Source organism: Cyprinodon tularosa, unplaced genomic scaffold, assembly GCF_016077235.1.
Source record: "Cyprinodon tularosa strain WSP-4 unplaced genomic scaffold, ASM1607723v1 ctg12, whole genome shotgun sequence".
Classification (NCBI taxonomy): domain Eukaryota; kingdom Metazoa; phylum Chordata; class Actinopteri; order Cyprinodontiformes; family Cyprinodontidae; genus Cyprinodon; species Cyprinodon tularosa.
Window position 1 is genome coordinate 2,448,379 of NW_024038003.1, and position 143,711 is coordinate 2,592,089.

At 37.0% G+C, this 143,711-nt stretch overlaps 5 protein-coding genes across 14 annotated transcripts in view; 2 read left to right on the plus strand and 3 right to left on the minus strand.

Annotated features, from left to right (window-relative positions):
• The first annotated feature begins 5,699 nt into the window (after positions 1–5,699).
• On the plus strand, positions 5,700–60,298 carry dnah9l (dynein, axonemal, heavy polypeptide 9 like). 3 transcript variants are annotated; one of them, XM_038271002.1, is made up of 91 exons: positions 5,700–6,152; positions 6,377–6,586; positions 7,498–7,688; positions 9,422–9,617; positions 9,997–10,096; positions 10,664–10,875; positions 10,967–11,200; positions 12,861–13,028; positions 13,555–13,671; positions 17,160–17,297; positions 19,225–19,349; positions 19,546–19,741; positions 21,231–21,335; positions 21,454–21,645; positions 21,785–21,985; positions 22,368–22,703; positions 23,810–23,887; positions 23,969–24,024; positions 24,114–24,234; positions 24,315–24,484; positions 24,754–24,976; positions 25,073–25,189; positions 25,382–25,468; positions 25,600–25,758; positions 25,866–25,949; positions 26,068–26,226; positions 26,333–26,455; positions 26,569–26,691; positions 27,849–28,073; positions 28,149–28,367; positions 28,543–28,713; positions 28,798–28,923; positions 29,934–30,041; positions 30,127–30,258; positions 30,340–30,500; positions 32,172–32,328; positions 32,452–32,597; positions 32,689–32,805; positions 32,898–33,036; positions 33,374–33,466; positions 33,579–33,773; positions 35,510–35,587; positions 35,788–35,920; positions 36,164–36,291; positions 36,505–36,653; positions 36,744–36,894; positions 36,996–37,127; positions 37,252–37,425; positions 37,511–37,715; positions 38,053–38,218; positions 38,457–38,559; positions 38,723–38,860; positions 38,978–39,079; positions 39,291–39,452; positions 39,868–39,951; positions 40,240–40,349; positions 40,481–40,643; positions 40,782–40,905; positions 41,146–41,288; positions 41,383–41,544; positions 42,261–42,320; positions 42,403–42,576; positions 42,649–42,795; positions 43,114–43,227; positions 43,765–43,908; positions 44,046–44,228; positions 44,497–44,598; positions 45,365–45,499; positions 45,653–45,826; positions 45,924–46,056; positions 46,178–46,280; positions 47,731–47,853; positions 47,953–48,157; positions 49,022–49,186; positions 51,113–51,253; positions 51,371–51,541; positions 51,624–51,746; positions 51,835–52,028; positions 52,200–52,348; positions 53,126–53,253; positions 53,423–53,560; positions 53,710–53,799; positions 53,888–54,079; positions 54,162–54,281; positions 56,154–56,213; positions 56,446–56,628; positions 56,834–57,016; positions 57,140–57,255; positions 59,480–59,592; positions 59,691–59,831; positions 59,958–60,298. In XM_038271002.1, exons 1-91 carry the CDS (start codon positions 5,850–5,852, stop codon positions 60,203–60,205), a joined length of 13,572 nt encoding a protein of 4,523 aa, XP_038126930.1. In that variant the 5' UTR covers positions 5,700–5,849; the 3' UTR covers positions 60,206–60,298. The 3 variants fall into 3 exon arrangements, with proteins under 3 accessions (XP_038126930.1, XP_038126915.1, XP_038126923.1); XM_038270987.1 differs by lacking the exons at positions 5,700–6,152; positions 6,377–6,586; positions 7,498–7,688; ... (58 more) ...; positions 42,403–42,576; positions 42,649–42,795 and adding an exon at positions 44,359–44,364 and having other exon boundaries at positions 43,147–43,227; positions 43,829–43,908; XM_038270995.1 differs by lacking the exons at positions 5,700–6,152; positions 6,377–6,586; positions 7,498–7,688; ... (60 more) ...; positions 43,114–43,227; positions 43,765–43,908 and adding an exon at positions 44,309–44,364 and having other exon boundaries at positions 44,155–44,228.
• LOC119773833 (tyrosine-protein kinase ABL2-like) lies at positions 60,290–76,977 on the minus strand. The gene is made up of 11 exons (XM_038271014.1): positions 76,436–76,977; positions 73,422–73,509; positions 72,743–72,844; positions 68,729–68,794; positions 68,578–68,606; positions 68,349–68,486; positions 66,536–66,622; positions 64,331–64,405; positions 64,129–64,235; positions 62,771–62,951; positions 60,290–62,668 (listed from the first exon to the last, which is right to left on the minus strand). Exons 1-11 carry the CDS (start codon positions 76,592–76,594, stop codon positions 61,682–61,684), a joined length of 2,019 nt encoding a protein of 672 aa, XP_038126942.1. The 5' UTR covers positions 76,595–76,977; the 3' UTR covers positions 60,290–61,681.
• Positions 76,978–80,216: 3,239 nt separating this feature from the next.
• Positions 80,217–114,452, minus strand: LOC119773841 (rap guanine nucleotide exchange factor 4-like). 4 transcript variants are annotated; one of them, XM_038271026.1, is made up of 30 exons: positions 114,177–114,446; positions 103,311–103,453; positions 101,512–101,600; positions 99,924–100,070; positions 94,153–94,225; positions 93,892–93,947; positions 93,062–93,168; positions 92,834–92,955; positions 91,488–91,671; positions 91,201–91,285; positions 90,835–90,895; positions 89,512–89,588; positions 88,865–89,011; positions 88,573–88,667; positions 87,751–87,836; positions 87,471–87,549; positions 86,935–87,085; positions 86,739–86,827; positions 86,634–86,661; positions 86,459–86,534; positions 85,144–85,290; positions 84,951–85,048; positions 84,747–84,872; positions 84,463–84,641; positions 84,283–84,373; positions 84,114–84,164; positions 83,625–83,712; positions 81,938–82,002; positions 81,780–81,834; positions 80,217–81,381 (listed from the first exon to the last, which is right to left on the minus strand). In XM_038271026.1, the coding sequence occupies exons 1-30, from the start codon at positions 114,242–114,244 to the stop codon at positions 81,254–81,256; spliced, it is 2,991 nt and encodes a 996-aa protein (XP_038126954.1). In that variant the 5' UTR covers positions 114,245–114,446; the 3' UTR covers positions 80,217–81,253. The 4 variants fall into 4 exon arrangements, with proteins under 4 accessions (XP_038126954.1, XP_038126957.1, XP_038126961.1 ...); XM_038271029.1 differs by having other exon boundaries at positions 103,288–103,453; XM_038271033.1 differs by lacking the exons at positions 99,924–100,070; positions 101,512–101,600; positions 103,311–103,453; positions 114,177–114,446 and adding an exon at positions 96,174–96,382.
• Positions 114,453–121,813: 7,361 nt separating this feature from the next.
• Positions 121,814–136,724, plus strand: LOC119773865 (neurabin-1-like). Of its 5 annotated transcripts, XM_038271070.1 has the most exons (20): positions 122,287–122,391; positions 123,823–123,854; positions 123,957–125,701; positions 127,425–127,557; positions 127,679–127,799; positions 127,891–127,995; positions 128,502–128,589; positions 128,672–128,830; positions 129,967–130,020; positions 130,417–130,517; positions 131,891–132,019; positions 132,517–132,613; positions 132,691–132,760; positions 133,608–133,738; positions 133,832–134,064; positions 134,149–134,214; positions 134,657–134,858; positions 135,064–135,162; positions 135,299–135,487; positions 136,182–136,724. In XM_038271070.1, exons 3-20 carry the CDS (start codon positions 124,019–124,021, stop codon positions 136,383–136,385), a joined length of 3,864 nt encoding a protein of 1,287 aa, XP_038126998.1. In that variant the 5' UTR covers positions 122,287–122,391; positions 123,823–123,854; positions 123,957–124,018; the 3' UTR covers positions 136,386–136,724. The 5 variants fall into 5 exon arrangements, with proteins under 5 accessions (XP_038126989.1, XP_038126980.1, XP_038127007.1 ...); XM_038271061.1 differs by lacking the exon at positions 122,287–122,391 and adding an exon at positions 121,814–121,943 and having other exon boundaries at positions 123,823–125,701; XM_038271052.1 differs by having other exon boundaries at positions 122,266–122,391; positions 123,823–125,701.
• Positions 136,725–138,628: 1,904 nt separating this feature from the next.
• LOC119773887 (integrin alpha-6-like) overlaps positions 138,629–143,711 on the minus strand; it is a 25,729-nt gene continuing 20,646 nt past the window's right edge. Inside the window, exons 20-26 of the mRNA XM_038271090.1 lie at positions 143,471–143,641; positions 142,529–142,621; positions 142,333–142,443; positions 141,995–142,090; positions 140,379–140,507; positions 140,169–140,237; positions 138,629–138,851 (exon numbers count right to left, since the gene is read on the minus strand). Of these exons, the coding sequence (XP_038127018.1) occupies positions 140,172–140,237; positions 140,379–140,507; positions 141,995–142,090; positions 142,333–142,443; positions 142,529–142,621; positions 143,471–143,641 (666 nt within the window). The 3' untranslated portion in view covers positions 138,629–138,851; positions 140,169–140,171. The remainder of the gene's footprint in view (positions 138,852–140,168; positions 140,238–140,378; positions 140,508–141,994; positions 142,091–142,332; positions 142,444–142,528; positions 142,622–143,470; positions 143,642–143,711) is intronic.

A 143,711-nucleotide genomic window follows, 5' to 3' on the forward strand; every position in this document is an offset into this window, starting at 1 on the left:
TTTGTCTCAGGATACTTTTTGCATGTCTTTTCTCTTCCTGTTGTGTTTTTAAGCAATGTTCAATAAAAACTTATATTGTATGACTAGGTTTAAACCTCTATTTTTCTGTTCGGTTTATCCACTCCATTCTCTCTTTCATTTGTATTCAGAAAGCTCACTCCCTCTTCTTATTCTCCATGCCAGCACACACCCTAATTTTTTCTGTCTTTGTCTCCCCATTGGCCCTTTCTGCTTTTTCTGTCTTTCCCACTTGTTCTAGGACCTCTTTTCTAACCAGAATCTCTCCATCCCTGCAGAGTAGTGCTGACATTGGGCAGGAGGTCAGAGAGATGGGCAGTCATGCTCCTTCTGTCAGCTTGCTCAAATGGGCTTAGATACAGCATGAGGAAACACCCGAGGGACAGCCTCCCCAGACTTAACTTCTTGACGGGCATACAAACACAAAGTCCCACACATTCAATCACACCCTTTTAGAGGCATATATTACAACATGCATATACATTGATATCGATTAAAACCAACTTTATTGAAAAGTGGTAAACTATTCTGATTGTTTAATTGTTTTAACAATAGAAAACTTGCAAGAGCCAATTACTGATTAATAATATAAATAAACCATATCTTTAGATTCAGAAGTTTACAAATACTGACATTACCATCCCTTTAAACCAATCAAGAAAGCCAAGATGAGGATTTTATGGCCTCTGGTGGTGTAAATCCACACTTTTGAGCTATATGAATGCAAATCCTTAGAATCAGCATCACAATCAGAAAAAAATGCTTTATTGCCAAGTAGGGATTTATACTGATGAAGTATTTGCTTTAGTGGTAAGGCACTACATATAAAAAAAAATGACGGAAGTAAATCTGTAAATACATATGTTGGAAGAACAGAACACAAGTTATTTATGTTTTAAGAATGCCATAATAGAGAAAAAAAACTTTTTGCAAAGAAATAACACCCCGGCAGATAGGTGCAGGAATGAGTTGGACCACCTTGTGTTCAGAGTGACCCAAAACAGTCCAGGTGACAGTGTTATACTGTAGGCACTGCTTACTGTGGTGCAGTGTGTTTTCCTCTTTCTCGTTGGGCACTTTATATTTCAGGAGTTGCTGGCTGAGGTTTCTCTTGTTAAAGTCACCAAGAACAATAAGAAGAGTCATGGTTTGACTTCTACTTTCACAGTATGTGGTCGGCCAGTCATGCGAAATCTCAGATAAAAATGTGAGCACGAACCATGGTGAGAGGCAAAGTAAAATACGGGAGTAAAAAAGCTTACAGTTAAGGATAAAATATTTCAGATTAGGAGAATATTCCTGCTGCATCACTGTCACATCAGTAGACCAGCTGTTGTTGATGTAAGAACAGATACCTCTGCCATTTGGTGTGCAGGATAGTTCAATGTCATGGTCTGCTCTGACAAACCTGAAGTCAGCCAGCTGCAAAACAAGGTGTGGTGTTAGTTTAGACAGCCAAGTCTCCATGACGCATAGAAAAGCAGATGAATAAAATTCTCTTCCTTTCTTAATCAGTGGTTGAAACTCATCTAGTTTTATACAGAGTGAGTGTACACTAGTGAAAAATACTGGCAAAAATACTGTGGGGAATCCCTGCAGGGAAATGTGCACAAGCCTGCTCTTTTTTTCGACCCTGCTCTTTTTTTCTCTCCTCTGGCATCTGACAGCGCAACAAGCAGCGAGTGAGTCCTTCCCAAAAATGTTGTATAAGACCACTAATGATACGAGAAAAGTGGGAATTAAATCCACTTAAGCTGTTCCTTCAATGTTCATAAGCTCTTCTTTGGTAAAAGAGTTGTGCACCTAACATTGAGGCAGTTATAGCAGGTGAAATAAGTATTGAATATATAACCATTTTCTGAAATATATTCTAGAGGTGCTATTGACATAACGTTCTGACCAGATGTCAGTAACAATCCATGTAATCCACACATTCAAAGAAATAAAACCATAGATGTCAAGAAATAAGTTATGTGTAATAATGTAAAGTCCATATGCTGTATGTACATTTTAAATAAACCCGTGGATGTATCTCAAAGCACAACCCCATTGCCTCCTTATATGTCTCCATGGAAAAAATTGTGAAAAGTTAGAGAGATTTAAGGAGATGAATATTGGACCTCCAAAATTGAGTGCGTCGTTCTACTAAAGGTTTGAAAAGCAGAGTTTCACACATCACCTCAATATGTCACATCTCCCTTAGACATTGAAGTACCCCATATACCAGCAATCCACCTACTAGGATTTAAGTTTTCTAAGGAAGATGGAAGCATGTGTCACAAACCCCCCTGTAGTTTCCATATCAAACTAATAGTTTGGCAGATAATGCAGTCATCCTGGGACTGCACTTCGTCCTCCACAAGGAGCTCAACCATCTCAGAGTACCAATTTTCACCTACCAGACAATCATCAGTTCTCTTACTGACCACCAACAGTAGGGGATTCTCAGGAATTGGGAAAAGAATCATCAGTATTCCCCAGTGTGTTCTCTTCCCAGTCCTCTTCTATCTGTACACAAATGTGAGAGGGTAGTTCCTAGGAGCCATCCTCTCCCAGGACCTGTGATGATCCTCACACATAGACGCTTTTCCTAAGGTGTAAGTGTGGACTTGTAAAAAATCTTGTTAAAATAAAAATATATAAAAGACACATCTCATGACATTAGAAAGTTAATGCTTGGGTGAAATACTGTAGGTCTTTGAAATTGACATTCACCATAAGGATACCATAAGTTAAGTTGGTTAAAAAAAACGTGGTAACAATAAAAATGCTTTTGTTTGGAACCATCAAAAAATCCCAATCTCACCCTCAAAGATAATTTGTGGCCAGGGAGTGTTAACAACTTTTTTTCTGGAGAAATGTGGCCATATTTCAACAAATTACTGTAAGAAACATCTCTAAGGATACCCATATCAGTTGGGCCAGGTCACTGAATTTGTTGAAATTTAAAACTTACTATTCTAGTTTCAATTTCGTATTTAACACATACTGTAGAAATGGTATCAATAAAGGATCGCCTACCAATGGTTACATTTCATTTTACAGGTTAACAAAAACTGACATTAGGAATGTCAATCATATATAAGAATAGAAATCATTTCTGATATAATATAAAATAATTAAACCTTGTTTTTACGCTGTACAAAAACATTTCTCCTCTGATAAAAATTTAACTTTTATATTCCTTCTATTGAAGGAATGAGTCCTTCATCCATTTATGAATATTATTGTGCACTGTTTTATTGATTTATCACAAATATGGATTAAATGTTTGACTATAAGGTTACCAATGCACTTAAATGCCAGGCATCCCGGAGAGGCTTTGGCTTCTCAAGCTCCTATATTCAAAAATTTGAAGAGGATTATGTCTATGTCCAGATGTTAAACTCACAGACTGCAGGATTTTTATAAGGGTAATCATTGTTGTGGTATTTCAAGTAACACAGTTAGAGAAATGTCCCATTTTTCCACATTTTTACATAAATGGCATAACATTCATAATAGGATGTCATGGTTAGGGTCACTTTGGATTAAAGCTGAAGGATTCCTTTAGAAGTATTACACCGAACTGCCCCCATGTGGTGAGGCTACGCGCTGCATTAGATAGGGATTTATGGATTAGCAGTTGTTACTGAGAAAATGTTTTTATATATATGTGGAGATATATGAAAGTTTTTCATATGAGATAATAGTGTTATTAGATTTGTTAAAAGATATATTTTAAAACCTGCCATTCTACATTTATGAAAGGATGTTACTTTGTCATTTTCCAATCCTTTGAAAGTTCTTGCCAATAAATCACCTATTTTAAACACCAGTCACACACCCCTTTACCAGTAGGTTCATCAAACAAAATTTGGAGGCTAACTTGTTCAACCCATGTAGGTATTTGACGTCAGGTTAAGAACGGCCCACTGACAAGTAATCTCAAACTGCGGAACTTTCTGGCATAATTTCCACTTTCAAATTCTTCAAATACTTTTGATTTTTGATTTTTAGTTATGCCCAAATCTTTTTGTGGCAAGATTAGATTTCCAGGTGTCTTTCAGTGTCTTCCAGTCACTGGATCCCTCTCCTTTTCATCACATGCTATACCATATAAGTAAAGTATCACTATAGAATTCATACTATACCTTAGTAAAACAATAGAATTCATACCTCTTTGATTTTTTCATTTTGTAACGAACACACAATTTATTGTGGCTTTTAGATATTCTTGTTTAAAAGATAGATAAGATAGACTAACATGAACCAAATTGTATGTCAATGAAGCAGTTAATGAAGGAATCCTTCAGGGTGTCTCTTCCTATTTTCCACATCTAGTTTTCTTTGTAAAATACTTTAAGTTTGGTCAGGTTGGAAGGAAAGTTGAGCTGTGGATTTATGGATCTTTCTCAGTCACCATGGCACTGTCATGATCTTTGCACAGATGACTGGCTTAATTGGTCATTTTATTCACCTGTTTCTAATCACTGCTCATGTGATCCAACTGCCCCTGCCTCTATTTAGGGTGCTTGCATCCAGTTAAACTTAAAAGTTGATGTTGTTTCAACTTAAAAAATGCATGTGTGGTTTGAAACCAATAATTTCTCTTTACCCGGAATTAATAATCCCTTATCACAGAAACAATCAACTAAAACAATTATTTTCCAAGTAAATATCTACTTCAAGTCAAAGGTAATAGTGTCACTAGATGTTTATCCTTCCACATGCTGTAACTCACGTGAATGTGATCTCATTACCTGACTAATTGAAAATAGGTGTGAGCAGCACAGCACCACCATGAGCAAGGCAGCTGTTCCAACTAACGCAGTCTGCTCAGTTTCAGAATAGCAAGGATTATGATGGGCAGGCTTTGCAATCATCAAGAGAAATGGCTCCGTTATCATATGGAGACGATACAAACTCTGAGGAACCGCAGCTTAGCTTTAAAAAAAAGATAGGATCGAACTAATGATCTTTTAACAACTAAAGGTCAAGCTCTAAGTTATCATGAATTCTAAATCCTGTCTGTGGTCAATATAGTTGGATCAGAATTATGTTTTTATTCTTTGAAATAAATACAGTTTTACATTTTTGTCACTACTTTATTCCAAATTACATTTATACTTGTATGTAATGGTACAGATTTAATTTTTCCAAATAGAAAAAATAGATTATAGAAAAGCATAAAACTTGTTTATGATCTGTTAGAAGTTATAGTTTTACTTTGTATGAATGTAGTTTCTTTAAGGTAAAAAAATTTCTAGTGTGTTTCTTGGTCTTTATGAGGCACAAAAACCTTTAAAGAAACAAATAAAGCCTTTACAAAAAAGATACTATCTAGACTTAGATTGATGACTTAAAGGTTGGTCATATTCACAAATTAGGTGGAATAGCTGTAGTGGGACAACATTTAGAAAACAAGTGAACAGGGTAATAATTCTTGAACTCTTGAAAATATTTAAACATGGAAAGCGCCCATTTTATTTTTATATACTTTTGTATGTCCTGTGGGGCTCTCTGTCTGTCTCCTGGAAGTTCAGGTTACCTGGATAGAGTTACAAGCTTTATAAGCTTCACAAACTGAGACTGCCTTTTAGTGTAATGAAGATACCCCACACACATTGCCACGGTGACCAGTGCTGTTCTCTATCCAGTTGCTGAAAGCTTTTCCAGGCAACTTAAGACGAGAGAAAACAAGGTGCACAGAGGAATCCATCTGGCTGGTCAAAAAGGATTGAAGTAGGTTAGTATCTTTATACAAAGCTCCACTGGAACCTCTACTTAATTTTCAAATTCTCTTACACAAAGAATCACGGTGATTATTCACCTCTTGTCCCACAGCTTACATGGCTGAGCCTGGGAGCACAAGTAGAGGTAACAGTGGTGCTATGACCACCGGGGGTGCAGGAGGAACGCGTGTCCTGCAGGAACCCTCTCTAAAGGCCGGAATGGTGCTGTCAGATGATAGAGTGGACTTCCTTCGAGAGCAGGCCTTCTGTGTGCTACGAGTGAAAACAGATAAGTGGAACCGCTTTATTGCCTCAGAAGAGAATCAAAAGATTATACTGGATTTTCTGGACCAAAGCTGGACAAGCAGGCTGCTTCTCTTCACTGGACCTGGTGGGACACTGCATGCAGGGGATGTTCAAGTAAGAAATGCACACATGTAACAGATAAATATATTTTACATAAGAACAGAGCATAAAAGTTTAAAACCATGCTTTTTGAAAGTTCCCTTGGGTTTATGGTAACAAAAATCTGATTATGGGTGTTTAAATATTACTCTACAAATTAACAAATTATCCAAGATGCAGATGCATTCATCAGTGTTATTATTTATTCTCTATCTAATGCCAATATTTTTTGAAATAAGTCACTACTTATTTCTGGTGCTTTCAATGCTGTTGAAAGCATTCCTACTGTTTTTCTCCCAATGAAGACATCTCCACCATGGAGGACCAAGCTGCTGTGTGTAATAAAGAAAGGTGTAAAGAAAATTGACCAACAAGGTTTCAGGCACCAGTTCTGGTTTGGAGAAGTACCTGGATACCCAATGGAGCACCTGCCTATAGTCATCTCTGAGGTTGGAAACTTTATGGGTCTATTTATTACCCCTATGGAGTACATGATGATACAGGGATACACATGTTGAAAGTTATGTAATATGAATGTGTTTTACAGAATTTTCACTTAACTTTGAGGGGGTGCTACAAAAGGGGAATGTAAGGGTTCCCAGAGTCAGCTTATAGAAATACATTAAAATACTTTCACTTCTACTGTCTCATTCCGCTTAGTGTGTTTCCTTTTTTGTCAATTTACAAAAGTCCACTCTTGTAACAATTTTAATAATTTTGTTCCTCAAACTTTCATATTTATATTTATTCTATAAATATAATTTTATTGTGATTGTTCATATTCATTCCCTTCCTATCTAAATTCATTTAAATACAATCTAATTTAGCAGTTACTCTCAAAAATATACAACAGTTTGGGAAAGGCCTGTAAAAAGTGTGTTTTTAATTTCAATTGAGAATCTTTGAAAGACCTGAAACACATCCCTTCTGTCTTACTAAGCTTGACATTTATGAAAAGAAGAATGTGTACAAATTTCGATTGCCGGATGTGCAAATCTGGTAGACACAGGAGATTTTCCTGTTTTAATTGCGTCAATAGGTGGTTTTACAGTGTCATGATTTTGATGAAAAACAGCATTGCACAAACTGCAAAATTTGACATGTAAAGATTTTGCAAAGCATGTATCCCTTTCTGTCTACTACTCAATAACAGTTTGCGTTGACCTATTACATGAAAACGATTCGATTAAACGTAAGAATAAAACTGTAAAAAAAATTTGTAAACAACCTTTGCACAGTATTCAGTCTCTAAATGCTGTATATGCTTGAATAAAGCAAGAATATCTTTGAGTGTGTGTTTATGTTTGATTAAACAAATCAGTCCAAAATGACATTATGAACAGTCCATGTCCCATTACAGGTTCTGGTGTGTGTGCTGTCCTATGGGCATAATCGTGAGGACTGGCCACGGGTAGTTTCTGAAGACATCTATCACCACCTGGAGAGGTTCAGAAGCAAGGTGGTGACTCTGAGAGGCCGTGCAGAGGGAAGAACCCTGCTGCCTCTTCCACTGTGTTTGGAGAGAGCACAACGTCAAGATATTGTTTTTAGGTTAGAATGCCTTACCATGTTACTGTCACCAGGAATTAAAGGCTTATTTTTTTGTTTTGAAAAAACAACCCCAGCCATTTTACTGAAACACTTTTTTTCAGTAATTGTTTTGACTTATCTAAAAGCTTTTTGAATGTATTAATTTTTTAATCAATAACTTTTAAAATAACAAATTTAAATATAGGTAATTAGTGTGCGCCATTGATGCAGGGGTTAAGTACATAACCCATTTGCAAAGGCTTTGATCCTCAATCCACTGTCAAAGGTTGAAGTGTCAGCCTGGTGACCTTTGTCGCATGTGTTCCCCCTCTTTCTAATCCAACTTACTGTCTGCCTACATCTTTCCCTTTTCCTGTCTGCCTACTTTCAAAAATAACAAAACAAATGCTACTAGATCATAAGAATTGGGAGAAACAATCTTGCCTATAGGTAATTAACAGAATAAAAATGAATAATTATATTATATCTGGATAAAAAATGTGTTTAATGCCTTTTTAGATTCTGATTCCTTGGAACCAAAACAGTGTATTGCAGAATACTAATGACAAGAAGGAGTTTTAAAGATTAGAGAGATTGATTTCATTTTCTCTCCCCATCTTACAAATATATATTATAGTTTAACTAATTGCATGAATGATTCCACTATAAAGTCTTAACTATCTTCTGTTAATCTGTTTAACTTACTTTTAATTTACTTTTAGACTATAGAAATCATTATAAAAAAATAAAAAAAACTAAGGTCCTGGTGCAATTGTACATAATAAAATATGATGGATTTAGGCTGTGCATCAAGACTTGGCTTGTTTTTTTATTTTTTAATTAATGTTATCTAACATTAGTTTGCGTTGTTGTATGCACAATAAAAGAAAACCAGCCAGGTTTGTGATTTCTGAATATATAAGTAGGCTTTGGAATTTTTCAGATCATTTTCTTGTTGTGCACTTCAAACAATCTATTATCCATAAAATAGTGTTTCAAATTTTGTTTAAAGAAAAGCAACCGCCACCATCTTGACAGAGGTTTTGCAGAGAACATTTTCACAGCCTCTTCTCTCTTTTTATTACTTTGGTTTCGCTTTAAAGGGAAAATATTTTTGTAAGGGTTTGACACTGCTTAATTATTTGATTATTATATGTTGAATAGTTTTGTCAGAACTTATTTGGTTCACATTGAGAAAATTAACAAAATGCTATATAGTAAGTTGAAAATTTCTCACCTTTACCGCACCCCAAATCATTCAAACGTGGCTATCCAGAGTAAAGAAATAGCTGCAGTTTTTAAACTCTGAATTAGAATGCATTCAATTTTTGGTGAGCATGGTACCAGATGGCTTTTTTTATATGTAGTTTGTTAACATTACCCCAAATGTGTTCAATATTTCACAGAACCACCTACAGTACAGTAATATTTTAGTTTAACTAACTAGTTTGTGCAAAGTGTTCAATAAAGTGAACTATTAGCATTTGGAATTTGTCATGGTTTGTGAAATATTGCTGTTGTTAGCTAATGTACCTTCTCAGCTAATAAGCAGTTTCCAAATCAGTTTGGACAGAAAAAATAATAAGACTGGTAAAAGGTGGTCTGGTTTTCTTTTTGTTTACTGGATATTGTCAACAACCAACTTACTCAAGCAGTGGATTCCTACTTGAAGTCTGCAAAATGTGTTTTCATGTTTCATAGCTTACATTTTTATTTTTATCCTCACTGACTGCTTTCCTGTCTGTCCCCTGCAGCCCAAGTGGATGGCCGCTGGACCATAGCTTGTTATACTCTATAGAAACTTTGATAGTTCAGTGGTCTGGACAGATTTGGGATGTGCTCAAAAAAGACTCTGGCATGCTTCTACTTCAGGGAGACCACCCAGGCCCCAACGTGGAACTCCAGTTTTGGGCAACTCAGAGGGAAAACCTAAAGGGCATCCAGGCACAAGTAATTAAATACATCCTGTTAGAAAAAGAATAAAAAAGTGAATGGGTGACTGATGGAAATATATCACAAGGAAGGAATAGACACACAAATGAGTACTTTCAGAAATTAGTAAAGGGGATATTTGTCGGGTTGAACAATTACAAAGTGGTTGACGTAGAAAAAAACCCAGTAAGAATTACCGGTACTCATATGAAAAAGTAGAGTGATTAAAACTGCTAAACTGAAAAAAAATACTTAAAAAATCAGAGGATGTTAATGCTAGTATTGTCACTTAATGTTATCTGTTATATGTCCTTAATGATAGCCTTTTTGCATGTGAATAGAAACAGTCACAACATTAAATTGTGTTTTTTTTTTTTTATTATTGTCTAATTTTTAGATCCAGAGCTCCAAAGTGAATCAAATCATAGAGATCCTGAGAAGAGTAGAGAGCAGTTACTACTCTGCCTTTAAGGATGTATGTGTCAAAGTCAATCAGGGTAAATAACCTTACATTGACAATAAACTTTTTTTCACTTTGATGATATGTTCCGCAAAAATTCAAAAAAATATATCCACTGGACTTGGTTTCCAAGATTTGAAGACGTTTCGCTACCTTTCCAGAAAGCTTTCTCAATTCAAATGTCTGGATCCGCAGTGAGTTTGAGTCTTATATAGACAAAGCCTTGTATCGCTTGGAAACATGCAAATGTTATATTTTTTTAAAATATTATTTATTTTTTTTAATTTTTACGGAATGCCTATGACTACTGAGAACCTTCACCAGCATTTGATGATATGTGCTACTTTGTGTACACCTAACATCTGAATACAATTGAATTTTTTTTTACCTGAAATAAGCCAAGGGAGTTCCTTTACTTTTGCATATGAAAATATTGCTACCCTAAAGTAACAACAATAATAGCATTTACTTATACCTGAAAATCTGAAAATCTTCTCTGTATATCTACAGTACATGTTCATTTACCTTCATGAAATGTGCTTTATCAGGCTGGGGCAATTTTAACACAATATGCCTGTATAATCCATTTACACTACTACTACAGCTGTGGTTGAAGCAGAAGATATAGATCTGTACCTACGGCCTCTAAGGAGACAGATCTGCAATCTGGAAGAGAGGAGTTTTCCACAGCTGGAACCTCTACTTCCTCCTCTTTTTCACACTCTTTGTCTCATCTGGAAACATTCCCAGTACTATTGCACACCACAGCGAATGGTTGTCCTCTTGCAAGAGTTCTGCAATCTGCTCATAGAAAAGGTAATTAGTGTTTAATGCAGGCCATATATGTACTGTACAAGAGAAAGAAGAATTTATGAATTTTTAACTAAATGACATGTTTCTGCTACAGGCATTTGCGTACCTTATTCCTGAAGAACTTTTTAAGATGGAACTTGAAGAGGGGATGGAGAGAGTACAAATAAGCATCTCAGTTCTGCGTTCCTTCAAGGAACTGTTTCACACTTACCGCCAGCAGATACCTGCTTACTACAGTAATGAGAAGAGCGTCAAGCTGTGGGACTTTCCTACAACACTTGTCTTCAAACGCTTGGACTGCATCATTGAAAGACTCCTCATGATTGAGGTGTGTGGATTCACGGGCAGAGCTTTGTTTTATACTTGTTGGTAGAAGGCAGGACTGTAGCTTTTAGTCCTTAAAAGGTAGCAGAGGAACTGTATTGGTATTTGTGAGCAAAAGTGTTGCAAAGACCTTTTAAAATACAAGCATTTATTACTATTATTCTAAATCTTTTGCTTCCACTATTGACTTTCTGATGTAAAGTATATTGGAAATATTAACTTTATCAAAACCTTAACATACAAGGGTCACATTAAGAAAAAAAAATATTATTTAAGCAGTGCCTGAAGCACAAGTCAAATTTGGATATCAGACCTTCTCCAAAAAATAGCTCTAGATTCCCCATATATTGTGTAATCTGATTACCTAATTAAAATGTATTATTAATCAGAATCAGACATATTTTAATAATCCCAGAAGGAAATTACTTTTGTTACATGCTCTAGATACAAACATTTATATGTATATACAACTAACCACAATTAATGATTTAATATATCCCTTCCAAGTAAATTTTAACTGAATATAAATGCCCTCTGCGTCTTTATGTGCTATTGCAAATTTAACTGCACACATTAAACCCATTAGACGCTACGACATAGACTATTTGAGCCACTGGTATACTTTAAAACGGAGGTCTTCAAGAGGGGGTCCGCGATTCCTAGAGGGCCCACAGAGGTACTGCATGGGGGTCGCGAACATTTTTGTTAATTCCTTTTTTTATATTCCCCCCAGCAATTATTTCCACTTATTGAAACGTCTTTAAATACACATTAACATGAATTCAACACACTGTAGTAAACAGATAAATGGAGGCAGAAGATGTCTTTCAGCCATCAATGCATATATTCAGTGACACACAGGAGCTCTGTTACAACACACCTGTCCCATCAACAATGAATCAGAATCAGAAATGCTTTAATAATTCCAGGGCGACATTATTTGTGTTACTTTACTCCATATGTAATAGAGTGACTATAGGACCAGTTTGATATACCACAATTTCATACAATATATATAATTAGGGGTTCCCCGCTCCGCCTTGCCATCAGTTTGGGGGTCCTTGGCCTGAAAAACCGCTTTAAAGTATACCCAGTGAACTGTACCATATATCCAGGAAAGCATTCTACAGTACATCACAGGTATGTCTTTTTCTGTTTTATGTTTTTGAGGGGTACAACAGGAATTTTAATGTTTCAAAGAAAAATCAGAGAAAACTTACTTTTGGATAGTTACTATAATACCAAAAAAATATTTACACAGTGTGCCTCTTGCAAGGGCATTTACTAGGTATGTTTGGTCATTTTAGAACAGTGTCAAAAAATATAGATCTAGTCTGTTTCCACTTAGTTTGAAGCTTTTAGATTTCCTTTCTGCCTTTAACTTCTAGCATTGTACAAATACAACAAGATGTCATGCTCCCAAAAACAGTACTTTTATTCTGCAGAATTTTACTGTAACACAAATAAAACAAATCAGGCCTGAAAAAGACACTTTTGTTCATCTTTCTGGGTTTTTAGAGTTATTTTCTTTGAGTGAAATGTTTTAGTTATGTGAATCAAAAGTTATGTTTTTCCTGTTTTCATAAAGTAAATCATTTTGTATTTGCATTTATTTTATTGCCTTGTTAGTTTTATTCAATTGCTACTTTTTATGTCCAAAATAGGAAATTTTTGCTACAGCCCTGGACTTTCTGAAGTTGGAAAAGGTTGAACTTGGTGGATCAAGAGGAAGGATCTTAAACGAGATGGTGCTAAGCATGACTGAAGAGTTTCATGACCGCTGGCGGACCCTTAGAGAGAGCAAATACGACCCCTTTGACTACACTAATGATGTAAGGTGGTGTCAGGCTGTCGCTATTGTGCTTGATGTCACACTGCTATTTATTATTATTTGGCTTCAGAGGGGTATTATTTACAGTGATTTAAATTTTGCATTGACAAGCCGAGCCAAATAATGAAAAACAACAATTAGATGTTCTTTTTCAGGCCAGCAGTGTAGTTATTGAAAGGTAGAAAGGAAAAGCAGTTGCTAAGCAACATGCAAGAACCATTGACTGGAGACATTATTAATCAGGGCATCAATATTTAATTTACTACATGTAAATATTATTTTACAACAGCTTCCAGTGTGACTCAGAACAGAAACTCGATCCAAATTGATTTGTGTCAAAATAAATTTTGCTTAAGTACAAGCTGCTGCAGCCAAAACTGATTAAGCTGAAGTGTTTCTGAAACACTGCACTGAAATTGAAACTGAGGGGAATGAAAATAACACAACAGTATACTGCAAGTTCAGTCAGAACTTTTAAACACCCAGGTAGTTCATTCACAGCAGTATCCATCACTTCCTTTTTCCAGGATTTTGTGTGTCAACACAGACGTTTTGTAGAGCAGAACAAAGATTTTGACCAGAGGCTGGGGACTGTCCTCAATTTGGCCTTTCAACATTCCAAAAGCCTGACTTCAGCATTTAAGGTAAATATATTCTTCTTTAACATCTGGAACAATCCAAGTAAACTGCCCAATATTTCATTGTTTGTATTTTATGATTAAATTAATGCAAGTAGACATCTTCTAAATTGTTTGCAACATTAAAGGGGTCTAGTTACATACAATGATTACAATAAATATAACTATGAAAAAGACAAAAAACATATCTATCTACCTAACTGAAGTTAAACAATTTACACCAAGCAATTTTCATGACAATGTTTGCTTAAGTCAAACAAGGCAAGTTTACCTGCCATCTAACCTATAATAAGATGATTATATAAAAATGCTTTTTTTTTCATCCTTTTTTCTTTTCTATTGCATATGTTTTTAAATTTGCTATCGAGCATGTGAATTTCTGTTATCAGGGATTAATAAAGTATCTAAAGTCTGTCTGTCTGTCTGTCTGTTTGTCTGTCTATCTATTTTCAATTTTAGGCACTCTAATAAAATGTTCAGATCAGCAGTTAAGATGGTGCACTAAGGTCTGATAATACCAGCACTGTGGTTCTTTCACAGTCTGCATTTATACTGATGTCATCGAACATTTAATCTCCATCCTATCACAAGTGCAGAAGCCTGATTGGAAGACTTCAAACTTTATTTATACAGTAGGAGCTTCTCCAAGTTGCTCTTTTTCGACAGTGGTTTGTTAATTGGTTTCGTCCTTTCCGTTCTGAAGGAAAACACCAGGCAAAAGGGGCATGGTTATTATTAATATGTACGTAAACTGGAATCTTTACCACAGTTTTCTTAAGGAAAGTTGTGGGTAAAACATAGAGAAAGCAGGAGAAGAGCTTAGTAGGTGTTTTTAAAAGCTTTGTAGTCTTTTTGGTGAAACTGGGCAATTTGGTAAAATTAGTTCTAATCGGAGACAACTTTGGTACTGGACTTCATGTTCAGTAGAATGTCACTACTGTAAATAGCAAATGTTTGTAAACTATGGTAGAGTGGAGTTCAGATGCTACAGTCACAGGAGGTTTTGTTAGCCTGTCAACTGTGGCAAAGTAGGCCAGAGCATTGTCAATGTTATTGCTGATGAACTCAAAGAATAAATATGGTCTTGCATTCTTCAGTTGTACATTTTATCTTTACGGTCTCTCTTTATGGATATTATAGTAAACCTGGAGTTCAGACTTTTTAGCTTTTCGACTCTCCCTTTTTGTCATTTTTGACTGGTGGAGCACTTTTTCAGAGACATTTCTTCACAGAAACAAAGAAAACATCACTTTAGTTGAAGCAATTGAATTTTTTTTTTCGATTTTGTTTCGAGGCTCTGGAAGGGAAGTTATTCACCAGCTTATCGACAGAGCAAAGTGGAAGTACGGTGGAAGAGTCAATCAGGTTTAAGGTTTAATTAGCACCATTCTTAAAGGTGCTAATTAAATGAGCAGGCCACACCGAAAAGAAGGCTGAAGGAGGCGTGATGCTAGAATACACAAGACGGGCTGCAGAGGCGGGACAACGGCGAAGCTAAGAAGGAATTACCACAGAGCGCTGATCCCATCAATCCTGCTATCCAACGTCCGCTCACTGGATAACAAAATTGATAGTCTCCATCTTGAACTCTCTTCAAAAAATAGAGAAAAGCAACTTTTGCGCCGTCAGCCAGAAAGTGCCTTGGCTTCATTCATCAGTACTGGACAATGCTGTTAGCCTGGAGGAATTCACACTATACCGCACTGAGAGAAACAGTAAACCCAGCGGTAAGGCTAGAGGAGGCGTAAAAATTCTAGATCGGTCGCCAGCTTCTGCTCTCCAAACACCAAGTTTCTGACTGTTAACCACAGAACGTTCTGCCCAGAGAGTTCACTGTTGGAAGCATCACTGCTGTTTATTTACACCAGGAGGATGTGGCAAGGCATATGGACGTTCACAGACTACAACACACCCTACCCCCCTGGTAGATGCAGCTGATGCTGACTTCCTAAATGAACTAAACAACTTCTTTGAAAGGCGTGAGGCACTAAACAGCACTTCAGCAATGAAAGCCATTCCACACCAGGGAGAGGAGGCACTCAACTTTGCCATAGCTAAAGTGAGGAAAACTCTGAGGAGAGTCAACCCAAGGAAGGCCCCAGGGCCTGATAACTTACCTGGGCGGGTGTACAAGGAGTGTGAAGGTCAGCTGGATGGTGTCCTCACAGACATTTTAACACCTCGCTGGACCAATCCATAGTACAGGCATAATTTAAGTCTGCCACCATCATTCTGCTCCCAAAGAAGCCTCAGGTCACCTCACTCATTGACTACCAACCTGTAGTACTGACTACCATCATGATAAAGTGCTTTGAAAGGCTGGTCTCCAGTCTCCCCCAAACATTTGACCCGTCCCAGTTTGCCTACCGACGGAACCGCTTCACTGAGGAAATCATCTCCTCTGCTCTTAACCTGAGTCTAGCACACCTGGAGGAGAAGAACGCCCATGTGCAAAGCTTTGCATATTTGCAACACACATATTTAATGCTCTGAACTTTCATATCAATGAGGTTTTGCACCATGCCTGTTCTCCCACACTGTTTACATTTGATCACTGCTGCACTTTATAGAATGGAAATGTTCTGAAAGCTGTACAAAATGAAATTTTGTTTTTATACACTCTTTGTATATGAAATGCATAAAGTCAAATTAAAAGTCAAATAATGTTAACTGATGGGAATTACTATAAGTAGCCCGCCATCAAACCTGTGAATATAAATCACAATGGTGTGTGGACATTATGCAGTTTTTTATGATCTGGAGAAGAGAGATAGGCAGAATCTAGTATCCAAAGAGATTGTGGAGAAGCATCAATATACAACAGATCTCCAAGGTCCAAAAAACTTGTAAGTTGCTCCGACAAACCGCATTTCACCAGATTTTGAAAACCTAACCAGTATTTAAAATAAACTCCCAGCTTCATTTCTTTGTAGCATCTTAACAAGATATTTCACATGGATTTAAAAGTAAGGGGTGTCATCAACTGAAATTCCAAACATTTACATAATATTGCAAGTAGAGAGCTACTTGTGTTTTATCCATATATATCATCCATTTCCTCTTTTTTTATGCAAACTTTTACACCTAATCTTGTACTTTTCCTATTTCTTTTGAACTTCCAGACTGCTACTAGACATATATCATGTGTAAATTCATTGTTTGCCCATTGTTGCATGCACAATATTGTATCTCTGGTCATGTGGTCTTGTTATTGTAAATATACACAAAGTGATTTCTTCTAGCGAACGAATAGAACAAAAAGTATTATTAAAAAATAGAAATTAAATAAATGAAGCCGAAAGTGCACCTTTATTTTATCAGAAGACCTTTGCAAACAGAGTATGCCACTGGCATAGACATTAGTAAGGTTATAATGATACAGTAACTAGGCCCCTTTAATCAAGTAGTTTTTATTGTCTTAATTTTCCCACCGAGTGTGTCATTATTTTTTTTATGTGCTTAAATCATTCAAATAAATCTTGTTTCCTATCCAGCTGCTGAAAATATTTGGAAGTCTTCTGGAGAGACCTAGACTCAAAAAGTTATTTTCTACCGATTATAATACATTGCTGGCCATGTTAAACCAGGAAATAGATCACTGCCAAGTTTCACTGGATCAACACAGAGAAGGGGTGAGAGGCTAAAGTGAACATTTTCTTTTTAATGATGTTTAAATATTCGCCTGCTGACTTATTACCTTTTAAATTTGATCTAATGTCTAAATACTACATACTTTTTACTGTTTTATAGTATTAAAAATCTCTGAAGCAAGAGTGTCTCAAACTAAAACTCAACCCTCATGACATTGTCCTGAATTTTTTTAAATGTCACCTTAACTCAGCAGACCTTGGTCATTAGCAAACTTGGGTCTGTCTTAATATCCTACTGAAGAGCTAATTAAATGATTTAGATTTACTGCTGTGTGAAGAGGGACACATTTATTAGATTCAGGACATTGGCTCATGTGTGCTGGGCCTAGAACCCCTTAAAGGGTTATCACAAATACTGTTAAAACCAGATATTTATATACTCAGTAAGACTGATTTTTTTTCTTACTAATGGAACTTTTTTAGACAAAAAGTTTCCCTTTTAGATCTGTCAAACATTTTATATTATATCTCCATAAACTTCTAGAAATGTTTTTTTTTTTTTTTTTTTCACAGCTTGTATTTAAGTAAGGCTTGTTTGTTTAATCGTTTGCTTTTTTAGGTTTGACCTCAAACTTTTCCATGTGCTGTGGTTTTGGTTCTCTTTAAGTTTTTTTTTTTGAGGTTTCATTGGAATTATTTCCACTTTGTGTTATTCTAGTAGTTTTTGGTTGCCTTTGACTTCTTATGTATCTCTTTTTACCCTCTGTTGCCCTCTTGTGTCAGTCTCCTTCTCTTAGCTCCCTTTTAGATTCTTCTGTCCACACCTGCTCCCAATCTGCTTATTAGCCTGGTCTTTGTTCAGTCTCCCATTTTTACTTATATTGTTTGCTGGTTCCTCGTTGTTTCTTTGCCCCAATGTGTGTCTTCCCTGACATCTCCTGGATTTTGGTTTTCTGTATTTTCTGACTTTTGCTTCTCCTGCCCTTTGGAACATTATTAAAACAGCAAAACTCATCTCTGCCTCCTTCCGTCTCTGCCTTTGTTTCTCACTTCTTCCAAGCCTGACACCATGGAAGTCAAATCAGGACCTCGATGGTCTCTCCTTGACAGATTTTGTTACCCTTAATTCATGTTATATCTGTTATGCTAGTGTACTTATGGGCATTGTCAATTTGAGTCAGTTGTTCCCGAGCTTTATCTAAGTAGCTGCTGCCTTAAGACATTGCTTCAGTATTTGCACCTAATCCTCTTTTTGGCGATATGGGCAACAGTCTTTACTGTAACAAAATAGCTCCTCATCATGATGCTGCTATCCTTATATTTGAAGTTGTTTAACAGCTTGCCAGCTTTACCTTTTGGCATTAACTCTACTTATAATCTGAAGACCATAGGACATGCCTACAAAAAGGGTTGACAAACATTCAACTGGCTTTTTATGGTCCTATTTGAGTAATGACTGCCTCCTCTCTTGGAGGTCAGTTAGTCCAAGTGCAGTTAAGTTCTCTTAATAGTTTCAGCCAGCATTTGAAAAAGGTCTGACAGATACATTTCATACCAAACACCTTCATCTCTGGAACAAAGAAAACATCTAGTTTCTTCTTTAATTTTGTCAAAGGATGAACCAGAATTATATATATTTAGATTTCTCCTTCTGATGTTGTAAGAGATCGCTCCTAGACAGCACTAGAAAATGCTTTTTTCGAGGTGTTGTCTCGACAACCTACAAGTGTGCCTCTATTAGCCTAAAGGCTTATAAAAGCTGAAAAGAATCATTGCATTCTTGGAGGGCATTATCAAAAATAAAGTTTTAGCATTTCTAAAATACAAAAAATGAAAATTTTCAAAAGCCTATAACTTATGTTTAAAATGAAAACTTTATATATCTGTTTTATCATCATGCAAGAAAAAACATTAGGGCTGAATAAAACAAGATCATTAGACATATTGATCATGTCGAATTCTATTTCAGCTGCAGTCTGATTGTGCAGTTCTGGGAAAGAACATGCCGTCTGTGGCTGGGAACCTTAAATGGTCACAAGAACTTCGGAGCCGCTGCCTTACGAATAGAAGCAACTTCTGCCAGCTGCCTCACATGTATGAACCAACTCTCTCCACCAGGCCAAGACATAAATAGATAAATGCTATATTGCATGTAGCAGATCTGATTTTTGGTTTCTCGTACTTTTAAGCTTTAGAGGGCTTCACACAGAAGGGCTTAACATAAAAACATTTTGATTTTGGGTAAAAAAAATTATATTGAACATAGAGCTGTTCTTTTTCTATTTTACAGGCCACTTGGGTGTGCTGAGGCAGATGAGGTTCTCAGAAAATGTGAACATGCTCTTGAGAGTTTGGAAAAATATGATGAGGAACTGTTGACAGAATGGGCTCAGGGGTTGGACGATGTCTGCCAAATGCATCTCAAAGAGCCACTCTTAACCCTGGACTCTGATACAGGCCTTTTCCAGGTCAACTTCAGTCCTATTGTAAGCACAAGGAACAATATATATTCATTTTAGAAGTATTTATAAATTATATCATGGTGCTTTAATTTTCACTTTCTGTACAAAATCAACTATGTCTGTTGGAGGGAAGATTAGTATTGCATAGCAACTAACTCTAAGATCTAGTTTTTCCTACTTTTCTAAACTAATTAATTTGTGTTTTGCATGATTTCTGAATAGCTATACCAGTAAGAGCAGGAGTAAGAATCACTAAGTGAAGGTTGGCTACCATTATGAAGTTATAGAGGATTTTTAAAAAGACCTTTTCTGTAATTTAATGTACTTTTAGTAATGTCAAAAAAATAACTAGAGTGATCCAAGTTTCCACTAGCCCGAATCCCTCCCCTTCCCTTTCTGGCTGATCTTTGCTGCACTGTCCCCTTGCTTAAAATATAAACGGATTGGGCAATTGGGAGATATTTCCACTTCCAAAAAGGAACAAAAAAAAAAAAAAACAGCAAGTAGGCCTTTCCTACTATTTTTTCAACACATGTCGTAGTGTAAATAGATTATTAAGGTAAAGAAATACCAAAAATGTTGATGGGTTTAGATAAAGATTTTTAAAGAAAGTAATTTAAGGCTTATATTTTCAGCCTCTTTTAGCTGAATGTTAAAAAGTGCTATCCCTACCATATACTTTCTAGATGTTGCAATGAGGTGAGAAATAATTCTTTTGCTAGACTATTTTACAGTAAAATAAAGCTATGATACAGAGAAATGTCCTACTCTGGTACAAATAGGGGATATTTTATTTCATTTTAACTGTGAAAGCTATATTTCATTGTCCAAATTTTACAAAAAGTAGACTTGCTGAATGAAGTTAAATATTTGTAAGGCTACAGCTGACATTTCATTAGAAGCATTACTGTTAATCTGACTGTAGGCTACCTAATTAAGTAAATATGGTGACAAATTAATAAGAAAATGTAGGCTTGTCACACTCATATTGTGAGAAAAGAAACTATGAGGTATAATTCCACTTAAATGAAATCTGCAACAACATTTCTCTGGATTTTGAACTCTTTGTTGCAACAAAAAGATAAGTGTTTTAGACAACATTGTTGGAATGGTACATTTCTTTTTCTTTTTTTTACTACTATGAATAATTGCTCTATTTTGGTTTTAAATAAAAGCAAGTAAATCATGTTATACCTTAAAACTGGAATATTATTACTTAAGTTAATTACATGTGGATTATGTACCCATTTCTGGATCACAAAAATGGGATCTACCATACAGTTGTGTATGGTAGTCCATTTTGTCTCTCTTTTTTGTAGTGTTTTGCAAAGAGCTTATTTTCAAATTACTTCGCTTTGCAAATGTCTTCTGCTTCAGTGAACTTTTGCTTTGCTTGCTTGCTTCCTTTGTGGCTCACTTATATTAGTGGGTCTAGGGACTCCAAAGAAAACTGTTTACTGTAAAAGGGTTTATATTTATATTTAATGCACTAATGTTATACTAACTTCCACAGCTGACGGGTGTGCTGAGGGAGGTCAAATACCTGACAATTCTAAAGATCCAAAACATTAACAAAGCAGCTCTTCATTTGTATTCTGAAAAGGAAAGATTATACCTGGTGGGTCAAAAGCGTATCGGTGGCACCATATACATCATGACGGCACAGTTGCTTAATATTTGGATAGATATTAAACGTGTCAAATGTGGTAATATCTTTGCCTGTTTCTGTCACCTAGTACACACAGACACTGACCTTGGTGACCCAATGGTACAACAAGCTTAAAAGCACCATCTTGGACGTAGAGCTGAGGCTAGTTAAAGATGAGATGGACAGGGTGATACAACAGCTGGAACCAGCGCTCACAGAGCTGACCTGGGATCAGGATGACCTCTGGGACTACATTAAGAGTACACAGCAACTGGTCAAGGTACTGATTATTTGGAGTAGATCTTAGGGAGACATTCCATCTTTCTGTCTGTCTGTCTGTTTCTATCTACAATACCAAGTATGATTTGTTTCCCTCTTTAGGATTGATAACTCATATAATTTCATAATTCTCTTTTTAGAACATTTCGAGTCGGGTCCAGAGTAGCAAAGCTAATGCTGAAGCCATTCAAGCTCTCATGGTTAAATTCAGCAGCCGGGCTTTTATTACCAGAAAGAGACTTGGCTCTACTCTCATAGACTTCTCCGAAATTGAGGACAGTGTTTCCAAACAACAGACTCTCACTCTTGGTACAGGGGAGCAGATACATAAACTGGTGCAGGTATGCTTGCATTTTACTCCTTAATTGAGAGAACATATACTCAGATCAACCAAAACTCCACCCATGTTACTATTAGCTTTTAGCACATTCCCTAATTCTGAAGAAATGCACTTCAATAACAAGATACTCACTCTTTCATGATCCAAAGAGGAGGAACACTGGATTGGTGTATCTGATAAATTATGACTGATCCTTTTTTTAGACAACACATTGATCTTTATGAAAACATTTGAAAAACTATGTAACATTATCCATTCATTCTGTGTTGATGTACTGTTCCTTTGCTCATCTACCATAACAAATCTTTATAAGCACATTAAAGAGAGTACAGTACTTTAGAGGTGTTTTATTTATCCTATATCTTATTCTCAATGGGATTCAGGAGAACCAGTCTCTACTAGGTGTGACCAATCAGAACAGCCCTGAATGGCGTTTATACACAGAGTATGTGGACCAGATGATCGTGACGGGCTTCTTCAACGCGATACGCTGCTCCCTGCAGTACTTTGTGGACAACACAGATGCAGCTCAGCGCATTACACCTCTCTTTGAAATAAAACTGATGCTCAGTAATAATGAAATGACCTTTGACCCTTCATTGGATGTGAGCCTCAGTGGAAACTTTTATGGTATTGTGGACAAAATGGTGACCAACATCATAAACATGGCATCCTTCATTTCCAGAGTGGCAAACCACAAGGATCTGGATAACTATCAGGTATTGTACCTATTAGTGAGAGTTCTACATGGTTTAGCAGCATCATAGAGAAAAAGAAACGCAGCAGGGACAACAGGTCCGGGGAAATGTAATGTGTGGTTAGGATATAAAAGAAAATTTCAAACCTTGGACATCGTACACAGAACTCTTTAGCTATTTATTCGATTACTATACCTTGATTTTTTTCACTGTAATGAAAGAAGCTGGTGCTTGTGTAGAGGAGGCATGGGTGAGAGCCAGAGTGCACCCTGGAAAGTGTGTTAATCTGTCAAAGGGGAACAAAGGCACACAAGATGCAAAAAAAAAAAACAATCATACCTATAGACAATTTATGGTAAATAGCTAACCTAACAAATAGATTTGGGCCTTGATAAGAAGGGAATCTGTGAGAGGAAACTTGTCTCCCTAACTGTAAACCAATGTAATAACAGGAAACTTTACTCAGTTGATGGCAAGCTTGAGCTCCCCAACAAGAAATCCTGTTAGAATCTGTAATAGACAAAGTGGAGCCTAGATTCACCTTCCAAAAGCAAAATAATCCCTGACATGGTATAAAAATGGTCTAGACCACAGGTGTTGAACTGGTTCCAGAAAGAGCCGTGTGGCTGCAGGTTTTCTTTCCAACCAAACAATAGCATACCAGACTCCAGTCATCTCATCAAGTCATCATGTTCAGATTGGACTCCCTTGATGAGATGACTGGAGTCTGGTGTGCTATTGTTTGGTTGGAAAGAAAACCTGCAGCCACACGGCCCTTTCTGGAACCAGTTTGACACCCCTGGTCTAGACCAATTGACATTCATGTGCATAATTTAGCCAACAATGTCACAAATTTAAACATTACTGTTTAGATATGTTCTATCTGATCTGAGAGCAACTCAGCCACCACAACATACAGTATATGAATCAGTTTTCTTCCACTCCAAGTAATCCAGTGCTGTTAAAATATGAAATAAATTGGCATTAAAAAAGTGGTTATATAAGAAATGTGAAATTGTTAAGAGCTATGTAGTTTTTGAAAGGCATTGCACTAATGCAAATAGATCATTAGATATGCAAAGAAATAAAATTTTTGACATATATGGCTATTATGTTATATCTTTTAGTCTGATATCGATCAAATGGAAGATTTGTCAGAAATGTGTCATATTATACGCTTAAGGACACGAGGAGCTGTGGCCAAGGTAATTAACTTTTTTGTCCCTTACAGACTTTTTTATTTATTTATCTAAATACCCAAGTGTAATCATTGTGTTGACTTTCAGGTCAGGGAATATCAAGCTTCGTTTTCTAGCTACCGGTACCTTTGGACTGATGACAGGTCAGATGATTTGTTTTATTGAATTTCCTCCTTCCAGAGTTGTACATTTATTTATTCATTTCATCCCTCTTTTTTATACATCTTTTTAGATCTGAATTCATGAGGCAGTTTTTGCTCTACGGCCATGTTTTGAGCACAGAAGAAGCGGAGCTGTATGCGGACTATGAACTGAAAAAGAGCCCACCCACCTTAGAGAACTTTAAAGATCAAGTATTTTCCATGTTTCTCATCTCTCTGTTTTTAAAATATTTATAGTGCAATCAAAGTAACTAGTTCCTTCCCTCATTTAGATCAATCTTTTTGAGTCTCTGTACACTCGGGTGAGTAAAATGGAGGACAGGATACAATTCTGTGGCTGGTTGGAGCTGGATATACGACCCTTCAAACACACGCTGATGAATGTCATCAAAAAGTGGAGCTGGATGTTTAAAGAGCATCTTCTAAACCATGTAAATCAGAGGTAAATCATTTTGAATTTGGTTGCATGTTTCTTTTAGGATTGTTTTTAAGATTTTGATTCTATTTTTGAAATAGTCTGGCATGTCATGGTTTCGGTTCTGTTTAATCTCAAAGAGCTTTTACAGTCATAAATCCAGAATAGATCTTTAAGATCTGTTTTTTATGTATGTATAAAACTAAATAAATAGATCATAATGATCAAGAATAAATGAACCATTCAAACATGCAGTAATAAAGACACCAAACCAGTTTCACTTTGTTTGTTCACAGTGTAAAGGAGCTGTCCCATTTTCTTGAGGACACAGCTGGAGGCCTCTCCACAAACGTGTCAGATGGAGATTATGCAGGGCTGGTGAAAATAATGGGACACCTTATGGCCATCCGAGATAGACAGATCAGTAATGAACAGCACTTCAAACCACTCAAGTCAACGGCAGAGCTTCTCAAGTCCTACGGACAACAACTCCCTGAGGGTGTCTACACACAGCTGGAAGTATGTACCAGTGCAAAAACATTTCCCTGTTTATTGCAATGGCGTTAAGCATCAACCATTGCATTTGTCTTTTAACTTCTATGCCTCAAAATTTAGGAGCTGCCTGAGAAGTGGAAAAGTCTCAGAAAAATAGCATTTACAGTGAAACATGAAGTGGCACCACTGCAGTCAAATGAAGTTTCTGTGATACGCAGGAAATGTGTTTCGTTTGAGGTGAGACTGGGTGTAAGCAAGGTAGGATGTCAGTCTGGTAACCCCCCACAAAGAGCTTGATATCTGATACACCCAATTAACCTTTGTCTTTCTTTCCTGCATTATTTATGTTACCCAAACGCTAGGGTCTGTGCATTCTGAACTGGAGACAGATATACATGCATTATATATTTTTCAACTTTCCAAATGTAGATAAAGCAGCATGAGTTCAGAGAGCAATTTCGCACTGCGTCAATCTTCAAGTTCAACATTGAGGAGCCATATAAACTGATTGAGAAGGTGAAAATTAGAAAACATTCAACTTGCATCCTATTAAGATACTTGTGATAAAATGAAAGTAGTGCACCATGCGAATTTAGTGAATCTACAAAGTTGCACAATGCAATAGCAGCTCAACTGTATCTCTCTAGTGTCATCGATCAGTAGCACAGCTTGAGGTGGAAATGAAGAACCTGCAAGACACAGCTGATCTTTTTGAGGTCAGCTTTCCTGAATACAGACAGCTGCGCCAGTGTCGCTCTGACATCATACTCGTCAAAGCAGTCTGGGACCTGATCATTTTTGTGAAGGTAAAAATGATTTGACCAAAAAAAAATTTATATTTTCCTTGACTACATTGTAGTTTGAAAAAAAATAAATAAATAAATAAATTGCCAAAACAAACTCTTAATGTTAGACAAGCATAGAAGAGTGGACCAAGACTCCGTGGAAGGAGGTAAATGTAGAGCAGATGGACATGGAGCTCCGCCGTTTTGCTAAGGTATGAAAACAAATTTACACATTTTAACTAACATTTTTTTTTTTAGTTTTGAAGTTTAAAAAGTGTTAATTTTGGCTCATGTTTGATTTAATGATGATAATTATGCTTTGTGTTGCAGGAAATGAAGATGCTAGATAAGGAAGTGAGAGCATGGGATGTTTACCTGGGTTTAGAATCTACTGTGAAAAACCTGCTAACCTCTCTGAGAGCAGTCAACGAGCTGCAGAGCATTGCCATCAGAGAGAGGCACTGGCAGCAGCTTATGAACACAACAGGAGTATGAAAACTTATGTTTAGATATGCAGATATTGTGCAGCATTAAATTTAGACTCCGAGAACTTGATTACAACAGCATCAGAGCATATATCCTTTATGATTCCTAGGTACGGTTTGTGATGGGAGAGAGCACCACCTTGGGAGACCTGTTGGAATTACAGCTACACCGTGTGGAGGATGAAGTTAAAAACATAGTGGACAAAGCTGTGAAAGAAATGGGCATTGAAAAGGTAGAAACCAGATAATTGAGGCTTTTTTATGAATGAAAAACTGCTGAAAACAGATTTAAAGAAAAAAATGAAAATGTTTTGACCCTTTCAATCTACGTCCATTTTGAACAAAGGTTCTGGCAGAAATAACACAGACCTGGAGTGTCATGTCACTGTCATATGAGACTGATAACAGCACTGGAACACCTTTGCTCAAAGCTGATGAGAATCTAATCGAAACTTTGGAGGACAACCAGGTAGATTATTAGGCAGATTACCTAAGTATTGTGTAAAACTAATTAATGTGCTTACATTAAGTAGATTCATTAAAATGTAGCACAGATGGATATTCTAAAATTTCCAACAAATGGCAGCCTAAGTGCTTCGGTAGAAACCAAGAGGAGTCCATCTGTTTCTTGAAGACATTTCAACTCTTATTCAAAGAATTAAATTATTGGGCTTAATCAGTGGGAAGGTTTGGATCAATTTAACCTTCACCTATGTTAATAACTGAGGAACACTTCAGACTGAGAGATTAAATGTTTTGGAGAGTCTACAAACCACAAAAGTAGTCTAGTTGCCTTGTTCTGATTTGTTCAAGAGAATTAAGTTCTGATACACCCTGCAACCTATTTATAATTAATCTAAATACAGATGGTTTCAGAGGTTTACTTTTTTAAATAAAATAAAAAAACAGCGAAGACCAGGATGCATACCAGGAAGATGAGGAGCAATGTTATGGAGAACCGTAACATAAGGTTAGGATCTAAAACCTTAAACTACCTATAGAGTACCGTTCCATTAGTGATCTGAGGAGGGCATCGTGCAACCCTACCAAGGCATGGGAGTACCATTCAAAATATGAATGATAACTGTGAGGGATTCTAAAAGACGCTTCTCCTCAGCGGGGACAAAGGAGCCAGGGAGGTCAATACATGAAGCCAAATAAAGAGAATCCTTGAAGAAAAACCTCTTAGAGGCTGCAACAGGTGCAAAAGGTCAACAATACTATCGACAACAATTATGTCAAAGGGTTGGTTATGTATCAGAATGATCCAAAGAACATTGAGAAAATGAAGCTTGGCCTCACAGATTTTTCTCCATTTAGTCACACAGGGCTGAACCTATTTTATAAAGTATATTTGGCAGGAATTGCAATAAGTACAGGCTTTAGATCTCAACTGGTAGTGTCGTAGCTTAAGAGATTTTCAGCTGTAAATTGTGGTTTTACATTAAATTGAAATTTGCTATCATAATTCAACAAAATGTGAAACGGTTCAAGAGATAAATATTCTTTATCAAGTTCTTTGTATTTTACTTCAAATAGACAAAACATTGATGTGAACTATGAGAATGTGTATCAGAGGAACTTTCTACAAGTTTAGCAAAACTGCCCATATTCACATACCTTCAGGTCCAACTGCAGAACATCCTAATGAGCAAGTACGTGGAGTATTTCCAGTCAGAGGTGAGTGGATGGCAGAGGAAGCTGATGGTAGCTGACCTGGTCATCTCATCGTGGATGTCTGTCCAGAAGACTTGGGCCCATCTAAACAGCATCTTCACAAATAGCGATGATATTCGCTGCCAACTGGCCCATGATGCAGAGCGATTTCAAACCATAAATGCTGACTTTCAGGTAAATACAAAACACGCTTGTAGCCCTATCTTTCTATAAAATCACAACATTTTCTTTATTTTTATTTTTATGTAGAGTTTGGTGGTTGAAGTGGTACAGAACAGTAATGTGGTGGATGTAACCAACAAGCAAGGCTTCCTGGAGAGTCTAGAAGCCTTACAGCAGAGGTTGTCAGTGTGTGAGAAGGCCCTTACCGAGTATCTGGAGACGAAAAGGCTAACATTCCCCAGATTTTATTTCATCTCATCTTCTGATCTGTTGGAGATTATCTCCAAAGGAAAACAGCCCAAACAGGTGTTATATTCTATTTATGCTACTGTGAAAAGAACACAAACATCTAATGTTGCAACAGGGCAGTTATACATATGTGTCTGGAGAAAATATTGACTTAACAAGTAGTGGAATACATTTCATCTGGATTTGAATGCACACAACTGAACAGTTTCATTTACATGGGTGTAATTTTAAGGTGACCCGCCATTTGTTGAAGTTGTTTGACAACATAGCAGACCTTCGCTTCAAGGACTCAGACGAGGCCAAAGGAGGGGAGGAAGTGGAGGAATTGGCAGTTGCTGTTGGGATGTACAGCAGGGAGAGAGAATATGTTTCTTTCTCAGAGCCATGTGTCTGTAAAGGACAGGTGAAATATTATAAACAAATATAAATAGAGATATATAGAAAGATAAATATACAGTTACGTTTTTGTTTTTAATTTTTTTTTCAGGCTGAATGTTGGTTAAACGCTTTGGAGAACAGTATGCGCTGTACAGTCAGGAAAGAGATACAGGAGGCGGTGGCTGCCTATGAGGACAAACCAAGGGATCAGTGGCTTTTTGATTATCCTGCACAGGTTTGTTTTTCTATAGTTTTAGTAGTGACTTTCAGATTTTAAAACTCACATTTGATCGTTTTTATCAAAAACTGATGTCGATTTCAATAAAAATGCAGCAGCCTGAAAAGCCTAAAAAGTTAAATGACTACCTTTTAGTCATAGTTTCAGTGACCACAACCACAGAAATTTGCATTATGAATGAATTAAATAGTAAAAAGAATTTCATTTAGATTTTAAAATAAAAAAACTCATGTCTTACTAGTAAGTAAGATTTTTTTTTTTTATTGAAATTAACACTTAGTAGTTTTTTTTTTTTTATCCTATATTCAACATTCTGAATCTTGCAGATTTTATTTTATTATTGAGTACAGAATTTAGCACAGTAATGACAATTTAAAAATACCTTTGAACCACAAAATTATTGTTTTTGTTTAATCCTTAATTTCTAGTTCTATTTCTTGAATTCTCTGTACGTAAGGGTCATAATCTTGTTTGGAAGCTATCTACAGTCCATGCACTACCAGTATTTTGAGTGTAGAATCTCTTGTTAGAAAAACCGGGGATAATTTACATCTGTGACAAGTATTTACTATTTGAGGAACTGACTTTAACTTTTATGATCTGACCTGTCAAATCAGTTAGGAGGTGTACAATTAGTAGTCCGTGTTAAGATAAAAAAAAAAAAAATCAGAATATTGCACTGCCTGTTGTGTAATTAGCCTCTGTGATCCTCAAAAACTTTTTTATAGAAGAGTTGTCCATCAAAAATAACCCTTAAGCATGAAATGTGAAGTTATGCTGAGCTTAACCATTTTGAAGTTGTGTGTGTAGTTTTTCTCAGACATGCCTCTATTTTATCTGTTGCTTCATAAGTTTTAACTTGGCTAAACATTTGAGCAATGCTGCTCAAAATTAGAGTAAAGCAATGACTGCACACTGAAGTTTTTGCTTTATGCACAATGAATATGTAGGGCCTTTTCGTTGCATGTGTCTCCTTTTTGATTGTTTGTTTGTTTTTATATAAATAGGTATCATTGACTGGTAGTCAGGTGTGGTGGGCCACAGATGTGGGTATTGCTTTTGAGAGAGTGGAGGAAGGATTTGAGACAGGTCTAAAAGACTACAACAAAAAACAGGTAAGCTCTTAAAATCTATTTTTTTATTTTATAGCAAAGGTTCAAATAAGAGGCACTTTAATGAAGTGAAATTGTAATTTTCAAGATCACACAGCTCAACTCATTGATCCACATGTTACTTGGGGATTTAAGTCCTGGAGACAGGCAAAAAATAATGACCATATGCACCATTGATGTCCATGCTCGAGATGTGGTTGGAAGTCTCATCACTCAAAAGGTATCTAAAACAGGCTTTTTCGAATTATAGTAATACAAGTTATTTGAGACCACTGTCGATGTTGCTGTGTGTGCCTGTTAGGTGACAAATGCACAGGCATTTGCGTGGCTGTCTCAGCTTCGCCACCGCTGGGATGAAGAGACTGCCCATTGCTGTGTGAACATCTGTGATGCCCAGTTCCAGTTTAGCTATGAGTATCTGGGAAACACAAACAGACTGGTTATAACCCCACTTACTGACAGGTAATAAACCTGTGCTCACAACATTATCATAACTAATAATAGTTTATTAAGAGTTACTTTAAACTTTGAGGATACATTAATAGCTGACTGTCGATTTCTTAAAAGTGCCCATATTACAATATATGCTGAGTCCTGTAAAAGTGTGCAATTTTTTCCTACTAAATGCACTTTGCAAAAGAAGTCATATCTTTTAAATATTCTCATAAATATCTGTTCTCATAAAAATATCCCATCCATACATTGCTGTGTGTTTTTTTAATGAGATTTGGTGTGAAAGTCCAACAAAATAAAGAACCTTATTGTGGATAAGAAGGAAAGAAATGGATTTGTCCTATATGGTGGCTGAGGGGTGCAGATGGCATGCAAAAACTAACGCCAACTTTCAAAAGTCCTGCAATTACAAAAATTTAACTTACAAATACAAAGTTGAGGAATTGAACTTAAAAATTAGAAAACATGCAAAACAAAAATGTTACAGAAAAGAAATGCTGCAGTCACAGAAATTAGAGAGTAGCAAAATTAAAAAACTCTGTAAGCAAAAAAAAAAAAAAATGGGTGCAAATATATAAATTATTGTAACACAGAGAGCACATGCAAAGCTAAAATGCTGCAAGTAGCAAAACAACTGCAAGTTAAGAAAAGCTGCACACTAAATTGGGATAATTAAAGGGCCTCAGACCAAAAGAGGAGGAAAATCATCAATACAGACTACAGGAAAACAAACTCCAATTTATGGCCCATTGCAAGGACTCCAGGACTCCCTTCAAAATGTGTTTTTAAGGGAGGTAATACAAAAAAACAGCAACAAATAAATGGTATGTCGTCCTAAAAAAAATGAAAATGTAAGCGTTACTTTGAATTTTTTTCAAACACCGAATCTCTCTGAGCATTCTGTTGATGCCTTTATAGGGCTCTGTTTCATGTGAATTGATGATGGTCATCTATTGATCTGCAGCACTTCTGTTATGCTGAGCTAGTTTTTCATTTATCCTTAACTTGCAGTTGTGTGTGCTACTTTCAACATTTTCCATTTGCATATGTTTTATGTGTTTGCATCGTTTATGTATTTGCTGGTGTACACTTTGAATTTGTTGGTTTCATGTTTGTGTTTGCAGAACTTTTTGGATTTGTTATCATTTTTATGCATTTTCACAAGGATTGCACTTTTCAGCAACCATAGCCCCGAGCATTTTTCTTAATAAGAATTAGAAATTTGGTATGCATTTACATATATATATTTCCATTACACAACTTGATATTACAAATTTTGAAGTAGCCAGATTATCTGGCAAACTACTGTAAAGTATGTAAGATTTTGCTACTATAGCGAGTGTTGGCCTAGTGGGTTACAGCAGTGCGCTTGTGCTCTAAGAAGATTGGAAGTACCCGGTTCAATTCCCACAGCCGATGCTCTGGTTCTCTTAGGAAGACCCTTAACCTCACACTGCTCCCCGGGCACTGCACAGTCGCAGCCCTCTGCTTCCCAAAGGTGATGGGTTAGATGCAGACAGTTAATTTCTTCATTGTGAGATCAATAAGTTCAATTTCTATAGTCAAAGAGCTAAAATATGACTTAATATTCAATAACTCCGTTATTGTATACCGCAATGTTTAAAATCCAGTGACATTTCCCTCTGCATGCATTTTTAATCTTTATCCCAACACAACCAGGTGTTACATAACCCTGACCCAATCGCTCCATTTGACTATGAGTGGTGCCCCATCAGGCCCAGCTGGTACTGGAAAAACAGAGACAACTAAAGACCTGGGACGTTCCCTTGGTATCATGGTATATGTGTTCAACTGCTCAGAACAAATGGACTACAAGGTATCATAAACTGCAAAGATGTTCTTCCCAATTATCACCATGGTCGCTTCTATATCAGTTATTTCTAAAAAGAAAATATTCATCATTTTTGCTTGTGTGTCTATCTCATCTTTGTGCCTCAAGTCCATAGGTAATATTTATAAAGGCCTGGCTCAAACTGGAGTGTGGGGCTGCTTTGATGAATTCAACAGGATCTCAGTGGATGTACTATCTGTGGTAGCTGTGCAGGTTAAGACTATACAAGATGCTGTGCGCAACAAAAAACAGAGGTATGCACGTATCCATCGTTAATGCGTTATGCTTTGTTATTGGCTTGTTAATCCAGCCAGAGCGTTTTCTTTCAACAATTTACGCTTGTAGGTTTCATTTTCTGGGAGAAGAAATTGAGTTGAAATCAACAGTGGGGATCTTCATCACTCTCAACCCAGGATATGCGGGGAGGGCAGAGCTTCCAGAAAACCTTAAGGCACTGTTCAGGTCTGATCTAATGATAATTATGAGGACATTAAGGGCAAATGTTCATATGCAGGAATGCTTTCTTATTGCCTGTCTATTTGCCTAAATTCCAGGCCCTGTGCAATGGTCATCCCAGACTTTGAACTCATCTGTGAGATCATGCTGGTGGCTGAAGGGTTTATTGATGCACGTTTACTGGCACGCAAGTTCATAAGCCTCTATACTCTGTGCAAAGAACTGTTGTCCAAACAGGTATGCACACAACAAAAAATTTCATTACACAAAATGCATTTGAAAATTACGGTCCTTTTCTTAAAAGGTTGCATTATAAGAGAACCAAGAAGAATGTAGGTTAGCAAACTGGTAGTAGAAATCTTGCATAATACACAACACATGTATTTGCAATCAAATTACCATCAAGTTCTGTCTGGCTTATAACTCAAATAATTAAATAGATGTGCTTTTATACATGTTTCATTTAATTGTTTTTATGGCTGCTGATTATAGTTTTTATTGTTTATATGATTTAATCATCAGATGCTAGTTTTTTGCTATTGGTTTAGATAACCTATTTTTCTATACCTTTTAGGATCATTATGATTGGGGTTTAAGGGCTATAAAATCAGTCCTTGTTGTAGCAGGATCCCTTAAGCGTGAGGAGCGTAACAGACCTGAAGAACAGGTGAGGATATCTTCTGCATCTCACTATAACATTCAAACAGAAATGAAAACATTTGTTTAGTGTTTACTATTTGTTGTTTTGATACATTTATGCTTAAATGCTTCCTTTCTAGGTGTTGATGCGAGCTCTGAGGGACTTCAACCTTCCAAAGATAGTGACCAGTGATGTGCCTGTATTCCTTGGACTGATCAGTGACTTGTTTCCTCAACTAAATGTTCCAAGGAAGAGAGATCCCACCCTAGAAAATGCTGTTCGCCAGTCAGTTAGTGAACTCCATCTCCAAGCAGAAGAAAATTTTATACTTAAGGTGTCTTATCATTATGACATGCATTTGTAGTCACCCCCTATTAGACAATACTTGCACGTTTGTTGCCTTTAGGCCCTTGGGTGCCCTCTAGCTTTGTACAGTTCAAGCCTATAAATATTTAGCCATTCCTGGAAAAGAGCTCAAAAACCGCTGTGGGCTGTGAATGTGATAGCACTCTTCCTTTTTTTTTTTTTTATGTACAATTCTTCAACATAGATAGGCCTTGATGTTAACTAATCCACAGCAGCTTTGTTTGTGGACCTTGTAATGCTAAATCCCATTTTTACCCCAGTCTAAAGTTTTCTGCAGTTTCATCAGGTCTTTATTTAGGATTGCCTTATTTTGAACCCTATCATCATCATTAACTAAGCAGCTCTCTTACAACCGTGGGACAAAAGATGATCTTTCCCTCAACCTTGTTTCACCATAGCATTAATGGTCAGGCTCACATCCTGAGCATAGAATTCCAATTTGTACCTGCCTATTTTACCTTCAGACACATTTCTGCTCTGTCTCAAATTTAGTACTAGACTTCACTTTCCTTTAATCCACCCCACTTCTTTAAAAGTCCGAGTCATGGCTGGTCAATGATCTTCGAGCAGGACTCAGAAAGTGTGCAGCGCCTACAGAGTTACAGCTCTACTTCTCTAAAAAATGCTCTGCTTAGCAGGCATGTGACCAAACGTGGACAACCATGTCTTGTTGTGTTTGCATGTGTTTGCATACTAGACTTAACAGTGTTAAGAGAAATGTTCAAATCAGAGTTTATTTGAAATAAAACAGTGGTGTGCACAGACATTTTTGGAGGCAGGTGACCAGGTTGGAAAAAGGGCACCTTATACATTGCGTGGAGCCACCAACAGTGTCTGATGCTGACGTTTAAGGTATTAATTAAATAAATAACAATTTCAAATCACAAAACCTTAAAACCGTGGACTAGATTGAGTTTATTTTAGTTTTTAATTTTTGGAAAGAAAATAACACAGCTGAAGGCTAGAGCACAACAAAGACTGAAATAAATACACTGAGCTGTGTAATCAGGTGCAAGGAACAGATTACAGTGTAGAAGCCATTTTTTTCTCGTTTAAACTGACTTTCTTCTTCTGGAGATGTAGTTTGTTACCTGGACAGTTAACTAACTCTTAACTTGGGCAAGGCTCTATTGAGGTGTTGCTATATGTCTTGTGGAGCAAAATTGCAAAACTCTAGATCTGGTTTTATAGGCTTTTAAACTCAAAAAGGGTATTTAGGACTAAAAAAGAACAAAAAACTATTTCAGAAGGGCCCTTTTTTGTCCAAAGGGGGAAAGGGCAGGTGCTCTAGCACCACCTAGTGTCTATCTGTACTTGTTCCTAAAACCAAACATTGGTTTATATTTTATTTCTCTACATCTGTCACACTGACCTGAAACACCTGTTTTTTTTATGTATACTCAAAAATTAACACTAATTTGTGTTGGATATGTGTATGGATATGGAAATATTAAAAACATGAGATCACAGTGGATATAGAATGCAATTTAATAACTTACCTTTTCGGCCTAAGTTACTATTTTGTTCATTTGTCAGACTAAAAGTGCTTGAGACAAATGTGAATTTATATGCCGGAGGCAAAGGTTGACACCACAATGATTAATATTAGCAGATTTACTTTGATGACTTTAAATGATTTTGATTTTTTTTTATTTACAAGTATAGGGTGCTGTAAGAAAAATGTGCATGCTTGTGTGTCTTCAGGTGACTCAGTTGGAGGAGTTGCTGACCGTCAGACATTCTGTGTTTGTTGTTGGTGGACCAGGAACTGGAAAAAGTCAGGTACTGTAACAAATTATGTTAATGGCATTTATTACAAAAATATTTTTGCTTTAATATTTAATTATAGAAAATAAACTTATATCTAATCTGCAAATATGTTGACCTATATCATCGCTTTATATTGACTCTAAGTGAAGAAGATGGATTTTCTTTTGTTTCCTTTTAATATTTGTTTGTCTATTTTGGTATTTACTTTGCAGATCTTGAAGACCCTACATAGGACATATTCTAATATGAAGAAGAAACCAGTATGGACTGATATTAATCCCAAAGCTGTTACCACAGATGAGTTGTTTGGATATCTGCATCCTGCTACCAGAGAGTGGAAAGATGGCAAGGGGCTTGAACTTTATACAAAGGATTTCATAAACGAAGACAGAAATCAAAGAAATCTGAGAGCATGTTACAGTTACCTTAGTTATTCCTAAACCTTGTCTGAAAACAACTTAAAATTTACAAAAACATGAGTTTTCCATAGCAAATCCCAGATTACAATTTGTTAGGGTTTTTTGTTTGTTTCCTCGTTGTTGTTAAACATGTTTAACTGTAGGTTTAACTCATTATTTCCTAAATTAGGTCTTTTCTCCTCCACCATGAGAGAGCTGACCTCATTGACCCATGATGGACCAAAATGGATTGTTTTAGATGGGGACATTGACCCCATGTGGATTGAATCACTCAACACAGTTATGGATGACAATAAAGTGAGACAAGGAATTTTTGTTTTTTACGAATATGCTCTCTTTTCAATATCTACAATAATTATATATAATTATATATATATATATATATATATATATATATATATATATATATATATATATATATATATATATATATATATATATATATATATATATATATATATATATATATATATACAGAACACCTAACATTCAAATTTTCTAACTTCTCAGGTTCTGACTCTTGCCAGTAATGAGCGGATCAGTTTGTCCACGTCTATTCGTCTCCTCTTTGAGATTTCTCACCTTAGGGCGGCTACTCCAGCAACAGTATCCAGGGCAGGGATACTCTACGTCAACCCGCAGGACCTTGGCTGGAGCTCGTAAGACTCACAAACAACATACAAGCCTAAAACGCTCTCCGTAAAGTATCTATTGGTTCTCTTTCAGTGTTCTGGTGTTTGCTTTAACAGTTATGCAGCAAGTTGGATAGATACCCGACAGGCCCAGTCAGAACGGGCCAATCTCACCATCTTGTTTGATAAGTATGTGCCCTACTGCTTGGAGCAGGTCCGCTGCAACCTGAAAACTATCACTCCTATTTCAGAAAACAGCATGTTGCAGGTCTGGATCTCTGCTAATAATCCAGAGATTTTTATTGTTAAGAAAAAAATTATTATTATTACTGAAATATATTATTTTATCTCTTTTTTTTTTTTATTCAGACTCTTTGCTCATTACTGGATTGCCTGTTGACAGAAGAAAACACTCCACCAGACTCCCCCCGAGATGTTTATGAGATCTACTTTGTCTTTGCCTCTGTTTGGGCTTTTGGAGGGGCTCTCTTTCAGGATCATGTAAGTGGTGTATAAATTCATACATCAGCAGGAGGCACCAAAGCCATTTGATTGTTTTAGAATGACATTCATATAAATTATCAAACCATTCTCTACAATTGTCTTTATTATGAATCCATTCTAGCTGAATGATTACCGCGCTGAGTTCAGCCGCTGGTGGTCTAAAGAGATGAGAGCTGTAAAGTTTCCTTGCCAAGGCTCAGTCTTTGACTATTATGTTGACCCTGAGACTAAAAAATTCACACCCTGGAGTGAGAAAATGCTGCCGTTTGAGCTGGAGCCTGATGTCCCATTGCAGGTTTGAGATTTAATCACAATTGTACCATATTTTATTACTAAAGAGAATTACCATTCTTACTGATTCAGGTTAACATCTGTTTTAGACAGTGCTGGTTCACACCCCAGAAACTATCTGTCTGACATACTTCATGGACTTGCTGCTACAGAGAGGAAAACCTGTCATGTTTGTGGGAAATGCAGGTGTAGGCAAGACCATACTGGTGTCCGATAAAGTCACCAAGCTGAAGGAGGACTACATTATTGCAAAAGTGCCCTTTAATTATTACACCACATCAGCCATGCTGCAGCGTAAGAACTGCTACAAAACAATGTTTTTAAGATAAAACTGAATTAATAAAATTATACTACACCTTGTAGTTACAGATCCACAGGACTCTTAGGAGTTTTTGTATGTCTTTTATTTTTTCTTCATTTGGTTGCAGTGGATTCTATTAAGCGTAATTTTTTTTTTTTAAATGTCTTTTACAATAATTACTTTTTCTCTAATCCACGAGAGGTATCTTCAACATTCAAACATTTTTTTATTCTTTATTAAAATCACTCCAAATCTCTTTTGCAAACACCCTAAAAAAAAGTATTTCCTTAAACTAACATGATATTTTCCTACACATCATTTCAATTTTAGGTGTTCTGGAGAAACCTTTGGAGAAAAAAGCCGGTCGCAAATTTGCTCCCCCTACTTCGAAGAGGCTTATCTACTTCATAGATGACCTGAACATGCCTGAGGTTGACGTGTATGGCACTGTCCAGCCGCATACACTCATTCGCCAGCACCTGGACTATAGTCATTGGTAAGGGGTTGCCTTTGATACAATGAGTTGATGCAATCAACTTGTTTTCCTTAGATAGAAAACCTTGAATCAATTTGACTGTATGATCTGCTGAACTGTTAAGTGCCTTGAGATGACATATGTTGTGAATTGGCGCTATATAAATAAACTGAATTGAATTGAACTGAGTATTAGAAGAAAGTTCTCTCCATTATCTTTCACAGAGTGTTATGATTTATCTTAATCCAAAATGACATAGGTATGATAGACAAAAGTTGGTCCTGAAGGAAATACACAACTGCCAGTATATCACCTGCATGAACCCAACAGCTGGAAGCTTCTCTATCAACCCCAGACTGCAGGTAGAGTTGTTTGCAATCTCTTAAGTGAAGCCTTATTTAACAAGGCTTATATTCTACAATACAATGGGTATTTAAAGGATTTTTATTGTTATTTTTTGTTTATTAACCTTGCATTTGATTTGAGGAGGCAATAACCCTTAAAGAAACATTCATTCTTTTCTAGAGACATTTTGCTGTGTTTGCGGTGCATTTCCCGGGAGCTGATGCATTGGCTACCATCTTCTCCAGCATCCTTTCAGCTCATTTCCTTCAAGGAGGATTCAGCTATGGAGTCTCTCGCTCTGTCGGAACTCTCATACAGGTTAACCCATGGCTTCAGAGCAAAACTGATGTTTTTAGAGAATATTTGCCTATGTATGTATTCATACCTGCTTTCTCCAAGATGTGTTTATTTTTTTTTATTTTTTGCCTAATATAGGCAGCCATCTGTCTTCATCAAAAGATTAGCCAGAACTTCTTTCCAACAGCCATACGCTTCCATTATATCTTTAACCTGCGAGACCTCTCCAACATATTCCAGGTGAGAAATAATATGCATTGACATTTCATTGACACATTTAACTAAACCAACTTTTAATTGAAATTATTTTGCTGTTTACACACAGGGTTAATACTGAAGAAAAAAAATATTTCAAAAGATTTAGGTTGTTCAGATGTTCAGGCAGCCAAATGACAACTTTTATTAAAATGTATCTGAAGTATTATTTTTGACATGATGTATTGGTGCATAGGGCCTCCTGTTTGCCCTGCCAGAGAGCATCCGTTATCCCATGGACCTGGTCCATCTGTGGCTCCACGAGAGCTCCAGAGTCTATTCTGACAAGTTGATGGACCAGAAGGATGTTGAACTTTTTAATAAAATCCTGCTGGACACAGGGAAAAGATACTTTGAGGTAAGGAGAAAATGTTTTTATCATTAGAAAAAGGTTTTCAACACAAGCATAAAAGGTCTGGAAAAGTATTTTCAAAGATACAAAAAAAAAGTTAGAAAGCAAAATGCATTTCTATTCTAATTAACTGCAGTTCGGGTCTTTCTTCTTTGGTTTTTTTAATGAATAATGCACATTAAATGATTTTATTCCCATATCTATCCATCTGTTTATCTATCTATTGTATCACTCATCCACTCATCTAAGGATGGATGGATGATTGGATCCATCCATCCATCCATCCATCCATCCATCCATCCATCCATCCATCCATCCATCCATCCATCCAGGAACTGTTTTTTAAAGTTTTGGTCTTGTGAAATATAATCACCCCAGTTTTACAGGGCAATGATTAATTGTTTTTCCTCTAACTTCTCAGGGAATAGACGACTCCATGTTTATCCATCAACCTTTAGTGTACTGTCACTTTTCCATGGGAGTAGGAGAGCCACGTTATCATCAGGTGTGACGAACATACATCCATATACATATTAAAAGTCATAGCCTCCTGTCTTTATAAACAGATCTTTAGTTAGAATGGTTTATCGTCACTCAAAATCTATTTATTGTGGATGTTCTGCTTTTCAAACATTTTGACATACTGTGCTTAAACTTATCTCTTATCATCCCCAAAATATTGCATAACTATAAAATTAACATAAAAGGGGTAGAGGCAGACGTATGCAACATATGAAATTACAGATAAAATGTAATATTGTTAGACATGTTTGTTATTTAATCTTCATATCAGCTGTCAGACTGGGAGAAGCTTCAGAAGACACTAGCTGATGCTTTGGAGCACTATAATGAGCTTCATGCCGCCATGGACCTAGTGCTATTTGAAGAAGCCATCCAACATATGTACGAAACCCATTTATTCGTACTATAGACCTATGTTCATAGCTGATACTAGCCTGTGTAAGGTGTTAAAATTAAAAGATTTGACCTGTTATGTTAAGCAGTAACTGTTACATTTACCTGTTTGAGTTCAGTTGTCGGATCAGTCGCATCCTGGAGGCCCCTTATGGAAATGCTCTTCTGGTTGGGGTAGGAGGCAGTGGGAAGCAGAGTTTGTGTCGACTGGCTGCTTTTCTTAGCTCTTTGGAGGTCTTCCAGATCACACTGCGTAAAGGATATGGAATCAACGACTTAAAGGTAAACACACCATACCTCCATATCTCCACCATACCTCAATGTTCTGTGACTCATATATGGGCTATTTTTTTTTTAACAATCATACTTCACCTTCTTTCCTACTTTATTTAAAATATGTATTTTTTTAATGGTCTGCAGAGCGAAATTGCTGCACTGTACATAAAAGTGGGAGTGAAAAATATCGGAACAGTATTCCTCCATACTGATGCACAGATTCCAGATGAGCGCTTCCTGGTGCTCATCAATGATATGCTGGCTTCAGGTGTGTTTTCTATACTATATATAGATTTATATATATGTGCGTGTGTGTGTCTTGTGTATATATATATATATATATATATATATATATATATATATATATATATATATATATATATATATATTTTTTTTTTTTTTTTTTTTTTTTTTTTTTTTTTCCACGTGTATCAGCTTTATTAATAATTTAATGTTTTATGTTTTTAACATAATTACAATTATTGTTTGCCTATGTGTATTTTTCTAGGGGATATTCCTGACTTGTTTAGCGATGAAGAGGTTGATATGATTGTAGCATCGATTCGTTTGGAACTGAGAGGATTAGGACTCATAGACAGCAGAGACAACTGCTGGAACTTCTTTATTGAGCGAATAAGAAGACAGCTGAAGGTTTGATATGTCATTGACAAATTTAAATGATCTGCTGTTGGGGAAAGGGTTTTTTACTCTTCTCTAACTCGTATTTAAATCGTCCTTCCATCAGGTGATCCTGTGTTTCTCCCCGGTTGGATTTACGTTGCGTACACGTGCACGGAAGTTTCCAGCTCTGGTTAACTGCACTGCTATAGACTGGTTTCACCCGTGGCCTCAGCTCGCTCTACAGTCTGTCAGCTCTACATTCATAGAGAAGATACCAGCACTGGAGGTGAGGCCATATTTGAACAATAGCAGTCCGAGAACAATCTTCACTGAAAATAAATCTGTATATTCACTTGGTTTCTACATAAATAAACTGAATTGAATTATTTGTTATCAAAAAAAGTATTGTAAAACTGTAAAAAAAAATAATTTAAATTAATGAAAAAATAAGAAGAGTATGTACAGTATATCATCAAAATTTGGACCACACTTTTAGCTCTTGCATATTAACATTTTTGAAAGCACTTTCATGAAAAAAAAACTCAGTATTCTGAGGTCATAAGCGACAAGACTGATTTCTAGGTATTGCTTCCTTCTTCATACCATTACTATCTATTGCCTACATCCCTGCCTGTCATGCCTTGTGTTCAGGGTGCTGTGCAGAAAAAAAAGATTTTTTTAAGTATCTGTATAGCAGTAAAGTCTCTGAACTCAGCAGTAGATCTATGCAACTCCTCCAGAGTTACCATTGGCTCATTTTCTACTTAATTAAGGCTCTCCATAACCACTATCTCTGTCTACTTTAATCAACACACAGATTTCTTGATGATGTTTTTACTTCTCCTTACTCCATGTTGCTTTTATTCTGTGATATACCTTTTTGCCAATTTATGACCTACACATCACAGTAGGTCAATACTTGTATATGGTCAAATATTTTAGCATTTCAGATTATGTTTATTCTTTATAATAATCATTTTCTCCTGTATTTATATTGGGCAGCCTAAAGTAAGAGCTTCCATTGGGGAATTCATATCCTACGCTCATACAAGTGTCAATGAGGTGAGAATTACAGCAATACTTAGTAGCAACGATTAATAACCGTATCTTCTTTAAGTATGATTCACTGATGGATTTGTTAAAGGTGAGCATTAAATACCAGCAAAATGAGAAGCACTTCAACTACACCACTCCAAAGAGTTTTCTCGAATTCATGAAGCTGTATGACAACCTGCTGGGAGCGAAACGCAAAGAGTTGGCCCAAAAAAAGAACAGACTAGAAAACGGTCTACAAAAGCTGAAGAATACAGCATCACAGGTCCGAAAATATGGATTATCTATCTACTCCTGTTATACACTCTGACATAATCATATAATTATTTTTTATCAGGTGGAGGATCTCAAGGCCAAGTTAGCAGTGCAAGAAGTGGAGCTGTGGCAGAGGAACTCAGATATCGAAGCTCTTATTGCCAAGATAGGACAACAGACAGACAAGCTTAGCCAAGAGAGGGCTGTGGCCGATGCAGAGGAGCAAAAGGTAAATAAATTGACTCTTGAGCTGTGTTCTGATGATGATTAATCTTCTTAATGCTTCTTAAAAGCTGTCCGTACTCAACTGTTGATATATAGAAATAAGTAGCAGAATACAGCTTAAGGTTTCTTTAATAGATTTTTTTTTCATGAAGAGGATAGAAGTTTTCACTGTTTTTTCAAACTGACTTTATAATTTGACGCAATGTATCAAATACAATTTATGGCGATCTCTCATTTACAGTCTTTAGGAGCTAAAGATAAATGTTAAAAAAGATGCAAGGGAGTCATAGTCCTGATTTTCTGAATTTTCCCAATTTTTCAGGTGGAGGCTATTCAAGCTAGTGTAACAAAGCAGCAACAGGAGACAGAGGTTGACTTGGCCAAAGCTGAACCCGCTCTACAAGCAGCTAATACAGCCCTTAACACTCTAAATAGGGTAATAAATAAATTTAAACAAAAATACGCTCACTTTACTCTGCAAATGCTGGATTGTTTAAGGTGCCATATTCACCATTGGATCCAAATTTGTTTGATACCAAAACAGTCATGATTACCGGTAGGCTGTGTGATATGGCTGAAAAATGTTTATACTGGATCGTGAAAAATAATATAAGCATTTCATATCACTAATATTGATAGTTATTGATTACTGTTTTATTTTTTCTTTGCTGAATATAGACCAGGGGGGAAAAGCCAGCAAATTCTAACACTATTTAAATGTAACCTTTATAATATGTCAGACCTACCAGCAACCTTGCTTAGCTTTGATTTAAGAGGATGAGAGGCTAAATCCTTTCCTCAACCTACATCCCCCAGAATGCTATGCTTTTCTGCATCAGAGTTCAATGAAACTACAGAGGTTTCCTTTTTCTATTAATATTTATCAGGTGTCTATTGAGATATGTATTGCTATTGTTTAACAGCCCAGCCAAAGTCACAAGCATATGTGTACCTGTGTATCTGTGTGATCCAGTTGAATCTGACAGAGCTGAGGACTTTTCCCAACCCTCCAGCGATTGTTGCCAATGTCTCAGCAGCTGTTCTGGTCCTGCTCTCCCCCCAAGGCCGAATCCCCAAAGATCGCAGCTGGAAGGCCTCCAAGATGGTTATGAGCAAGGTGATACAATACAATGGTTTTCTCTTTTTCATATCTTTTTGATTCACCATATGTCATACTTAGTCTTGTTATTACAAAATGGCACATGCTGAAGAGGCAAGGACCCATACAGAAAAGTGTCTATCTACGTTGTCCAGGTCGATGACTTCCTGCAAGCCTTGGTAAACTTTGACAAAGAGCACATCCCTGAAGCCACTGTTAAGTGTGTGAGAGACGACTACCTCAGTGACCCAGAGTTCAACCCAGAGTTTGTGCGACAAAAGTCCTCAGCCGCCGCTGGTCTCTGTGCCTGGGTGATCAACATCATACACTTTCATGAGGTGAACACAGAGACATTAGCTATAACACATTTTTCCTTTCACCCAAGCTAAGTGTGCGGGTGACAAGTGATGGGATTTAGTTGCTATTTACAGATGTGCTTCTCCCCAACTTTGTTGCTGCTTTGGATAGATTTTTGTAAGTACACTTTCTTCTGCATTTGCAACAGTTTATTCTTCACTAAACAACTGTGTTTGAGCTCAGTTTTAATCTGTAATCTTAAAAATGTATTGTAGAAATTTAATTTTAGAAGTCATTGTGTTTGTTCAGGTATCCTGCGAGGTGGAGAAGAAGAGGATGTGTCTTTTTCAGGCCAATGGTGATTTGGCAGAGGCTGCTGAGAAACTAGAGGTCATCAGGAAAAAACTTTCAGTGAGTCTAAATATTATGTTTTTTTCATGTTTAAATATTAAATATAAGGATTTAGAGAATAGGAATATATGTTCCACTATTTATAATGTATTTTTACTTCATTTCCTGTTATTTGTTCCTTTTAATCAAATATAGTACTTTGCAAAAGTGTTCCTGTTGTTTGAACTCATCCTTCTTTGTCTCATTACAACCAAAAACCTCAAACAAGTGAAAACTGGGGCTCACCTTAAGTCGGTACTTTTTGTTGTTAGAGCTCATAGTCTTTGGGTGTCTCTACCACTTTTACACAGTGAGAAACATAAGAAATTTTCCAATCATATCTGCAAAATAAAAATAAAAATCAGAGCATATGTGAACAGTTATCATGAAATTGCTTTCATTTTAACATTTAATTACAGCTCTGTACCGTGTTTGCTTCCAGGATTGTCCTCTGTTCAGTTCTATTCATCTACTCAGAAACTTTGAAAAGCTTCTAAAGGCAGTTCTTTGTGGTAGATTTTGTTTGGGTTCTGCATGAATATGTGTGCATACCACACTTTGCAGATTTTTGTTTGTAAATTGTTATAAAAACCATGAGAAAATTATGCCTTTTCTTTACATTCGCTCCACGGTGTGTTTTCTCTAAAATCCATTTCAAATAAGTCGAGTAATTGGATGCAAGCTGACAAGATTTTTTTAAAGTTTGAGGCTTGTGGTTATTTTTAACTATATATATTTTGCCAAACAGTGTTAAACATACGTAATATAAATCTTTGTCTGGCTGCAGGAGCTGGATGGTAATCTGGAAGCACTGACAACAGCTTTTGAGAAAGCCACAGCCGAGAAACTACGTTTTCAGGAAGAGGTGAATCGCACCAACAAGACAATAGAGCTGGCAAATCGGCTCGTCAAGGGACTGGAGGTGGGCACGCATCTAATAATGTTTAGCTCTATAATATAAAAAGATGTTTATCCAACATATATCATTTTAGAGCTGATCAATTTCAGTTTTTTTCATTAATAACATTTGGTTTATGTGTAGGATCCAAAGCAAGCGTTTTTCTTTCTATTTCAGAGTGAGAATGTGCGCTGGGCCCACTCAGTCGCTCAGTATCATGAGCAGGAGGAAACTCTCTGTGGAGACGTCCTGCTAACAGCAGCTTTTATCTCCTATGCCGGCTCTTTCTCTAAGAAGTACAGGAGAGAACTGCTGGAAAATCTCTGGATGCCATTTCTCCGCAGCCAAAAGGTTACAAGTCTTTCCTTACACGTGTTATACAATAAAAGAAAGTTAAGTCTACATTGTTATTTAAACTTTTATCCTTTTTTTTTTATAAACACCTAAGGTACCCATCCCAATGGCAGGAGGCCTAGATCCAGTCTCAATGTTGACTGATGATGCAACAGTGGCCCAGTGGAACAATGAAGGCTTACCAGGAGACAAAATGTCCACTCAGAATGCTACCATTCTCATTAACTGTAAGCAGACGGTTGAAATGTTATTGTTCATCTGGCCACTCTTGTGGCTTTCTCTTTTAATCCAAATAGCTAAGGTAAAGTGGGGCTGCGATTACTCAGGTAAACATATCCTTTGTTACAGGTGAACGCTGGCCTCTTCTCATTGACCCCCAGCTGCAGGGCATTAAGTGGATCAAGAGTCGCTATGGGAACACTCTGAAGGTCATCAGTCTAGGGCAAAGAGGGTGAGTATTTTCAGTCTTTGTTGTTAACCTTTTTATTAAAGTGAATGCTGCCATGTATATTTTATAAAACTCTGAAAGAAACTATGCTGTTCATTCATCTCATTTATTTATGTACGAGTACAAGCATTTCTATAAAGAACATTGTATAAAGAGAGCAGATAAAAAGCATTCCTACAGCAGGATGCTACAACCACCCAGTTTCACTGTCCTGATGGTGTTTCCAGGGTTATTTGCAGGGTGCTACTAGTGTAAAATTTGTTATTTTAGTCTTAACTGAGCAGAGCTATTTTTTTTCATTGTATGGTATGTTTTCTAGGTGGGTGGTTAAGATCTTTTAAAAACCTTGTCATCTTTTAATAAGCATTGTCTTTCTTCCTTAAACTCTTTAATGCAGAATACCGGTACATATCTTGAGGGCCAGTTAAAAAGTGATCTTGCCTGAACATTTGCTCACTACAGCTCCTCCAAAAACTTCATGGTCCTCTTGGTCGCTTCTCTGATAAACCATCTTTATTAACTGTTGATCTGTCAGTTTCTGTTGATTGCTACTGTATATCTTGGTAGGCTTTGTGTTTTAACAATATTTTCAGACAGATTCAATGGTGATCTGCATGAATACTAAAACAAAACCTTGGAGGCCTTCATTCAACAACTGTAATTAGATTACACACAGATTCTGATTACTAATAAGTGGTAATAAATTGTACCTCCTGTCACAGGTATATAGGCTATGGCCATTTAATTCATTCTGTGTGATCCTAACAAATCTTTTTTTCAGTCACTACCTTCTTCATGGACATGATTTATTCTTTTTTTTTAAATATTTTTTTAGTACCGCACCAGTAAATTATGCCGTCTACTATCATAAAAAAAACTATTTGAGTTTTGTGATGATGACCATCTAAAAATGTCTGGCTCCTTTGGTCTTCAAGAATACACAGAAAACAAAATTCAAATTGTGTCCTCCACAGAGCAGCTCCCTATAGAGCTAGTGTACTTTATGGGAGATAAAATTTGTTTCATTGTTTCATATTCACTAGAGTTTCCAAAAGCCATGTTATATCTTCTGGTTTTCAGCTTCATATTAGCTTGCTAATCCTAATAAACACATTTATAAACATGGTTCAACTGCAATGGCTTACATTGTATAACATATGAAAAAACACTGAAAATGTGTATCACTAAGAGACGGAAGGCCTGCACTTTGAAAAGCAGCTGCTTGCAAGCATGTAGGATGTAAGATTAATAAGCTGTGCTATTTGGGTATGTTCAGCTTTAATGCACTAGCTAAAGTCAGGTGGATGGTAAGAGTTTAAGGCTGCCAGAATAGGAGGCCTGAGTGAATATATGGCCAATTCTACTCTGTGTCTGTCTATCACATAAAATCCTATTGAAAGAAATGTTCAAACAGCACTATACAATATTAAAGTGATGTTGTTCCATTTTCCAGGTATGTAGATGTTATTGAGAAGGCTGTGGTGGCAGGTGACACGGTGCTTATTGAAAACCTGGAGGAGACTATTGACCCTGTCATCGACCCTCTGCTAGGACGACACACAATAAAGAAGGGCACGTAAGAGGAGGATGCCAACACGAGGATATGCACTGAAATCTAAAGTTTTATTTTTTTTGCTTTAATCCTTTCCTTATCTCTTCACTTCCCTTGTTGTAGCTGTATAAAGGTTGGGGACAAAGAGTGTTTCTTCCACCCAGACTTCAGACTGATTCTTCACACTAAATTGGCCAATCCTCACTACAAACCAGAGATCCAAGCGCAGACCACCCTCATTAACTTTACAGTAACCAGAGACGGTCTGGAGGACCAGCTCTTGGCCCAGGTTGTAAATCAGGAAAGACCAGACCTTGAGCTACTGAAGGTGGGTTAGAACAACAGTAATGTTACTACTTTGTATCACTATTTGCCAATTGCATAGTGCCTCCAGCTATTTTTTTATACTAAAGTGTCCTTTTTTGTTTTGGTGCTTCTTAAATGTGAAATCAATGTTATTTTGTATATTTAAAGTGGCACTAAGTAATATTTTTTTTACTTTGATGGTAATCTAAGTGTTAATGGGTGGTCTGTCATCTACCCTGCTAAATCTGGTTGGAAAACCACAATTGTTACTTTCTGTGCCACTGATCTGGTGGCAGTCCCACAGCTCTGTTATAATGCAGCCAAATGTAAGACCACTGGCATCAATAGCCACCTGCCACTCACTGCCCTACTTACTGGTGATCATAAAAAACCTTTGGAAGTTTATGAAATTGCAGAGCCAACAAAGAAAAAAATGTCCAGAAAGAAAATACGAATTGGACATCAGGACAGGGCTGACACTAGAATAAATTCACTCCCTGAAAAGATTATAGACAATACCAGGGATGCAGACTTAATGCTATTATTAGACTTCTAAGTACTATATGTGCTAATGTTCTATTGGTGTTACTGCTGTCACTTTAGAGTGCTTGAGTTTTGTTGTGCCGTTATAAAACATGGAGAGGCTGAATCATATTATGAGAGTCGACAGGCAGAGTTCACTGACTTGGATAAAAGTCGCGATTGTCAATTTAAAGGCTCCTGTACAATAGTGTGCATTGTTATATATTAGATAGACGGTGTGCTTTAGCTGTCTAGTGTGGAGTGATCAGTTTTCAGAAGGTTCTGCTGGAGGAGAGCCACTTCGACATTACTTAGTTCAACTATAAGGCTTATAGTCTGTTTCTAATTTTCAGTTTTTCTGCAGAGTGAACTTACAAAACAGCAAAACATGTTTAAGATAGAGCTAAAGCTTCTGGAGGACGAGCTGCTGACCAGACTGTCTGCAGCAGAGAGTAACTTCCTCGGCGACAACGTGCTGGTGGAGAAACTGGAGACAACAAAACACACTGCTGCTGAGATTGAAATGAAAGTAAATGAATAATTAAACAAACATTAAACATGACACTTAGCATGAGTGTCATGTTTTTATGCTCTTCATATTACATTTGACTTGTCATTTTCTTAAAGAGGAAATAGTTAAACTACAAAGAACTTGAGTGGTTTTAGAGAAACACAATTGTAGGCACATTTTTAGATTTATTGGGCACTACATGTAATCCATAAAGGGAATAAAATGTGTATACCTGTTCAAACCTTCCACTCATATTCATTAAACAGCCCTAGACACTTACTTTGTGTAGCCAGCAACAGGCTTCTGGGATGATTCTGACTTTATTTAAGCAGTCTTATTACTATAAAGGGTAGAGCCCTTTTCATGGCTAGAAATACCTTTTAGATATTCATAAGTAGTCTGGGGCTTTAAAGAAGCTTAAAGGAATAGTACACCCAAAACATGATTAGCCTTCATTTTCTACTCACCCCCATGCTGAACAACACTCTGGAGTACTTTTTTGATATCTCAAATGCATCTGGAGATCTGGGAGGTTTCTTGCTGTCTGCTGACATTGAAATAATGGAGGTCCATGGTGCCCGAGACAGAAAGGTCCATAAAAGTCCACAAAAAACGTGTCAATATTCCTCCATACTGCTCGTCCAATGTATTCCAAGTGTCCTGAGTGGGTAGCATCCAGAATTTACTCGAAACGAAGTCATTTAGAATGTTTTTAGAGCATAAACAGTAGTGTATAGGATTTCCTGAAAGCGCGCACATGCGCGTTCACGACGCTACGGAAACCGCGGCAGACCAAACCGGATGAAAGTGCGCATTCAGCTCAGCAAAGAACTCATGCTCTTTGCAAAAGTTAACAGATTTTTACATTTTTTTTCAGTTTAGTATGGGAAAAAGGTCAGAATTCTGACTTTAATCTCAGAATTCTGACTTTTTTCTCAAACTTTTCTGACTTTTTTCTCAGAATTCTGACTTTTTTCTCAGAATTCTGAGATTAAAGTCAGAATTCTGAGAAAAAGGTCAGAATTCTGAGAAAAAAGTCAGAATTCTGACTTTAATCTCAGAATTCTGAGAAAAAAGTCAGAATTCTGACTTTAATCTCAGAATTCTGACTTTTTTCCCATGTTAAACTGAAATAAAATTTAAAAATCAGTTTACTTTTTTTTTTTTCAGTGGCCCTAATCCTCTTCCGTACTTCCTCAACACTGAAGTCCTCAGACATTTTTCTTTCGTTGTTTCTTTCTTTGCACAGGTAAACAGCACATTTCTTCTTCTACGCTTGCATTATCGGCAGAGCAGACGCTGAATGCGCACTTTCATCTGGTTGGTCTGCCGGCTTCCGTAGCGTCGTGAACGTGCGGGCACGCGCTTTCAGGAAATCCTATACACTACTGTTTATGCACTAAAAACATTCTAAATGACTTTGTTTCGAGTAAATTCTGGATGCTACCCACTCAGGACACTTGGAATACATTGGACGAGCAGTATGGAGGAATATTGACACATTTTTTGTGGACTTTTATGGACCTTTCTGTCTCGGGCACCATAGACCTCCATTATTTGAATGTCAGCAGACAGCAAGAAGCCTCCCAGATCTCCAGATGCATTTGAGATATCAAAAAAGTACTCCAGAGTGTTGTTCAGCATGGGGGTGAGTAGAAAATGAAGGCTAATCATGTTTTGGGTGTACTATTCCTTTAAGGGAGGGTTTTTTATTATTTTTTTATATTTTAGAACTCTAACCAGCTGAGATGTTATGTAACCCCTTCTTCCTGACAAAAATGGCTTAAATACACCATTGAAAGGCTAAAATGCAGGACATTGATGCCTATGTTGCATGAATGCCAGTTTTCCAACTGTATGCTATCATAGTTTTTATTCCAGTTTATGTTTGATTATTATGTATGTTTGTCTTCTCATTTTGTACACTTTTTTCCTCATCCTCAGGTGCTGGAGGCTAAAGTAAATGAAGTAAAAATAAATGAAGCTAGGGAGCACTATCGCCCTGTTGCAGTCAGAGCATCTCTTCTGTACTTCATCATGAATGATCTCAACAAGATCAACCCCATGTACCAGTTCAGCCTAAAGGTAACCAAAGGGCAAAGTTTGGAACTATCTCACATTTATAATCAAATAAGTTTGATTAGATGCATGGTAAACAAATTACTGCGATCCGATGAACACAAATGTATGTGTTGTCCTCAGGCTTTCAACATTGTTTTCCACAAGGCGGTGGAAATAGCAGAGGCTTGTGAGGATGTAAAAAGCAGAGTAAACACTCTCATTGACTGTGTTACATACTCCACCTTCAACTATATCAGCAGGGGGCTGTTTGAGAGAGACAAGCTCACATTCACAGCACAGCTAACCTTCCAAGTGTGTCTTCCTGGGTTTTAAAGTCAATATCAAAGAACAAACATCACCTTCTTATTCTTGTCTGTATTTTCTCTTCTTACAGCTTCTCCTTATGAGCAAGGAGATACATGTGAGAGAACTAGACTTTCTGCTACGCTTTAACATTGACCACCACTACGTTAGTCCCCTTGACTTTCTCTCTAATTCATCATGGAGCGCCATCAAGGTTGGCATGCCGACTTTCTGAGTTTGCTTTGGTAACTGTGAATAAAGCCGTTTATACTGGTAGATAAGCTGTTGCTCATTGTGTCCAGGTGATGAGTTTTACTGATGAGTTTCGGGGTCTGGATCGGGATATTGAAGGCTCACCTAAACGCTGGAAGAAGCTAGTTGAGTCAGAGTGTCCAGAGAAGGAGAAGTTCCCGCAGGAGTGGAAAGGAAAAAGTTCCCTTCAGAAACTGATCATGATGAGAGCCTTAAGACCAGACAGAATGACCTACGCTCTAAGGTGAAGATGGCTTTGCTTTTATTTTCTTTGTGTTTTTACCAGATTAAAAAAAGATGATATATAATATTTTCTTGATAAATATTAAATCAACTCATTTTGTATAATAGTCCTTTCACTATGTATCTATTCTCGAAAACTAGAATTGTTTATACTTCTTTGTTAATCCATTAGGAACTTTGTGGAGGAGAAGCTGGGGGTTAAGTACACAGAGGGTCGAAAGTCTGAGTTTGCAAAATCCTTCAGAGAGAGCGGTCCTGCTTTCCCAGTATTTTTCATTCTATCGCCTGGAGTGGATCCCCTAAAAGACGTGGAATCACTGGGTAATCAACAAAGAACCATGCATACCAGAATCATTGAAATACAGTGTTTTGTTTAAGAATTCACCAAAACTTAACATCACAACCACATAAGGTTTTTCCATGTGGTCATCTAGCATAAAGAAAAACGCAACTGTGACCTGGACTAAAAACAGTACAGGCTGTTTTAAATATTATAGGATGAAAACAATCGGTGGTGACCATTTTAAAATATTCTCTCAGATATTCCTAAATAGAATTCAATCATAAGAATTACTTTTATCCTATCCAGGTCTCCTAATAAGTTAAAGGCTAAAGATGAAGATTTTTCCTCTGTGAAAGGTGCCTTTCTAAGTTGTTAATCCAGTTTAGCTTTATAACTGAACTAATAGGTGGTAATAGGTAATAGCTGACCTGTACAAATTTAAGCTGTTGTAACGTTTTCTTTCTAAATCTCATTAAAAAAAATATTGATTTCATTCTAGTTCATAATAGAGAAAAAAACAAAACAAAAGATGTTATTGATGCAAAGAAAAACTGGGCTGATATTGATAGAAGAGCTTCATGTTATTGCCGAATTTCCGTAAGAAAAAGTTTGATGAACTGAAGACTGATGACCAACAATAATGGTATTAGACATTGATAAAAGCATACATTTCAACATTTGCCATAGCACCCTATAACTAAGTGTTCTTACACAGAAATGTGTGTTCACTCTTAATTTTTTTGTTAAATCTTGAGTCTTAAAACTATTGGTTTTCTGTTATTGCACATATAAAATAAGCTTCCCTGTATTACCAGGAGGAAAACTGGGTTTTACTATAGACCTGGGAAAGCTCCACAACGTCTCCCTGGGTCAAGGACAGGAAAGTGTGGCTGAGATCGCAATGGAAAAGGCTGCCAAAGAGGGTCACTGGGTCATATTACAGGTCTGTAAAGAAATATTGAGGGTGTTATTTCAACAACTAAGTTTTAAATATTTATGCAAAATTAATATGATTTTTTTTTTTTTCAAAATTTGTTAATCACACTTTTGTGCATACTGTATACTGAGTTTTGAGTAAGCTATAACTAGCTATAACTGCTGTTTACTTGAAGAACATTCACCTGGTTGCTCGCTGGTTGGGTTCACTTGAGAAACTACTGGAGCGCTGCAGTGAGGACAGCCATCCAGACTACAGGGTGTTCATGAGTGCTGAACCAACCGCTACTCCTCAGGAACACGTTATACCACAGGTAGCTATGCTGTTCATAAGCAATAATTAAAAAAAAAAAAATATATATCCTCTTTTTTCTACAGGCACTCTCTATAAAAAGATTATTACACCTAAAATGCTAAATGGTGTTTGCAATTTGTTCTTCTTACTTGCATGTAATTTTTTTAGGGTATTCTGGAAAATGCTATCAAAATCACCAATGAACCTCCTACAGGGATGCATGCTAATTTGCATGCAGCCCTGGATAACTTTGACCAGGTGAGCTTTTCTTCCTGCTTGCCACAATTGATATTCAATATGTGTCTTTGTCTTGATGAACACTTCATTGCTTACCTTTCGGCTGCAGGACATTCTGGACCAGTGCAGCCGTGAGCAGGAGTTTAAGACCATCCTGTTCTCTTTGTGTTACTTTCATGCATGTGTGGCAGAAAGGAGAAAGTTTGGGCCACAGGGTTGGAACAGAAAATATCCATTCAACACTGGAGACCTTACTATATCAGTTAATGTCCTCTACAATTACCTGGAGGCTAATACACAGGTGCAATGCATTCTTTTCTGTTAGGTGTTTACACAGTGGTACTTGCATTACCAGATGTTTCATTTGAATCATATTGAAAAAGGTTCCATGGGAAGACCTGAGGTATCTGTTTGGAGAGATTATGTATGGAGGTCACATCACTGATGACTGGGACCGGCGGCTCTGTAGGACATACCTGGAAGAATATATGCAGCCCAACCAGGTTTGTTCTTAACAAAATATTAGCTTTTTTGGTCGTGTTTAGCTGATGGGAAAATGGACAAAGCACAGACTAATATCATGCAGGTAAGAAGCAACCCCCTGCCACCTTGCAAAACATTTTTTTCTTCTTGTCACCTTTAAATATTTACAACATCACACAAATATTAATATCTGAAAAAACATAGCCCAAGTTTAAAAATCTCAAATCATAACTTAATTTGCTAGGATATAAACAGCATCAAATTCAACTTGAAATTTATTTGCACCAATTTTAAATCTAGAATTCAAAATTCTTGACCACATTTTTTGTTAATTTTACATTCATAGCCAGGATTGATTGTCCCTGGATGTGTAGATGCAAAAAATGCCTTAAACAGAACCTGTCTTTAACATGAGGTAGGTCACAAAAAGTAATGCACCCTTCTCATTTCTTAAAAAATTTAAGAACAGCTGAGAAACAAATTGTTGATATCAATCAGCACAGAAAGGCTTTAAAAGCAAATTCTATGGATTGTACACTGTGTACACTGTGAGAACACATTAAATCAGAGGTAAAGGAGTAGCCATGATATAATTAGTTAATGATTTAAGGCATACCATGAATTAATTTAAACTTTCACTGTGGGTCAGTGGACGGGGCTAACTTTGATTCTGCTGTTCTTTTGCAGCTCCCACAATACCACATCTATCTCATATGTTTATTAGATATATATTTCAGACCGAACTACGGATATAGATACTGGATTTGTTCACACAGTTTGCTATAAATAAATTGTATACAATTTTTGAATTTATTTCCATCTTTTCCATTGATTATATTGACTGTCAAGTAAAAAGTAAAACCAGAGAACTTTTCCTATTTTGCTCAGAAGTAGCTAATCAGATGCCAGAGTTTCTATGAGAGAGACCTTAGTCCCGCCTCCTTGACTTTTCAAAGATATGTGACTGTTTAAAATAATTCATGGTGTGCTTCAGCACAGGAAAATAATTTAAATTATTAAATCATAACAGAATTGTATTTACTTCATACAATTAAATAATTAGCTATATTTAACTGAGGTCCATATCATTCTTGGACATTTATTGAATAAATTCTCTATTTATATCCCATATTAATAAAATAATTTCAAATAAAAATGATTTCATGGGGTATTTATTTATTGAGTTGATGCGCTTAAAAAAAACAGAATAATACTTCTGCATTCCTCACTGGCTCTCAGTTGAAATGAACTCTCTGCAGTTATGCACCTCGTCCAATTTATTCTATATTTATGTTTCTTAAGGCTCTGGACAACATCATATGATTGTTTAAAAATACCAATTCTACCAATCTCTACCCTTTAATGCAATTCAATTTATTTTATTTATAAAGTACCAACTCACAACACATCATTACAGAGACAATGCTGTCAGATTGGTTGACTTGCAAGTAACGCTTCTCCTGGTTGAGCTTGCAGTGATGAGTTTTATTGCATTTTGTCATTGATTCCTCAATAATACCCAACACTGAGCATGCATTAAGCGACAGGGTTCACAATATTAAGGGAAAATCTAACTAGTAATTATCAGTTATAAAGGGCAAATTTATAAATTATTTGCATCATATTTGAGTCATTTTTGTCCAGTATGCTGTCCAAATTTTGCTGACCTGAACAACTGATATACAATAAAAAAAGTTTAAAGAAAGAGTGGGCACTTTTCAAAATACTGGAGTGTGACCATATTAAATGTTTATTTCCACTTTGAAACAAGAAATCGCTCAACTGCTTAATGTTATTAAGCTGATCAAAGCCATTTAGTCACTATGAGAGAAATCTGTTTTTTACAGTGCACTTTAATCTGACGGGTGGTGATTCTTTTTTCCGTCTTTTAGTTTGACCGGAAAGTTACTCTGGCACCAGGATTTGTTGTCCCCTCCAATCTGGACTACCAGGTATGAGGGAACAAATTTTTTTGAACTAGTTTGATCTGGCGAATCTTTACAGTGATGATTATTGCTTTAAAACCTGTGACAAGCTAAGCAGAAAAATAATGCAGTCAGTCAGCTGGCCATGAGGTTCAGACTTCCTGCAAAGCATACGCTGTATTTTTACATTTCATATGCAAGTTCCTGAAAATGGATCAGATATATTTTGGCCCATTAATTGAATTTTCCTTCTTCTCAGGGCTACCATGACTTCATAGATGAGATGCTGCCACACGAAAGCCCAGTTCATTACGGACTGCACCCAAATGCTGAAATTGAGTTTCTCACTGTGACGTCGGATAATCTTTTTCACACACTGCTGGAGCTGCAGTCTCCTGATGCTGTAATGGGAGAGGGAGTATCACAGACGCTAGAAGAAAAGGTAGGATTTATCTTTCCTAAGAAAGGGCTAAAACTTTCAGAAACATTCTAATAATTATCATTATTCAGTCAGTTTAAATACCAGAACTTCAGATTTTTAGATTCTTGTAGAAACAGGCATAGCAGTGGCATTCTGTTAATACATGTTTTAGTTTGCTGGGTTGTTTTCAATCTGTTAAGGAACTCATCACTCTACTCACTTGCAGGTAAAAACTATTTTAGATGAAATTCTGGAAAAGCTCCCAGAGGAATACAGTATGTCAGACATTACATCTAAAACCACTGAGCGGACTCCATACATTCTAGTCTGCTTCCAGGAATGTGAGCGCATGAACATGCTCATTTTAGAGATCCGCCGGTCATTGAAGGAGCTCGATCTGGGACTAAAAGTATGTTTGAAGAAAAATTTATGCACAGAAGGCCTAATGTTTTACCTAATGTATGTCTGATGATACATAATCTTTCCTGAATGTGTGTGCTCAGTGTCATAATGTATAGTTGTCTGTGTAAAGGGTGAACTGGCCATGTCTTCTGAGATGGAGAAGCTGCAGACAGACTTGTTCTTCGACAATGTCCCTGATACATGGACCAAACTTGCCTACCCTTCAACCTACAGTTTGGCGATGTGGTATGTTGCAGCACTTTAACGTGCTTCAGTAGAAGGGGCTTGTAGTTACAAGAGTTAAATTTACTTTTATGTAAGACTAGAGAACTCTTGTAGTGTTACTGTGACAATCACTGGCTACTTTATTAGTAATTCCCAGTCTAAAAGCAAATTTGAACAACTGGCATTAACTCAATGTGCTTTAGAAATGGTATACAGGAATTTCTTCTAAACATCTATCTGTTTGGATTACAAATAAAACAGTGAGATAGAGTGAAAATATCCAGTGTGTAGCAGATAGATTAAAAGAAGGCCTTGTTGATGAAGGTTAGAGGAAAATTTAATTTTCCTGCACAACTATCTCTTTGGATTCCAACAAACAGTTAGATAAAACAAATATACCCAGTATGTAGCAGTTGGATGAAAAAGGCCTTGTCGATGTCGAAGGTTAGAGGAAAATAGACAGACTGATTTGTAAAGATAGAAAGGAAAGGCACATCTGCTACAACTAAGATTTATTTTCTGATACCATTGTACACTTCTGACTTTACACAGATAATCTAAAGTATAAAAAGCAGCAAAAAAAATATGCGTAACTCCTTTCCTATCCAAAATTGAAACTGAGGATACACCTGTCTAAGACTTTCCAAAATGTATTTTATCAATAGATAGGGAAATTTGGTAGCAACCTATAGATGGTAAGCATGGATCACAGTAGCCCTACTTCTGTCACATTCAGAAGTAGGGCTACACTGATTGATCAGCCAGCCGATCGATCGGCCTCAATTTTCTTAATGTTTGGAGATCAGTTATTGGCCAATTCTTAGATGTTAAATCAATCTTTTGCAAAAGTCTGAAAATCACCCATTGTCAATGCTCTAAACTTTTATATTTTAGATTTATATTTGAAAGCAGTTGTTTCAGAAGTTTTTATTGTTTCACAGGTATGGATTAATATATTTTAGTAAAATAAGATTGAAATATTAAAGGTGTCTTGTGTTTATATAACAAAAGACAGTGTCAGTTGTAAAAAACAAACAAAATCTGTATCAGTCAAAATCAGTTTTTTTAAAGATTGGGATTTGGTGATTGGTGAGAAACCTGCAAATGGTGCACTTCTATTCGGAAAAACTACAGTACATGTACAAGGAAAAGGGATCCAAACTCTATGCTAGAAAGGTGTACCTAAAAATTTTGCTTTTAATGTGTAGTAAAAACAGGAAAATGATTTAAAGTAGCTGACATATAAATAAAAATTGTAACAGTACTAAATGTATTGTGAAGAGGCTACAGTAGTATCATGTCTGATGCTATTCAGACTGGACTGTATGTCTGTGTATCATAAATAAGTTGTCATCACTTAATCTGTCTTGTATATAAAACATATTGCATGGCATTATTTGTGAAAAGTCTATATGAGAGTATCAAAAAATAGGTTAAACTAAAAAAGCATTAAAAAAATGCGTAGACCTCCACCGAGGAGCAAATTTTCCCCCATATTGTGACTTAAACCTACAGCTAAAACTTGAACATGATCTGGAACGTTAGCAAATTTGAATGAATTGTTCCTTGAATTTGATTAAAATTCCATTCAGTTATCCTGTTATCCTGTACACACCACACACACCCACGCACGTCGGGTTCTCTAAACACGTGGGGACTTTCTATTGACTTCTATTAATTTCTAACCAATTTCTACAGCATAACCATGACCCTTAACCTAACCCTAACAATTCCCAACATACACCTAACCCTAACCTACACGGAATTCACACCATAGTCCCAAACCTAACCCCAACTCAAATAACAGAACTTTATCATATGGGACCAGTAGATTGTCCCCATATGTACCCCTGTAAGTCTCTGCATGTAGGATATTTTCTTGACTTGATTAAATTATAAAGTACTGTGACATGACATGTGTTGAGAATGAGTGTTATATAAATACATTTAATTGAATAGTACAGTTAAAATAAGTAAAGAATAAAAACTATAAATAATTCAAGCTGCCAGACAAAAAGGTATATGAGAAATAGACTGTCACTAAGCTTATAAGTGTGGAAAAAGTAAAAGCATTTTTCTTATTAAAGGGTAAATACCAAAAAGGAGAAAGTTGCATGAAAGTTAAAATGATTCAGAATAAAAGCTAATTTAATGTACCTATTAAAACCGCAGCAATGGAAATTATTTAAAAAAAATTAAGTGTTGAGTTTATTTTTCAACAGTTCAACAGTCTCTATTTCATTAGGTTCAATGATGTGATGCTGCGTTGTAAAGAGCTGGACAGCTGGACCCAAGACCTGTCTCTGCCTAGGGTTGTCTGGCTATCTGGACTGTTCAACCCACAGTCTTTCCTAACCGGTAACACAAAAAAGCATTATTGCCTTTGTAATGCATCTGTGTCTCTGGGTTGATTATCACTACAAGCAGTTGTTTTTGTCTTCTTTTGCATCTCCTAGCTGTGATGCAGTCTCTGGCACGTAAAAATGAATGGCCTCTGGATAAAGTTAACCTTACTGTAGATGTAACAAAGAAATATAAGGAAGAATTCAACCAACCTGCCAGAGAGGGTGCATATGTGTATGGGCTATACATGGAAGGTAGATGTTGTGTCTTGCATTTTAACTCCATATAAAATTACCAATCTGTTCTGTCACTTTGGTATCACCTGTTGTCTATAACCAGCACAAAAAGCATTATCCCTTATTTTTCTGATTGTATCCCAGGTGCCAGGTGGGACACTCAGACTGGGATGATTGCTGAGGCTCGTCTGAAAGAGCTAACACCAGCCATGCCTGTGATTTCAGTTAGAGCAGTGCCCAATGACCGCCAGGAGACAAGGAACATCTATGAATGTCCGCTCTACAAGACCAAGATTAGAGGACCCACATATGTGTGGACTTTTAATCTGAAAACTAGGGAGCGTCCAGCCAAATGGGTGCTGGCTGGGGTGGCTCTTCTGCTCAGCGTTTAAATTCTTTAAGATAAGTGCTGACTATATCCCATTCATGAATGTTCTCTGAAGTGTATCAATTTACTAAAATAAATCTTACTGCAGTGAAATCAACCATGTTTTCTTTTTATTGAAAAATGATACAATATACAGAGAAAAATGTCAAAAATTCTCACACTAAATCACAGTTAGAACAGATAAAGTCTAAGCATGTTTATCAAATCAAATCCATAAACTACACAATACCTCATAAGCAGAAGGGAAACAAACAACAGTGCTGTCTCATTAGTGTGGCATTCAAGTACATCACACTTGTACCTCTTACAGTATGTTATGCAGCAGTTTCGAAGTAGTTCAAATTACACAGGTGAAGTCAGTCTGAAGACTTGCTAGGACAACACACCCAGCCCCTTTCAGACAATTGTTTGTATTTTTCTGACACATTTTAAACATATCAGATTCCTGTCATAATAAACACACAGGTCACTTTAAGCATCTTAAAAGATAACCTTTCTAACGAGGCATGAACAGGTGCAAACATGCTGGAGATAGATTCCTACCGCAAGTTATTGTGAAGCTTTTTACATTTTTTGCTGATTCAGATTTCTCTTTAAGATTTTATATGAAAAGATATAAAAACATCTAGCTTTTTATATGACCTTCCTGCCTTGAATGGTCTATGTTACTTTATATTAAAAACAGAAATGTTGTTGCAGTGTTTTTGTAAGGGATAAAATGATAACAGTTGGCAATTTTAAAACAGGTTTTTTGTGTTTAGCACATTAGCGTGGCAGTTATTACTGCATTCCAGTGTGCATATCTAAGGGAATTAAGACTGTCACCTTGACTCTGAGGTTTTCCAAACAGCTTTTAGTATTACCTACTTTGGACATCGCAGCAAGCTTAACTGGTAGTTACGAACATGATTGACAAATCTTTTGCGATAGTGGATTTTTTTATTCAATTGTCAGTGAAGGACAAGGTCAGGGCCTTACCAAATTGAGCCTCTTGTTTGAAGGCATGGACTGAGCAATGCCCGAAGAAGGTTCTATTGAGGCAATGCAGGACAAGATGACTAGCTATGGAGGAATAAGTCAACAAGAAGCTGTATTGCCAAAAGCCTATATCTGTGACGTAGGCGTGTACCAGCACGTACCATTCGAACGAATGAGACAATTCAACTGTAATAGTCATCATTTAACTGTATGAAGCATTGCAATGCATTTAAAGAAGATATACTGTAGATGTTAGAGTGACTGTTGTTTAAAACACTGACCAATATTAATGGCCTTTCCTTTTAAAAAGTTTTTGTCTGAAAGGGGTTTGGATTACTCTGCTATCTATCAAATCACATGGGTGTATTGTTCATTTAAAATGATTAAAGTCTGCCTCACCTGAACACTGTGACACAATCTGTAGTTCAAATGCTGCCTATGTGAGGAAGTTAAACCATTTTTCCATATTTGCTTGCTGTGAATGTATCTACCCATGTGTTTCCTAGTCACTATCGGACCAGTCAAGTTCCATCATGTCCATGGCAGCTGTTGCCATGTTGATCTTTGTTCCATGTCGCACGCTGCAGCTCTTCACAGAGTTCTGATTAGAAGATGCCCGCATGCTCACCTGCATCCCAGAGTGACCAATGACACCCACTTCACCTCTTATCTTCTGACTGATGGCATCACTGAGGTCGCCCCTTACTCCCTGGACTACAACCCCCACATCACTTCGGTGACCCCTGACGCCCAATTCACTCCTGACACCCTGACCCACCACTTTCATCACTCCCAGGTCGCCCATATTCATGTTCATGTCCATGTCGCCAATTCTGTCCATCTCCCCCATTTCCTCCATATCTAAGGACAGCATTTCCCCCAGGCTCCCAAAACTTCCTCTGAGACCTTTAAACATTGATGGGAGCCTGTTTCCTTCAAGCCCTCCTTCCACCCCTCTATCCTCTAGCTTGTCCCCTAGTTTTTCAATCTCCCAACCTACTTCCTTCTCTCTCTCCCCCTCTGCCTCCCCATATCCTCCTGAATATCCTCGGACTATGGTGGTCACTCTGCTTCTCTGCATGCCTCCTCTCTCTCTGTCGCCTTCTTCCCAGGTCCTCTCCTTCCTCTCAACAACACCTCCTGGGAAGCTCCTGAGTGTTACCTGGACTCTTCCTCCCTCTAGACTCCCACTATCATTGTGTTCCTTATGTCCCCAATCTTTCTCCTCAACAGTTCCTTCATCTTCCTCATCATCTTCAAACCTTCCCTGTAAACCTCGCAGCATGACATGCAGTCTGCCGCTGTCGAGTGAACCGACCCCTCTCTCCAGCACAGCGCTGCTTCCTCGTTCTGTGTCTCCATTGCTGAGCGTGCGGAGGAGACAGCTGACACCAGCGCTACTAACCCCTGCGCTGCTTAGGCTGTTGGAGTCCTGGGAGTGTGAGCGAAAGAAAGAGCCAGAGGAACCGATGGTCATAGGTGTGAAAAACTGATCAAAACAAAAAGGAAAAGGGTCACTTTGGTAGAAAAGCTCTCCAACTATTTTTGAGTCCACAGGAAGGAATGCATTGGCAACATGGCTTCTACTTACTGGTGAAATGTTTGAGCGGTCCAGGAGTAGAGAGGTTGGGCTGGGTGTCATGTTGGACCTCTCCATCAGCCTCTCCTCCCACAGTCTTAGCCTCCTCTCCCTCTCCTCCAACTCTTTCTCTTTGGAGTACAGCTCCCGCTCCAGCTTTCTAAGGCGCTCAAGGGTTGATTCAATTTCACATCTGCCGAAGCGCAAGTATTGAGACAAAAATCAGTTACAACAAACAAGAGGAACTTCTTGCACATCGAAAGCGTCTTAGAATAAGAAGAACTGCAATTAAGGACATGGCTGTTGTTTTAAATGGACTGACGGACTGAACCACAAATGCTTTAAAGGTGTTACCACTGTCGATGGCAAACAAGGTTGTTTTTTGGAAAGCAACTGACTTCACACAGCGCCACATTTCTTCTTACTAATAATGAAATTTGTTTATAATCCGAAACATAAAACAAGAAAAATTAGAAAACAAAATCTGAAGAGGGGCTAAAATATTTTAAAAGCACTATCCTTGGGTATATAAGAAGTCTTAGATTAACCCTTCGTAGATCATGCTGTTGCTTTCACTGAAAACTCCGCTGATTTCATTCACACAACATATGTATCAGCATATTCACACATGAGCTGCAGTACTGTCTGCTTCCACAGTAGGTCACTGTGGTTACTGGTGCCTGACTGTCTTCTTTAAACAGGTCCTCACAAACAATCACCTCTCACAGCAGCTAAATATAGTCTGAGCCTTGATGCACAGCCATACCTCCTGTGTTCCTTCAGCACAGCACTTCCCCGCTCATTTATCCCACCCCTTCACCTACTTAGCTCCCCCCCCCTCCAACTTTTTCCACCCATACCCAAACCTTCACTCAGAAATGATTGCCTTCATTGTGCTGATGGTAAATATGCACAGAATCTCACACCATTGCACCCCTGGTCCTCTGCCAACATCTCCCTCCCTCCCTTCATTAGTCCACCTTTGTTTCTTTTCTCTATGTTCATTGTTTCTACTTTGCTGAGCATTTTAGAATTCACATGCGCACATTACATTTCTGTTCCTCCCTAAACTTCGACTGACATTTTAATTTTCCTTTACGTCCCACATCCACCCTCCTCCTCCACCCAGAACTTCTCTGCATCTCCCGCCCCTGTGGAGGAGTAGAGGAATCTCTTCCATGGACACTTTCCAGACAGCTTAATATAGACTGAAGCCGAGTGCAGGGTCACACATGCAGCTTCTTTCCTGACTTTCAGATTCTCACAGAGTTGTTTTTTCATGTGTGCATTGTTGTTGGATCTGTCATGTTGTAATTCACCAGCAGCTTTTACTTTGCAAAAACTGACCGCTAGTGTTTTGTGTTATGTACCTCCACTGGTCCTTATTATGTAGAAAAGAGTTGCACTGGTCTGGCAGCCTGCTGTCATTTGCCATGGACTCCAAGGTTAGTAACACCTGCTTGAATTGTGGTCTTTCCTGAAGATAATAGTTCAAAATAAGACATGAGAGCTAACATTTTCTACTAAGGAAAACAAAACCTTTTCCCTACATCCAGAGGCTGTTTATCTTACCTTTGGATCTGCCTGCCAACATTTCCTCATCAACTCAGCAAAACTTGCAGGGCAGCTGGTGGGAATGGTTAGTCTCTAGATGCAAACAAAGAAACTATGTGACTAAGTAAACAACAATGGCTATCAAAAGGGGCACAGAAGTAAACTCTCAATTCATGGGTTAATAACATTGTGGTGACAATCTCTGCATGCTAATGTGTAGCAGGTATGTTTGCCAGACCTGCCATCTAAGCTTAGCAAATGATGTTGCCGTCATTTGCCAACAGCTACAATTACAAATAAATGACAAAATGGGTTTTGAATTGGATCGTTAAGATCATTTGAAGGCGTGATTTAATAAGATTTGATTTACAGTGCACAACATAACAGCTGCACTTTCATAATCAAATCAAAACCTCAGCCTTCCTCAGCATCATTGTGAAAATGTGGAAGGGCAGGAAATGATTTTCGTGGGGAGTTTTTTGTTTATGCATTCAAAAATGTTTAATGTTCTGCTTTTACATCTGTAAACTGGTTGTGCACCTCTAAGCATTGTGCCAACACTTATCATTTTCCTTTTTCAGATGTTTTCCATCTGCTGCAAATAGAAATGTTCAACAATAAAGCTTATAAAATGTCTTCTATAAGTATTTAGATTTCTTTGACTTTGGTCAACAGCCCCGACATCTGTTTTAAAGTGATAGACCAAAACTAACTAGTGCATGAATGAAAATGATTTGGTATTTTTTTTATCCATCCATCCATTTTTTTGTGAGCTTTCTACGGGCGAGAGGTCGGGTACACCCTGGAGGTCAGTCAGTCGCCAGTCTATCGCAGGGCAACATGGAGAAAAACAGGACAAACAACCATCCATGCACAAACTCACACCTAAGGAGAATTTAGAGATCCCAATTAACCCAACAGTCATGTTTTTGGACAGTGGGAGGAAGCCAGAGTACCCAGAGAGAACGCACGCAGCCCCAGGGAAAACATGCTAACTCCATGCAGAAAGACCCCGGGCCGGGAATCAAACCCAGAACCCTCTCGCTGCAAGGCAGCAGTGCTACCCACTGCATGTATTGCACAACTCAGTTCAATTCAGTGTTATATGTATTGGTTGTAGATCCTCTTCTGAATATGTATATAGCTGCAAGTATTTTTTTTTATTATTCTTTGTGAAATCTGTTCGCATCAGACTTTAAGGTGATAACCCGTTAACATATCCTATAAGAACTGATTATAACACTGATTGTTTTGTTTTGTTTTGGGGTTTTTTTGTCAAAAAGGTTTTTACTTGCATGATGGAACACTTTTGTACATCAGCCTAAAAAAACAGACAAAGACAAGGTGTTATTTTTGCACCAGTTATGTGCTGTACTTTAAAATTTCCTCGTTTATATGTTTTTAAACTGATGGTGCAGCTGAGTCAATTAATTTGAACTGAACAGAAAGTCATCCCTTCAAACATTTACGGAACACTTCTTTATATACTGTATAGTATATGTGGCATTGAACTACTTTCTTATCAGCAACCAGCAGCAACAATGTAACACCCTTACTGTAACTCTACCCCATTTTAAATCCCAGTGATAAAAGCATAGGTCCCAAAAACCCAAGACCCAGCCAACCGAGCACAGTAAATGGAAACTTTTTGTTCATCGGGGATTAATCTTAAAATATCTGCTACTCAAAGTGGAGAGACGGCTAGTTGAAGGGTCAGGAAGACATGTGCAGCTTTAGAAAGGGAAATCAGGCAGACTGGGAAAGAGGAAAAGAGAGACAGACTGAGTTATTTAGGGATAGTATTTGGAGTTTTGCCAGTAGCTATGCCAGATCCATGTTCCCTGGTTGTTTGTTGACCACTAGTGTCCATGTGTGTGTAAATCTGTTGCTGCTGAGGTCATTAACTGAAACACAGAGCTCATGTAACCACCATCCCCTACCACTTGTAAACCTCTAATATCAACCCTCCCATCTCTACATTTTTCTACCTCTCTCTCTTGCTTGTGAAGGCTCTTGCCTGCATAGAGTTTGGCCAAACCCCAATGCTGTGTATCCAGGCCTTACATGAACACAGAACTGACATCATGCCTAAAAATACCCAGCAGAACGAGCTCAGAGTGGAAAGCAAGGGAGCATTGCATTGTGCCTTTGGCTGCCTTGAACTCTGGTGGGTCAGCATGTTAGCAGAAGGCTTATGAAGGTGTCTATGCATGTGCAAAATACCTCTTGCTTTTCCACCACCAGCCATGCAACTTGCAGCCCCTCGAAACCTTTGAAAGGAACTTCCCGAGTCAGCATCTCCCATAGCACCTGGTCATAAAGCATATTGATGATTACAACAAGGAACTGCAATGTCTGTTCTGGGTCCAGATCAGTCATCACATCAATGTTTGTGAGGAAATATATATCCTTTGATTAAGCAAATACACATCAAGTGACATATTTCAATAGTTTATATCATTTTTTGTTTTGGTGAAACTGACTTAAAGCTAATGAAAACCCAAAATTGTATTCTTTAGAGAATTAGAATAATATAAAACAGCAAACAAAAAATGTTTATATAAAAAATGTTACGGTAGTAAGTATGGAACGCTACTGACTATTCTTCAATGGCTAGTAAATGAGGGTATGCCACATAAGGTCACTGATAAAGAAGCTGGCTGTTGACTGAATTTATATCAATAGAAAAGGTCAGTGGAAGGAAAAATATAATAGAAAGGATGCATCAGCAATGGAAATTAAAAGCAGTCTTTAAAGGATTGTGAAACAAAGCCAGTTAAGTTTCACAATAAGTGGGACCTACATCAGTCTCTAAAGAGCTGCCGAGCACACAAATATCCAGCAGAGCTATAAACTGTTACATTAAATTTGTTAAACCACTTCTAAACCAGGTTTAATGACCATGGCAACACTATGCTTGATTGCCCTTACTGCCCTCAAGAGAATCCATGGAGGATTTTCTAGAAGATCTGAGACACAAGCCTGAATAATGCAGAAAGGCTGAAGAACAGAAAAGCAGACTTGGCTTCCAGTAAGCAGTGCCTGAGGCTCATCGCCTGCATGCCACACTGCAGTGATTCAGTAATTAATGCAAAAGGATCCTCTAACAAGTATTGCACAGAAGGGAACAGAGAGTCAGATTCAAAAAACTACAATATGTGTTCTAAATAGGCGCATTTGTCAGATTAAAAGGCACTAAACGTTAGGCAAGAAGTAACCATTTGATTACGTGTACATCACGGTAAAATATCACCATGTGTTTAACTGAAATGTTATGTGGTTATAACCGTACTCTACAGTTCAGGAAGCTTTTCATTGTGCAAACATAAAAAAAAAAAAACACCAACACCTTAAGTATAAATCGCTGTGTGTAATGGAGCTCTAAAATAAAACCTTCAGAGCTGAGTTGCTCTGTTCCCTCAATGATTCTTTTTTACTTTATAGAGATACAGATATGACCAGGAAGAAAACCATACTACTCCTCCTGAAGCCAAGGTCAACAGGGACAACATCAGCTGGACTCCCCTCTCCAGCACCCTGGCATACTGTAGGCTTCCCTTGACAGGCTGAGACATGTGATCCCCCTATAGCTGAAACATACCCTCCCCATTCTTATGCTGTTCCACCATTCTACGGCCAGGACCGAAAAAAAAGCTGGTCCACAGTTTTTCTTCCCGGCCATGGAACAGTGGACCAGCTCTGCACTCTCTGCAGAGTGCAGGAGGGTTCATGGGAGTTTGCCCAACCGGTCCACATATGTTTTGTAGACCTGGAGAAGGCTCAGGAGACGACCCAGGGCACATTGGAGGGACTGCTGTCCTGGGAGCGCCTCCTGCTTTCCCCAGCAGAGCTGGAGGAGGTTTCAGCAGAGAGGGAAGTCTGGGAGTCTCTGTTGAGACTGCTGCCCCCATGACCCGGTCCCGGATGGAGCAGAAGATAACAAGTACAAATATGGCTAAATATATACTGTATATGCTTTTAATAAAGGCCTCTCCCATTTTTTTATTGCAACTGATTTTATATTGTACCAACTTACCACGCCGTATGAATAAGTGTCACAAGTCTCAGAGACAGGCAGACTCTGGATAACTTCAGGAGCCATCCAGGGAAAAGTGCCCACTACAGTCATATGGGTGGTGTGAGATAAAAACTTAGATGCTCCAAAGTCACATATCTGAAACCCCAAGATGAGAAATTGAAAATAAATTTAGTTACATATTTATAGCATGTATTTCTTTGATAAATAATACAATTATATTGGATACCTTTAGCACTTTATCTCCAGTCAATACCACTGTAAGTAGAACAAAAACCAGTCAGTGCTTAAAAACATGTCAGAAGCAAATGTGATCTAAGACTCAACCTCACGTATAAACAAAATTAATTTAAAAGAACCTAAATAAAAGATCATGTTACCATTTCGTGACTTGAGGTCTCTGTGTATCACTTTGACTGGAGCTTCTGCGTGGAGGTAATGCATCCCTGAATGGAAATTCATAATTTAGTCCCATGAAAAATATAATGTTTTTGGTTTTGTCATGTTCTCAATGAAATGACATAACAATATAAATTTGTTCAACATTTAAAATACTCTTTGTTTAAAGCCAGCCTCTTCAAACAAACCTTATTTGTAAGCTACTTTATAGCAGTTTATAGCAGTAACAGTTTTTTTTTACTTCAAAATCATTTTAGCAAAAGAAAGCATCTAACAGAACTGAGATTTTAAAATTGTACTCTCCCAAACCTTTTATAAGAAGTATAATAACTCCCCTTTAAGTTAAAACAAAGCCGTCTTGGCATTATTAAACTTCCTTATCTGAAAGAACGTAAACTTAAATGCATTATTAATTGAGCTAATAAAATGTTAGCACATATTCACATAGACAAAATTGTTGATGCCCATGTGTAACAAAAGAAAAACGTCCCTATTTTCGGTCAAAATTGACGTGAATCTGACCAAGGTAATAATAAATAGAAATTGTTTTTCAGACATGCTTCAACGGAATGATCTCAAATTATAAATTGCCATTTTTGGGTGTTTTTAGCTGTGTGTTTTGGGTCATTACATGACATGCTACTTAGACCGAACTCTCTGACACTGGGCAACATATTTCTCTCTAAAATCCCTTGATAGGCTTCTGGTTTCATTGCAAAATTCAAGCCATCTGTGACATCAATTCAAGACATCCTGTGCCAGATGAAGCAAAGCAAGAACAGGCAAGGCTTGTTTATTTGTATAGTACAGTTTATTACAGTTCATTGCTTTACATTAATAAAACTGTACAACAGAACCAAAAAAAAGCAAGTAAAGATAAAAACATGATAAAAGCAAATAGTAAACCAAGAGGAAAACAGTTAAACCACACACTTCAGTTAACTGTTTAATGTTAACAGTCAAAGGCAGTTCTAAACAATTGAGTTTTTAACTTTGACTTTGAAGTGTGTTTAATATAGGGGGATAGGAAGTAAATGTTGCTTCTCCATGTTCGGTTATGGCTCTGTATGTAAATAGTAGGCTTGAACTAGAAGACCTGAGTGATCTGGGAGGTTAATACACTGACGAATAAATTATGTATAGAGGTGCTGATCCATTCAGTGATTTATAGGCCAACATTAAGATTTCCAAAAAGAGGCAGTGTAGGGATGTCATAACCAGACTGATTACTTTCTTAGTTCTAGTGAGGATGTGATCAGCTGTCTGATGGACTTTTTAGGCAAACCTACATATGAAAATACTGTTCCATTAATCAATCCTACTAAAGATAAAAGTTTGAATGATTTTCTAGATCCTGCTTGGACATTTATCCTTGAATCCTGGAAATGTTTGTCAGGTGATAAAAGGCTGACTTAGTAACTGCCTTTATGTGCCTCTGAAGGTCAAGGTCTGTCTCTATCATGACTCCAAGATTTCGCCTATCATCACTGGTTGCTAGCTGTAGTAGCTGAAGCTTTGAGCTAACTCTAAAGCTCTCCTTCTTTTGTCTGAAGATTATTACTTCAGTTTTGTTTTTATTCAATTGGAGAAAATTATGGTGCATACACATTTTTATTTGTTATACGCATCTAGCCAATACTCTGATGGGTTCATAGTCACCTGGTGACATTGTCATGTAAAGCTGTGTGTTGTAGTTATGATAACTGATCTTGTTGTTGGCAATAATCTGAGCTAAATTGAGCAAGTAGAAATTAACAGCCCCATAATGGAGCCTTAAGGAAACCACATGTGTTTTAGTTTTTTCTGGTCTCTATTGTAAAATTCCTTAATGACACATAGAAATCCCTGTCCTTCAAGTAGAGATCAAACCAGTCAAGTGCTGTGTCAGAAAGACCGATCTAGTTTTCCAATAAAATCAAATGATCAACAGTAGGGCTGAACGAATTTGCAAAAATCTAAATTGTTATTATTATCAACCGGTATTGCAATTGTGATTTTATTGCAATTTCCCTTCACACTTAGCCATGTTGATATTTTACTCCAGGGTTTCAGTTTTTCCATGACTTTGAAAGCCTGCTTGTCCATAATCCAGTGCTGCAGGACTTTGCATGAAAAAGTTCTTACTTGTACTATAATGCATAGATTTAGGTGCTAGCTCTCTGTTCCATATAGCATAAACCACTTTAATTGTATTTCGGCCACCTAAGGGAGAAACTTTCTGTCTTACTCTTGTTAAATGTATTGTAACTAAAATTGAGTGTCTCTGCGATTTAAAAATTGCATTTTTTAAATTTATTTATTTATTTATTTTTTTTTTTTTTTTAGGCCTGGGGATGTGTTTATGATTTGTTTCAAATCAGATTCTTCAGTGATTTGGGTAAAACAGAAACACAGTATAAGTAGGAAATTAATAGCTAAACATTTTCTTGTGATTATCTGAACAGAAACCAAAAAATTTACTCAAAGTCTGGATTATTATCAAAGCCCAAGGAAGGTTCCAAAACAAAAAAAACATTTTACCAGCATCAAACATCCCATAACCTTTGATTGGTCCCCGGTTATTTGGAAATCAAAGAAGTTTCGAACCACCAGGACCCTCCCTAGATGAGCCACCTGACCAAACCGAACAGTCAGGGGATATGGACTGATCAAAAACTGATCTAAAACTGATCAAAAGACTGACCAACTAAGTTAAAAAAAAGTTGAATTCCTGCCTTCAGAAGGTCAGTTAAAGAGAGATTAGATGGTATCCAGCTGTAAGTCTTTCAAGAACTTACACATATAAGGAAAATGAGAAAAGGAAGAGAAACAGAATTTTCTGCTGTGAAAGAAACAAAATATCGCTTTATTGATTTAAACCCGATTAACAGTCAAGGTTTTTACCATTGTTAACATCATATCTGCTTTGAAAAAAAGTGGTAGGATCATTTTGCATAGAGGATAGGATGACAGCAAGCGCATATAAAGAGTATCACAACAGGGCTCCAAACTCAGAGCAGTGTGTCCCTTCATCTTTCAATACAACACTGAACCAAAGTACATGGTCAGTCCATAGTCCATTTATTAGCTGGTCCATCAGCGTGGATTTATATCAACTTGTATATTTCTACAGGGGACAGAAAACCTTTGGTGTCACCACCACTTCGATAGTTTCACTTAAAGTGAAACAAATGGTCAAAAGATGTGCTGACTGTGTTTTATACAGTAGATGGAGTTTAGCTATATGAGGTAATAATAATTTTTTTATATCTTATATATCATTCTAAACAGTTTGGTTATTCAAAGGAGGAGATGTGTTGGTTGATTTAAAGTCCTCAACTATAATAGGATGGTATTTATTAAAATTTTATTCCTATTTATTGATCAGAGATAAGAAAATCTGAAGAGTTTTCTGTAGCAACATTCATAATCGATAATAATGCACAAAAGAGTAACATCTGTTATTGCAATTTATCTTTTGGGCAATTAGATTTAAGTTATATTTTTAAAATCTTAGTTTTTGAGTTTCACCATTAAGCATCAACATAATATTTAGCAGGTTCCATATGCAATATGCTATAAGTTCAAACAAGTTAAAAACTCAAAAGAATAAAGGAAATAAAACTTGCATACTTCATTCGATCTCCCTCTTAATTGCTGAGGCTTGCCCTCTCTCTTACAGCCTAAAATCATTGCAAAGATTTCTGAAAAATTACAGACACAGCTCAATTTTAAATTCCTTTTTTACCTATTTAAATTAATTTTAAAACAGCTTACTGATACAGAAAACAGCTAAGTCTTTGTCTACTGTACCCAATAAAAAAAGCACTAACACAGAAAATAGTTGTAAGCACAGCTCTGTAACAGCTACTGTATAAAAGGTGGGTTTACTGACAATTTAAAAAAATCAGATATGGATTTTTAAACAGACTGGTCTCACCAAGGTATTAAACAGATAATTCCACTTAACCATTTATTTCACCATATCTCTAAATAATTAATAAATTTAAGCCTACCTTTGGCTATTTGTATGGCCCATGTCATTATCTGCTCCATGTCCATTTCTTCGCTCTGCTCACTTGAAATGTACTCATACAGAGAGCCTCCACTTGCATATTCTGTAAAGCAATTCACACACAAGCAATGAAAAACAATAAGCTAAAAAGAAAAAAATGTTAATTAATGCATCTATATAACTCAAAAGAAATGCCTTATGCTAAGTGACATCAGTATCAGCCAACAGTATTGTAAAACAAGGCCGGAGTTTTGAGTTAAAACTGTATCTTAACTGTGCAGTCAGGTCCAACATTACAGGCATATCCAAACATTTGGGGCTCAGTTACAAACATTGTGCCAGAAGGGTGGAAAAAGACTGAGTAATCAGAATGTTCTGATCATCTGAAACACATTTATAAATACTGCTCAGCTAAAGCATGTGTTAATGTGTGTGTAACTTTGGCCATCTCAGATCAAATACACCTGCATAAAAAAATAGGCTTCTACATCTCTAAACAACAGGACATTACATCCATTTTCCTCACAGATATATCATTTTACCCTTTTAAGTGTTTCTAAAAGTTAAATACTGCATCTGAGTTGATATTTTTACATTTACAACAACATTTTGCACTTTAAGCCCCTAAGTCATGTAAATGGTAACATAATCTCTCAAAGACACACAATGTGGGGTCTGACCTGTGACAATGCCATAGTTGGGAGATTCCAGCACGGCTCCATAAAACTGAATGATGTTCTTATGACTCAGTACACTGAGAATCTCAGCCTGGACGAGAAGACAAGGAAAAGACAGACTGAGAAACATAAACACTTTCATTGGGAAACTCCCTAAGTTTTCCAGTGTCTGGCAGTGACATAAAAACAACCTTTAATTGAAAAAAAAAAAAAAAAAACTTATCCTAATATCCTAAATGTTAGTCATCTATAACAGTGCCTGCAGGAGGACTGAGCTGAGGGTTTAATGAATTTCATTCCGAGTCTCCAAAGAGCTTCTACACCACATTGACAAACATGCAATTCATCAGAGTCAACGGATGCTCCAGATCATTATTTCTACACAGAAACAACACCCGCACACATAAACAAACGTGCCTCACTATCTTTGTAGGCCTTTTTCCATTGACTTCCTCTCATTTCTACAGCCTAATTGTAAACCTTACCCTAAACCTAACTTTTAGGGGTTCATATGTAACCCTAACCCCAACCTAAACTCAATTCCCACCTTAGTCCTTAATGTGACCCACGACCCAAATACAGCAATTTCCCTTGTGAGATCCAGACATCGGGACCCACAAGGAGCAGTAGGTCCCCACAACATGCTTTTTTTTCCAGAAAGGGGCCCCATTATGCATTAAAAACAAGAACAATGTGGCTTGGGTATCTGTTCTGGACGCCGCTGTTCCAGATGCCTCCTGGTCGCCTCCCTCGGAAGGTGTTCCAGGCATGTCATATTTGGAAGAGGCTTCATTGAAGGCCCAGGACAAGGACACGGTGGAGGAACTATGTCTCTGAGCTGGCCTAGTGTCATCTTGGGGTCCCCCCAGAGTAACTTGAGGAAGTGTGTGTGAACCTGGGAAGTCTGGGCATCTCTGCTTAGACTGCTGCCTCCGAGACCCGCCCCGGATAAACACGAAGAAAATGGATGGATGGATGGATGGATGGATGGATGGATGGATGGATGGATGGATGGATGGATGGATGGATGGATGGATGGATGGATGGATGGATGGATGGATGGATGGATGGATGGATGGATGGATGGATGGATGGATATAAAGCCTCTAAAGTTGTACATTTTATTACAAACACAAACTTTCTGCATATTATTGGGGTTTTCGGTGATGGAACAACACAAAGTAATGCTCTATCCTACAGTATAAGGATCGAATATCATTATTCAGATAAACATTTTAACACTTTGGCAGATCGTTTTCTTCTCTTCAGCCTCCCTCTAACAGTTTACAGCACCTAGAGCTGTTAGTCACTTTTGAATATTTCTCTCACAGCTCTTCACAACAGGAAACGAAAATTCTTTCCAGTATTTCGACCTCTGTCTAATGGAGAGCTCCTGTAAACATTGCTTTACAAATCTTGAAAACCCAACAGGATTCATGCATAGATTTTGAAAGAGCCGTTTAACTCGTACATTTTTTTTTCAGGCTTGGGCTCTATGTTTAGGATTGTTGTCCTTCCTGACAGTAAACCTTTACCTCAGTATCAAGTCATTTGTGGCCTTTAGCAGATTTTCTTCCAAGCTTGCCTTGGTTTTACCTTATTCCATCTTACCATTGGTTTTGTTCAGCCTATATTCCCCTAATGAACAAAAGCATTCCCACAGCATGATGCTGCCATCCCTATTTTTGATTGTGTGTTCAGGATAATGTGTGTTTTAAGTTTTTCTTCAAGCAGAAGTTGGAAATGAATTTAAATGTTTAACACTGGTCTTGACCATGCTGTCTTCATCCATTCATCTCGTCCTAGAGAGAAACTTTAAATCAGACTTCTCCAGTCTTTCTTTTTACAGGACTTCCCTCTTGCCACTCTTCAATAAAGAGTTTACGCGACTCTTCTATCTAAACACTCCAAGAAACTTGACTTCTTTAAATGCATCCATGTATGCATCCAACAGTTCAACAAAAAATCATATCCGGTAGGTTATCAGTTCTGCCTCCATCATTTTTAGATAACGGAAGGTAAACTTTATGGATTTTTAGTATATTTTCTTTTAAAAATATGAATATTTTTTTAATAATTAATCACATTTTAAACTTCTCCACAACCTATTCCTAAATTATCACTTGTGGTCCGAGGTTTATATTGTGTTATCCTTAATAGCACAGCTGTATTTATAGTGAAATTAAATCAGAAACAGGTACATTCTCTTTATCAGCAAAGTAAGTTGTAGTGGATTTAATTTATGGGGGTCAGATTCAAACTAGGCTGAACATAAATGCCAGACCTCTCAGACTTTCATTTTCATTAAAACTTTCTCTGTCATTCATTACAGTGCGACAGACTATGAAATACTTAAAAAACTGTTTAAACTAAAATGTGTTTATTGAAAAATCCTCCAATATTATTTTACATGTGTTTACAGGTATCCATAAAAATGTGCCATCACTAAGCTCTAGTATACACACATCTTCCCTCCCGCACTTAATCTGTATGCAACTGCAAATGCAAGCTGGATAAAAATACATCTTTCAGCTCACTAATTAATTGGTTAAGTTCCCGCTCATGTTCATGACAGCACTATTAGAGGAGATGTTCACCTCACCTAATACAAAATACACAGCCCCATGTTTTTATGTCCAAATGTGGCCAAGAATTTCAAGGAGATAGAGCAATACTCTGCTTTTTTACTAGCAGTTTTGTGCTATTAGTAGAAGACTTCTGGGTTTAAATACTTGAGAACTGCTGAACTGCAATGATGAAAGAAACAAATCACACATTAGGAGTATAAAATAAAACTAGACTGAGAAAAGAGGGTGGACAAATGAAGGTATGTACAGGATAGACATGTTCAATACCAGGCAGGGAGGGAATAGAAGGAACAGAGAGTCTAAATGTATTTGATATTTATGAAAATATAAAGCCAATACTAATTAATATTATGGATATAAATCAGTGCACTTTTAGCTTTAAAACAAATGTTCACATTTTGTTAATGCACTTGTATTTCTCCGCTTTACCTCTTTGTCGATCTTGAGAAGCTTCTTCACGGCCACCTCTTTGTCTTGGGATATCCAGAGGGCCCTGTAGACGCTCCCAAAGCTACCTCCTCCACAGTTTTCATAGAAAAGCAAATCCTCATGCTTTATCTGCACAAACGACGAGCCAGGGGACGACATGGCATACTGACATACAGACACTAAAACACACTCATGTACATACACACCACCAGGGGAATAAAAAAAAGTAAAGTAAAAAATCCTTAAGTCCAACCTCTGTCTATAATTGTAGACTAGTCAGAGATGAAAACAAAAAGAGATAAAGTGAAGAAGAAAAGGTTCCTTGTTAGGTTTGGAATAGGATGTTGTCAGTCAGCTCTACAGAGTGTCAAGAAGAGTAAACTAGAAAGTGCTGGAAAGAGTGGGAGAAGTTTGCCCTCCGTGAGTCAGAGCAGGTTGGCTGTCATGGCCAGACGAGGAGTTACATTGCCTGATAGTGGAGATTCAGTAGAACTACAGCATTGAGTGTGTGGATGTGTGTACACACACAAGCTCAGAGTTGAACTTGAAGAGCAGAACGGTTAGTCGTGTGTGCAGTGTGTCTGGAGCTGAGGCTGTTCAAATATGGTCACTGGCATCCAGGGCATTCCTTCTTCCTGGATAACTCTGGCTATATAAAGCTCTTCATATACTCCAAACAGATATAGAGCTCTAACCTGTAGAGCGCTTGACGTGCTTAACTACACTGACTGCCACAGATACTTCAGTCTAACTCTTATAGCTCAATTGTGTCGCTAAAAACACACTAAGAGCAAAGAGTCCAGGCTGAGACAGGGTGTTACTCATCCAGACAGGAAGGACCCAGTGACACCATCAGTGGGGAAGTCATGCTGACATCACTGTTTAGGGGCAGCTGGGATCAGCTATGGGAAGTTAAAACATCTCTCTGATAGTTTTTGATTGTAATTTAATGGGTTCCGGCTCTTAGCAGAAAAAAAAATAAAACCAAACCTCTGCTGTCAACTCACAGAAATGCGAGACAAGCTCTTGTGCTAAGCATGAATTAACTCTTGGACTTTACATTTTTACAGCTAAAGAGTAATTGTTAATTTACCTATTAAATATCCTTAAAGGCTTATGTCAAACAAAAATATTTAAATCATAAGTTTCAAAGCATTTAGTTAACCTCAATTAATAGTGATGTGTTGCCACTATTCAAAACTACTGTATTGGCATTTTGTAACCTTGAGGTGGATGGGACTCTTTTTATTTAAAATGTTCATAATAAGTTGGTGGTGGTAAATCTTAATGCTTAAGACATCCATCCTGCCTGAAGGTGAAACACCATGAAAAGACCAAAGCAGTGCTGATCCGATGTGTCTTTAAACAAATTCAGGCTTGAGAAGAAAGCTGCATATCTGTGAGAATACAACTGATGTCATGAGTGCCTGATACTAAAAACAGATCAGAACCAGATGCAACTTTGGCTTTTTGTCCCAAGCTTATGCCAAAGTGAACGTACATAATCTTAGAGAGTGCATTTGGATAACCTGATGCTCTGTGAACATCTTTTACTATTCCCTTTGTTTCTCACTGTTTTTATTAAAATATGGTTGAATTATAACATTCCTAAGTACACATAAGAAGTGATATTTGTAGAATCTGAGACAGACAGGTGTGATCGGTTTTATAGATCTGCCAATCTGGACTTTTTGGTTCTGTTTAGGTTTTCATTTTGGGTTCTCAGTTATGCTTTATTTTATGTTATTCTGTGTTGTCAAGACTTATTTCATTTTTGAATTCTTAGGTTTACTCTTCCTTGTTATCTCTTTTCAGCATTTTTGGTAATATTTATTCCTTGGTCTAGTTTTAGTTTTTTTTCTCTTATCTCTAGGTTATGTTTTCCATGGCTTAAGTTATCTCCATTCCCTTCTCTTATCCTCTAGTTATCCCCTTGGCCATTCTTTATTTTGTAGTCATTGGTTTTATTCACCTTTAACCTTATTTAAGTTCTTTTCTAGTTACAGTTAAACCCTGTTTTCCCTGGTTACACTTTGTTTCCACATATTGCCCAATTATTTTCCTCTTTGCTCCTTTCTAGCTGCTTCTGTCCAAACCTGCTCCCAATTAACTGATTACTCCACTCTTGGTGCAGTCTCCTGTATATAATCCTCCTAATCAGTTCCTTAGTGCTGGATTCTCTCCATTTCCTTCTTGTATGTTTCTCCATGCAGTAGCTTCTCTGCGTTTTGGTTTCTGGGTTGCCAGCCTTTTATTTCTGTATTTATCTTTTTGTACTATCTACCTCACCATTGAAACTACCAGAAAAAATCGCTGCTTCATCTACTCGGCATTCGGGTCCAAGACAACATCCACCTACCCTCACACCTAATCTGTGCAATTCTCATTGAAAACTACTACTATTCCATTCTTAGTTAGTCCACAGATATATCCATCTTCATTTCTGCAATTTGGCTCAAGTTACAGAAGTAATATGTATAGTATTAGATGGTATCTCTCCATCACTGATGACAGACTGCATTTTCTACATTTATCTTTATTTGACCAGTGTTATGGAATTCGATTTGATTGATAGGTCACAAAGGTAAAACAGTAAAGATTTCATAAAAGGTAACATTTAAGAGTGCCAAGGCTTAAAGAGCTCAGAATCTCGATCAGAGTGGTTGGTAGGAATTGATTTTTTTTCTACTTCATTCAGAGATTAGCAAATGAGTTAAAACTATTTCTAAAATCCTCTTACTGGGTGTATCCCTATGGACAATCTTTCGTTAAGTAGTTTTCAACCAACTGATCCTGGTAAGCACCACAACTGAATGGCCAGTGCATCTGCACATGTCCTACGTGACCTCAGTGGATTCTAGATAAAGTTTGAATTAGTTATTAGTTTGTTAATGGTGATTTCATTCTTGATTGCCAGCTAAAGTTTAAGGGAAGAAAAAACAATCGATCAAACTGATTTAATACTTTGTCACCCCTACAACAAAATGTCCTTACAAATGTTTACCAAAGGTTTTTTGGTTGCAGTTTGTAGTATGTAGCTACCCCTCCTCCAAAATAAATTGTTAATTTATTTTAGTAAATACAAATAAAAGACATTAGTCAGCCATAACCAGAGGAGCCAATCAGACTTCTTTTGACATCCATTTTTGGATTTGTTTGAGGTCTGAACTATTGCTTCCATTTTTTTTTCCAGTGTCAAATGTGTGCAGAGAAGTTCGAAATATCAAGTGGCTTTTATTGTAACAGCAGTCTTTTTTTGAAAATCACCAGCCCTTTACTGCTGAACCGACATCAAAAAGAAAGCTATTGGTTGGTGAATATATAAAGCGCTGTAGTTCTTTTTATCCATTTAATTTAATTTTACTTGGGAATCAAAGGTACAATCTTGAACTGAATTGAAACAAGGGGGAAAAACTAATTTTTTCATATATAACCATCCAGTGATCAGTAAAGGGAAAACTGGCGAGTTACAGTGCACAAATGTTTACTAATGCCAGCTGATCCTCTCAGTTATTGGGCCTTTTGTGATGTCATATGCCTAAATACACATTAGAGCTGGGAGGCTTTTCATCTTGTGAAATCTAGTAGCTAGAATCCTTTCTTTGCTGCTCAGGTGTGTTTTTTTTTAATGTATACTTGTCCAAAAAAAATATATAGCATAGAGGTCTTTCAAATAACCATGGTTTTTCAGACAAGATGGTTTTCCGTCAACAAACCAACCAGCTACAAAATTCTGATTTCAAATCTCTCAATAGAGAAAAAGACAGAAAATTACCACTTATAAATTTGTTTTTGTTTTTTTATTTACAAAGGTGGACTACACATAGAATACAGATTTGAGGCAGCTTTTTGGGAAAGCTACAACTTTTTCTTTTACACATCATCACAGCAAAAGATCCTGAGATCAAAGAAAAGATTTAACGACACACACTCCGAATGTTTACGTACGAAAAATATTCTAACAGCGACTGAACACGGCTGGTAGATAGAACATAGGTTCCCCTCAAAAGCTCAAATAAAAACGGATCAACTGCAGATTTATAGTAAATAGCTGTGGATCCAATCTTGTAACTGGATTATCCAGATAACTTATTTGTTGCCTCTTTGTCAGAAAAGGAAATACGTTTTAATATGGTTAATTTCTAACAAACTCTTCCTTTTAAACACTTTGTAACACCATAAGGGCTTTGCTCAAACTAATACTCTTTCATTCTAAGTATATTTATGAGAGTGATTTTACCACATCATATCCTATATTAAATAGGATGATTTAAATAATTTAGATTTTTAAGCAAAATTACATCCCATATTTCTTTACATAAAACAATACAAAAAAAGTCTAAAACACTAAAGTAGGGCAAGGTTTGTTCAACAAGCAGGTACCGTCTTCCCCTTTGAACTCAGCTCCCTCTGGGATAACACAACAGTACAGGACACTCTGATAGAAATCCACTGTATAGAACACAAGCCTATAAGGTTCAGCCATGCAGGATATTTGGTTCACGTTCTATACATTACAGTTCTATCTAACAGGTCCGCAGACAGTACTAACTGCTACAATGTAAACACTTAGTGAGACAGAGCAACAGGAGAGCAGCTGCAACAGTTTCCTGAAGTCCAACAGGAAGAGGCGTTATACGTCACAGTATGTAAGTCCTTCATCCACGGTAGTCCGTAATAGTTTGAAGAATCACAGATGTGATTTGCTACTAGAAGTCCACTTGTTGAGTCGTTTCAAACAGGTGATGTGTTTGTGTGTGCAGCTTGTATTTTATTCTAATATCACAGAGAAGGCGATGGCGGTAGAAGGTTTTAAGCTCATGTTCGCCGGGGCTCCAGCCTGTAGGAGAGCTGTGTTAGCGCCCTCTGGTTGTCAATCACACAGAGTTTCCTGACATAGCCTCGTACCTCCGCTTGATTCTTGTTTGGCTGGCAAATGTCAGGATCTAAGGGAGCACAGAGAATTATTTGGCATGAGAGCTTTGCAAAAGTGTGCATACGTTTTGCACTTTTTCACATTTTGTCACAGTGCAACCACAAATGTAAATACATTTTCTAGGGAATTGATGTGACAAGAACCACTGTGACTTTAATAATGTATGGTATGTGATTGCATTTAATATCCTATACTTTGAGAGCTTGCAAGAGCATCCAGTGCAACCAATCACCTTCAGAAGTTAAGTGACAGAATTAAATTTATGTTAATTAGGATGTGTGTTTGTCAAGCTGGTACAACACATGTATAACCTGCGCCCCATAGAATACCTTGAATTCTCTTGTTTTGTGACAAAATGTGACTTAAAAAAAGAAAGAAAGAATGCTGTTAAATGATAAACAGACTTACTGAATGGTTGGCTTCGACAATGCCTCACTTGTCGAATTGTGTTTGCTATAATACGCTGATGGAGCAAAATACCATAGTTTAGAACTTCCAAGCAAAAAGAACTGTACTACAACAAGAGAAAATATTTATTTGATCTCAAACATGACAAAGAGACTCACCATTTTCTCAAAATTAACCATATTGTCAATAAATGTCTTGTTGCCCTCATGTGTAAATGTCATATCTGCAGAGAAACACAATCATCTATTAATCACAGCGCAAATAATTGGTTCAAAGAACAATATGTTCAGTATTTTGGTCAGCAGATGGGAAAACCGCAGTAGCAGTTGAAGCAAAAAGTGGAATCTGGAATACTCAACTTTAAAAGTGGCATATGCAATTGGCATGCCAGTTAAAAGTGGCAAACAGTAAGTTTTTAAAAAAAATGGCATATGCCACTTTTGAAACTGGCATGTCAGTTGTAAAGTGTCACTTGAAGTGGCATATGCCACAGGCATTAGTGTTTAAAAGTGGCAGTCATTAATTTTACAGTAAGTAGCTGATGGCAGGTGATCGGCTAAGCATCGGCATAGCCACAGCGTCTAGTCTGACTTATTCCACTTATCGATCTTTAGCTGCAGACAACAGCTGCTTAGCGCCACCTATTGTATGAATGTTCTTTCTGTCTTTTTCCACTGTTTTACTGATATGTCATTTTTATCTGGTTATATTTTATCTTTGTATTTAAGGTAGTCCTATTGTTTTTGTTGTCTTAGCCTTTTTAAAATATTTCATGGTTGATTTTGCATTATCTAAGAAAACGCACATTACTTCTAAACTTCTAAAGGCGTGTTTTTTCATCTTGAAAAAATAAAATCGATTGAAGCATAGTTTTCATGCTGAGGCATGAAAGAAGAGAAAAAGTATGCTGTGACAACTTTAATTCAGAAAATATTAGTGTTTAGTGTAGCTTTTCGCTGCTGACTGTTGAACATTACCAGTTATAACCGAAATTTTTTATTTTTTTTTGTCTAAAATACATGAAAAAATATATATTGTTTTCATTTTAAAGCACAGGGGATGTTCAGCAAGCATGCCTAATGTGGACACGACAATCTGCCGCGGAGCAGCACTCACTTGAATTGTTGTACTGTTGGTTTTGTTAACAACTTCCTGTTAGGCTACTAAGTTTTGCTTTATAATTTTCTCTATTGATTTGTTATGGTTTTCACAAACTGCTGGGCATTTAAAGCTCACAACCTCAATAAAGGTTCAAGTAGAAGGTCTTTATGGTGATAACAGGAAGGCATTTTTTCTTTCAAAAAATAAACATGGCTCTATTCTCATTTGTTTTGGGAAATATCTTTTAGATTTACATATCATATTTACAGAAAATACTTTTAGATTTTCTCTGGCATTATGAAGCAATATGCTAGGGACCATTTCTACATGACCATTTTCGATAAAAACTCATCCCAAGTTGTTTATTTGTATTGTAATCTATTGATAAGTATCTTGTGTTTTATGTGAGAATATTCCAACTGGTAGCTAAAAGAAACGGATCAGTAAGTTAACTTTTAGAATGGCTAATGCCATAAGATCAATATATAAAAAAATACACTGAATAGAAAGTAAAAAAAACTCTAAAAATAATGACATACCAGTGGAAAATGCCTCCAGAAAGAAGCACCATATGCTGCTTTTAGAAGTGATAGATAGATGTGACTTTTTGCTCACGCCTAACATTAAAGCTCTTTAAAACAATCCCTTCTTGAAGTTTTTCTCATTCAGAAATATAGCTGGATCTGTGTTTGGGTGCCTTTATACTTATATCAAAGATGATACGCTCTATCATCGGAATCATACCTTTGAGAAGCAGCGGCATGAACGGGATGATTGGTGGTTCCAGCTTGGTAACAGTTAGTCTGTAAGATCGGTGGTTTCTTGACGGGTCCTGATGTAAAACATGGAGGCGTTATTTATTCAAAACAGATTTAAATTTCAATTTTACAAATATCAGCAAAAACAAATGATCAGAGAACATTGGAGAGGAGTTTTTCAGGCATTCACAATGTGGTCCACATTCACTGGCATCCCTTGTAAAGATTTGTGACCTAAAATATTTATCTAAGAAATACTCAGTTTAAAAAAGGTCTTGTTTTGCATATGTACATGTTGTAATACTCTTCTTTAAAGAAGATATTATTTCTTACTTTGACAATACAGAAGAAGTCTTAAACATAAATACATTGATATCCTTCAGAATAGCTTAATAAAACACACAAAATGTACTTGGAATGATGCAGTAAAATGCTGTTCATAATGCCTTTTATTTGATTGTGGAGCAAAACTTACCATCATGCTCTCAAACTCAGCATAAAACTTCTTAAACTTGGTGGGGAGTTTCTGCCAATTAAAAAGACATAACAGGATCTAAGTGACATAAGATTTTCTGCAGTTCTTGTATAGATTAGGTTTACTGTAGATTAACTAATGGATTAGCTGGTTTTGCTAAAAGCTTTACCTCCCATGTCTGGCTCAGCCTGCTGACAGCAGGGTTGCTCATCCCCATAATGATGGCAAAGAACGAATTGAGGTTCTTAAACTCTCGACAGCTACAGACAAAAGAGGGAAATACATGTTACAAATCCAAATCTCGTCTTGGTGTCTGCAAAGTACTGTTAAATGTACTAATTTGACTAACTGGGCAGCTATCTTAATGAATTTCTTGAGAAGTTGGACCCTCTTGCTGAGCTGAGTGCAGAGGCAGACTTCAGTGACCACCCACAGCTGCACCTGGTTGAATCTCCTCAGGAACAGGTCTAAATTAGCAGTGGTTCTTCTAAAACTATGGCGTCCAAACGTGTGGTAGAGCAGCTCAAGCTGAAGGAAAACACAGAGGACACTCAGATGTACACGATAACAATAAAACCTATTCTTAGTCCATTTTATTTAAGAGAGACAGAGGAGCTTTTCATCACACAGTACCTCATGCACACAGCTGAACAGCTCCCAGTCAAACATGGTCATTTGATAAGCCAAGTCCTTGGAGCTCATCAGCTCAAAGGTCGACATGGAGCCAGCAGAGGGGCCTTCCTGGTCTGGGAGGGGAGCCTAAAACAAATAGGAGCGCACTTAAGTCTTTCTCGATAATGCTAAGAGACGAGATCAACATCCATATCGTTTACCTACCAGACTGTTGAGCTGTTCTCGAGGACATGCAAATAAACGACCATTTATGCTCAATGTAGAAAACACAGAAACGTCATTTGGCTTCAATATCTGCTTTTCTGTAACAGACAGGATAAAGTATCATCTTAAAACACTGTCTGTTTGAAAGCTTTCCATATTTAAACTATCAGCTTCTCTGTGTTTGATTTCTTACCACCAGCAGAGCTAAGATGCACCAGCAGGAGCTCCTCAGTGGTGCCAAGCTTGTCCGACACAGCGCTGATCACCTCCCTCCCAGTGGCTACAACTGCGATCCTGATGGTAGTGTATGTGTGGTCACTGCAGTAGACCTTTAAGAGGACTGAACACAGGTAAAAAGATAATAGAAATACCAGGATATGATGCTTCAAAACTCTAAAGTCATATACTGTATGTTGCAACACTTCTTAAAAATAATCTCAAAGCAGATTCTGCTTTCAAATCTTGTAGAGTAAATCCTGTGAGAAGTTAATTCTGTTACAGTACTGACACATATTTACAAGAACAACTGTTGAAAAGCCTTAAAATAAATCTAGACATTACTGACGAAACGTAACCTCAAAAGAAACACTTGACTGCAATGAACATTTTGAAAATGTAATTTCCAAAAGGAGTTATCCTTTAGGAAATAACATTTAAAACAAAATCAGAGATGACATACAGAGCTTCTCTCATCCTATTATTGCAGACACATTTAATGTGTTCAACTCGACAGAAATTTTCACTGGTATTATTTGATTTAGTCAAATGTGACCTAGGTAAAGATTTATTTGGTATGAAACAAGGATGAAAGTATGGAAAAACTCTTCATCCCATCCAATGAGCATGATGCTACAGGCTAATTTATCTTCAGCTGGAAAACTCGTTAGAGTGGGACCCAGAGATTTTAAGTAAATGCGAATATTACTTGATCTTTCAATGACACTGGTCCAACACACATGACAGAAAAAAAATGTTTAGCAGACATAACTGTTGAAAAGAAAAAGACAAGACCATCAAAGAGGCAGGAGAACTATGGGTACTTTTCAAAGGTTGTGCAAAAAATAATGGTTTTTAATCTTAAACCGTGCGCTCCAACTTTGAAAGGTTTTACAGACAATATGTGGTCCTGTGGGTAAAGTGGACCTGTTCAAAGCTACCAAATCAATAACACTATAACAGATTTTATTTAAAAAACAACTAATTCTTCTCCATTAAAATGAAAATCAAAGTAGTGGTTAGTTTATAGCATTTTTAAACATCATAAAAAAATAAATAAATGTTGCCTGCATCTAGTAGATCCATTGCGGGGGGAAATGGGACCTCTGCCTAACTGCATGTCTTCGAATCATATACTGTCATATCCACCTTTGACTTCTTCACTCTCACATTTAAAAAATAGTTTTATCACAGAAGATTTATTGCATTTTACTATTCTATGGAGGAAATGTCACAGCGATATATTTAACAGTTGTCAGTATTATCTGATCATATTCCTCAGTGAAACTTACTGTCATCTTGATTCCTGATGGGCTGTTTCTTCTGCAGCCTCTCTTCCCCATTGCTGAACTGTCGAATCAGGGTCTTCTGTTGTATTATAAGACAGTATCCAGATCACTGTGAGGCAGCTGACATAAGCGTAGCACAGACAGTGATTACTAATAGAAAATGCTGCTCTATACAAACCTTTTTTGTTGCTTTGGCCTCTTCTGAACTAAAAAGATAATAAATATAACTTCAAGTTTGAACAAATCACACTTTAAGTTTTCAATAAATAAATCTGATACATACTGTAACTTCACCACTTTTTCAAGGTCAGGCACCAAGTCTTTGAGACCTCTCAGTGTCCGAGAATCATTGGACACACTTCCATAGAGCTCCTTGAGAGACACGCATTAAGAATATCTCAGAATATGTAAAACCATATGGAGAAACTGAGAAGAAAAAAAAAGCTTTATAAGAATAAGAATATCATGAAAATATTAACCTCCAGGAAAGAGATTGCAGCAGGCTCCTCCTGCAGAAGGTAGCTGTGTGTGTTTGCCCAGCGCAGGGTCAGAATGAGGGCCCTCCTTTTATTGTTGAGTGTGTACTCAAGCCTGTCTTGCTCAGAGCCCGGTGGAGAGGCCACATGGTAGGTGCACGAATGGTTAAAGTGAGCAACAAGTTAGCAGTTATACATGGCTCGTGCTGTTAAAAAAAAACCTAAAGAGATATTGGTCTCAGATCAAAATGTTATATTTGATGCTTTAAGGCTGAAATAAGTGAACAGGGTTTCGAATTTTTTAACAGTCCAGACGATGCGTTATATAGCTCAACTTTAGCATTTATAAATATCTTAAACGTTAATTAATGCATTGTCAAAAGCTGTTTTATTGGCATTTTATATAAAAAGATTTGGATTTTTGACTTGATTAGATTAAAATAAATGGATTTCTTCAAAATGTTACAACAGCACTAATAGAAACAGCACATAAAGATTAAAGTCACAGCCTGAGATAAGGACAAAGGCAAAAAGGATATTGTGCCATTAATAAAGGGCATAGCTGGCTGTTTGGTATGAAGACGCAATGCATGAGAACAAAATCATCCACGGCTGGATCTATCAGAGAGAGAAACACAACATAGAACAGAGAATCAGTGAAAAGGAAAAAGTCCAAGCATAATAAATAAAGACTTTGAGAATGGTACAAACTGTTACAATCATTTCAGCTAAATACTTTCAATAAAAAGGGACAGCATCTTTTTAATCAATCCGGGTTCACACATGCTTCACAGTTAGAATTTTTTTCTCAATAGTGACCTTGTTCGTTGTGATGAATGTCCAGCCTCATTGTCTCCAGGAAGTGTTCAAGAATCTTCTCTGGCGTCCCTGATATCACAGTGTATCTAAGAGAAATCAAATATTTAAAAAAAAAGCTGAAATGAAATGTCATTTTCAAAGAAGGTTTGTTGACTGTTAGGCAAACATACACTAACTAATATCTGTTTTAATATGTGATATGAGCCTCGAAGCTCTAGAACTTCAATACTCAGCATACAAAGGGGGTTCTAAATGTAGGTCGGTACTGGAAAGGTAATGCTGGAGCTAAGAATTAAAGATACAGAAAATATTTAACAAGCCTCATCTGCAGTATATAGAATCGTAGAACAACACAGAATCTATTCTTTAATTAATCAGTTTTTTTTAACAAAGAGATGGCTGTGATACTGAAGAATTTTATTGATTAAAGGAACTTAAGGAAAAATCCCTCGATGCGATCTAACAGTACAGTTAAAAAAGTAAACAACATAATCAACAATTAAACACAAACAGAACCAATCCCAGAATACCAGTTTTTTAGATTAGTTTAGACAGATTTTAAAATTTGTTCTAACTCTGTCAGTCTTTATCTAGTTAAAAAAATGTGGCTCTAATTCTTATGCTGCCACATGGGTCATACTGTGTGTTTATGGCTTGAACTTGACTCATCCAAGTTAACATTAGCTCTATGCTGAAAATCATTTTTAAACACCTAATGATCCTCTCGGAGGAAGCCAACGTTGTTGTAGTGTGATGTCATCCTCTGTAAACAAGACTGTCACCATAGTTATATTTGGATCTACAGAACCCAACATGTCTTACTTGATGCTTCCCAACGTGGATGCTCTGGGACTTTTCTCTAAAACCAGCACCGCTTGTTCATGCTCCTTCAAACGCACTGTGTTTGCTTCCACATCCTGAAAATACATACAGGACAACATCAAAGTAAATATTGTGCAAAATCTGTAGTATTACTAACCTGACACAAGAGGGCGACAACTTCAAAGTATATATTTTAATAATGATAGATAAAAACCTGGCACTTTTTTCAATAAAAGGCATTTTATACATTCATTTTTTTTTCCTATTTGGGGGATAAAACATAAAGTCCAACCCTGAGTATCCTGTTGAAGTCCTCCTTATCTACACGAAGGAAGTGGCAGTTGTCCTCCCTCAGAACGATGGAGGCAGCACGAGGTGAGTCTGTAACCAGAGCTAGCTTGCCAAAGTCATCCCCCTCATGGAGTGTACACACCACCCCCTACAAGAAACGTCAAAAGAACATGCAGAGAATCTCAGCGTCAGATACAAATTAGCTCTGACACTAAGACATCCTGAAAGTCATCCAAAGACTAGAAGAAACACCAGACAGGAGCGCACACAGAGCAGGGATGAATCATCAGTGTGTTCATCTGCATGAAGCAAATTATGAATGCAAATGTAGCATCACAACATGTGTGCAAAGGATTTGTTTGCACACAAGTTGTGTGGTGGGATTGTTGTCAAAGCATGCAATCCATGAAGCCAGTTAGTCATTGTGATGAGTCAGGCTGAGTGGTGGAGACATTGCCATTGCTGGTGTTTCCCATCTCCACAGGCGACTAATGTGCATATGCTGAGATAAAACATAATACCTTCTACATTCTCATCCACTATTTGCAAAACCATACAGAGGGTCAGATGTAAACACCAGACGCTGAAAACAAGACACCTGATGTCCAGCTGGTGAATGATTGAATGTTTCCAGATACAGTTACGCACCTTGCCATAAATAACCACGTTTACAGAGCCCTTCTGGATAATGTACCAGGATGTGCCCTCTTCTCCTTGGTTGAATACTGGAAAATGAAGAAAAACACATACATCCACACATTATTTAACTTAGTCATACAGTGCAATGCAAATGTACTCACACCATCAAATCTAGATTTTCTTTTCAAAAATAACTTTACAAACCAACAATCGTCTACAACTTTTTTTTCCAAAACTGTTTGTTGTTCTGCTTATTTTCATAATGCTGATCTCTTCACTGGTATCAAACAAAACCTTAAGGTCTTTATTGAACAGCCACATTTATAATTAGATTAATTAAATGAATTAATCATTCATTGTCTATACCCCCATACGCGTGGCCTTATTAGGTGATTTTAATCCAAATTTTATTTAGTGGTTTCAGACTAAAATAGAGTAAAATTATGTATTATTTCAATCTGTAACTGTCTTTTGCATAAATGCATCAATCCCTTCATGGTCAATACCCCCATATCCTTGCAGGATTGAGCAGGACAGCCAATCACCAAGAGGTGGATACAACTGTTAAGGTGGAAAACTGTGATGTAAAGAGAAGGAATGTGTGAATCCTTGCAGTGAGATAGTTGTGTTCAGAGTTAAAAGACAGCTTTGAGCCAAAGAAGCATGACATAATTTGACCTAAATTGGTACGTGCTTAATCTGACACAGGCTGGTATAATAAAGTGAGGTACGGACTGAGCAGCTGGGATCATGAACAGCACAGAGCAGCGAGTTTCACCTTTACATAGGCGGGACTGGCGTGTTACTGATAGATTCCCTCTACCATCTCTCTCGCGACCAACCCCTAAGCCTCATTTGATTTTCAACAGAAAAAGTCTCAGATCAACAAAGAAAAGGCTTTTTAAACTCAAGACATCACTCATAAATTTTTAATAAAATATATTAAATAAGCTATAAAGTTAGTGCCTGTGATGTGAGACAGGTTATGAATACTTTAGTATAGATACAGTATTAATTAGAAGTTTAAAATCTTACGCCTAATGAAGCGGAAAATTCTAACAAAGAAATAGCTAGCACTGTTTACTATTTTAAAATGAATATGAAAACAAAAATACTATACAAAAACAAAACAAACAAGTTTGAGATTAGAATACAAAGAATATTTTTAACACATCAAGTAAGCTTAGAAACCTTGTTTTGAATTTTCTTTATAGTAACCAGACAATAGATATCTAATCTATGGCTTGAAATAGAATTTCAATGGCAACATGGCCCCTTAATTATTGCTAGATCTATCTGTAGGGAGTATTCACTAAACAACATAAAACTTACACACAGTTCCAGCTTTTGCATGGGATTCAAAAATCACAACGCTTGCCAGTTCCCTCTTCACCTGCAAATACAAATTATGCAAAAATAACAATCTTAGTTTATACCAACTCAGGTTGTCCATATTCTGTTCATATATGGGAGTTAAATGAATACTGTTGATGACTATGTTTCAATATAAGTTGCAGAAGATGAAGACTTTTAGACTAAATTCATCCACATTTTTAAATCCAGTGGAGACCAAATTAATTGAAGATATGTCAAACAGTTAAATAGTTTGCTATTTTGGATGGATAATGAGCAACTACCTTTGATTTCATGTTTTGGTCCATTCAGAAGAAAAAACAAAATGTGAAGCAGGGGACTTACAGTGTTGGAGAGGTGAGATAAGGCCTTGATGTGAAGCAGCTCATCGTAGATGATCTCTAGGTCATCTGCTGTCCTCTGCCCTGGCCTACACACATACAGGTTAATCAGAATAGACTCACCAGTCATTTTTTCTCTATTCCATCCTCTTACTATCTGTACCTTAAATGCCAAACATAAGCCTCACTTTTTGTTTTGCAAAATTAAACGCATGCAACCAATGCAAGTTTAAAGATGATCTCGAATTGACTACAGCCGCACTGCAGTCCATAAGATAAAAGCATCCTTACGGTTTCCTTAGGATCATGCGCAGCAGTGCATCTGGGCCGATCTGAGCCAGAAACAGGATGGTCTCTGGCAGTTCTTCCTCACTCTCTCTCTTCTCTTCCTCACTAGGTAATGGTGTGTCCTGCTCCTCATCATCAAGAAACCGATAAAAAAGGTACTTGTCGTGGAAGCCCAGCTCCTGGTCCACTGAGGAGTAAAGTTTGGCACATGAGGCATTACGGTGTAATTTCTAAGAATCAGAATATTTTTATTATTTTTTTTTTAGATATGCTGCAACCTTTCAACTTTAAAAGTTAAAAACAGATTCTGTATCAGTTACTGTAAGATATTCTGTGGCATATTTCTGAGGCAAACTTAACAGGTTTTAGACGGTCAAATATGCATCATTTGTGCTAATTAATTTAGAGACAGAAGATAAAAGATTTGGATGAAATGATTTGAGCTACAAGTTGATCCCAAAGCAGCAGCAAGTACCTGATACAGCTGCTCTTCTGACTAAGCCAGAAATTCTGTGACCTCAAAAATAAGAGTGCGCCAGTCTGGTGACCCCCTAAGAACATTTCACTCTATATATATATATATATATATATATATATATATATATATATATATATATATATATATATATATATATATATATATATATATATATATATGCTGTGAAGAACTTATATTAACTTTTAAGACATATATTGTTTGTGTGTTTTAATGCGTTTTTAATTGTTTAACAGTAAATTTAATGATTTAATTGTGTACAGTGTAATTTAAAAGTACATTTATTGTAATATTTGAATTAATATAAATAAAATGTGCTATGTACATAATTCACAGTAAATTATTTTATTTAATAGTAAATTCACATCTATGTATTTTATGATACATTTTGGCCCGCCGTACATCACAGCGATTACGTCACAATAATTGTGAAAATTATCTGTTAACACCCCATTTAGTTTTTCTTTCTCCCTGGAGGTCCCCACCACTTAGGGAAGCCCTGTTCTAAGCATTACAGCACCACATCTGATTTCATAGTTCAGAACACCAAGTTTTAATAATATCTTATACCAGCTAAATGACTAAATGTTTAAAATAAAACTGCATTGGATTTTTAATCTTAACCTCTATAAAAAGTATATATTTTACAAGGTTTAAATTTTGGTTTCTGGTGGATTAAATCACCAGTAGAGGAAAAAGTGCATCACTGGGAGTAAATAAGTGATCATGTTGATGTTTTAGATCATATTTCCCACTTAAGAAATGTGGAGGTTTTTTGTGAAGATGTTAAAATATATGAAGCAAAATCTCACTTTCAGTTTATCTGAAACAAGAAGAAGTGTGCTTGATTTACCATGGTTAAGCCCTCCCTCTTCCAGCAGTGCCTGCCACATCCCTACAGCATGGGAGCGTGTGAGAACACAGGCACTCTGCATCACCAACCAGTCCACCAGTTCTGTTCCTACGCAGCATTGTCTGCAACACACATGTGAACACGTGATCAAAACATTGAATATACACAATCAAAATGAAAGCATTCATAATCAAACAGGTTGAACTCTACCCAGATGCACATACACACCTGTATGTTTTCAGGTGATATTTTCTGTCACGTATCATGTGTGGTGCTCTGGACAGAATAGCATTACGGAGAACCTTTCCTGCTCTCTGCAGCTTCTCTGAAGGAACCTGCAGAAGCCACAAAAGAACTCTGGTGAAGTTATTGTGATAATCAGAGCACCACAGATCACTTTTTTAATCATATTTTGATCATATTGCAATGTAACTGATTGTTTTAAATGACGTTGCTGAGTTTGAGGCTTTGCATGTAAATATTTGCCCAGTAGATCATTGAAATCATAGATTAAAAAAAAAATCTTTGATAGACTAAAAGAGAGAGAAATATACGAGAGCTGGAAACCCCCAACACACACACGCAGAGTTTCTGCTGAAAACAACAAAGGAAAGCATGTTAATTGGGCTCTTTCTTCGATGTGCATGCATTAACTAGCATTAGCATATCTACAAAACATCAAAACTATGATTCATCAGTGGGGGGGAATCTATTTTAGTATTCTGGTTCTTTTAAAAATTGCGTTAAAGTTAGACTTGCAAAAAAAATTTTAAAACACTGTCAGAGTGTAGAATAGTAGTGGGGTAGGAGGACTTAGATTTATGAATAATCCTTTAAACATAATATAAATGTGAGCATTGATAAAATCATCCACATTAGTGATTACATTAACATCTAAAAAAAACTAAGCAAATATCTTTAGTGTTCTGTCCACTGAAGCAATTAAGAATTCAATATAAAAAGGTAAAACATTAAAGCAGTTTACTTTGCTTTTCTGTTTTTAAATAAATCCAACACAAAGTTTTAGGTCCAAAATTGGATCTGCTTGATTAGTTTACCTTGTTGTGAGTCTTGTTTCCAGAGTCTGAGGTCATGTTGTCTTTGTCTGTCAGTCCTGAGGAGAAAATAAAAAATAAATAAGGCTATTTGTTAAAGTCAGAAAAGCTTTTAAGAGCAAAACCTTCCTATGTAGTTTCTGCTTCATTCTGTCAAATACAACATTTAACTCAGGTATCACTGTTCTGGGATACATGAAGGAAAGCTCTCTGGCTTCACATACATGGTTTCTTTCATTTCTATGGATTTTTGCATCTACTTACTGTCATTGTTTGATCCACTCTCCATGGCTCCATAAGGCGGGGCCAACAGTCCAGCAAGGCTCTGACGGTACTTCTACAGGAGAACACAGAGCAGACCAACATGCCCTTTAAAAAGCCTTTCAGAGATTTACATGAGCTCATCAGCATTAGTGTACTAGTGTACACTTTATAACTTCCAAAAAGGCATTTTAACTGATATTTATTTTAGACGGAATAATGAAGCTTGAAGCTTAACAACATGCTAATTTCTTTACCGGTTTTGACACATTTTTAGGATAATTGTACTGCTGCAATACCTAAAACATGTTTCATCCAGTAGAAGCGACTTTTTTTCTAGCTTCCACATCATTCCATCCACCTTGTGCAACATATTAATGTATTACTGGCAATTCATTACATCCTCAGCATGATGCTCCCACTACCATGCTTGAAAGTTGGTACTACAGTATGTTCTTAGAACTGAAAGCCTCACTTTGATTTATCTAAACATATTTCTTGCCATTGTGGCCAAGCAGTGGTTGTTTCTGTGTTTTTTTGTTTTTTTTTCTACATCCAGACTAATTTCCCTTCATCACAGATAACAGTACAGGGCAGAAAAGTAGGAATCAAACACAATAAGGCTTCTAAACTGTACAACAATCACAAATCTACATCAAAACTGACTTTAAAATGGACATAACCAGTAAAATATTAAGCTTCTGGAATGATCCTGACCACAATCCTATCAAAATTGTTCAAAAGCTATGCTTTAAAGCGGTATCTGTGCTAGCAAACAAACCAAGTTACAAAACATCTAATATCTATCAAGAGCAAGTGATTAAATATATACTGAATATTAAATATTCAATATATTTAGATAATTTTCTCCTATTGTTTATTAGAGAAAATGTAAAATATACTCAAATGCTATATATATATATATATATATATATATATATATATATATATATATATATATATATATATATATATATATATATATATATATATATATATATATAATATATAAGTGTTATTACTAACCATTGAAATTTTATGCTCTATAATCATGCTACACTAAAGTCACACTAAGTTTAGATTTAATATCATATTGCCACCTGAATGGGTTTACAAACAGGACACATTATCAAGCAAAGTTTATCTCATGTATACGTAAAGAACTCTTTATCAATAGATTTATAAATATATCACTATATTTGTCTGAAGGATAAACATTTTAGGACAAAGTTCATGAATGAGTTTCCTGGCCAACTGATCGCCGCATCTCCAGAGATAAGCCAGGTAAAAATGAAAAAGGATACAGGAAATGATGTGCCTGTTTTGTTGATGTTGTTTTTTTTTTTTTTTTTTTTTTTTTTTTTCTTTAAGGCATATACACCTGTTTTAGTAGGCTACTACAGCAGAATTAGGACTTGTGATCCATGAAACCCTTTTAATGCCCTGTCTCACCAAAGACCTGCAATGTTACTTAATGTAACACTGAACCTTAATAGCCTTTCAAAAACAAAGCCTTTTGTACAACCAAGATCATTTATATGCAGAACATCAAACATTATATAATACACACACAGAGACACACACACAGCAGCTGCACCTAAAGCATGGTTAAGCCATCCAGCGTGCACAGATGCTATTTTTACAACTCATAACATTAAATTAGGTTTTATTTTTATTAATATGTTTGTAGCAGAGATTTAAATAAACAAGTGCCAAACTGGGAGGGCATTATATGGCGACCCAAGCTCTGTGAGAATGGTCAAAAACACAGGCTGAGAGAGAGAAACAGAGAGCATCTGTTTGACCTCAGGACACAAACCTTCCCCTGTCCACACAGTTTGTTTTTAAAATACACTCAGATACATCAGAGAAGACAACAAAGCAATACAGTGCATCTCGATGACGAACATGAAAAGTGTAAAACCAGAGATCGTATTGGTTTTCGTTCATAGAATTTCAATATAAAAGACTAGTACAAATGTTTGGCTTGTCCAGAACCGTTACAATAAAATATTCAGACTCACCTGAGGTAACACTCAGCAGACTAAAGCTGAAGGGGCTGAAGGGACTGAAACCCCAGCAAGCTGCCCTCTGCTCCTTTACAATTCACACACACTCACACTACCGGATAGCATCCTGCCTAAAACAAGCTGCTCTCCTCCTTTCTTTCAGCTTCCCTCTTCCTCTCTTCCCCTCACACACAGTTGCCCTAGTGTCTGTCTCTGTCTCTCACTCGCCCTCCCTCGCTGCAATCAAGCCAAGAGCCAGAGCACTTTCTCTTGCAGGTTACCAGGGTGATCTGAGTCTCTGTATTACAGAGCTACTCCAGTGGAAGAGTAGGTGGTGAGAAAGCAGCTGAGCAGAGAAAAGAGTAGTAAAGGGTGAGGCTGGAGCAGAAGGGCAGGAGGTCTAGAACAAGGCTTGGAAAATAGCTGAATGGAGGAAAAAGGGAGGTGGGCATAAAGGAGAAAAAAAAGAGACATATGCAAATTGAAAAGCAGGGGGAAGTAATACGCAAAAAAAAAAAATACAAGATGTATCTTGATTTCCATAGGTCCAATAAGGGAGCTGTATATCCCTTGCCGCTATAATTATGAAGCATTGCTTCATTATCTTTCATCCTTCCATCAAACACAGGGCGGCATTTATCTCGTAGCTTTCTAGTCCTGAAGACGCACGTGCATGTGTGCATAAATAAGCCCACAAACACACAGACACAAGAATGAGACTCAAAGCACCTCTCACAGTGGGCTGGATAAGACAAAAAAAAGCAACCTCAGGCTGTGTGATCTGTTTTGTGTCCACTGTCTTATTATGGAACGCTGATAGGAAGCCAGAGTGCACTTAGTGGACAAGAAAACACACAACCATCCCAATAAGATTGCACATGCTGAAAAATGACTAATTATTGTCTTTTATATTGCTCTATCATGTCCCTGCAGCATTAAATGGAGATGGCACGTTACAGTCAGTCTCATTATTATTCATATAGTCAAACAACTGGGGTGATATTTTTAGTGATACAGATGAGTATGTTTTCAGTTGCAAGTGGAAGCAGCAATTTCTGATACAAAAAACAAAAATCTCTATGGCGGGAAATCTGTAGCATCATAAACGATTAGACGTTTCAGATGCATTATTGAAATTGCAAAAAATATAATTTCGACATGGAAACTATGCTTAATTTATTCAAGCAACCCTGTAGACCAAGCAATACAAAACACAGGGAAAGGTAACGTTACTCAAACACCTGTGATATTTTGTGCAATAACTAAAGGCTGCAGATGCTAGTCTGCATTGTTATCAGTCTTACCTCTTTTTGTTGTTGTTTTTTTTTTTAAATAGGCACATGCACACATTTACCTGCTGCTGTTATCCTGTTTTTTATTTGTCCTTTATATCCTTTTTTAGCTTTCTTTTTATATACTGTTGTTGTTTTTGCAAGCTTATTTTGACGTGGACAACGGAAAACCAAAGTCAAATTCCTTCTGTGTGCAAGCAAGCCTTACTCCTGAAGTTGGTTACATTTTTGAATGATTATATATTTTGTTTTTAATGGGATTTCATATAATAGACAAAAAAATTAGAAAGTGGGAGCAAGTTTTGATCTAAACCATTATACTGTATTTAACATAATACTTGGAGTTATAGTCATGATGGACGGTACAGTATATACATAGTATCTCTGCACATTAACTAGACCATTCTTAAACACAAATTATCTCCAGTTATGATGGGTCTCTTTCTTCTCTGATTAAAACTCCTTCCCCAACCAGTGAAAAGAGATGCACAGCCATGTCTCTGGAGATTTTCATACTTACTCTGGTTTCATCAATGCATTGACACTCAGAGATATTTAAAGCTTTGAATATTATTTTTAAAACCTAACACTGCTTTAAACATCCCCAGAACTTTCTCCCTGGTTCTGATTTTTGTTTCATGTTCTTTATGATGCAGTTTGTTTAGCAAATCTCTCCAAGAAACCTCCAAGGCCTTTATATGAGAGTTGGATTTATCCTGAAAATAAATGTCAAACAGGTTTTGTGAGTTTGAAGATATCTATATTTACTTACATTTTATTCAGGAGTACAATAGTAAGGGTGTTTGTTTGAAAGATTCTTTATTTTAAGAATATTTAAAAATCACTTATCTATTTCTGTTTGTTGTTGAAGCTTTAAAAATGTGGAAACATTAGGTGGGTATAATTCAATTTGCAAAGCACTACAGCTGCTGTAGTACAAAAATCTTATCTTTAAGAACAAGTCCAAGTTTGACTCCTAATACCCAATGAGCCACTGCAGAAGATGTTCATCCAGGAACCACACCACAGTCTTTTATATGACTCAATAGATCTGAGTCTTTGGAAAGAGTGAGAAAAATGAGAGCTTTGGTTGTAGATAAGTTTTTAATTGTGACGTTTTTCATTTTTACTTCAGATGTATAAGTTTTATAGAGAAATCTATTTACCCAGTCAAGCATTGCATGTACTACAAAGAAATGTCCATGTAAAATAAAAGTAGAAAAGGAAAAATTAATTGAAATGATTATCGTGTGCCTTGAAATGAGAGCTTTTGTCTCAACGCTTTTTAAATAAACTGAATTGAATTTAGAAAAATCAAGGAATATAAAAGAGAGAAAAAAAACAATGTATGCATGACAGAAAACCTAAAAAGAAGACTAATATAAACTATTTGCAGAAATCCATGAAGCTGGGGCTTGTTCAGATATAACAAGGAGTTCCTTTCCCTGTATAGGGTTCTAACTGTTGACACCATAAAAGGTGAAGGGATAGGAGCTAGGAACAGCAGGTAGGAGCTACAATTTGAGGTAAATCTAACTTTAGGCTTCAGTGCAGCTGTTAACTTACCATTTGCATAAATCTGATAGTAACTTTGTGCTTTAATGACTGATTTCAACTGATATGAAACCAGAGCTCTACTGAACATTGCAATATATAAAACTTAAAACTATAGCGTAGTCTAATGTTTCTAAATAAGGCAGATTGGTAAACCAATTATGCTCAAATTGTAACCATGTAGCTGACAGTTTGGATTAAAGTTGAAGATCTCAGAGGGAGTCCCGATCTTTATCATTAGACCAGCTTTATGCAAAGCACCTTTACCTCTATATCCCCCACATAATGCTACCACCACTACTTCACAAGGCTTAAAACTTGGGTCTGAAAGCCTCACTTTGACTCCTTCAAACACAATTTTTGCCAAAAGCACTTCAAGTTTGTTATAGGCTTGTGTCTTGGTGCTCCTAACTTATCCTTTGAGCTCAGTGTTTGTGTCAAATGGTTAAAAGGTAACCAATATTGAATGCTCTCACAGGATAATCATCCGTAAAAAAAATGATACTGTAGATTAATATTAATATTTGCACAAAACAGTTTCCTTGATATTCAATCCACTGTACAGGTATAAAATAAAGATATTAAACTTTAGATCTGCTCATAAGAACCACATAATTTGAGATATATCTACTTTTAAATGTCTTCAAAACACAAAGATCTAAAGATGATTTTCAGTCTATTTTTTTTATCTTTCTAAAGAAGCAAGCCTTTCTCTCTCTGGTCTGTTGTGATGTCTGGTGTTCATTTCTAAGGTGAAACAGATGCCTTAATGGTGGACAGCCCCCTTGTGGTCAAGAGGACAACAGCAAACCAAGACTTGTATAGAATCTATAACATTATATCTTATTTTATTTATTTACATTTTAATTTATAGATTTGATGTTTGTATTTTAATATCTGTTAAACCGTTTCATCTCACCTCCCAGAGGGTTTTGAATTCCCTCTGTTCAATTCGAAGAAGCTCACTGGTCTCTCTGCTGACAATGGTAGCGTGGCGAGGCGTGTTGTCCAGGATGGACTCCCCAAAGGCCGTCCCAATCCCCAGGGTGCAGATTGTGACTGCATCCTGTGCACAGACTGGTGTGGTTAATTTGTGATTCACAACACGCAACAAGAAATGTGAGTTAGGTTTGTATGTTGATTTATTAACTTAATCAGAAAAACTTAGCGATCAATGCAAAAGAAAACTGACATGCATTTCCTCTTATCACAACCAAAAAAAATTGATGTATTTTATTGGGATTTAATATCACATCAACACAAAGAAGCAGTTTCAAATCTATATATGGTATTACAAAATATGCATAAGGCAGTTATTAGTTATTAGTTGGTAATGCTACAGATTTGGGCAAAGACGTCTTGCAAGTTAATACCTACTACTTAGGGGCTACTGTAGATTTTATTTTTATTTTTTAGGTTTTATAAAAAAAAAAACTTTATGTGACAGAAAACTGTGACTGCACATCACGCTAAATGCACAATCATAAAGGTGTAGCGCTCCAACATAGAGCTGCAGGGATGCTTTTCCTTAACAGGGACAAGGAAGCAGGTCAACGTTAATGGAAAGATAGAAGAAATTAAACACAGGGATTTAATAGAACAGCACCTGATGAAGGCTAAAAAAAACACTTAAGGCCAAGAAGTTCCACTTTTTAGAAGCACACAGGTCTAATCATGAAGATTAAAACAATATGCTGTTTAGAGACAATTTCCATTAAATCTGACTGTGCTCCTGCTAAAGGAAGTTGCACTATTACTACTTTGCCATTTTCTGGATTGTATTAATCTTTTAATATTACAATAATATGACAACAAATACATGTTATGAGTTTTTCAAGAGATGCTTTTTGCAGCACACTGCAGTGAAAGTCTCCTATAAACAAAGCATCTTTGTGAGTCTATTACAGCAAACAGTCCGGCTGCAGAATACAAACACAAACCTCCTTTCCTATTATTGTTTCTATTGATTTAGAAAACATCTACACTGAGCTAAATAAATCTTTTCAGTTGTCCAAATGACATTTCAAATATAGCTACAGAAACGAGGCCACCAAAGACCATTTAGGGCTCTGAGCATGAAAGGGACGATTCACAGCACAGGAGCTTTCTATCGCTGTATTTCTCTTGGAACAAATCCTTTCTCCCTCTCCTCCCACACATCATTATAACCCTCTGTATGTACATATTAACCCTTTTTCCACATTCCTTATGCTAAAACTATCTACAGTCCACCAGAAAGCACGATACAATGTGTTTGTGAGTGGGGAGGGAGATGGGGTGGGGGGGTTTCAGAGCACTGTACTAGAACAATGTCATCACTGAGGAGAGTCATATAAGACAGACTCTCTAACACTGGGGACACTTTTACAGCTGAATGGATACTGAGAGCACCAACGATGAAACAACCCCGGGAGAGAAAAGAGGATAACACAACATTTTGGTTTTAATGATGGACAGACAACACTATAACTGATTCAGTGATTTAAATTGGATAGGATTGAGCTTACCTGATGATTAGCTGTTTCTGACACTTTGACATCCAGGGAGCCAGACAGTACAGCATACCAACTAGTGCCTATGTCACCCTGTCGAAACACTGCAGAAAGAAATATGGATTAAGCAGTCGTTTTAAAAAATGTCAAAAATCACAAGTTTATTTACTACATTCAAACATTTTGTCCTTCTTAACTAACTGCTGCAGTTTACAATAAATACTCTTCAACAGAACAGAACAATAAGAACAGTTTATTTTCATCTCAATGTTTTGGGTAATGTATTATTTTATAAACAGAACTAAAATGTGGATTACAATCAAGCAAAAAAATGTCCTTATTTATTTAGTGAGAACTGAAATGGTATGATTTTGTCATGTAATGGTTATTCAGCGATGAGTACACGTTTCTTTCCAATAAAACCTTACACAGGACGATAAAAGGACTAGAAAATTTAATTGTTCTTATATTTGCTTATAGCTGAAACTTAATCACAGATTGGCTTGATTCAGGCAGAAGCAGAGAAAAAGATCTATTCATGCAAACGAATGTCACTCTTTCCACAACTGTCCATCTGCAGCAGTGGTATTACACGGCAGAGACAATTGCCAATTGCCTGCAGCCAGGTCAGCCACATATGACTACTGCTTATCACCATCAACAAAACTGTCCACCAGCATCAGAAAGCATCTCAAAGCAGATTCTAACTGTGATGGCATGAAAAGTCTAAACTTGGCGGCATATACCGTATTTTTGCGACTATAAGGCGCATATAAACGTCTTTTTTTTCCCTCAAAATGTGCACCGCGCCCTATAGTGCAGTGCGCCCTATGTGTGTTGTTACTGCAGACGTTGTTGAGACCACCATGAGAGTGTTAAAGGGGGAAGTGTGGGCGTGGATTGTGTATAAAAGAACAGGTAAGTGCTTTATGCAGAACATTGTTGTCTTAACAACCCTGAAAATGGCAGAGACACGCATATGAAGCACAGTTTAAACTGAAGGCTATCAGCTACGCTGAGGAACATGGAAATCAGACCAGGCGGTTTTTTCCACGCATCACCATAGTTGTTAATCTGTGACTCCATGCGTGCCCATCTCACAGCCGATCTAAAAAACAAGGTGAAACAAATGAACCCTGTGCTTGCTGTTATTCCGGGAGGTCTGACAAAGGAACTTAAACCGCTCGACATCGGTGTGAACCGGCCGTTCAAAGCAAGGCTGCGAGCGGCGTGGGAGCGATGGATGACCGACGGAGACCACAGTTTAATGAAAAGTGGAAGGCAGCGCCGGGCACAGTTTGCGGATGGATTGTAGATGCTTGGGCTAAGGTGTCTGCTGTCACTGTTGTTCAAGCTTTCGCAAAAGCCGGCATCATTTCCGAGGAGCCGCACGGCACGGAAAGTGACTCTGACAGCGAAGAAGGGGAAATTGGCATGTCAGATTTAGCGCAGCTGTTTAATTCAGAAACAGAGGATGATGACTTCGATGGGTTTGATTAATACTTTCTAATAAATACATGAATAAAGCACAAACATACTCAGTTTTGCTACCGCTCTATTTTTAAATACGCAGTAGAGGTATTTAAACGTAATAGAGGACATGTACCGGTATATAAAACCCGCGCCCTATAATCCACTGCGCCTTATGTGTGTTAAATACAGTAATGGCACACATAACTGTGAATGCGCCTTTTAGTACGGTGCGCCTTATGGTCGTGAAAATACGGTATTCTCCAGATGCAAAAAAAAAAAACCTCAACATATCAAGAGCCCACAGAATTAAATGCTTGCCGGTGTTTGTGTACTGTACATACAGGTGATGCCTTTCTCCAGACATTCATAAAAGGCGCATGTACAGATCTGCAGCAGGAGTGGCGGTGGAAACCTCTGGAATGTTTTGACCCCTCTCAGTCTGGTCAGAATAATGTCCACATCCTCCCCTGAACGCTCTGAAGGCCTGCACAAAGAAGATCAACATTTACAAGTTTTATTTTGAATAAAGTTTCAGAATGTTACTAAATCAATAAATATTCTGAGTTCATTTCTTAACTGATTATTAGTAGTCATTGACCAATAAAGCTGTTTAAAATACAAAATCTCATTTTGAGCTTTTAATTGCAAAATGTAAGCTTTTTTAACAATAGTACAACATAGTATATATTCTTAGACCTGATACATTGAGCAAAAGGTATGTTGTAAATACATGCTAGCCTCGTGAGACCATCCAGATCTCGCAAGCTTTCAAGATTTCACTTGGTAATCAGTCTGGAGACACTCCGTTGAAGAAAATTTGGAGCCGATCACCAAACGAATGTCCAATCAGCGTTGGCTTTGAGGCGGGTTGAGGTGTGACGCAACGAGAAGCGCGACAGTTCAGTCTAAAGAACATGGCGGCTTCAGCCGATGAAACTAGCGTTAGCGTGGCTATCGAGCAAGTTTTATCGGAATTTCAGAGTATTTCTTCACTGAAAGAAGAGCAAAACACTGCTCTGGAGGCTTTTCTCAGAGGAAAAGATGTTTTTGCTCTTCTCCCGACTGTTTTCGGCAAGAGTAGCCTGGCTGTTAGTACGTCATATGCTTCGTTGATCTGATTGGTTTATTTGGCCCGTCTATCACCGACATAGGCCAATTAGCTAACCAGTATTTTCGTCCCTTCCCAAAATTACTTCAACGGAAGGTTTCCAGATGGATATGCAGAACAATCCATTTGGCAGAGTCAGGTTAAATACATGCATCCCTCAACTAATATTTTAATTAATATACCATAACCGAAATTGTACAGCTAAGTTAAATTAGGCAGTAAGCATCAAAGCATCAACAAGTTTACATCAATGTGATTGCAGAGTTAAACAATAAAACAAGCTATGATTTTTAGAATTACAACACTGTTTAATCAACCAGTTTGGTTTATATTTCATCCATTGATTTCAAATAAAACAATGGCTGTAGAGATGGTCTTCCATCTTCATTATTTGATTCAATTTGTAGATTATCCCAGTCCCACTGACACAGAAATTGACCCACAGCATAATTTCAACACCACAATCGTAGTATAGGTTAAAAAAGTGCAAAAGATATCAAAGTGTTGGTCATTCTATCATCAAAGTCTGCCTTTTGAATGCTGCCAGTCAATTTAAACCATGCTGCATGCTGTACTACAGTTTAATATAAACCGGTTCCAATCAGCAGGCATGACCTAAATAAGCTACTGTTATAAGCAAAATTACAGTTTGTTGTTAAGTTGTCTTAGCCTTTTTTCTTGTGCTTGTGTCTCTCCATCCTAAGAGCATGTGTGTGTGTGTGTGTGTGTGTGTGTGTGTGTGTGTGTGTGTGCGTGTGTGTGTGTGTGTGTGTGTGTGTGTGTGTTGCTGTGTGTGTGTGTGTGTGTGAGCGTTTTGCCTACATTGTTCTCAGCTGCTCCCTCAGCATTAGCAGAAGAGAGCTGCATGCACCATAGACTCCCCCACTGGGTGTTGATGTAAGACTTTGTTCTAGCGCTATTTCTAATAGTCTTCTAATCTTACTAATCGCACTCACAATTAAATTGTGTGAAATCCACGAGGTTGAACTGCTGCGAACACACACAAGTAACATTTGAGGGATAAAACCTTCTGCTCAGTGATGTACTAGAGAAAAACTACGGTGCCAAAACGTCTCACATGAAAACACGCTGCAGTTAGAAATCTCTCATTCACTTACTTTCTCTTTGCTAGTGACTCATCCTTGTATGTGTGTGTATGTGTGTTTGTGAATCCCTCATACAGAAGAGCTAATGCACAGACAGAGCTCCTCCTTTCACAGATAAGAGAATGCCTTTTTTCTCTTCAGCTCCAAAGTCTTTTCTCGCCCCCAGCCCTTTCTGTCTTTTACTTCCTCATATATTTATACACTAAACTCCACCTTACACATTTTCTTTGCTTAGCACCTATACCTCTTTCACCTGAAATATGGGTTACAAAACATTTACATATCTTATTGGATTGTCTAAAAAAAAGTATGTTCCTGTTACTAATAAATAGCTTTTTATCAATTAGACTCCATCACTCACATAATAATTGAAGAATTCACTGATTCTTAGTTTAAGTGCAATAACTTTTTCTGTGACAATCACGTCTATGACCCATAGAAATAATTTTACTTTTTGTAGAAGAGATTGAGAAACTTTTTTACAGATTTAGGTCTAAATGGACAGATTAGCATCACACAGTTGAGAAATATCCCTCAGGCAGCTACATTGTGGTCATAAAGGGATGTCCATGCTCAGTAGTAATAGAAAGGTATGCTTTGGTATTTATGGAATACTCACTTAATACTAAAATGAATATTTCTACACCAATATACATCCCCACAAGCCTCACCCATTGACAAAGGGAAGATTAAACCCATGCTTTTATTTTGATTACACCAGATTCTGATTATGCCATCTGAATATTGTAGCTGAAGGCAAGAATGAAGGATGTGTTTAAGCCAATATTTCATCTGATACTTGGACAAGGCTGTTTTTCCAATACAGTCCAAAATTGGAAAGCATCCATTAGAGAGCACTTTTTATGCTTTCTTTAAAATAGAAATGAAGTAATTTAGAGGTGGTAGCCACAAGTTTACTGTATTTCAGTATTGCCAGTAACTGTTTCAAAAGAACAGCACAGCTTTTTATTGCCCTTTGTTTCCTAAAGTGAGCATAAATGCTCAAATTTTGATGGATTTTCACTCTAGTTTTGCTTTTGTGGAACAAACCTGAGAAAATTAACACTTAAAATATTCAATTTATCAGCACTATTAAGGAGCTTCTAGGTTCTGGTCACTTCAACCTATGGTACTATGCCTATTGGTGAAGAATCCCTCTGTGTCAATGTTGGTATCATAACCAGAAGTTAATATTTATATACTTTGGACCCATTACAATGTACACAAATCTTTAAATATATATGTATATCTAAGACCTTAAATAAGAGGTCTTCAACAGGGGGTCCGCGACCCCTAGGGGGTCCACGGAGGTACTGCATGGGGGTCATGAAACTTTTGGTTGATTAGTCTTTTTTTTATATTACCCCCTGCAATTTTTTCCACTAATTGAAATTTCTTTAAATCCACATTAACATGAATTCAACACACTGTAGTAAACAGATAAATGGAGGCAGAAGATGTCTTTCAGTCAGCAATGCACACATTCAACGACACACAGGAGCTCTTTCAAGCTGGGCACCGTTTCATCCACAACACCTGTCCCATCAACCAGGAATCAGAATCAGAAATACTTTAATAATCCCAGGGCAAAATTACTTCATCTTTAATAGAGTGACTATAGGACCATGTTGATATAACACAATTTTATACAATATATGTAATTAGGGGGTCCCCGCTCCATCTCGCCATCAGTTTGGGGGTCCTTGGCCTGGAAAACGTTGAAGACCCCTGCCTTAAATGACAAGTGTTTAACAGCTGTTGCTTTTCTATTACCTCAAACCTATCTGGACTTCTCTACTATCTGTTATCAACAAGACAAAGATTAACTTTAAAATAAGCTGAAAGATGAACACTGACAACAGCTCTGCTATAGTCAGTTTAACTTAACTGACTTTGGGTCTAATTCTGATGTTCAGACTGAACCTCAGCATAACCAGATTAGGGCTGCAACTAAGAAGTATTTACCTAATTGCTTAATGTATTGAATATTCCTTTGATTAACCCAATAATATTTAAAGCAAACAGGTTTCTAAAGATGTTTTTACAGAATTTAAACCAGGCAAAGATAAATGTAGATAATCTAATAAAGGAGTTCTTAATAAAACATACTGAGATTCAAAGAGAGCTTTTTCATGCTAAATGCCAAAATGTAGACATTGCTTTAATTTTCTGCTCTAAATGGGTCATTCCCTGAGCAAATTACATGTTTTAGAGTCTGAAAACTCTAGTTAAAGATCATTCAGTTATTTCAGTAAATTATTATCATTTCCACAATCAGGTAATCTGTTCAATTTATCTTATCAGTCCTCATCTAGATACTTAACTGCTAAGAAATGGTTGCAGCGCCTTTGCTAAAAGTGATTTCTAGGTTTTAAATCAGAGACAATGTAACTTCTGGGCAATCCAATGCCATAAAAGCTCAAAATAAGTAATGTGTTTAGTTTCATTGGATTTAACATCAGGGCAGACTAGGAAAACAATCCTTAGATTTAGTGTCTAATCAATAATAAAGCTCAAAATTGGCAGACAGAAGGGAATACACACTCATGTTTAACTTGTCTGCCAGTACAACATAGTAGTTTAAAGTCACATAACACATTTTTCATATTATATGCTTGTATGGCATCAAACAACCCAGAAGACATATTGACTACTATACAGACCATACCTTATTTCATAAGGTTGCATAGATGCAATGAAAAGGCAAGCGAACTGGATGTCTGAATCCATCTATAGTCACTATTTGTGTTAACAAGCACTGCAACATGTATTCCTAACAAAGTCGATGCTGAGTGTTAACTTAGTTTGTCTCTGCCTGAAAGAAAATCCTCTGTCTACTTGCAAATGATTTCCATTTTCTCTCTGCATCTACTCTCTGACTCATCATCGACATCCTGCCTACGTATTGGCCCCCAGTGCTCAGACAGAGCATCATAGTCCATTCTAGTCTGGGTTAATGGTTTTGACAAGGGGACTCCCACACATTACAGCTGGAAGAGGCAAAAAGGTTAACCCTTTAGAGCAGTGGGACTCTACGTGCCGACAGTAAAACAGTTAATTCTGTCTATAACAATCCCATAACCCCTCATTCACTTATCCTTTTATATTTCCTGAGCTTCCTGACTTCCTGGCCTGCCAAGGAAAATCTTTATACCTCATGGTTTGACATGAATGTGACCTGAGAGATGCTCACCTTGCATCACTCTACCCCCTTCCATCTTTCCTTTCTCTGTCTTGCAGGATGTCTCTTTTCCCAGCCTTCCAAGCTCTGGTGCTAATGTCAGCAGGGATCTCAGCTTTCAACCACAAATTATACTGCACACCCATCCACACACACACACACACACACACACAACTCAACCTCTGGAGAGAAGACTGAGATATCAGAAGCCTTTTTTCCTGTTACAGAAATAAAGGATTGACTGTCTAGTCGAAAACAAATGTCATTTTTGTGCTGTCTGATATTACTTTAGTGTTTCAGAGACTTTTTGGTCGCATGAATGAAGCTACTTCAAAACCCATCTCCAGCTACATGTACAACCTTTAATCCTTGTAAAAACATTAACCATTAATGAGCAAAAACAAGATCTTAACAACCATCTAAGCCACAGTTCTGAATAAATCTAAGGGTATGAGACAAGGGAAGGAATAGTATGTATAACATTCTAATAATAATGACCTTAAGTTTTTAAATGTATTACAGTATTATCACAAACATTTATAGCCACGCTGTGTAACAGGATATAATAGCTTGTGCTTAAAACATAAGAGCTGTAAACATCTCAGCCGTATATCTATTAATACAAGTATTGGAATATGTAATAGCTGCATATTGGTTGTAAATTTTAAACATTTATTGCAAGATCTTATACATGTTTGCCAATCTGAAGGAACAGAGAAGGAGGATGGCCCAGATTAATAGTTAAAGAAGTATTTATACATCTCCAGGGTCACACCCTGCTACATCATTACATCATACACGTTATTTGTAGATGAGAAGACATCACTGGTTCCAGCCAGTTTGGGATAACAATGTGTTCCGAGATCAAGAACAATCCAAAATGCACAGTGACAGATCTCTCTGTTTTAGCCTAAATACTTAGTATTTAGTAATATAAGGTAATATTAACATTTAATAAGCACATACTGTACAAAAAATAATCCTAAAAACTTTTCATTAAACGTTTTAGAACATGGAGATTAGGGCTGCAACTAATGATTACTTTCCACATCTGTCAATAATTTTTTACGATGAATAATCGGATAGCCAATGATTACTTAATAAAGATTTTTTTTTTATTAAAGCAGGTGAAAAACTAAAACTCTTCCACTTGAGGAGTTTTGGATAGAGCATATTGACAGCATATTAGAAGTTTTTATCTTAAATGTAAAATATTTATTTATTCTTTTACAATTTTGGCATAATTACTGCTGTAAGTGGGTCGCTCTATAAGCTAAAGGCATGTTTTAGAGTCTCTATACTCCAGTTAACAATTAATCGATTACTAAATTAGTTGGCGATTATTTCAATAATCGATTGATCACGATTAATGCAATTAATTGTTTCAGCCCTAATGGAGATGTTTCAAAGGAAAGACAAGAGTGCAGAAAACGAGAAATAATCACATACTTTTTAACATTAGCTTTGCTATTTATGGTTTCCCCAGTGTCATGTGTCATGCAGCCCTTTTTCACAGTCACCATGGTGCTTCCTTTTTCCAGCAATGACAGTCCAACACTTCCCGCAAATAGATGTACTTTTGGCATGCCCAAATGTTTTGTTTTTTTTGTGTGTGTGGAGAAAAAGGTTAGGAGTCTTTGAGTTAACCGCCCAGCAGAGCACAGCAGCAGGTTTGAGTGGAATTACTATATGCTCCATACAAACAGCTTAAACTAGCTTGAGCTCTTTTTCACACATCTCATTGAAAGAACAGTCAGATGGTATAACACAAAATATTGCCCTTTAAAAATATATTTATACCTTAATAATAGTAATAGGAGTTTTGATGGTTCACCTAGAATTTTTTCTTAAACATTTATCTTGATAACTGTGTTGAACGGGCATATACAATCTGCCTATTGACAACAGCACACTCAAATCAGACAAATTGCATATCATATGGTTGAAGTATCTCATTAGCTTGTTATTTAGCTCTGTGGAGGCCTGATATTGAGTCGTTAGTTTTATTGAGGTGTGTTGGAGAAGAGATGCAGTTAAACCTTGCCGGATGGTAACTCTTAAGGAATGGACTTAGCAGGTTTCTCTCCTAATAAGTGACTTTGTCTAGGTTCCTTTCTTTTTTCATTATGTCTGTCCTCTACTCTCTTCAATTCTTCACATCCACAGTTTCTAAAGATCAAAGCGCTCAAAACACAGTCATATGTAGGAGACATCTATTGAATTAAAGGAGAATAGAAGAAGAGTGCTGAGTGCTTCAAGTCAAGCTTCTGTCCTCACCATCAATTTATTGCAGATCCCCACCCACCTCTGACTCATTGCGTTTTACCTCATGATAAATGCAGCACTGCAGCAACACATGCAAACATTATTTATTCTTTAATCCTCCTAACCAGACCATAAAAAGAAATTATCGTTATTTATTCTGTATTAAAACAAATTCAACCCAACTAGCATTAAAGTCAATGTTGATAGCTAATCAACATTAAAGCAAGAGATTCAGACTTTTTTTAGGCAGAGAATATTGACCATACATTGTGACAGAAAATAGTTTGAAAAAGCTCTAATATTTCATTTGAATAGAACAGGCAAAATTTTAAATGCCATCCTCATTCATTCATTTAATCAACTTTATTTATATAGAACATTTTAAAAGTGTATTTAAAGCCAGGTAATAAAAGTGTGTTATTAAAAGATTAAAAAAAAAAAAAAAAAAAAAAACAGAAAAAGAGGCTCACAATAATTCAATAACATAATCAGAGTCCTGAAGTTGTTATCTCTGTGAAATATGGAAATCCTTCAAAAGACAGATAGATGACTTATCAACCATCTGTGTAGAGTAAACAAAATCCCTAAGTGGAGTAAAGAGACAGGCCTTTACACAATCTTATCCTCTCTTTCTCCCCATAATGACAAGCACCAGGGCTAAAAATAAGGGTTAAACTGGCTTTATTATTATTCATTGCTGACCCTAAGCAGAGGCTAGCCAGAATTTTTTTTTAAGGGTGGCCAGGCAAGGAACAATGTACACCGAGGGGTCAGTGGAGGCTGGTGAAAAATATTTTTGGTGGGGCTGATATAGCCTAGTGTATGTCTCCAACTAATCCGGAATAAGAATTTGATTAAACAATTGGACAATACATACAATTTAACAGTAATGACTTAATTTACTATATAATAACAGTAACAGTGATGATTTGGGTCACTGTGACGGGGTTCTTTGGCCTCCAAGAATCCAGTCTCAGTCGGATTACCGGTGTTGGTGATTTATTGAGCTCAAAAACTCAAAACAGGGTGCAAAAGAAACTAAACATACAAGATACTCTGGGCCTCAGCCTCCCTCCGGTTACCAGCAATGTAACAAAGAAACAGAAAACAAAAATTGCCGCTTTTCTTCCCACAGCCCTCATTAAATAGTTTAAGCCCCTCACATCAGGCTCTCTTATTTCTGATTTCTTCTCATTAATCAGTTTTGTCCATATATTACCTCCACAAACAATTTATGTACAAAAACAAATAATTTTTACAACTTAATTCTTTTACACAGATTCATTGACTTATTCAATTACACCAAACTGGGTTTGAACCCAGCAAAGACGCAGCCAGACTGAAGATGACAAGTCCCCGTTGTGGTCCTCACAAACACAGTATAACAGGAATGTGTGTGTGGCGCGCAAAGTTAGAGAGGTTGTTTTAAGCGACGAGGTGGATTCGTCACAGTCACAATAACCATGACATGAAATGTTCATATCCTACAACAGGGATATTCTTCTGGCAAACGGGTAGATAAATAAGGATCTCACCGAATTTGGTGGAAGCTGCATCTCGGTCGTTACATTCGCCATCCTTCCTCTAACTGTCTGCACCTGCGCTTGGGTTCAGAAGCCTGTTAAAGCGCAGTATTTTCAGCGCCCCAAGACCATAAAGTTCTGAGACGCTGATTGGCCATTAAATTCACCTAGCAATAGTACATGATTGACAGATTCTCTGCAAATGTGGGTCAGTCTGATCAACGCCCCCAGAACAGAGACGGTAGGAGTCTGTCTGTGGAAATCCACAAATTAATGACAGTAGATAGGGAAATGTAGTTTATATAATTTGTTTTGCTTATAGGTACACAGTCTAGAGAGTAAAACTGACATTTGTGAGTTAATTTCTAAAAATATATTTTACGTTTCTCTCTTCTTATCAGGGAGGGCGGTGCCCCAGCGCCCCCTATGGGCCGGCCGCCACTGCGAGGGGTGGCCGAAAGTAGATGGAAGGAAAGTAGGAAAGTAGATGGAAGGAAAGTAGGAAAGTAGATGGAAGGAAAATTAAGGAGCAAAACATCCATATTTTTTAAATAGAGATGAAGAATACTTTCCTACAGCCTTTGCTTACAAAGAGACGCATAATTTAATCATCCGTAATTTCTAGATAAAAGGTATAATGAATAAAGCTCAGTTTTGAGTTCTGGGGCGTAAATCATCATGGTCATTACTTACCTACTTGTATCAATAAACATTCTGCATAAAATTGATATTTAGAAGCACTAATATCTACATAAATTGATTATTTGATATTTTTTGATTGAAATTGAAGTTTTGAAGTTTTTTATTAAAATTGTTATTTATCTTTGATTTCACTGAAGATTCCTAGATGACTTGCAGAGACACGTAATTTTATCTCTATCCCATAAAACACAAAATCTAGCCCTGAAAAGAGCGTGCATTCTGTACTTATCAACTTTGATGTTAGAATATTGATGTGTATAATTAACCACTAAAAATAAACATTTTTGAATATTCCACTTGAGATTTACTTACTGCTGCCACCATCTGTATGAGAGGGGGGGAAAAATGGTAGATGAGGCCAATGATTGACTAAGGGTGGCCATGGCCACCCCTGGCCCCCCATCTAGCTCCCCCCCTGACCCTAAGCAAAACACATTTTAGTCAAATGAAATCAATGTTTAAGGTTGAGAAACTGAAGGTTGGTTCTAATTTCCACTAAGTGTGTTAAAATTCCTCTCTGTAAAAGTATTCTTGAAACACACCATTCTCTCTTTCCAGGTGTGGAGGGGACAAGATGGTAGCTTCAGGTTGCCAATGGTAACGTGGTGATGCGTCTGAGAGGTGTGCGCAGTTTATGCGTGGGTGTGTGAGCTGTAGGGCGCAGTTCTTATAGATCAGGGTTTGTCCATCACACATATAATTTATTGAGTGTATCTTTCATATATTTTTATATTTTTTTTAATCAACAATCTCAGACCATTTATGGACCCTTCCAGCTGCTGGAATGTTAAATGAAGCTGAAGTTGCTCTCCATGGTGGGCACTGGATGATCAGCTAATCTGTTCAGTCAGACAGCATGGGTGCAGCAATGAAACAATGCCTTCCAATCAATGAAGAAAAACTGGAATTCTAATATTCCTCCCGAGGCGATCCTTACATTGTCCACAGTTCTATTTTGGTCACCAGACAGATAACCCATGTGGCGCTCATCCACCTTGTCCAATAGTCTATAGTGCAGTAGCCTAACACCCCACTGGACCTTCAGGCCACCAACGCCTTTTTGACCGAACACGACCAAAACCAGGATTTTTCCTTCAGGTACACTGTGCATTGTTACAAGCCACATCCCATAGCTTCTTTTATTAACATGCAAAAACCTTAAAAAGGAGGAATATGACGCTGTCAGTGCGCTGTCACAGTGCACGCGCATCAAATCCCGGTTTCCATTAATCACTGTGAAGCAGATGAATTAGTAAATGAGATAGACGACGGCGTGGCCGTGGGTCGCATATATATATATATATTTTCATGAAATAACCCACCTTTTATCCAGACAGCAGATCCACTCCGCCGATGGAGATGAATTCAGGGACGTCTGCACTGCGACCATCTTCCCCGGCTTCTTGTCGCTGCGCTCCTGCCGGAGGAGGAGGCTTCCCGGTGGTTATCGGTGGTCGCTAATGAACGTGAGCTCCGGCTGCGCCCCCCTCCCACACCCGCATCCCTGTTTGGAGACACCTCACACCACTACAGGCTGCAGCCTTCATTGTGGATTGCAGATGACTTGCATCGGTTTTACTGCAAATCCCAACCACGAGAAACAGCATGACAGGAAGCACAGATATCTCTGACAGCAGCCTGTGATTAATTCCCACACTACTTCGATATTTTACCTGAAAACAATACAGTGATGTCAGAGGATTTTCTATAGACTGTTTAACTTCCTTGATCATAATTCAAGACATAAGTTTTTTGGTTTTCTTTTTTTCAGTATCCTGTCTGGCAAATGTGGCAATAAGAATAATTGTCTTGATGCCAAAAAGAGCCCAACAGATTTTACTTTCACAAGTGGAGCAGTAGGGCTATTGCCATAGTGTTCCACCTGTTTCATGCATATAAATTGCTTTATTATAATTATGCTGGGAGTTTTACAGATTATATGGACACTGCAATGTAAGTAGAACAGAAGAGGAAAAACAGAAATAAAATGAGAAAAAATGAAAGAAAGAGGAAATAAAGGGGGATAATGACAAAACATTTTCAGTCTGCTTCATCACCTGCAAAGAGATGTAAAAAGGACAGCACAACCAACAGACATGGTACGAGACATGCAATAAAGTAACACCTGGATAGTATTGCTGAAGTAGTATTATTTAATCTGACATGTACACTGTGTTACCTGAAGATAAGAATATGGGCTTTCTGTATGGAAGGGAATCTCTGAGTACCTGGAACCTGAAACATAAGGTTTGCTGCAGCTGCTAGTGTAAACTTATTTGCACTAGTTGAATTGAGAAGGGATATAAGGTAGAAACTAACCTGGTCCTCCAGCCTATCAACACATATGCAACCAGTTGGTTATTAAACTCATAGTGGATAGTTAAGGTATTTAATTGTTAGATTACATGTTCAACCTCACAGAAATATTTAATTTGCAAACTAAATTTAGTTTGTAGCTAAATATTTATTAACGAAACTAAATATTTAATTTCCAAACTAAATATTTAGTTTGAAAATAAATAAATATAAATATTTCTGTGAGGTTCAACATGTAATCTAACAATTAAATACTAGCTGCTTTCGATAACCAACTAGTTGCATATTTGTTGATAGGCTATTTTCACTCTGCTGGATGTGTAATTGGAAGACTAAATATTTTAATATTTCATTAAATATTGTAATATTTTACAAAGTAAGATTTTTATAAATGAATGAATGACATCATGAAAAAGTTCTCTTAAAATTAAATATTAAATACAAATAAATATTGCTCCTAATTTTTGACTGCTTAACTTTACAAACGGCGCCCCATACATTACAATGAGTTGAATACTACTCTAGTTCATGTTGAGGGTCAAGAGAACCTTTTCATCTACAACCTTTAAACAATCTATGTGATTCTGTTCGCTAACATAAAACAAATGACTTTTGATAAGGGGCAAGCCCTGCCTTGGTCATATGCATATATTTATTAAAGGTGTGTGGGCAAAGATCATTTATGGATTATACATTGCCTGGATGGTTCTTTCCAGATCTTTCAGAGCATCTTTAAAATCCCATCAGATTGCCTTGCAATACATGGTTGTACATCCCATATGGCATTTTGATTGATATCTCAACATTCAAAACATTCATGATGTCGACAACCAAACTCGCTACCTTAAGGCAGAGCACAGCTCCTGATTCCATGGTTCAGACACCACAGAGCTATCTCTATAGTTATGCTGCTATAGGCTTAGACTTCTGGACATAGGGACCCCCATTTCATCATTCTGCTTCATTCTCTCTCTGTTCTCCTATTCTGCAGAATCTGTTAGTTCAATCTCTAACCTTCTGCTCTCTCTGCTTTTCCTCAGAGTAGCTTTGCCTCGTCTGTTCCTGTTTGGCTGTGATGTCATCCTGGAAAGAAACATCAGCTGTGCTGCTTCCATCAACACCCTTGTTTATAGATGTTGGAGATTGGCCTGTTTTCCAGTGTGGTCCTGTTTCTCTGACCGTGACTGAGTGGATGTGCTCTCTTCGTCCTCTGGCATGGGAGCTGCCTTGGAGCTTGTCTGTCTGGCTATGTGTTTCCTGGGCGGGGCCGCCTTTTACAGCTGCTTTTTGTATCTCTGCTTCTGTCTCCTTGAACCCCAGTCAGCCTCGGCAGATGGCCGCTCACACTGAGTCTGGTTCTGCTGGAGGTTTCTTCCTGTTCAAAGGGAGTTTTTCCTCTCAACTGTCGCTACAAGCATGCTTAGTGTGAGGGATTGTATTTGAGTCAATGAGTCAATGCAATCAACTGGTTTTCCTTAGATAGAAAACTTTGTATCAATTTGACTGCATGATCTGGTTGAACTGTAAAGTGCCTTGAGATGACATGTGTTGTGAATTTGGCGCTATATAAATAAACTGAATTGAATTGAATTGAACTACTCGACAAAGAATTTGTGTTCTTAATGCATCTGAAGCACTGCTGGCTTGAGGTGTAAATCCATCCAGTTATTCTCTTTCTCTTAAATGAGTCAAAATCTGAGCCATGCTTGGATAAAACCTGGAGGAGGTTAAAAAGACAGATTAGGGTTGATGTTGACATTGGGAAACCTAAAAAACATGACATCATGATGTGGCATTCATGTAGATTACTTTACAATATTTTAAATGCTTTAAACTGTGGTCTTAATTGGTTTTACAGAAGCCTAATTCAAATGTAAAAATAAGACTTTTTCTTTTCCATACATTACCAAACACGATTTCTATTTTTTGTCAGCAGCAACATAGAAGTTGCCAAAACAAAACTTGGCATTTACCCAGGAATGAGACACAATATGGAATAAATACACTGCATTAAGAGGTCGATTTTTTTGTGGGGGGGGCGCCCTGAAGAGGAATCAAAAATCCATAGCATAAATTCAGCTGTAGCAACAATTTCTATTTAAACAGCTTATATAGAAATTATAAAGTCATCAGGTTCAGACATGAAGAAAGTCACCTGAAAGCAGCCCTAGGGTAAAGCAGAAAAAGATGAGAGAAAGATAACTGAGATTTTACTGCGTAAAGTGTAATCCCATTCTGTTTTTTTTGTTTTTTTCATTTAAAACATCAGAATAACTGAGAGGAAAAGAAAGAGTCGTTTATGGATCCACAGTCTATTTCTGCAGTGGGAAGCATGTGAGGATGAATGAACTGAGAAAGAATTTCTTGTTTTGTTTCATGCTTGTTTTTCTTTTTTTAATTTGATAAATAAGATATGCATGGAAACAGTCCCCTCTGCATCAAAGATTCAGGTAACCCCTCTCTATCTGGGATGATGACAACATTTATGTTAATTCTTTCTACAAATGTACAGTGGGTGAATATGTGCACCTGCTACAGTTGTGTCTGTGTGTATGTTAACATCTGCCTCACTGCACTTGTTTGAAATGGTACTTAAACACACATTGCTGAAACGCCGGAGGGTGAGAGAGGAAGGATTCAGCAGACTGATACAATAAAGGGGATGTTAACAGCAGATGTCGCCTAAGGTTAAATGTTGTTCATGTGTTTTTGAAAAAATGGATTAAACAGTGCAAAGATATAAAAATAAGGTTATGCTGATATTTAATGTATTTTTTTTCCTCACCTTCACAGCCTTTCAAACATGAGCTTCATTCTCTCTATAGTTTCCTGGAACCTTTACACACTCCTGCTGATAGAGGTGGAGTAACTAAGTAAGGGTTACAGGCTGCCTATATATATATATTCTTACACACGCTTTTTGGTTTTAAATCTAGAAAACTATAGAGCTAAGATCAGGGGTGTGCTTGTCACGCCAAAAACATTTTCTTTGTTTTATTTAAGCCAATTTCTAACTACTTAAGTATGCATCCTTTTCTTGCATCTACTTTAACATATTTAATTACATTAACCGAATTGCTTCATGATAGCAGGGTAGGACATGAAACAATTGTGTTAAAATAACTTAATACGCTTAAGTAGATTTTTTCCCATCTAAAACGTTCGGGGTATTGTTGATCTGGACGATTATTCAGGTAAAAGTAAACTAAGTTTCTTGATAACATACTAAGATTTTGCCTTAATATGAAGGTAATGTTCTTTTATCATTTGTAATCTTTTCAAAATAATTAAAAAAAGTTCCCTTTTCCTCCAACATTGTCAATAATCATAAAGGATTGATATTTTTGATTTGATCTACTATTGATTTTACATTTACATGTTTATGGTATGGAAATCTATATCAGGTCCTAGGGTAATATACAATAAAAATAAAAAATAATAACAAAAAAAAAATGGCACCAAAAAGTGGCATTTTTGCAGGAGTTTGTTTGCATGCTGTTGTTTGGCTTTAAGTTGCCACGGCATCTTTCTGTCCAGCACTTTCTCAATCCCTACTCGTAGATTTTAAAGGTAGCTGTTGGTTATTTTTCCAAGTTTTTTTTTCAATCAGAATGCTGTTTGCAACTTTAATACTCTGGATACAAAGCTCCAAAGGTCTTCAATGAACAATACATTTTTTTTTATGTAAATTGCAATTGCTGTATTGTTTCCCTTTGCACTAACCACACAGATGTAGATGTTTCAATCCAGAGTTTGTTTTCAAGATCTTGTCCAGAGTCAATAGTAGCATGACTTAAATTTGACTGCTGTGAGGAAAAGTGTTTTCTTTTATTATTATGCATGAGTTTTTGACAATCTGCTACTCTCTCTTCCCTTTTCTGTGGTGGCAAACCTTCTTTAGACATATTGCTGTTACCTTGGCTGGAGTAAGAAAGTCTTACTCTTCTAACATTTTATGCAATCAAAATTGAGGGGGGCCCTGTGCTTTGAAAATTTTTTATTTTAAAATAACAGTAGAAGTAAACTGAGTCAGTATTTTTTTGTGTTCTCTACCAACACTGATTAAAAGTAATCTGTAATATTTTAATCAGTCATCTTTTTATCTTTTGGTAACTTTTCTTTGAAGGTATAGAGGAGGTTTGGCAAAGACCCATCCTCTCGCCCTGTGATGGAATGGCGACCTGTCCAGAGTGCACCCCGTCTCTCGCCCGTAGACAGCTGTAGATAGGCACCAGCACTCCCCGCGACCCCACTTGGGATTAAGCGTGCCAGAAAATGGATGGATGAATGGATGGACCCACCCTCTCCACTTTTAAAGAAAAATGCACATGCACAACCCTGTACCCGCTCCTGAGAAGGAACGTCTATGACAACAATACAAGAGCATGCACAAGCCCATTTCTGCACGTGCACGCTCTGTTTAAAAGTTGCTGTTTGCATCGATCATACAAGCTGCAATTTTTCCACTATGTCAGACTCACCACCGTTAAGTGAAAATGGGGACCAGCATGTAGGACGGCCTTAGGTAAACCTATCACCACAATGATTGACAATTCCCTAACTGGACCACTTATTTAAATGATCCACCCAGAAAAGTAAATGAGTTCTATATAAGTTTTACAAAAGCAAAGAGTGTGATTACTTCTTACACCCCTGCATCAAACTTAAAAATTGTGTAGTTTAGAAGGCAAAAACCTAATTTTCTCGGCTTACTTAATTAAAGGCATAGTTGTTTTAGTTCATAAAATTCTGGCTTTTAGATAAACAAAATAATATTCTGTATAGGTTATAAATATTGTTAAACATTTAGACATGGAGCAGCCGTGCCATTACATAAATGATCAATACTTAAGTAACACAGCTGCCACTTAAACTCGGATTCAAACAAATGCGCAACATGCCCAGTATCACCGCTGAACAGCAGAAGGTTGAATGTTGCTCATTAAAACTGCCATTGTGTTTGTTCAACCCAGCTGAGGCTCAGTTGAAGAAATCATGTGGTTAGTAAATGCAATTCCCCTTTGCAAATGTGAGAAACTATGAATATGGTTGGCTTCACATACAGAAGGTAATATATGCTGCTCAGATCACAATACGTACAGCCTCTAAAAGATAAACTGTATTTTATATCAACATCACAGATTCGGATACTATGCAACCAGACACCACGACTATAATGAAATATAGCAAACTATCCAATAAAAAAAAAAAAAACATACTAAACATTATTGGAACAAAAATCTTTGTTGCTGGTCTTTATATAGTATTTTTTTTTATTTCTAATGTTGTGTAAGATGCAAACACATATTTTTCCCTAAAAAGCTTTATTTTACCTGTTTGCACAGATTTACTCTGGCAATGGGAATTAGTCTTAATAGATAGTTTCTCTTCTGAAAAAAAAAAACAGTGCAATTAATAATTAATCTCTTTCAAAAGCATAGCAGTATATACTGCAGTGGTAACAGATGAACATATAAAGCTAAATTATTCCACACTTATGGGTGACAGTGATAGGGAAGATAATTAAAGTAGTTAAAAAGTTATTAGGACATGAGCTGCATTGACTGCAATGTTGTGAGCGCTCCCTGTTGGTTTAACTGTAGAACTGCAACACTAAGAATGAAGAATGCCAACATTATAATCTTCATAATACTCATCACTCAGCCAATAATTGTTAACCTTCAACATAATCATAAAGAACTGGAAAATTTAATTTTTATATAATAATAATATTAACCTTATCCTTAAACTCTGTACTAACAGTAAAACCAAATTGCCTCCTGCAGTAACCTAATTACACAGATTTCTCCTGTCTATAATTTAACCATTATATGGCTGTTCTATGAGGATCTTAGAGGCATGTGAGGGAAGATAGATCATTATTGTTAAAACAAAGCCAGCATGAGTCCAAACTTCAGTTTCTTAAAAGCTATCATAGAAATACAGCAAATAGGCTATTTGATGAAAGTAAAACGTATACAAAAAAACAACAATAATTGAGAGAAGAAAATTAATAATACAGTGAATGGACTGTTCTCTTTTATAACATGCATAAATGGTTTGGTAATATTTGCAGTATCGCATGTTTTTTTTCTGTTTAAGGGTTCCCTGTGGCATCTGAAAAAATACATTAAAGGTTGTGGTTGCAGTGTCATAAATGCACCTTGCTAAGATGCAAAATGCAAAGATCCATTAACTCTGCTTCTATCTACCCTGTAGTTTACTCCTCCCCTTCATTTTCCAGGTTAACCTTCTCCCTTCCTTGATTCTGCTGTGCCTCACTTGCACTTGGTACAACACTTGAGGCAGATACTTGCAGCATAACTCTCTAACGTCATTACCACAAGGTATTTTTTTCCTTTAATTCACTACCCCCATCTCACTAAAAGTTAGCCTCATTCAGATTAAATGTTTTGTGATTGGACAGTATTTATAACAAGTAGGTCCCAAAGCCACATGGGAGAACGGTCTCCAGTTAGATCCAGGTCACAGTAAGCGGAACCACTCTACTCTGTGTGAATCAGCCCCTTCCAGCAGGTTTTGGTCCAGCTGGTTTTGTTACAAACACAATCTCACTTCACAGACAGCCTTGCCTCATCGCCTCATCCACTGCCACCTCATAGACTCAGGTAGGCACCAACACAAGTCAGTGGGTTCTGCAACATTGCTCACACACAGGTAGTAGGGAGAGCAGACATGAGACACACAGGTTAATATTTGGAAAACACTTGCCTCTAAATGTGGAAATATGTTGGAGAAAACTACAGACAAAGGTAAGTGGATTTATCAGTGATCTGCTTGCTTTGGAAGTTTAGAACACATAGATCTGAATATACTGCCAAATCTGACATAATTGCACATAACTAAATTTGCATGGCGATTTGAGTGCAGCTTTTGCAACAGAATGATTTAAGATGCCACACATGAAAATGATCACAATGATTATACCTTTTCAATAAATGCACTTGCATTGCAGAATACAATTATTATTAGTGGCAGTGCAAATACAGGCTAAGTTCCCTCAGCGTTGGTACCCACAAAGCAATGGTGGTTCACAGTTAGTGGAGTAGTTTACACAGGATTACCAGAAGGATAATCCATTTACAGCATTTAGAGACATGAGTCGCCATCTGTCTGTATTTATCTCAGCGAGGGAGCCGTCACCACCGATCCAGTTCAAACAAACAGGACAACAAATGTTAAAAAAGGAACGGGAGAAAAGTAAGAACTGCATCATTCTTCATATTATTTACTTTGCGGGTGGCCACGACAACGCGCGTATCAGACGGCAGAATTTCGGTGCGTTCACGGACCGTGGTAAATTTGCCCAATAAATGTTTTGCTGCGTGAGCCACCCACATCAAGTGGCCAATCTTTGTAGTTGTTAAAAGTTAGGGCAGGTATGTTTCATGCGTTTTAGATTAAAAGCAAAACTAAAGAGGCAGTTATTGAATATGATGAAGGAAGCTTGTTTACGTACTGCTCAGCTGCGTAAACAACGACTTACTGGTTTATTTTGGATTCTCACATAGCTGCAGTCTGTCTTAAATTAAATAAATGTGAATTTACAGAACGTGTTTTAATACTTAGTGTTGAACCCTGAACAAATAAAGAATCAGACAAGCAAATCATGACCAAATTCTCTAAAACTATGACATAGTGGAAGGAAAAAACGTTTTTATGCATGTGTCCCTTGAAAAAAATAAAACTATTGTAATTATTAAAATTCTAAAATAATGTATGATATTTTTGATGAATTTGATCTGTTAGTCCTTTTTTAACACTGACAAATTGAATATGAAACCTAGACTCCAGCTTGTTTATTACCAACAGCATGTACAAACATAAAGTGAGAGAGAGCAGTATTAGGTCGGTTGTTTAAAATACCAAAAAGAGGATAAAACATTAATTTCTTTTATTGCTTCTTTAACTTATTTATCAGTAGACCTAAAATTCAAAGTTTAAATTTATAGGCCTATCTAACAAATCAGTAAAACGAATGGTAGGGCGCTTATGGTTGGATCATATAACATTTAGCTCTACCCATCAGGTCTTATTTCTAAACTTCCCAGAGCTGGCCATTGGCAAATTAAATTGTTAAAAGGTAAAACTTACATTTTCTATCAAGCACAAATTGTCTAAACTGATAATTTTATTATTTCCCTTTTTAATAAAGCTTTACTCCTAATTATCATTAGGCTACTATTATTGGATTTAGGCACGCATTGGTCTCTTTAAATTCCAGATCCTATCCTTTGTCGGACATTTTCAGCGACGCTGCGTCACAGCGCACGTATCCTTTTTACGTAGGCAGATGAAATAATTGTCGCTACCTGTGTCAAATTGAGCGCACTGTTTGGTTTTATTCACGGGTCTGCTTGTTGGAAAGCTTCCGCCTGTGCCGTGAGTTTGAGTAATCCTGAAAGCTTTAAAGTTTAATTTTAGCAGTGATTAAGTTGCTTGGTAGTTTGTGTTGATTGCGAGAGAACTGTAAGTTTTTCTTGGTCTGAAGATATTGAAGATACTGGGTGTATACAAATGTAGGTGCTTTTTTTTGCCAAAATTAGTTCTTTAATGTGATTAATGAATGTTTTTTTATTTTTTATTTGCAAGTTTACCTTAAAGAATCTCTATTTTCTTTTTCTATTCCAGGTGTAAAAATGGTTTTGTGAACTGAAGACCCAGTGAGCAAATGCCAATCAATTTTGAAGAAAGTTTTATACAAAAACATTGATTGATGCCTTAATATAACTAATTATTTGGTGTATTGGTCCTTCCATTTTCAGCAAACAGACTCTTTTATAACATTTCTACAATTTCCTCTGACTTCACATAGACTGATTTGCAGATGATGCGAACAGACAGCAGAGGCCGAAGTGCCTCCCCACACAGAATAATATATAAATCTGACTTTCATGCTATCAAATGCTCATTTGACACTGGAGTTAGACTACCAGGAGGTACCAAACCTGCTGCTACAGTCCCCTCTGACAATCTGTCCAACACCACCAGCAGCACTGGCAGCCGAGGCCGTATCCAAAGCACCAGGGGGACCAAAATAAGAGACAACATTTTTCTTCAAATGGACAGCCAGCAATCAAGACAAGATGGTGCTTCAACTACAGGTTCTGTTTCCACACCACTCCTTTATGCTCCACACCCAAGCGTCCAACTCCAGACGTCTCCTTTCCTTGAATCAATCATGAGTTCCTCCCCCTCGTTTGTTAAAAGTCTGAAAAGTATTTCGTCCACAGAAAAACTGCTACAAGACAAACCGTCCAGATCAGAGAAAAAAGTAGACGTTGATAGAGTTGCTCTGGCTCAGAAGTTTACCGTGACTCGGCGGCTGTTTGAGAATAAAATGTTGGAGGTCGGGGGAATGGGGGCACAGGTTTTAAAAACTCAGATCGTCAGGGGGAGCAAGGGGGTTGCAGATTTGAAAGATGTAGAAAAGGTGCCAGATGCAAGTGAGAAAATTCCAGTCAAAGAGGATGGTGGATTAGGTAAAGATGGTTCCATAGACACAAAGCCCCCTCAAGTGGAGTCACCGATGAGGCTTTCTGAATCTCCAGTATTAAATGGACCTGTTGATGCTGCAGCATCACAATCAACAGATGAGAGAGAAGCCTGTTTGGGTCCTGAGGAGACACTAAGGGCAGAACTAGTCAATGTAAAGAATGATTCTTCAGAAAGTGATGAGAATGAAGAAGTGAAAGTGCAGGAGGACAAAAGCTGGGCAGAAGGGGAGACTGAAACACATCTGGACAAAGCTGCTCAGGATGATCAGGAAGCCTTGGTAGATGACGTCTTTGAGGAGGCCTCTGTGGACTCAGGAACTCTTCGTGGATTAAGGGTGAGGGAAGTTGAATTTTTCACTTCTTCAGAACCCCATGAAGAGTTATCAGAGGACATGCAATGGAAAACAACTGGGAATGGAGGGGAAAGCAGAGGAGACAAGTATCAGCAGGTGAACAAGCAAAGGGAGGGTGGAAGGGAGGAGCAACACAGGCATTTCACTGCACAAACTCAGAAGCCAAGAGAAAAAAGTGATAACATGGAAAAAGACATTGGAGAATGTGCTACTGGATTAGAGAAGTTAATGATCCAAGAGATATATTCTGATAAGGAAGGAGAGGAAAAAGTGAAAGGTGTAGAAGAATCTAAATACAGTCAAAGAAAAGAAATGAAAGAAATCACAACATCTGATCTACAAGAAAATGTTGTCACTGAGATAATTAAGTACGCTACATGTAGAGGTACTGGTGATGCGGGAGGAGGAGGCAAAGAGGACCAAACAGAATCTGAAGGAGTCTGTGGGATTGAGAACAAAGCTTTTTGGTATGATCAGGACTCGCTGTCCCATCCAGAGATCTCAGAATTACCACAACAAGAGCAGGAAAGCTCCATGAAGGGAGAAAAGCTTGTAGTGGAATATGAGGAAATTCCTGGTTTGCCTGAACTGGACTGTCAGGATGACGATCCACTAGAGGCTGCAAAGAGGAAGGTCAGGTTCTCCACAGCACCAATCAAGGTATGTTTATCATAGAGAGTATAACACCACTCTCACCCGTTTAAGTAGATTTACACATGTAAAGGATACTAAAAACAGTTTATTTCACGTTTTTGGAACAGTCAGCTCCATCCCCTTTAAAATATTGCAGAAGAGGTTCAGCCTGAAGCTACATTTTTAATCTTTTAGAGGAGGAGAACAGACAGGAGCCTACATGCCTCGCTCTGTCAGCACGCTGCTCCAAGCTGCTTTTAGATAAATGAAATAAAAATCATAGATACAGACAGAGGAATCTATTGCTACTGCTGCTAAAGATGGGAGAAAAGTCAAAAAATGTATCCATGAGACCTGATTGAAAACATATTTTGTGTATTCCTTTAGTGACAAAAATGCATAGAACTGTATGTCATTTTGAAATTGCACAAAGTTACTCTTTAGACTTTTCCTTCTTGTACTGTAAATCTAGTTTGTCCATTAGCCTCTCTTATGCTTTCTTGACTTTCGCTCATACCATGGGTGTTCTATAGGATTTAGATCAGAGTACTGTGCATCCCAGGGAAGGAGTTGGATTTTTTTATTTGGCAAATCTTTTCTGTTTTGATTAGACTATATTTACTTTTCCTCTTGAAAGAACTAATAATCAGCATTTAACTATTAACCTGCAGAACCTTCAAACCTCTAAAATCCATGATTCAATGCTTCATAACAAGGTTCCCAGGATACTTAAAGGAGAAACTGGCTAAGAGCATCACAGGTCCTCCAATCAACTTCACAGTGGCCTAAAATGTTTCTACTGTCCAAATGGAGTTAATCAAATTCAAAATGTTAAGTTTAGTTTTCCCTGAAACAGCTGGTTGGCAAGCTAATGGTATTACATGGAACTTCTAAACTCCAAAGACTCCAATTTTTTCTGCAGATTATATAAGGGAGATGTATTTTTTTTAACCATGAAAAGGTCAACTTTGTCACCTTTCCAGATAAAGATACACAATATATCTAACTACACTCATCATCATGGTATAATTGTGTGTACCAGTGTGATAAGATGCTCTGACATTATTGGAAATCATATTCAGTTTTTTCATTGGCTGAAATGCTCAAGCTCATGGAGGATGGTAGACTATTCCCTAATGAAGGTCAACATCTTCGCTTATAACTGGGCTTGATTTTTTTTGTTATTCTTTATTTCTACCCAAGGGAAAGGATATTACTTATTAGACATTCCAGGAAACCTTCAAATGAAAGTGTGAATAAGAAGAAAATACTTGAATAGTGCTTATTTCAAAGCAAAATTCCTTCCAGTAATTTACAGTGATTATTTTTCTATGTCTGTTTTTCTCCACTTAACTGCAACCTAATTAAAGGTTGACATTTTCATTAGATTTGTCTGTGAGACTGTGGTAAATTCAAGATGCAGATTTTGCAGTATGTAGTATCCAGTATCATGCCAGGACATTGGAGATTTTTAGCAATACTGTAATTTTGCTTGTACCATATGCTCACTGTAACACATCCCCGAGTCTCTCGCCTCTCACACTGTCATTGACAGATTTTTCAGGCATAAACAGTGTCTTGTGGTGTCAATAACTGCAGATGGTTCTTTTTACAGTTGGCTCATCTATTAAAATGATTGTGCAAAACAGGAATATCTGCAGACCAGTGCTTTCTTTTTAATCAGAATTTGATGAACTGAAGCTGAGCCCTCTACAGTTTTGTTTGAACAGGACATTTCTTGTATTTTCAGGTGTACAGCACATACTCTAATGAAGTCTATGACCGTCACAATGAGGACATTGATCCAGTGTCTGCCTCAGCTGAATTTGAGCTGGAAAAGAGAGTAGAGAGGATGGATGTCTTTCCAGTGGAAATAGAAAAGGGTTTGTGTCCACGTCCTCCCATTTTGTGCCTATTCATTGCTTGATATCCATGGGGTAATGTCTAAGTCAGCAAAGGTTTAAATGCCTCCTCATAAAGTTGTTTTGTCACCATTGTTTGCAGGAGTGGACGGTCTGGGCATCAGTATCATCGGAATGGGTGTGGGAGCTGATCAGGGGCTGGAAAAACTGGGAATCTTTGTCAAAACAATCACTGAAGGAGGAGCAACACACAAAGACGGAAGGTATATTTGCAGATAATTGGTTTGAAATTTTAATTGTGGGGGGGAAAAATGCATTTCTAGGCTTTTTGGTCTTTGTGTTTGGGCTTTTTAGGATTCAGGTCAACGACCAGATTGTGGAAGTGGACAGCATAAGCTTGGTTGGAGTTTCCCAGCTGTTTGCAGCTACAGTCCTTAAAAACACATCAGGCTTGGTCAAGTAAGTAAAAATCTCTTTACTATTATATTTGGGAGCTTCTAATCAGAGTGACAGTTTGACCTGAATGCTGGTGATAATAAAATATGTATCACTGTAGACTTTTCAGACTTCCAAAGGTTTATTATAAGATGAATTTATTTTTAGATGAAACAATGGCAATGAGATAAATATAACTTCCCATCTTTTTTTTTTCCTCTGAGATGTAGAGGAAAAAAGGGTGTAAAAATAGAATTTACACATTAGAATTTGCAATTGTCTATTTTGACTTTATGATGGCTAAACTTAAAGAATTAATTGCAACACATATATGCTTTCTTAGGTGTGATGATGTCCCTAAGGGGGTCTGTTGTATACACTGGTGTCATTCTCTGAGCTTATTAATCAATCATCACTTTCATTAGCAACACCTGTTTCATATTTAAGCTGCTGGAGGCTGTCCTAAGATGCCCAGGTGGGTCAGTGTTAAAGACTGATTAGGTGGGACTGATTAATTGATTCTGTTGTAGGTTTTTGATTGGTCGAGAGAAAGAGGGGGTGGAAAGTGAGGTGGCACGACTCATCAATGAGAGTCTAGAAATGGAGAATACAAAAAAGGTTTGTTTAGTAGATGAAAATCAGTTCTTGTATAGAAAACAGGAATTGCTTTGACGTTTGTTTATCTTTACCTGATTTGAAGAGGGAAAGCAGAAGCAGTGGAGATGAAGACGATGATGATGACAGTGTATCAGAGAGAGACTCAGTCTTTGAAGATGAGGAAGGGGAGATGGATGAAGAGGAGGATGTGTCTGTCTTGTCTAGTCTGGAAAACTACCAACTCTGTCTCAAATACCAGCAGGTATGGGTTCTTAATTGGATGTTTTTTGTTATCATTGTATTATTTATAAATTTTGGAGGGTAATGTCTCCATCACCTACTGAGTTTACAGGACAAAATGGTTGTACAGCAGACCTGGTACAAATAATGAAATGTTAGTGAAAAATAAAATATCATTGTTCAAGTATTCAGTAATCCATAATTACAGTAGATTTTTCCTGGTTTGTGATTTCTTCACACAATCTGACCTTAAAATCCTAAATTGGCACCTTGACCTGCATGAGGAACTTAATCATGGGAGTAGGAGAAAGCTAGAATAAAATTAATGATTTTAAGTGAGTAATGGATTATTCAAATAATTGTCAACTAATGTAGTAATCGCATGGTTAACATGAGCATAAAGACTCTAAAACATGTCTTTAGCTTAAAGGGTAACCCACTCAAATGAGATATTTGACTGAAATTATAAAAAAATATATATATGTAGTAGTTTTGCATTGAAGATGAACTTTTTTTTCATCCATTGAAATTCTGTCTCCAGAAGTCCTAAAAGAGCATACATTTAGCTTTAACTGCTTTAAATTCTGTGTAAAATCTTCTTGAAGGATCTGATTATTAATCGGGGGGAAAAAATCAACAGATTAATCAATTAGCAGAATAGTTATTTGCCGCCCTAACTAAAAGAAATATTAACACTTGTTTAATGAGGTTATTTTCTCTTATGACGGCATGGATAGTACTTTACAATCAACTTCTCCAAACATCTTGTTTGAAAATGCAAAATGCCGAGAAATGTCTCTGGCTGCTAATGATGGTTTTCTTGTTTAGTGTGTATCAATTCACACAGCCTGCTTTTTTTTAACTTGAGGATTTAACGTGGTTGAAATGGGTTTGTCATTTTCAGATCAATCCTTAGATGTCGGAGCCATTAGAGCTTTACTTGGTTCTCCTTTAGTGGGAGTTTCACCACCGCTCATAGGTTTTTATAATATAGCAGAGATTTTTGTGACTTGTTTATGTTTGCAAATGCCAAATTTTAAATGCCATTAAAAAGCATGTTGATACTTGTATTCTTATTACCATTTACTATATTTTTAAACTGTGGTACAAGTTTTCATCATTGTCCCCAAACTGATTCATATGCATTCATCTTTAAAGCTTCAGGCCAAATTGAGAAGCAGAACGACTCGATTGCGTCGGGCCAAAGAGAAGGTAGGTGAGATTTGAGACTTGCACACAACCTGATCACTGAACTCATTGTAATACACTACCTTTGTGTCCAAATTTGGAAACAGCCTGACCCATTTAACTAGGTATGAGATGGCTCATACCCAGTTATTAGGACACGGGCCTTGTTCCAACTCTCCGCCACGTCAGTGCCACTTTCCAGCCTGTGACTTGATGTAATCACTGCTGTCATAGAACTGGGTTTTCAAAGCTTTTCAAGTGGAAAAATATAACTTTTATCTATCCAGTTGTCAAATATGACTACTTTTATGTGTTGAAACTGTTTGAAGCACTCCTGAAGGAATAATCTTTAATGCAAAAATACAAAGATGTGCACTAGAGGATATGTATATATGTTTTTTTTTGCTGTTGTTCTGCCAGTTAAAGGCATGGGAGAAGCAGCAGGCCCGTTGGCAGAACCTGAAAGCCAAGTTGGAACAAAAAGCACAGGATGGAGAGGAGAAAGCTGAGAAACTAGAGAGGTACAGTGATGGCTTGTCATAAATATATTAACCAAGTGTAGACTTCAGGCTTAACACTGGAACCGAAGAGGGCCAATCCCCATAGAACCACCAGAGGGTCCCATTGTGACCATATGTGCATAAAATGCCTTATAGAGGCTTTTTTTTTTTTTTTTAGAAAGCATATGAAATGGATGTTGATGTGTAGAGTAGTTACTAAAGCAAATTATTTTAATTTAAAAAAATGTGTGAGAGCATCAGCTGATTCTGCCTAACCCCATGTCTGTCAGCTTTTTAGTTTTGAGCCCAAATGGAACTATTGCAAAAGGAGATTTTTGTTTATCCTGTTGTAATTTATCACTTTCATTCTTTAAACATCAAATATTATAAGCAGGTACAGATTTGCTGAAATACGCCTTTTGGACTTGCTGTTTAAATCCAGAGGTTCTCATTTTATCACCTAACAGTCTGGAAGTGGCGAGCAACATCGCAAGATATTGTACTATGAAGTTAATTTTAATATGGTTTTCCAAACCAAACGCAACTTTCCAAAAAAAATAAAAAATTTGGATTAGTTTATGGAATTTTCCAAGCTTTGGACAAGCTCAACATATGTGTGTAATTTAATTATTAATGTGGACATATTTTTTAGTAATTTAATTATTTCCAAAAAGGTTAAAGTGACTACACATAAAGGGATCATTTATTTACTCTTATTCTAAAGAGTCCGCATTTCTCATGTTTTAATTTAAGTTTTCTACTTGTATTTTATTGGTAAAGGCAGTAGTGATGCTTTAGCTGTGGAAATGGACCATTTCCTTTTTGTCTTAATCCTTAGGCAGGTTGATGTAAATTAGACCTTATTCTGTTTAAATTTCCTTTTATCCAGCATAGTCTTCCCAATTTTATGTGCTCATATTTCAAATCTCTTCTCCCTCTTTTTCACATCTCTAACCTCTAAATAGAATCAGAGCTGCCACATTCTCTCAATCAGGTGAAATCTGGATTTATGGTGAAATTCAGTTTAATCCAATTAAAGAAATGCTTTTATTCTCATCAGCAACATGGTTGCCATGGCAACAAACAAGCTAAGCTACGGCTGCTAAGTAAGCAGTATTTTATATTCCTATTCAGTGGGTTAAAAATAATCCCCTTGGTTGTCTAGGTATAGATGATCATCAATAGATAAACAAACGCATTATAACTGAAGAGCTATTGTTGAAAGTATTACCACAATTTATGAAAACTAAATCCAGTGGGGTAATTTAAGAAAGTTGTGGAACGGGGATGAAAGTGGAGCTTTGGTGGATCTGGTGTTAAGACCTTTGTCAACATTAGGATTGTTTTCTTTTTTTAAATAAGAACATGTTAATAAGACTTTCTTTAATTATCAGCTATTGGCAAGAGGCCCAGGCACTATGTCGAGTTGTGAGCCAGCGATTAGCTGATACCCAGAGCCAAACAGAAAGCCTGGAGGTCAAGTACAGCAAAGCCAAGAAACTGGTTAGAGATTACCAGAGCAGGTATGATGGAAATGTCTTAAATGTATAGTGGAGGATTTTCATGATTTTGCTTTTAAAAAGACCTGCCCTCTCCACTTAAAAAAAATAATAAATAAAAAATTATGCGCCTGCACAATCCTGTACTCGTTTCCAAGAGGGAATGCCTAATGAACGCATGTGAAAGCGTGCACGAGCCCAATTCTCCTCGTGCACGCTCTGTTTAAAAGTTTCTGTATGCATCACTTATACAGGCTTACTTTTCTAAAAGATTTGCAATTTTTCCACTAAGTCAGACTCATCAGCGGTAATTGAAAAGGGGGACGAGCACGTAGGACTGCCTTACATAAACATATCAGAATGATTGACAATTAGGAGGACCACTTATTTTGATGATCCACTCAGAAAAAGAACACCCTCTACTATACCTTTAATCTTTCCTACTGTATAAACTACCTTAAATGAGTTTCTCTGTTGGGGTATTAAAGTAACCATTAAAAACATCTTAATTCTCCACTCAGAGAGGATGAGATGGATAGAAAACTTGCAGATCTGAGGAATGAAATGGAAGAAAGAGAAAAGCATTACAAGGAAATGGTAGAAAGGCTACAAATCAAGGTAAAGCGAGATTTCCTAATTGTGGATTTATTCCCCACATGGCTTCTGTTTCATCATTATTTTATCCTGTTTATCAGATGGCAAAGCTTGAAGGTAAAGATTTTGAAATGGAGAAAAGCAACCATACTGCAGACTCTTCAGTTACAGGTAAGCATCAGCATAGGTTACAAATTGACCTCTTCCTCATGTTTCACTGATTTTGTGGCTACTAGATGATTCTAAAAAATGGATCCAAAATATGGCAAAGTTATGAAAGAAAAGTAGGGCCAGAGTGACTTGATCACACCAAGTCAGCAAAGGTGAAATGTTGAGAATAAGATGGAACCATCAATAAGAAGTTTAATCTCCAGCTTAAAAATGGCAGCCAACAGCGCACAGTTAAGCAGATGGTTGTTTATGTATACGTCCACTAAGGTTATCAACTTATTCTTAAAACAGTCTCCAACTTTTTTTTTTGACAGTTTGAAGTTATTCTCAGTATTATATTTCAACTTTATTTGACATTATGACTTTATTTGCTACACTTCTTTATTCTCAACATTTTGATGTAATTCAATGACATTTCAACTTTACAGATTTAGTGAGGAAGAGGGGAGAACAATTTCTTGCTCTATTTTATATATTTTTTTTTTATTCTTACTCTGACTCCAATACGAAGTGGCTAATATAGTGGTCTAATTGCTCCTGCTCCTAATGGTAAAATAGATTTTTTTTCCCCTGATCCCATTTGTATGGTGATGCATGAAAGAACGTGTCAAAATTAATATTTAATTTTCCCTCTTTAAACATATTAACCAAACCTATTCATATTCATTCAGTTTTCACTTATTAAAATCAGACAAGTGATAGAAGGCACACACGTGGACAATCTGAAAACATGTCATTTTGGTTAAACTACCTGTAGCATACTTTTTTTTTTTTTTTCCTAGAATAAAAATATGGTTGCATCTTAGAAAATCACACTTCCCTAGCATTCAACTGTCTATTTTCTCAGATTGGTATCTTCCAGTTCCTAATACTGGACGCCTTGACTCCAGTGCTCAAATAGCCAGAGCTCAGCTTGCCCAGAAATCAAAGCGCAACCCTCCGTCTAGGGAGAAACTCAGAGAGAGCTTCAAAAAACAGGTAAGTCAGAACAAAAAGGGTGATTGTTTATTTTTATTTTTTTCCCAGTTGAACCATACTTATTCCAAATGATTGCCCTGTTTTCTGTTATAGCAGGAGGAAGTTTCCCTCACACCAAAGGAGAGTCAGCCTCTTCTCACTGCCATTGCAGTCGAAAGCAACAGAAGTGAACTGTCTAATACCTCCACTTCCCCAGCACTTAGTCTACAGCCTACCAGCACCTCCCTCTTACCAACTCCTTCCATCTACGTCACTGATGTGGTCACACCCTCTCCATCTAAATCTTCAACATCCAGAAAAACCAAAAAGATATTTCCAGACTTCAGGTAGATTGTTTTTTTTCCCCCAAACATTTCTCCATAGTTTGTTTAAGCTCTGCAATTCTTGTTTTTTGGTATGTTTTTTTTTAGTGGCCTTCGGAAGTCTCTCGGTAGAAAGACGAGTGAAAAACGCAGCAGGAGATCGACCGATAGCAGGTGTGAAAATCTAATTTAATCCCAAAATTACTGAATGCAGGGAAAAAAATATTGAAAATGATAATTGGGTTATAATGTACTATGATAGGCTGCCTGTTCTGAAGTGATTTCACTTTTTTTAAAGGTATTTTCAGGATTTCGTACATCTTACAATTTCATACATATTGGATGTGTATGAAACTCATTTGGCTCTTGTTTCTGCTGACTGTTGAGATAAAAGCAATTGATGCAAAAGTAATTTAGAATAATTTTTTTTTTTCTTTTTTCACATTATATTGCTACAGCCATAGTAGAACTTCATATAAATCCTCAAATGGCAGTGTTAAAGTTTTTGTTTTGGGGGTAAAATTATGCCAAACATTACCTGTGAACAATTTTTTTCCTGTAAAGTTAGAATTTCATGAGATGGTTGCAGTGATAAAAATTGACTGTCTGTCTCCAGGGGATCATGTGGTGATTTAATCGATGAGCCGACACTTGTGTCCCCATCTGTTTCGGTGACTTCGATGCCCTCTTGCCTGCACCTTCCCTGGTTTGGGGATAGAGGGAAAGAAAAGGAAGGGGAGGAAGAAAGCAGGGAAAGGTTGCGGTCCGTGTCCAGCAGCAGTTTGCCCTATCTCACCACCACAGGCAGAAGAGATCAGGTAAGGAGCATCCAGCACCCTTTTTATGGTGGGGTTCCCTGATTCTAAGCAGACTATGCTCCCAAATTCCTCTTTCTGTTTTTCAATTCTGGTGGGCACATCTTGTTAAACAGTTTTACTCTAAAAAAAAAATACACATGCATGGGTAAGCATGCATTAGCTGTAAAGTATGTAGGTAGTCTAGAATTCTTTCTTCTGTTTCTAGAGCATTGGCTCCCCAATGGGCAGCTCCAGCATGGTGGGCCATGTCTCTGATCACTCCCTTTCTGGACAGTCTCACACTTACATCTTTTCCTCCTCTGAGGTAAGACTGTCCTCTACCTCCTTTTCTTTTAGCTTTCTTCTCTCTCCATGGAGCACCCGGTCTAGACAGTTTTCCCAAATGTCTTCTTCTTTAATTAGTTTCCTTTTTCTTCTGTGCTTCTCTTGTCTCCCGTCAGACTTTAGACGAATATCCAATTCCCAACAACAACAACAATCATTGGCAGGGCCAGCCCACCTCAGAGTGGAACAACCAACAGGTGTGTCTGTGGTTACTCAGTTTGGACATGGAGCGGTACACCTCAGAGTTCACTGCCAAGGGAGTGGATGGAATGCAATTGCTAAATATGGACGGTCAGAAACTCAAGGTGAGGAAAAATGCTAAAGCCCACTTTTTACTTCTGAAATTAAATTTAAATGTCTGTAACGTTAAAGTGTACTTTTTTTTCTTTACATTTATACCTTTTCAAATAAATGTAGTTTTGTAACTGCAAAGCTCAATATATTTTATTAGACCTATGGAATAGAACTTGAGGTGGTGTATAGGATGTAAGTAAAAGGATGCATAGCTTTGTCAGATTGTTGGTTCTTTTTTTTTCTTTTTTTTTTCAAAGTGGTGAAATGCATTTTTAAAAAGCCTCTGCAAATCACTACTTTGCAGAACCAACCTTTGCTTCAACATGGGGGTAGTTCTCTACCCGTCTTGCACCGTCTGACTTATTTTTGCCCATTTAACTAACAGCTCACACACTGGATGGAGAGCATTATTGAACTAAAGGTTTTTTTGTTTTTTTGTTTCCAGCTGGATTTTGACTAGTCTGATATGGATAGGCTTTAACCTAAATTAATCCTCTGTATGTCTGGTAGTATATATTTTAGGTCCTACAGAAAGATGAACCTCCACTTTAGTCTTTTGCTGCCTTGAACTGGGTTTCTGCGATAATTGCATTGTTTTAAGATTTTCTTTTATTTAGTTCTTTCCAAATGTTTACTTGCTGCAAGTCCACTGATTTCTTCTTATGCTTATAAACCAAGTATTAAATCCTCCTTTTTCATTTATAGGCCCTTGGTGTATTAAGTCAAAATGACCGCTCTGTTCTCAAGAGGAAACTAAAGGAAATGAGAAGAGAGGAGAGGGATCAGAAGAAGGAAGAAAAGAAGCTAAAGGAAGGTGAAAGCAAAGGGAGGGCAAGGAAGCTGAGTGACAAAGCTGTAAATAATTCAGAAGGGTGGGGCAAAACTGTTAGAACAGAATCCCTGCTTTGAAGGAGGTAAAAACCACATGCAGCACCAGCATTTTTTTTTTTTTTAAGATCTGTTATTTTTGTGCTCATAGAAATGCTTTACACGTCTTTTAAGATGCATGATCAAGGGAAGGGTTAAATTTGAATCTCTAAACAGCAGTTGTGGATTTCAGCATCATGATTCAAACAGAAATTAAATGTTTTTAACTGGAAAGGGTCACTTGTCTTGTATTGATGTTTTTGTTTTTTTAATCTTAATTTATTCTTGGAATGATTTTCTTGTTTTTATTGTATGATGATTTCTGCACACAGAAATTTGCTGTAAATGTTTTCTGTTTAATAAATAATGCTTTAAACTCAATCATTGTTTTAAATTCTCATTCAACAAAACACAAAATAAGAACACAAGAAAATATAACTTTATTTGAAATAGTTCAATACGTTATACTAACACATTTGATCTGTGCATTAGAACAAAGCTTTAATGTATGGCAACACATTTACTATACATAGTCAGAGGCCTAAAAATAAAAAGTTGTGGCATGAAGAAAAATGCTATTTGCATTGATGTGCCAAATATAATTGGGTGATCCCAAGATGGGAAAATATACACATTTGAACTTTGCATTTTCTGTTCCTACTAATATATACATGGGCGTAGGTTTGCATAGGGACCATAGGGACATGTCCCTACCAAAATTTTGGAGGACCTATTTGTCCCTACCAATAATTGGATGTGAACAACATATTTATGATTTGCTATACAGCAGCCGCTTCTTTTCCTCTCGCAGCTTCTCTGCCTGGTAGCTGCAGCTGCCTGCTCTTTCCTGTCCCTTTCAGCAGCGCATCAACTGTGCTGCGCGGTTTAACTCTCTGATTATTCTGCCTTAAGTTTCGCCTTCTCTCTTTCTGATTGCGTGTTTTCTAGTCTGTATGTGCGCGCGCGCGGGTGCTTGGAGCGCGAAAAAAAGACGCTAAAATAAATTAATATTGGGCTATGAAACTAGTCCAAATTAAAAAAAATATTATCTACGCTAAAACAGGCGAAAGCTTCTGACTGGAGTTCTGTAAAGAAGCAGGAGAGAGTTTTTTGATTTGTGGAACTTGAGAAATGTTAACAACGTTAGGATTTCTTTTATTTTATCTTTTAATCAGATAGCCAAACGCTCCTTAAAGAAGATCTTTCATGAAATGAAACCAGGTGAAACAGAAACGTTTAAACGTTTCCTTTGGAGGAGTTCTGGATGGAGAATATTGACAGACAAAAACTTTTTTTTTTTACTTCTTAAATGCAAAATGTTTACATATTTTTTACAATCTTGGTATAAGTGGGTCTAAATCCTGCTCTAAGTGGGTCGCTCTGTCGGCTAAAGACACATTTTAGTGGCCCTATATTCCAGTTAACGATTAATCAATTACATAGTTCACGATTATTTAAATAATTTGTTAATATGATTAATTGTTTCAGCCATAGATAAAATACATGAAATTAGCTACACAGAGTAACTACAGCCCAGATGTACAACTTCTAATATTTTAAATGCTCAGTGTCAGTTCCTCTTCTAGTTCCAGTGAACATGTAAATACAATACATTTATTTGCCGTCCCTTGAATGTATTATTTTGCATGATCCAGAGAGAACATATCAGATAAAAAAAAATAAAATAAGAGTGGGTTTTACCTCTGCACAATTCTATATCTTCAGAAGAAAACACAGGATTAATCCACATATTATAGACTATATTTGGTTTAACAGACACTGTCTTAGTCGCAGGTAAATTTAAATGCAATCCTTTTCAAAGTGGAAAAAGTCCTAATTCCACATTCATCAGAGCCAGTTATGCTTTAAATATTGATAAACAGCATCTAGAGCATGTAGTGCTTATAAGATTTGTATTAATGTAGCAAGAAATGCTGCTGTTCTCTTTAAACAAAATGAGCCCTGAAGCTCACATTAAGCATAAAAAAGAGCATGCATATTTTTGCAAAGGACCAATGAAACTGAAGAATAGTGTCCCTACCAAAGTTTAACTCAAACCTACACCCTTGAATATATACATACACATATCATGCTTTTTGACTTTGTAGATCAAGGATTAAAGCATTCTTTGTAAGAATAAGACATTCTTGAAAAAAACTGTTTCCAGCTGCCAACTCTAATCAGTTCTGGCTGCACTAATTAAGTGCCCATTGCCCTGGCTCCTCATCGGGAACAGTTACATTTAAAAAAAAAAAATTACTTTTTTAAATTTTTTCCTTGATACATTTTCCAAAAATGTTTCATCTTCAACTCTGTGTGCAAAATAAAAATATCTGGTGATCCAAGTAACACCTTTATTTTTATCTCGTAGGGTTCTTGTCATGTGATGCCATCCACAGCTTTTCCCCCCCTCCCAAGGTTTTTGTTTCATCCAATCTAGTTGTGTAAGTGAAAATATGCCTTTGTTTGACATCAATGGGAGTAAAGCACAATGCCATCTTTGACCCACTGTGAAGAAAGGAAAAGATTTTTCATTTGTAAGTTGCAACTAAAACAAGTGTAATTGTGATATTCACAGTAAGAGGTATACCACTCAATACCTTCCATTTCCTTTCAAGGTAATATAAAGCAAAAGAAATATGAAACGTATGAAATGTAATTGGAAATGGTTTGAAAGATTTTTCTTGGTAGACATTAAAACATGCATTACAAAATCCATTAGAATTTCACAAAGTATGAATTTGATTAATTAAAAAGGAAACACAAACTCTAAAATTTAGCTCAATTCTCCATTCTTAAAATTTGACGCCAGAAAATTAAAGCACAGGATAAGAGAGCAATGTTATGGCATGCACAACAATGGGAAAGACTATCTCAACTATCAAGATTGCTATTTTATTTTAATTTTATAGCCTTTGTCTTTCTACAAATGCCTCGAATATCAATGTAGCTCAGTAACAGTTTCACAACAATAAAATACAGGTAAATAGATAGACATCCTCTATAAGAGGGGTTAGTCCGAAGAGTTCGTTGCTATAGACTGAGTTCATAAACTGCTATCTCTGCATTTTTTTCTTTGTCACAAACAGAAACCAGTCCAGTGAATGTGTTTAATTCCATGACTGTGAGCCCTTCACCTTCATCCCTCAGAGAAAGCGATTTGGAGTCTTATTGATGGAGGACGGAACAAATTTTCTAATCTCCAGATAAGAAAAAATAGACAAAAAGGACATTTTAAAATCAGAGGTAAGGCTGTTTAATTGTGTCAATGAATCCTAAAAGCATGCATTGCAGCATGCATCGCTGCATAGCACAATTTGCAACAGATAAGAGATGGCATGGAACAATCAGTGTAAAATCAGCAGTTATTTTGCAGTGCTGCCCCCCAGAGTAATAACTTCAACATTGAATGGATGAAAAAAATGTCCACTAGTAACATAGATGCAGGCTTGAGAGGATTCTAAAGAAATCCTCTCAAGGGTGTAAATGTTTGTACCTGTAAATGTTATTTTCCAGCAGGACATGAGGCCAGGCCACAATAGCTAAAGCATCAATGCCACTGAATGTAAATATGATGCTATACAGGGACATTTTTATCAGTAGGCTGCGATTTCTGTAAAGTTTACCATTTTATGTGATGATTTATGACTGTTAAATTTTCACTGTAAGCCAAAACAATGACAATGATAATTTTGAAATATCGTGTAGGAAATTAACCTCTGCTTTTTCTTACCTGAAATCAAGTAAGAAATTCCCATTGCTTGAAAAAAATGAAAGTAGCATAAATATACCAAGAAGAAAGGTACTGGGATTTCCCCCTCTTACCTTTTATGCATTTGTTGTCAGCTTCTCTTTGTCTGATGGACCATCCTTTTTCTTCTCAAAGAGTCCACACTGAAAAGAGGTAATTCATTGCATGTAATTGTGTAAAAAACAGCTTGTTTTTTTTAATGCCTGCAGTCAACTGAATGTGCCGATTGTACCAATAATGTCCTTGTTTTGAATTGATGGAATACACTGAGTCTTTGTTCATACCTTCCAAAGAAGGAAAGCCAACAGGGCCAGCAACAGCAGGAGGAGCAGGATTGACAGCAGGATGATCCACCATGCTACTCCCGAGCCAAACTGAGCTGTACGTCTCTCTGGGAATACCATCAGCCTCACCTGGAAATCATTAGCAAAAAGGTAAAACATCAGAATCCCTTCAAAAGTAATTTTTGATCAAATTGCCAAATATTTTTTTTCTTTTACGTTTTTCTTTCTAAGCTAATCTTAAATTCCATGTTAACAAAATTCCATAATTCAAAATTCGACATCTGGATTTTTGCAGCCTTTATCCTTCCTCAATTTCAACATCAACTCTGAAAACCATCCACAACCACTGCTTCCTCATGGTGACGCAGTTATTTTTCTGTCCTGTTTTTTGCACGTTGACCAAAAACATCTAATCTTTCCACAGAAATTCCATCCAGATTATTGCTGTCCACCAATATCGCTTGTGGCACACTGCTAACAGTTCTTTTCATGATTGTCTTCTTGCCACTCACCAGTGTGTGGAGTACACCAGTAAAAGTTGTTCACCTAACAGACTTTCCTACCTGACCTGAAGGACTTTGTTGCTCATTCATGTCAAAATTATAATGCGCTTCCTCGTTTTGATCTGACTAATGTTGTTCACACCATGAATGTTGGGTATGGTGGGCAGCAGGCATGGAACAATTATTTTTTCATGGAGCATTTGTAGCTGTTCCTCACTCTTCTTCATCTTTCAGGAACACAGACAAGATTATCATAGATGTTTAAATTATGTTATGACCTTTTACTATTTAGGACTTCCCTAAACTTTAATCCTAATCTGACTAGTGTTTCTTCCTTTGCATTGAAAGATCTGACCCAGTGAGGTTCAAAGGGAGTCCTGTGTGCCTTAAATGATTTTGTTTGGCCCAGACCACCAGTCCACAAGCATAGGTGGCAGATACTTTTTTTTATTTGGGACATGAGTTTTAATGCCCAATTAAAATATCAAATTCAAAAAGGTTAGTAACTATTATTTGTGTTTTATCTTTAATTAATTTATCTTTTAAACCTTTTACATCTTGCAAATGTTATATAAAAGCAAACTGGGATATAGTTGTTGTTTTAAACCTGGCAAGTGTTTTCGAACAAAGGCTGATCTATATTCCATTCTTATAATTGAAAATAGACCATGACATTTTTCTGGCCCAACAAAATAGAACAGAATTTGTCCAAAAGATGTAAGAAATGTGTACTTCCAAGATTATAATTTATTCTACTTAGCAAAAAGGCTTGGACACCACTGCACTGAGATCAGATTAAACACAGATGGACCAATTACCAGTTGCCTCTTCAGAGGCGATAGGGTAAAGGAGGATGAGTCTCACTGTACAGAAACTCGCTGTTATCAGGTAATTCTTTTTTTTATCGATGGTTGCTGGTTTGTGTTTGTAAAACATAATTAAAGCCATGTATTCTATTTCTTCCCCCGCCCAATAATTTTTTAATAGTTTAACATTTTAGATATTATAAGGCCAGAATGAGTCAAATTATATATAAATATTTTTCTCCTGATTCATGTTTCTGTTTTGGGTTTAGCCATGTCTCAAATGATTTTTTTCTTAATGTGTTGTTACCTGAGTTTCTGGATCTTTTTGCATTGTGATCTTCGTACTGTCAACATGTAGAGAAGCCATCACCAGCACTTCCACATAATTTGCATCTGAAAACTCCTTTTAAAATAAGGGAGATGAAAAGGTTAAGGTTGATTTTCTTTATGTGGATAACGGATGTAAAATAGATGCTTGTTTAAACTTTTAACAAATTCAAATTCATTTTCAAATGAAATTTGATTCCATCATTTCAATCAGTAAGTAAATTTTATATTAGTATAATGAGAAATCAAAACAAAATCTGAGCTCAAATCATTATCTAAAAGCAGAGGAAATAAAAACTAATAATTTCTAGTAGATACCTTTATAAAAGTGGTATTCCAAAGACGAGATTTCAGAGTGATGGTTGCCTTATAGTCCAGCCCCAAGAGGGGGCACTTCAGTGTCACGCATTTTGTTCCAGCGTCGCATGACTGTAAACAAACAGAGCATTTTGTTACTACTCTGTAGGTAAAGTATTTAAAGTCGGAGGAAAAGAAACAGTTTTTGGTGTATTACCAGTGTCTTGATTTTCTTGTTGTTTCCAATCAGGCGTGACAGGGTCCCATAACCTCCTTCATTAGTGGCCCTTCTGTTTCTGTTATCTGGTTTCTTAAATAAGAAGGGGAAAAAAAGAATTTATTTACACTAAAGGCAGAAAATAAATCCTTGTGTAAAGCACAAATTATTTTTCAATCTCTTGGCAGTTAAGAACAGATGAGTAGGAAGCTGAGTACCATCTATTTTCACTTTTTTATTTGATCTACAAATTATAGTGATCTGGAGGCCTAAGGGAGCAGTGCAAAGTCTAGTCCTCTGAATTGTCTAGCTCTTTTAAAATAAATTCCCAAGCAAGAAAAATACTGATGGTAGTTAAATCTGGCTCATCCCTGTAGACTTCTTCCAATATGGTGGCTAAAACACTTCTAGTGATACCTGACCTGATCGGACCCTCAAACCAGCTTATCTGATGTCTTTTGATGTAGAAGACTAGTAGCTTTACTTCATGTTGGCTCCATTAAGGTGACCTGTGATCACATTGTCTGCCTGCTGACACTGAGAGAACTAAACCTACGGCTCATCCAGATACATCTCGCATATGCAATCCCTGTGTGTGCATTTCACACACAGGGATCCCCATTAGAGACACTTGCTCAACAATAATTCCTCAGTTTGATATAATTTTTTTATCAAGTGATCGTCTTCTGGATTAATTTCTCCTTCATTCACCCAGGTGTGCCAAAAAACAACCGGATTTGGTGGATACAACAAAAAAATCGATCATTTGCCTTTAAGCCTGAAGTGCTCTGATACCATACATCTTCAGAACACTCCATGGTATTTATTAAAGAACCGAATCAATTCGATAAAAAAAAAATCTGCATCAGAACAGAAAAGTCTTCCCTAATCACATTATTTAATTATTTTTTAACAAAACATTTCACAAGCCTTTGTACTCACCTTTTTAAGAGGGTTGATCTCTCCAGTGGGAGTGCACTTTATCTGCTTTAGTTCATTGGAGCTGATTTCCATCAGGTAGAGAAGATCATTGTTTTCCTCTGTCATCTTAGGCCAATTTATTTGAAGGGTTGCAGTTCCAATGTCTTTCAGTCGTTTTCCTCGGTTGATAATCTGTTTTACGGAAACATCAGTTTATATCTCGTAATAAGACCAAACCTTTTTATAATGGTGATTTCGAAAT

What these genes read in the sequence shown, in the direction of transcription:
- LOC119773833 (XM_038271014.1), bottom strand. Translation starts at nt 76,594, where the DNA reads ATGTCGTCCCCTGGCTCGTCGTTTGTGCAGATAAAGCATGAGGATTTG. An exon ending in TTCTCAAGATCGACAAAGAG is followed by an intron (nt 73,510 to 76,435) that starts GTAAAGCGGAGA and finishes CTTCTCGTCCAG; the next exon opens with GCTGAGATTCTCAGTGTACT. An exon ending in GTTGGCAGGCAGATCCAAAG is followed by an intron (nt 64,236 to 64,330) that starts GTAAGATAAACA and finishes TATTATCTTCAG; the next exon opens with GAAAGACCACAATTCAAGCA.
- dnah9l (XM_038271002.1), top strand. Translation starts at nt 5,850, where the DNA reads ATGGCTGAGCCTGGGAGCACAAGTAGAGGTAACAGTGGTGCTATGACC. An exon ending in AAAGACTCCTCATGATTGAG is followed by an intron (nt 11,201 to 12,860) that starts GTGTGTGGATTC and finishes TGTCCAAAATAG; the next exon opens with GAAATTTTTGCTACAGCCCT. An exon ending in CCCACAGTCTTTCCTAACCG is followed by an intron (nt 59,593 to 59,690) that starts GTAACACAAAAA and finishes TGCATCTCCTAG; the next exon opens with CTGTGATGCAGTCTCTGGCA.
- LOC119773865 (XM_038271061.1), top strand. Translation starts at nt 124,019, where the DNA reads ATGATGCGAACAGACAGCAGAGGCCGAAGTGCCTCCCCACACAGAATA. An exon ending in TCTCCACAGCACCAATCAAG is followed by an intron (nt 125,702 to 127,424) that starts GTATGTTTATCA and finishes TTGTATTTTCAG; the next exon opens with GTGTACAGCACATACTCTAA. An exon ending in TCTGTCTCAAATACCAGCAG is followed by an intron (nt 128,831 to 129,966) that starts GTATGGGTTCTT and finishes TCATCTTTAAAG; the next exon opens with CTTCAGGCCAAATTGAGAAG.
- LOC119773841 (XM_038271026.1), bottom strand. Translation starts at nt 114,244, where the DNA reads ATGGTCGCAGTGCAGACGTCCCTGAATTCATCTCCATCGGCGGAGTGG. An exon ending in GCATCTTAGCTCTGCTGGTG is followed by an intron (nt 85,049 to 85,143) that starts GTAAGAAATCAA and finishes TGTCTGTTACAG; the next exon opens with AAAAGCAGATATTGAAGCCA. An exon ending in TTGTCGAAGCCAACCATTCA is followed by an intron (nt 81,382 to 81,779) that starts GTAAGTCTGTTT and finishes GTGCTCCCTTAG; the next exon opens with ATCCTGACATTTGCCAGCCA.